The 117682-nt window shown below is 37.4% G+C and overlaps 8 protein-coding genes and 2 long non-coding RNA genes across 29 annotated transcripts; 5 read left to right on the top strand and 5 right to left on the bottom strand.

Moving 5' to 3' along the window:
• Positions 1-13574: 13574 nt before the first annotated feature.
• LOC121758197 lies at positions 13575-16057 on the bottom strand. Its single transcript, XR_006041373.1, has 2 exons — positions 15979-16057; positions 13575-13824 (listed from the first exon to the last, which is right to left on the bottom strand). It is a non-coding gene; the product is annotated as an uncharacterized LOC121758197 (long non-coding RNA).
• A 1292-nt stretch (positions 16058-17349) lies between these two features.
• LOC121757211 lies at positions 17350-19393 on the top strand. Of its 2 annotated transcripts, none has more exons than XM_042152726.1 (4): positions 17350-17527; positions 17672-17759; positions 18725-18807; positions 18888-19393. In XM_042152726.1, the coding sequence occupies exons 2-4, from the start codon at positions 17682-17684 to the stop codon at positions 19147-19149; spliced, it is 423 nt and encodes a 140-aa protein (XP_042008660.1). In that variant the 5' UTR covers positions 17350-17527; positions 17672-17681; the 3' UTR covers positions 19150-19393. The 2 variants fall into 2 exon arrangements, with proteins under 2 accessions (XP_042008660.1, XP_042008659.1); XM_042152725.1 differs by having other exon boundaries at positions 17638-17759.
• Positions 19394-29513: 10120 nt separating this feature from the next.
• On the top strand, positions 29514-32059 carry LOC121759453. 4 transcript variants are annotated; one of them, XR_006041662.1, is made up of 4 exons: positions 29514-29710; positions 30511-30781; positions 30852-31528; positions 31616-32059. It is a non-coding gene; the product is annotated as an uncharacterized LOC121759453 (long non-coding RNA). The 4 variants fall into 4 exon arrangements; XR_006041661.1 differs by having other exon boundaries at positions 29514-30781; positions 30852-31110; positions 31394-31528; XR_006041663.1 differs by having other exon boundaries at positions 29514-30781; positions 30855-31528.
• On the bottom strand, positions 31953-43633 carry LOC121759452 (autophagy-related protein 2-like). 2 transcript variants are annotated; one of them, XM_042155029.1, is made up of 14 exons: positions 43203-43633; positions 41885-42921; positions 41056-41204; positions 39317-39492; positions 36078-39185; positions 35885-35997; positions 35045-35252; positions 34756-34869; positions 34004-34111; positions 33792-33924; positions 33334-33536; positions 32921-33117; positions 32536-32771; positions 31953-32179 (listed from the first exon to the last, which is right to left on the bottom strand). In XM_042155029.1, exons 1-13 carry the CDS (start codon positions 43404-43406, stop codon positions 32696-32698), a joined length of 5826 nt encoding a protein of 1941 aa, XP_042010963.1. In that variant the 5' UTR covers positions 43407-43633; the 3' UTR covers positions 31953-32179; positions 32536-32695. The 2 variants fall into 2 exon arrangements, with proteins under 2 accessions (XP_042010963.1, XP_042010964.1); XM_042155030.1 differs by lacking the exons at positions 31953-32179; positions 32536-32771 and having other exon boundaries at positions 32955-33117; positions 33387-33536.
• Positions 43634-54676: 11043 nt separating this feature from the next.
• Positions 54677-63988, bottom strand: LOC121758307 (TSET complex member tstD-like). Of its 8 annotated transcripts, none has more exons than XM_042153725.1 (6): positions 63848-63981; positions 63563-63655; positions 63024-63137; positions 62223-62302; positions 61824-61948; positions 54677-55071 (listed from the first exon to the last, which is right to left on the bottom strand). In XM_042153725.1, the coding sequence occupies exons 1-6, from the start codon at positions 63850-63852 to the stop codon at positions 55000-55002; spliced, it is 489 nt and encodes a 162-aa protein (XP_042009659.1). In that variant the 5' UTR covers positions 63853-63981; the 3' UTR covers positions 54677-54999. The 8 variants fall into 8 exon arrangements, with proteins under 8 accessions (XP_042009659.1, XP_042009656.1, XP_042009660.1 ...); XM_042153722.1 differs by lacking the exon at positions 54677-55071 and adding an exon at positions 61048-61248; XM_042153726.1 differs by lacking the exon at positions 54677-55071 and having other exon boundaries at positions 61659-61948; positions 63024-63117; positions 63563-63660; positions 63848-63988.
• A 160-nt stretch (positions 63989-64148) lies between these two features.
• On the top strand, positions 64149-71251 carry LOC121758305 (prostaglandin reductase-3-like). 3 transcript variants are annotated; one of them, XM_042153716.1, is made up of 17 exons: positions 64149-64522; positions 64608-64777; positions 65072-65177; positions 65337-65413; positions 66352-66439; positions 66904-67093; positions 67181-67307; positions 67562-67642; positions 67853-67954; positions 68048-68143; positions 68316-68390; positions 68976-69095; positions 69714-69842; positions 70302-70379; positions 70637-70723; positions 70814-70900; positions 70990-71251. In XM_042153716.1, the coding sequence occupies exons 1-17, from the start codon at positions 64294-64296 to the stop codon at positions 71038-71040; spliced, it is 1893 nt and encodes a 630-aa protein (XP_042009650.1). In that variant the 5' UTR covers positions 64149-64293; the 3' UTR covers positions 71041-71251. The 3 variants fall into 3 exon arrangements, with proteins under 3 accessions (XP_042009650.1, XP_042009649.1, XP_042009651.1); XM_042153715.1 differs by having other exon boundaries at positions 64596-64777; XM_042153717.1 differs by lacking the exon at positions 67181-67307 and having other exon boundaries at positions 64596-64777; positions 66904-67058.
• LOC121758306 (B3 domain-containing protein At3g19184-like) lies at positions 67632-76779 on the bottom strand. Of its 3 annotated transcripts, none has more exons than XM_042153720.1 (7): positions 76529-76779; positions 76331-76432; positions 76206-76240; positions 75953-76112; positions 75101-75307; positions 71673-71769; positions 67632-67702 (listed from the first exon to the last, which is right to left on the bottom strand). In XM_042153720.1, the coding sequence occupies exons 1-6, from the start codon at positions 76655-76657 to the stop codon at positions 71725-71727; spliced, it is 678 nt and encodes a 225-aa protein (XP_042009654.1). In that variant the 5' UTR covers positions 76658-76779; the 3' UTR covers positions 67632-67702; positions 71673-71724. The 3 variants fall into 3 exon arrangements, with proteins under 3 accessions (XP_042009654.1, XP_042009652.1, XP_042009653.1); XM_042153718.1 differs by lacking the exon at positions 67632-67702 and adding an exon at positions 68397-68540; XM_042153719.1 differs by lacking the exon at positions 67632-67702 and adding an exon at positions 71335-71462.
• A 2223-nt stretch (positions 76780-79002) lies between these two features.
• LOC121757360 (B3 domain-containing protein At5g42700-like) lies at positions 79003-83170 on the bottom strand. Of its 3 annotated transcripts, none has more exons than XM_042152910.1 (7): positions 82967-83170; positions 82729-82812; positions 80779-80807; positions 80527-80692; positions 80149-80446; positions 79589-79765; positions 79003-79508 (listed from the first exon to the last, which is right to left on the bottom strand). In XM_042152910.1, exons 1-7 carry the CDS (start codon positions 83066-83068, stop codon positions 79411-79413), a joined length of 954 nt encoding a protein of 317 aa, XP_042008844.1. In that variant the 5' UTR covers positions 83069-83170; the 3' UTR covers positions 79003-79410. The 3 variants fall into 3 exon arrangements, with proteins under 3 accessions (XP_042008844.1, XP_042008846.1, XP_042008845.1); XM_042152912.1 differs by having other exon boundaries at positions 79589-79762; XM_042152911.1 differs by having other exon boundaries at positions 80527-80689; positions 82967-83169.
• Positions 83171-87874: 4704 nt separating this feature from the next.
• On the top strand, positions 87875-96370 carry LOC121758770 (presequence protease 1, chloroplastic/mitochondrial-like). The gene is made up of 19 exons (XM_042154164.1): positions 87875-88252; positions 88328-88511; positions 89435-89609; positions 89701-89833; positions 89968-90038; positions 90217-90300; positions 90887-90977; positions 91087-91607; positions 91688-91852; positions 91922-92140; positions 92222-92349; positions 92784-92973; positions 93283-93366; positions 93447-93544; positions 93885-94149; positions 94258-94420; positions 94504-94684; positions 95247-95318; positions 95907-96370. Exons 1-19 carry the CDS (start codon positions 87982-87984, stop codon positions 96046-96048), a joined length of 3237 nt encoding a protein of 1078 aa, XP_042010098.1. The 5' UTR covers positions 87875-87981; the 3' UTR covers positions 96049-96370.
• An 18323-nt stretch (positions 96371-114693) lies between these two features.
• Positions 114694-116294, top strand: LOC121756855 (cyclin-dependent kinase inhibitor 7-like). 2 transcript variants are annotated; one of them, XM_042152267.1, is made up of 4 exons: positions 114694-115164; positions 115282-115346; positions 115492-115695; positions 115870-116294. In XM_042152267.1, the coding sequence occupies exons 1-4, from the start codon at positions 114937-114939 to the stop codon at positions 115937-115939; spliced, it is 567 nt and encodes a 188-aa protein (XP_042008201.1). In that variant the 5' UTR covers positions 114694-114936; the 3' UTR covers positions 115940-116294. The 2 variants fall into 2 exon arrangements, with proteins under 2 accessions (XP_042008201.1, XP_042008200.1); XM_042152266.1 differs by having other exon boundaries at positions 114705-115164; positions 115489-115695.
• The last annotated feature ends 1388 nt before the right edge of the window (positions 116295-117682 follow it).

The raw sequence follows: 117682 nt of genomic DNA, 5'->3' as shown, positions 1-117682 counted from the left end.
AAAGTATAAATACGTAGATAAATTTTAAAATATAAAAAAATATCATAATTTGTGAGTAAAATGTATATGGCATACAAAAACGATTTATTCTATTTTTACTTTGTATTTGCAATTTTTTTTCTTATTGACACATAAGGCCATCCACTACATTGTCCCTCCACCGTCCCTTAAACTACTATTTGATGGCCCCACTGTACTTTATTCCTCCATCCCTTAACTAAGGGACGGAACCTGCAACCCTCCGTTCCTTAACCGTCCCTTAAATTACTATTCATTTAATTTAATTTTTTATTTTGTTTTCCAACCCAATTCAATTAAAACAAACACACTTTATTAAAAAACACACAACATAAAAAAACACACAACATAATTTAAAATACAAATTTAAAGAAAATAAAAAATTACTCTGCCGGCTAATCATCCTCCGGAGGCGGTCGAGGTTGAGGGGGAGTCGGAAGGCCAAGTTGTGCTGCCATATGCACAATTCCGTTCCACCAGGCCGCGAATTGGGCGTGCGAGAAGCGGGAATTGTATGCCATTTGTGGCGGTCATGTACGCCACCATAAGTGTGTCCGAGCCTCCCCGCGAGCCCGACCCCGAGGCCGCCTGGCTTGATTCGCCTCGGCCCTTCCTCGCTCTAGCCGCTTTCGCCGCTTTCGTCCCTTGCGGCCGACGGCGCCCACGGCTGGATCCTCCAGCATCGCCGACCCTTAATATATTTTGTTTGAATGATTTAATTGAAATTACTAATTGCAATGAGTTAGAAATTAGTTCCTTTTTGAAAGTATAAATATGTAGCTAAATTTTAAAATATAAAAAAATATCATAATTTGTGAGTAAAATGTATATGGCATACAAAAACGATTTATTCTATTTTTACTTTGTATTTGCAATTTTTTTTCTTATTGACACATAAGGCCATCCACTACATTGTCCCTTCACCGTCCCTTAAACTACTATTTGATGGCCCTATTGTACTTTATTCCTCCATCCCTTAACTAAGGGACGAAACCTGCAACCCTCCGTTCCTTAACCGTCCCTTAAATTACTATTCATTTAATTTAATTTTTTATTTTGTTTTCCAACCCAATTCAATTAAAACAAACACACTTTATTAAAAAGCACACAACATAATTTAAAATACAAATTTAAAGAAAATAAAAAACTACTCCGCCGGCTAATCATCCTCCGGAGGCGGTCGAGGTTGAGGGGGAGTCGGAAGGCCAAGTTGTGCTGCCATATGCACAATTCCGTTCCACCAGGCCGCGAATTGGGCGTGCGAGAAGCGGGAAGTGTATGCCATTGTGGCGGTCATGTACGCCACCATAAGTGTGTCCGAGCCTCCCCGCGAGCCCGACCCCGAGGCCGCCTGGCTTGATTCGCCTCGGCCCTTCCTCGTTCTAGCCGCTTTCGCCGCCTTCGTCCCTTGCGGCCGACGACGCCCACGGCTGGATCCTCCAGCATCGCCGACCGTACACGCAAACTCCAACGATTCAACCTCATGTGGGCTGATGCCCTCAGCGGTGTCACCACCAGATGAGTATTGGCCACTCGCCGTATGCTTCGTGCGCTTCGAGTTTGAGCCCGAGCTGGAGCGGAAACCGCCGCCCCACCGTTCCTCGTCCTTCACGGCCTGCCAAACATCAACAAATCTGAATTGTTGACGGATGTCCTGGTAGTAGGCGCGCAAAGCGGACTTCAAAATGTCGGTTGTCGTGGCGCCGCTTTGGTAGCGCGCAGCTTCGGCCGAGTAGAGGCCGCAGAATTTTTTGACCTGTCGGTCGACTCGGTCAAAGTGAGAGCGGAGCATTTTATATTTGCGCTTGCGGGAACCTTTCGGCTTTATCTGGTGGTAGACCTCGCAGACCTTTTCCCAGAAACACTTCCGGGGTTGTTGATTCCCGACGATGGGATCGTACGAGACGGTGATCCAGGCGTTGTACACCGCCAGCGTTTCGTGGTTGCTGTACGGATGACGGCCTAGATCCTCCTCCTCTTCTTCTTCTTCCTCGCCCGACTGGGGTTGTACACCGCCTCGTCCACCTCCACCGCCTCGCCCACCTCCACCGCCTCGGCCTACTCCCGGCGTTGGATCAACGGGAAAATCCTCCCGGATCTTGGATAATCCCTGCGAATACCGCAGGGCGGAGGGACGGGCATATGCATCAATGTCAAAGTTGGGTGGTTGGTACCCCCCGGCGTCGCCGCACTAGAACCGCCCAGTGTGTTGATCATGGTCTCCCAATCGCCGAAGGCGTTGAGATCCCACCCGCCGGAGCCGAAGCTGCCGTAGTTGCCTTCGCCGGACATCTTGTGATGAGAGGAAATTGAGATGATAGAAGAATAGATGTGTAGTTGTGTGTGAAATGAGGATGATTGTAGAAGTATATATAGAGTAAAAAAATTAATTTAAAAAAAAAATTTAAAAAAAAAAAACAAAAAATGGTATTATTACCGTTAGAATTTTTTTTATTTTTTTTTAAAAAAAATCGAATTAAAAAAATATTTATTGCGTCAGCACGTGACGACGCCGGGTCGCGCCACGTCGCATAGGCGCGTGGCGAGACGACCCGTCGCGTGTCTCGTCGACACGGGACGTGGGACGGGACGGATGTTGCAACGCGGCGCGCGACGGACCCGTCTCTCTGGGACGGGTCGCCGGCCGCCGGCGCGCCGCGTAGTGGATGCTCTAATGATAGACAAAATGTAGATTCATAGCCAATGAGTTTTATTTTTTTTTCTTTAATTTAGATAGTTTCTTGATATTTTAACAATATACTTTATTTATATAAAATAACAACAGTACATAAAAAGTTATAGAGTAATTTACCACAACAAAAATGAAGTAGATCCATTACAACAACATTGCATATGATTTGTTGACTCACTTTTAATTTTAGAATTTCAATATATTGATTTATTATTTCGTTCTCTTCTTCTCCTAAATGTCTTCACGATTTTATTTGCTTCTCTGTAGATTGCCAGCATCTGGAATTTCCATGTCTTATTATTTTTCAATTCACATTCAATTTAATTTTAGGATATTTCATCTTTATTGTTTCTTGTTTCTTATTGCTACTCTGTTATTCTTTATTACAGTGAAAGAAGAAACTATGTACTAATCTGTCTACCATGAGGTAATATACATTAATACTTGTATCAATTTTCTTTGCTTTTATAATATCATGATATGAATGAACATATCACAAAAACGTTTACATGGAACTTTTCACAATATGTTTGAAATTAGTAAATATACTGTCTTCTCCTCCTCTTTTCTTATCATTCACCTGCATTTTCTGCAAAAGAATGTAATATCAGTGTCTTAATATTAAAAGCAGGAAGATGGTTCAGAGAGAGTTATGCAAGAATGATACCATTATAGAACGTTCACTACATTAACAAAAAATTCAATAAAAAAGGTTTGATTTATAGTAAGTGAATGTATGTATACCAAACAAAAAGAAATATTCATGAATAAAGATGAATTCTAACCATACATGAAAAGTAGAGAAATATAAAAATTACAGAGAAGCATTACCTAAAAAATGTGTTCATCTTTGCTCATTGGTATTTATAGACACTAAATCTTGAGATTTTTGTCTCTATTTCTCTTTTTAAATAAAAGTTTTGGGCTGAAATAGTTCTCTAATCTTGCATTCAATTATGCATTCCTTTGTTTAGCCTGCAGCTGCTTTTGAACAGGACAATATTGATTTAACTAAATTAGTCACTTTTTTATTTCTTTTTTCATTAAAACAAATATAGTCCAGACTCATATGGGAGCCAACTAAAATTTTGCCACTGAAATTAGTATATAAACTTGTACGTACTACAAAAAGGGAGAGGATCCCCTGCTATGCACAAATCACAGCAGGGCCTGCTGCCCCATACAATCCTATTTTTTATTATTATTTCTTTTATTAAAAAAAATTAATATTAAAAATATTTTTGTGAGGGGCAGCAGGGCCCTGTTGTGATTTGTGCACAGCAGGGGATCCTCTCCCCTACAAAAATTGTCAAATTGAAGTTGAGTTGGGATGGGGGATTTCTAAAATAAAAACCAAAAAATTACTCACTCCAATTTCCATTAAATGTTATATATTTCCTTATTTGGACGGTCTCTAATAAATATCTTATTTTTTCACTACTTTTAGTAAGTGAATCATATATTCCACTTACTCATTTTACTCACAATTATTATAAAACTAATATATAAAGATGAGGTTCATATTCCACTGATATATAAAGATGGGGTTCATATATTTCACTATTTTTAGTAAGTGAACCTTATATTCCTCTAACTCATTCCACTTACAATTATTATAAAATTAATATATAAAGATGGAGTTCATATTTCACTAATTTTTTTACTTAGTTTCCTTTATAAAGTTAAACAATTTCTTAAAATCCGCACAGATCAAATATGAGACATTAAATGAATTAATGGGAACCGGAGGAAATAGTTAAAATTGACGGTAGGGAATTTGGTTGGGAAATTTCCTTTATGGAGTAATAATTTTTGTATTTCCTAATATTTTCTATTTTTTATACTCATTTAAGAATATAATAATTTTCTAACATCTTTTCAAAGCTATATTGATTTGAGATAGAATGTCCATTAATATTTGTCTATATATTTTTTATTGGTTTTTTAGCTTAATTTAAGAATGTATTTATGTTTATATCCTTTGCATATTGATATATAGGAAAAAATATATTTATTGGACAATCTCATGTTTTACTCAACTTTAATTTCAACAACCTTTATAAATTATACTCTCTCCGCCCCAAGGTAGTCGAATCGTATTTCATTTTGAGTTATCTCAAGGTAGTTGAGTCAATTATTTTGTGGCAAAAACTTTATCTTCTTTTATACCCCATCCGTCCACGAAAAATATGGCACTTTGTGAATGTCACGGGTTTTAATGTAGAATTGGTAAAGTAAGAGAGAATAGAAAGAGATAAATAGTGTATCCAAGCCCCTTGGCCTAGCGGTAAAGGGTGTTGGATACTGCGTCCATCCTGGAGGTCTCGAGTTCGAACCCTGGGTGGCGTAATTCTCGTAATTTGTCTTTCCTCCTTGTTATATAGGAGTTGATTTGTAATTTCCTTCTTCATATATATGATATAAATATATGAAGTTAATTTTTAAAAAAAAAAGAAAAAAAAAGAAAGAGATAAATAGTGTTACCTCCTTGTTATAGGAGTTGATTTGTAATTTCCTCCTTCATATATATATGATATAAATATATGAAGTTAATTTTTTTAAAAAAAAAATAGAAAGAAAGAGATAAATAGTGTTACTGGAATGTGAGATCCATATTATTGGTAAGAGAAAAGAGATAAAAGTAAGAGAGAAGTAGTGTTAGTGGAATGTGGGGTCTATATTATTTGAATTTGCCATATTTTTTATAGAGAATAAAACATGATAAATGTATCCTATTTTTTCATGGATGGAGGGAGTACTTTAATCTATTTTCCTTTCTCATACTTTTACTATCTCTATTTTAACATTTATAGTAATATACGATTTTTTTAATTTCATGCCTTAAAAAAATGTCCTAATCAACTTTAAAAAGGAGGAAGTACTATAAAAATAAAAATGATAGGATTGATTCGACAAAAGCTTCTTGGGTCAATATGTTGGCAACAATTGCACTCAAGTTTGGCGACTTTACTAATCAATTAATAACCCCAAAATAAAAAATAAAAAGAAATGCTAAAAAACTCTCTTTCAAAATGACGGAAATTCTGCAACCCAAAACACATTGCAGGTTGGCGTAATTAATGCTGAAAACCCCTCTTTGATTGATAAAATAAATTTTAGTAATCAAATGCTATTGACTGTCGGTTTTAAAGATGTAAGAGTATTTCGTAATTTTTGGAATGGCCATTTTAATTAACCAAGATTAAGGGCATCATCAGTGGGACGCCCTAAGGCGCGCCACGTCATCAGTTTTATCCTCCTTCCCCCCACCTGCAGTGGGGCGCCCTATAGCATCAGCAGTGGGGCGCCCTATGGCGCGCCATGTCATCAGTTTTATCCTTCTTCCCCCCACCTGCAGTGGGGCGCCATAAGGCGCACCCTAAGGCGCGCCACATCATCATTTTATTGTTTTGTTTAATTAATTTAAATGTTTTCAAATAACAAGTAACGAGTAAATAAAAAACGTCTAAATAACAAATGACGACGCATTAATAAAAACAAGTTACACCATTCAACTTACAAAAAAAACAACTAAGTCGGTGCAATTCCCAACTTCCGATGCAGCTCATCGATTAACGCCCGAAGATATTCGGCTTCGTCGGGGTCGGTACACTTCTTGAGGGCCTTGTGCGTCTGCAATAACGTCCTCGCCATCGAAGTTGTTGCCAACGACTCAAACGCGGTGGCCGTCTGGGTCGGGAGCGTTTCCGGGAACGGAGATGGGTTTGCAGCGGTCGAGGATGAGGTCGCGGCCGCCTTCCCCTTGGCCTTCACAGCCTTGACGCCGGGAGGACACCGGTGTGCCGGAACTCCCTTCATCCACGTACGTCCGGTTGAGGTCAACAGGGTGATTACCGCTGCCGCTGCTCGTGTAATCACCAGCTTCGGTGGTCTTCGTCCTCTTCGGCGCACCAGTGTGCAGAATTCCACCTTGGAACTTCTGATTGTCCCTCAAGAGCGCCCAGATGGCCTCGTGCTTGAAGTCGTCGTTCATCGACCGGTACGACAACAGCACTTTAGTGTGCACGTCGCTCAATCTCTCGCCGTTCCCATGTGCCAGCGTGAACTTCTCGAACTCCGCCGCGTACAAGTTCACTTGCTTCTTCACTTGATCCCAGTGCTTGCGGAGTTGCTCACGTTTGCGCTTGTACGCGGTCGGCGGCTTGGCCTCATTTAGAGGCCGGCGATGCGCTCCCAGTACGCGACCTGCCTCTGGTTGTTTGCGAAAATCGGGTCTTCCGATATATCTACCCAACACCGGGCCAAAATGAGGGTTTCATCGTCGGTGTAGTTCGTACGGCCGGGGGCGTACTCATCGCAATTTCCGGGAGGCGGCAACTTCTGCGCCCGCTGCCGGTTCCGCTTCTTTTTGGCTGGGGCGGAAGTGGTCGCGGCGGGTTCGGGATCGGCCGCTGCGGCGTCATGGCGGGAGGGAGCGCTTGGTCGGTTTGGAGACGACTCCATGTCAGACAACCCGTACGATTCCGTACTGAAATCAAGATCGTACTGGGTGTCGGCGTCGAGCGAACGATATTCGCCGGGTTCTGTACCCGGCCAACGCGCCTCTCCGCTGAACATAGGACTATTGGGACTTGAATCCATTTCGTAGTAATTATGTAAATGTAATAGTTTCGAAAGTGAAATCGTGAAATGAAATTACAAATGAACTCTATTTATAAAAAAATGAAACCGCGTGCCATCGTCCGCGTCGATCGTCCGCGTAGCCCACAGTGGGCCGGACGATGGCGCGGACGATGGCCGATCGTTCGCGGTCATCGTCCGCGTAGGCCGCAATGGGCGGACGATGGCGCGGACGATGGGCATCGTCCGCGCTATACTCCGCGCCCTTAGTATAGGGCGCGACGATCGTCCGCGGCCTATGTCACGCACCCGCAATGGGGCGGACGATGCGCGCCATCGGCGCGCATCGTCCACCCCATTGCGGATGGCCTAAAATCACATCTGTTCCTACAAAAGAGTTTGATTGCAGGGAAACTGGAATTACAGATCAAAGCTTTGGAAATTTACACTTATTTATTTTAACTAAAACTTCCCTGGTACGCCGTCACTGGCGGAGCTAATTAAGGACAAGAGGGACGGTGGTACCCCAAAATTTTGTAATTATTGTTATTTGAGAGTAACCAATGTCAAAGTTATCACAATGGTCCAATGGTGTTTGATAAGACTCATTTCATGCATCGGTTTAGGGGTGAAATGTACGCTACTTGATCAGTTTTATCGCGCAAAACAAGTGTTAAATGTGTAGAAATGTTACTTGACCAAGACAACTAGGTCAGACTGATCAAGCAAGTACAATAGGCGAAAAAGACCAGATTTCGGGGGAAGTTGATCAAGGGGAGTAATCAAGCAGTTAAAGAGGGGACCACTGGATGTCAGAAGAAGGACACGCGAGGCTATGAGCTGGATGGTGCGCAGCATTCTGTTATCAAGGACGACGTTCTAGAAGGGGACACGTGCTGGAATATGAGACGCAAGGACAGAGCTGAGTCACGATTCTGTTGCTGAAAAGCGTCGTCATTCTAGAAGAATAGCACGTAGCAATCAATGAGTCGCTCACTCTCAGCATGAGCGAATATTCCCTGCCAAGATCGTTATCCAGCTGGAGGTCGTGCCGAGCCAATAAATAGAGGATGTGCCATCACACAAAAGAGAGTCGATCATTTACTTTCCGTCTAGTTTAGCTTAGTTCTAGTGTTTAGTTCAGTTATCTAGAATAGCTTAGTTTAGCTTAGATAAAGTAATGCTTAGTTAGAAAGGGGGATTGAAGAAGCGCTACAGAATACTTGTTATCTGTCGGCGTAGTCATAAGTTTCCCGCCGAGGCTCCTCTCGGTTTTAATTGCTTTCGTAGTTGCCCAAGTATTAGCTTAGTTTAAATTTTGCGTTGTAATGAGTTTAGTTTAAATCAAAGTTACTTCAGTTTTCATCCTCTCATTTACTGCTTTAATTTCATCTTCGAGCACTTAACCCAGTAGTTAAAGTTACCTTGATCAAGCTAGCAAGTTTAATTCTGTCTAGAGTAAAATCAGTAGTTAAAAACTCCCAAGTTAAAGCGTGGCAACAGCCAACCCCCTATTCACTATTCACACACTTGATACACCAACTTCTCTGTGGGATCGACCCCGAACTTGCCGCTTTACTGTTAAAGTAGTGCAAAATTGGGAGTTATAAATTACTTTGGTGGGTAAACGAGTGAGAGCGAGTTTGCATCGATCAAGTGGCAACGACATTTGCTAACTGATCCAATCGGTTCGGTTATCTTCAATATAACTTGGTCCGAATTCGCTTGCCGTTCGAAACCTGCTCGCCAGTGTTGCACTCATTTCTCATTTCTTAGATCACGTGTTCGATTCTATTTGGACACCAATTTAATTTTCTTATTTTGTTAAAACAAATTGGTGTCTAGAACTATAACCATTGGAAATATTTTCAATAATACTTTCCCAAAATAATGTAAAAGATGATTTCTGAGTAACGGTTCTTATTTTGTTAAAACAAATTGGTGTCTAGAACTGTAACCATTGGAAATATTTTCAATAATACTTTCCCAAAATAATGTTCTTATTTTGTTAAAACAAATTGATGTCTAGAACTGTAACCATTGGAAATATTTTCAATAATACTTTCCCAAAATAATTTAAAAGATTATTTCTGCGTAACGGTACTATTTCATGTAAAAATTTATCGCATACCCAAATCAAAAGTTCTGAATCCGCCACTGTACGCCGTCAGCTTATAATTGGAGGCTGTCAGCTTTTTAGTAGCGGTACATTTCCATCTTTTCATAGGCTTTTCAGCCGTCATCAAACTTTTGAGGCCATCTCTAACCAGTTACACCAAACTCAAACCCATTTTTTCAGTTCTGTCACATCAAACGGTAATTCTACTCCAACCATTTACACAAAACCCAAACCCAAAAGAATATTCCATATTCACCTATTTTTTTTTACTTTTTCAATCTTACCTACATATTTATTTAAATTGCAAATTAACCCCACAACACTTTATCAATAATTTATACTCCAAATTTCATATAAATTTAGTTTATTTACTTACATACATATTATATTTTGAGTACAATCTTACAAATTACATAAAATTTATATAAATTGATTTTTAACTAATTAGTTATATCGCCCAAAACCTAAAGGAGATATATAATTAATTCATTTATGTATACCTATATTTAGTTTATTTACTTAATTAGATACAATTAAAAATAGGAGTACTAAATTAAACCCCAAAATAACGTGAGACTTGGTCTTCTTCATCTCTCTTTTTCGTTTTTCTTTCTCTGCGTCGGCAAATTTCTTCCTTCACTGGTTCCGCCAAATTCTCCATAAATATGGTAACTCTCTTTGCTTTATTTGAAAATAGATGAACAAGAAAGGATTAAATTGCAATTTCCAGAAATTAGAAAAGTGACTTTGCGATCGCTACAGTGCTACTCCATCTTTGGGGTAGTACTATTCAAAAACACAAAAAAAATGACGATTTGAGATGGGTTTTAAGGTATGATTGGAGGTGTTTTTCACTGCAAAATTGCGTTTTGGGGTATTGTTGGAGATGCCCTTATTACTACAAAACTTGGCTAAAGCTGAATAATATTGGCTTCACTTGGTTCTTAGAGCATTAGCAATGGGGCGCCCTCCGCCCTATGCACCGCCATGTCAGTATTTTATCCTCTTACCCTTCCACCTGCAGTGGGGCGCCCTATAAGCCGCCCTAAAGGCCGCCCTAAGCATTTTCTTTATTTGAATATTTAAATAACTACAAAAATTGGGAAAAAAACCTTCATTTCATTTAAAATTAATACATTACAATACGAATTAAAAAAAATACGCATTCTCAACGACGGCGGTTACGGGCCCAAACTTCTTCAACCATGTCGTTCATGAGCTGAGCATGATCTTGTTGGTTGCGCATTGAGGCCTGTCTAGACAGGACCTCATTGAAGTTCGTCGGTAATCCTCGAGCGTGGGGCGCGGTCGCCGTGCCGGAGCTAGATCCACCTTCATCATCGGCCCAATCGGTGACGCTTCCATCTTCGTGTTCGACTATCATGTTGTGCAAGATTATGCACGCATACATGACATCGGTGATGACTTCCTTGAACCAGAGACGCGTCAGCCCTTTCACTATTGCCCACCGTGATTGGAGCACACCGACAAGTGTCTGACGTCGACTAGGTCTGGGGATCTGCTCCGCCGCCGCCGCCTCTTCCTCGCGCTGCATTTCAGCTAAGCAATCCGTCATTGCGTCATTGACGGCATCGAATAAGGCTCGCGTCAAGGTCCGACTAACGCCCTCCGAGGTACTCCAGTCGTCGTCGTGGTTCTTTTTTGTTTGTGAGAGATTATCGAAATATTCGTATGGAATGTGAGAGATGAGAGAAATGTTCGTATGAAAAATAGAATGACAAACGAGGTTTAAATAGACAAAAATTTGAAGAAAAAAAAACGTGTTGCATCGTCCGCGTCGCCCACAATGGGCGGACGATGCCCTATTGTTCGCGAACGATCTATAAGGCATCTGGCATCGTCCGCGCACCCACAGTGGGCGGACGATGGCGCGCCCGAGGCATCGGGCGGCCTACCGTCCGCTCCATTGCGGATGCTCTTAATATTTTAACATATGATTTGGTAACAAATATCATCAAGATGGGCAGGAAAAATGGATTGGCCAAACGGTGGCTTTATATATTTATAGATTAATCTGCAATTTTCATCGCTAGTGTAGAAATGTTATTATAGTATAGATATGACAAAGTAAAAGTATCATATATATCTATATACGTAGACTAATTTAAATTACTGCAATATTAACCTCTTCGCAATTTAGACTAATTTAAATTACTGCAATATTAACCTCTTCGCAATTTAGACTGAACGAGTAACTGAACAATGTTGCTTTCAATAGTTACTGCAATATTATTAACTTGTTGCTTTCAAATTGGCTACAAATTTGAAATATGAACAAACATGATTTCGCTCAAAAAGAAAAATGGGTGTTTGGACACGTGGCGGTCATCAGTGGGTAGAGATGATGACATTACCGTTAACTTTTAAAGACAAGTGCATGTGACTTTAAAGGGAATCTAATCATCTATTCAATTAGACAGACTTTGCAGATTTGTACCGCTGTCTGTCTGTAAAAATAACAGTAACCTAGAAAACTCCATCCCCAATTACTTACCATTTTTTTTTTTATCTATTTACCATATCTTATCACTTTATAAATTGGCTTCACAGTGTTCATATCCATCCATCTCAAGCTCTCTCATCTCTTTTCACTAGGGTTTCTCCAAAACTAGGCTTTTTTAGATAAACCAAAATTTAGGGTTTCTTCACAGCAGATTTTTTTTATTGATGCCAGATTTTCTATATGCTATGCTGCTTTAATTTCTTGTTATTTTTATAGATCTGGTGTTTTCTTTCCCAACCTCAAGGGTTGTCTTTTTGTCCTTTTTTGTTTTATTTATGGTTGATTTGAGGCATGTGAGTGGAGCTCTTTTAAGTCCAATAAAAGGATCTTGCTGGTGAAAAAAAGCTGCTAATTTATGGATTCCTCAGCCCTATCCAAAATAAAATTGGATTGGTTTGTGGATTGCATATGTAAGGAGCTTTTGTTACCCATGTTTGAGCCTTGTTTGGATTGAAGGGAGCTCTACACTATTTTTGCTCTTAATTTATTTTTCAAAATATTGAATTTATTCTTGTAGAAATTTAATTTGTTCCCAATGTTTCCAAGAAAAGGAAGAAATTATGTCATTATATGTTTTAGATCTGTTGTTTAGCTGTCTGTTTCTCCTTAGATTCTCTTGGACTGTTGTGTGATTATATTCAACTTTTGATCTGTTAACTTCCTTCCCCCTTTAGAATTTTGGTTTGCTATTTTTGGTTGCAGGTGAAAGTCAAACTGCAGGTAAATGCAGTGTTCAATGATTTCTGTTTAATATTGCTGCCTTTTTTGTGTTAAATGTTTCTCTTGTGATGGAATTTCCTCTCTTTTACCTTTTTCTTAATTATTTTGGAGGTTCTCTTAATAAACACTGGATATTTGTTTTACAAGAAATTTCAGTATACTATTTGTTTTCTTATATGGCAGGTTCTCTTAATAAACACTGCATATTTATATTTTACAAGAAATTTCAGTATATTATTTCTTAGTATCATTTGTAGCCCATTTACAATTAACATTCATTTATACTTAAAAAAAAATTTAAATTTGACAAATATAATTTTACTTGAGCAGTTTTCAAAGGAAGGCCATAAGATTTATATTTAGAAGCATGATTTGTTGATACTTGATATACTCCCGTAAGCATGCGGTGTTACCACTTGATATAAATGGTGAATTTAGAGTTTTTGAGTGTGCGAAATAATTCTACTGGTTTGGAGTTCCAAATTTTGAACCATTTTGTATCTTCTTTTTAATATTTTTCTCAATCACAATCCTTATTTTTTCATTTAAGAAATTTCATTGTATATAAATGGATTCCTTTCTAGTGATACCATTAATAAATAATTTATTTTAGCTTTTGCAGAATGTGTTATTTTATTGAGGAATCATCTTTTGACTTATTTACGATAAAAAAATTAAATGTATTAGAAGAAAATTGAGTAATAATAATAAAATTTAAATACATTGTAAGAGATATGAAAAAAAGGCTTAACAAGAGAAAATTAAATGTATACAAAGTTTTTAAAGCATAGAAACTGAATTGATTAAAAAAATTATTAAACGCTTTAGAAGAGAACTACACACTATTTTATATGAGAAATGAGAAAGTTAAATGGAAATTAATGACGCACTAGCAAAAAATAAAAAAATGTTTCGTAAAATGAGTCAAAGCCACATGCTTTTACTTCGTTAAGAGAGTGTCTATGATGATCTCAATATATAAGTCTCAATATATAAGTGCATATAAACATTTAAAATAACGAATCATAAAAATTTAACATCCTAAAAATAGAAAACCACATCCTTAACCTCATGTTGGAATGAAAGTGAAATTTTGTTGGTTTAGTTTTAAATTAGCAAGGGACATCTCTCTTTGTTATGTATTTTCCTCCGATCAATCCAAGAGCTCACCTGCAAGAATAAAATGATTTGTGGAGAAATCCTTAAAGTGCTAAAAGACTTTATTTCACGGCACAAAAAGATTTCTTATCATCCTAAAAGGCATCCTTTAAATAGGAAATCCAAACCCTGTAAGGAATTTATGAAGTGGTTAATGAGATTAAAAGAGATGCTCTAAAATCACATAGAGAACAAAATTAAATAATACTGCACGGATGTGATCCCTTGATCATCGTCAGTTCGTTGAGGAGATGGCAGCGGGCTTGTGTCGTAGAGCTGCACGTACGGGCTCATGGTGATGGGTCGGGTGACGGGAGGACCGTATCACTCTCTAGCTCTCTCTCTCACACACACATCAAATCTTACCTTAAATAATCAGTCCAAAACAGAACAACTCATACTTTCAATATATATGTAAATAGATCAAATTAAAGCAAGATCTGGATAGGACAACAAGAATTCACTCTCTTGGAAACAATATGAGATTTCAAATTCTCAAAGAAAGTCTAATACACGATTTAGATAACATCCAAACATATCATAGTATGAAGTTTAAGGGTTAAGGCAGAAACCAACCATGAAAATTGAAAACTAACCAATTTCCCAAATCCAACAAACCTAAAGATGTCACACCACTTAAAAAATTGCAAATCAAGGCAATTTTAGGTTCTAATTTAACTTAGAAACAAAATCTATCTCGAAGCAAAATTCTCAGACATCAACCTTTGCTTACAATCACCAGCACCACATCAGTCTGCACAATGTGCATATCATCATCAAAATCTCATGAGATATATCACGGGAAATGTACCAGTTATCCCAACTTGATCGAGCAAATGGGACAAACACGCGTTCCAGCTCAAGCCACAGACTCGTCGTTGTAGCATTAATAACAATAAAAACACAGATGAAGCCAAATGTGATCAGTATCTGTTAGTTTCAAGCAAGCACATAAGAAATCTAAGCTTTACATTTACTAAAAATTTCTTCATATAGCTCTAAGACCTCAGGATCTTTCGCCCCAAAACGCTTCACATATTTCTCAACAAACAAGCTATGACTACAGACTAGGAGCGAGCCAAAGCTTGAGCTCTTGACGAAACCTTTCGACAGCAAAGCTTGGTAAAAGGCACACCGTGGCACAATCCTTCTCTCGAAGCTCAACCCCAATATCGCAGGCCTGGCCATGAAAACAGACACATCACACGCCATCGTGTTGATTATGAAATCCAAGATTTTAGTAATTTTATTCTTGGAAACAGACATGATCCTGGGATTCTTCCTGATAACAACGAGCACTTGATCCTCGGACCAGCCCCATCTTGTGTAATGCCTGACCTTCTCCTTCCACGACAAATTGCTCAACTGCCTCATCACTTTCAATCCTGTGATGAAAGCTTTTGTGTCGGGACTAAAGCCGAGATCGAGAATCCTCTGCACCGCTAACCTAAAGGTGTCGGGAGCAAGAGCTACGCGTCTAGGATCAGCTCTCAGCAAGGCTACAATGTGGGATTCGGGCACACCCGCATCCCTTAAGATTCCCACATTAGGCAAGATTGTCTTCTGCAAATTCTCCCTAAGAATACCGGGATGGCGCAGAATCGAGAACACGACATCTTCGTCCGACCCTAGGAAGCTCCTAAGGAAATCAACACATGGGATTATCTGGCCCTCTAAGCTTCTATCCAGCACATTTGGCTGCATTGTCAAAATCTTCACTAATTGTGAGCTTGATAATCCCAAATCACGGAAAAATTCAATCTTGGGCAGAACATTGGATTCGGGGGTGCGCCTTAAAACTAAAGGCCATTTCTTAACAATGCGTGAGATTTCGGAATCGGTGAAATGGTGATTTTTGAGAAACGCGACAACGGAAAGTGGTTTTTCAGCAGAATCAAATTTGAGGAGCTTGGAGTAAAGTAGGGCTCGTTTTGGGGGAAAATTGAATTCGTTTTCCAGATAAAAAGCAGAGAATGGCTTTGGATTCGAGACGATTGGTTCTAGGGCATTTGCAGGTGGTGATGAAAATTGGTTGAATTGAAGCAGGAAATGGGCGAGTGATGGGAGAGAAGCAACGCGACATAATCTTGCATCGTAAAAATTGAATATGCGAATTTGATTGAACATCATTATTATATTGAATACAGAAGTTGAAGAGTACTTTACCTCTTCGATTCAATTAACAATTCCAGCTGAACAATTGCAGAGATTGAAAGCCCTTTTGCTTAAACCCTATATGGCTATTTTGTTAAACAAATGTCTACAAATTACATTCATACAAGCATGCTTTCAATTCAAATAATCAATGTTTTAAAAGTATACTTTATAAAATTAATTTTTTTATAATCTTCAGTTAAAAATAAGTACAAAAATATGCTCTTAGTGTAAAATAAGAAAAAATGACATTTGATATTTACCTATTACTAAAAATATATGATGATACTTTTTATTCTTTAAAATATGTATAGACTCATTTTTTCAGAAACTATTTTTGAAAATAGTAACTCTATTTTCTAAGCCCGCCAACCCTATAAGTCAATCCACACAATAAATTAAGAGCTCATTCGATGTTTGCTAAATGGGCAGAATTGATGTGAAAACAGGTGAATAATGATGATTCGGTGTTCCGTATTTTTTATGCATAGCCCTCGATATGACTAAGGGCACGCACTGTTGGCCACGACTTTCGGCGTATATAATTATAGCCTCCTATTTGACATTTGAAGACTGCTCCGCTACAGTGTATCGATAATTATGTGTCAAATCACCAATTTGACCCGTGAAATTTGTCATTTTGGTGTTGGCGCGATTTATAGAATTGGGTAGTCGGTGGAATTTGTGTGACAGGGGCAATATTAGCCAATCACGCTAGTCAACCCAACCCATCACATCAAATTATGATACTCATTTCTTGTACACCAATCGATGCAATTGACTTTCATTGTGGTGGGGTCATCAACATTTAAATATGACCACATTTATTTCTACCAAATGGAAATATGGAAGACCGAACAAGCCCTAAAAGTTTAAAACTCAAAGGCATAATTATTTTACAATAGCACTCTTATCAAATATACTAGTTCCAGTCTCATTCTAAGTAATTTCTCTATACTAATTAAAAACTATCAACAAATCAAATGAAATGAAAATTATTATAACAAATATAATCATTTTGCCAAATTTAAGTTCAACATATAATCATATAAATGCACATAAAAAAGCCAAGAAATATAAATACATATTTCAATATTTTGAAAACAAAAAAAAAGCCAAGAGTCTCATAGAAGAAATCAAAATCAACTCAAGTGTAACTATATATACGGAGTACTACCTTTAGTAATTTAAATACGAATATATTACTAATAAATTATATAATTAAATATAAATAATTAAACAATTTTAATATACTAAGAATAATAAAAATGTACAATAAAATCCCAGAAGTTAGAAATCCAAATCAAAAGCGGGCCCAAACTAAAACTCTACCAAATTAAAAAGAAAATTAATTCTACACTTATTCAAAGCCCAAATTATAGAATCCAAATTCCAACCTACTATCCTTCTCTCTCTCCCCCTTACCGGCGCGAAACCCTCCCCGCCTGGCTCAGCCGCTGTTTTCTCCCTGCGACCGACCATCAACAAACTTTTCCGATCACCACACCTTCTCAACCTCAGCTCAACAACACCAATAATTCCTAGTTCTACTGTTCATCTGGTCAGTTTCTTCTTCCCGTCTCACTCCAGTCTTCGTAGAATTGTTCTAATGAGATGTGCAAATTTCCTCAGTTTATTCATTCGAATTCATATATTTTTTCTGTTTTGTAGATAATTTCTACTTACGAGTGCTTCCGGTAATCAGGTGTGAGAAGATGGCAAGTGCTGCAAAAGAGGATCCGAAGAAGAAGCCGCAGCCGCAGCTGGTGAAGCTGAATCATGCTTTCAAATTGGTAACCATATATTCTGATGCTTCATTACTTTGCTTTTAATGTGGATGGACTTTAATAGCATAACTCTTTGTATATATAGCCAATTGTTCGAATCAGATGTTGTATTTTGAATTTCAGCTAATCTTTCACATTGAGGCAATTCTTGTTGATTCATAGTTTAGGTGATCTTTCACATTGAGAAGATTCTTGTAGTTTTTTAGTTTAGATATCTTTCAAATTGAGACATTCTTCTAGTTTTCTAGTTCAGCATATCTTTCAAATTGAGATGATTCTTGTAGTTTTCTGGTATAGGTGATCTTTCATATTGTGATTGTTCTTCTAGTTTTCTAGTTTAAGTGATCTTTCACATTGAGACTATTCTTCTAGTTTTCTAGTTTAGGTCATCTCATATTGAGATGGTTATTTTGGTTTTCTAGTTGAAGTGGTGTTTCACATTGAGATGATCCTTTTAGTTTTCTAGTTTAGTTGATCTTTCATATTGTGATGATTCTTCTAGTTTTCTAGTTTCAAGTCATCTTTTTCATATAGATGATTCTTGTAGCTTTCTAGGTTAGGTCATCTTTCATATTGAGATGATTCTAGTAGTTTTCAAGTTTAGGTCCTCTTACATATTGAGATGATTGTTGTAGTTTTCTAGTTTAGGTCATCTTTCATGTTGAGACGATTCTTCTAGTTTCCTACTTCAAGTGATGTTTCGCAAATTCTTCTTGTTATATAGTGAGGAAAATTTATTGAATTGGTATTTTCATAGACATTTGTTGATCTGGTTATGCAGTACAAACAAAGATCTTGACTTGTTATTTAAAATTTGTCGTGGGTGCTTAATTTATTTCCTTTTTTTATTTTGTTTGCTCTTATGATCTACTTTGATGTTGGGCTGTGGTTTAGTAGTGATACTATTTACATACAAATTACTATGTGCCTTGAAATGAATAGATTCTTATAAACATACTGTTTCTCTTTAGGCGGAGCAATGGGTTAATAACATGACTAAAACCTCGTCGATGGATAAACCACCTTCGGCAGAATTGGAAGGCCGTCCCATGAGGTTAGTGTAGCTCCGGATAGAACTCTGCATCATAGTTTAACTTCAGAATGTAATTTTATTTGCTTGGTGATTTTTCACAGACTTGGAATTGGTGCAACTGTTCCTAAAGAATCCAAATTTATTCGTTCGAGTAATCCTGTTGAAAAAAAGTTGCTTGCCAAGCTGCATAACAACAAAATAAAAGGTGCCATGAGAGATGAAGCTTCAGCCCCGCCTGCAGAAACTGGAAAGGCTGATGAGGACAGTGAAGAAGAAGAGTCGGAAAGCAAAACCCGAGCTTTCTCCAAGAAGAGACCTCCGAGCTCAATTTCACATCTACATGCCAGAAAGAAACATAGGTGATTGTTGTATATTTCAAGAAATGCTGCAAATGTTTTCTCAGCTGTTTCAGTGCTTGCACCAACAACCGTGTAGTTTTCATGCCTCAATGATGCATACGTAGTGAAGAATTGTAATTTTAACGAAAAATAGGAATTTTTGTTTGTCCCTTAGTTATGTGTGTGATTAATTTGAAAAACTACTTCAGATTCTTTATCTTCCAGACTTAGAGCTTTCAATCCAAATAAACAATACAGATTAACATTTATTTGGAATTGTCTCATTTTGGTAGTACTATAAAATATAAACACCCCCCCTTTTTTTTGTTTAGGACTACATAGTAATTTTTTAATTGAAGATGGTGCAATATGGTTCTGTGATTTATCAGTACTGGAGAACGGGTCTGGACCGCAAGGGGAGAGGTTTACTCCGTCCCGGTAATGGGAGAATGGAACCGGACCGCAAGGGGAGGGAGGTTTATTCCTTATAAAATGAGTGCAGAAAAGTGACCGAGACTCCAAAAGTGGGACGGAGAGAGTATTTTTTATAAATCATAAATTAATATAGAAACGCCAGTATGGATCATGTTTTACTTATATACACGCCAACACCGAAAGCGTTTTTCCCATAAATGGAAGAAATAAAAGTTTGGGTACATGTTTCAAATTATAGTAGTAGACTCCCCTACACATCCCATTTTCTCAAAAAACATACAACTACAAATTTACTCATGAGAACCAGTAAATTGAGACAAGAATCAGACGAGGATGAGGTCCAGATCTCTGATGTCTCAGATTATTGTCCGGCAGGCTTCATGGATTCCTCATCAAGGTTTTCTTTATTTTTACTTTTATGTACATTTTAATCAACTTTTGTACTTTACTTACTGATTTGTGTCCAGGTTTGTTGGTCGTGTACCTTTTTCCTATTAATCTGATTTATGATTTCCTCTGGTAGATTTTTGTTGGATTATCTTTTGTTTAATCTTGTTCCAGTTAAAGCCATTGAGTGTTTTTTTTGCCTTATATGCCAATTTGTTGGGATGCCATAAGGGTTTCTTCGGTTTCTGGATCTGGAAGGTCTATAAGGGTAATCGGCGATTTGCGTTTACGCGTTTTTGTATAACTAGATTCAATTTTTCCCTAATTTTGAATCGCTGAGTGGGTTCAAACTCAAATCACGTTTTAGTTGTGTAAACGCGTTATTTATCCGGGTAATCCGATATAGATTCCATATTCGATTATTTTGTATTTATTGTGACAGGTAAGATTTAAACTAGTTTGCAGATGTATTCGTAGGAAGGCAATAAGCATTTAATGCTCTAACATCAACACTTACGAATTGTAGCAATTAAGTGTCCTCATGGCCGACAGTTGAGTTGTACTTCTTTTGGGCTGTTTGTTTCTATTATTGGAAAAAAACTTTATTCTCTCATACATTATTTTTTTTTCTCTGTTTTACTTTATTCTTTTTCTTACTTTATTACTCCATCCGTCCCAGAAAATTTGTCATCTATTTCATTTTTCATCTGTCCCTAAAAATTTGCCACCTTTCACTTTTACCATTTTTGGTAGTGGACCCTACATTCCACTAACTCATTCCCACTTACATTTTATTTTAAAACTAATATATAAAAGTAGGACTCACATGCCACTAACTTTTTCAACTCACTTTCTATTACATTTCTTAAAATCCGTGCCGGGTCAAATGGTACCAAATTTTAAGGGAAGGAGGGAGTATCTTTCACTTGATATTTAAACATCAATTTTTTAAATCCTGCACAAAAGAAACGCACCAACTATTTTTAATTTGATATATTTACTTACAACAGAAGAAGAGGAAGAATGTGGTGCAAGTAGATAACAAGGTAAAAGGTGCTTAAAGAAAGATCAAATCTAAAGATATACAAGTGAAAATTTATGATTTCCTTTTGCTAATTATATGTGATTTATGCTTGGATCCATGTCTATATGCACCCTTATGTTTTGTTGATTGTGATTTTTTGGGTTAATTTTTGTTGATTTTTCGGGTTAATTTATGTTCACTACATAAACATAGCACACACAGCACACATTGCGCGCACACAGTCGCACACACACTATATTTTTTGTTGGTTGTTGATTTTTTTCAATTTAGTTTTGACTAGAGCATAGCATAAGATTAATTTAATTTATTAATGCTTATAAACCAGTTTATTAGCTACACGCTTCCTTAGTGTTCAAAACATGTGCATATTCAAGATCATAGTTATTCGGAAACCAAAGACAAGATCAAAATAAATATAATTGCACTTTTTCACTTTTAGCATTTGTCAAATTCAGTATTTATAAGAACTTTTTGTATTTTTATAATTTTATTGGACTTTTTCACTTATTCATTGGACGAAAATATAAAAGATCGAGATTTAATGAAAACGCGTATCATTATAATTTTTATTGGATCATTATTATATGGGTAAAGTCATTGTAAATTATATTCGCCCACAATACATTTAATTTAAGAATAATTGCCTCCAAAATCACAAAGTTTGTAGCAATTCTTTGTTTGTCTCATACCTTTCAAAATTTTAATGACAATCTTTTTGTATTTTTATAGAGAACTCTCCAGTGAGATTCATGTTTGTATTTCTATAGAACTTTTGTTAGGTAACTTTGTGCTATATTTGACAACTTTGTGCAACGGCGATCGCACAAAGATGGTGATAGAGATATTTACTCATTTTCTTCGGTATGGAGGTCTAAGGGTAATCAGTGATTTGAAACATTTACGTGTTTTCGTATAGCTAGATTCGATTTTTCCCTAATTTTGGATCCCTGAGTGGGTTCAAACTCATTTCAAGTTTTAGTTGTGTAAATTCGTTATTTATTCGGGTAACCAGGCATAGATTCCGTATTCGGCAACTTTGTATTTATTGTGGCAGGTCGGATTTAAGCTAGTTTGCCGATGTATTCGTAAGAAGGCAATAAGCATTTAATGCTCTAATATCAACTACGAATTATAGCAATTAAGCGACCTTATAAGAATCATATGAGGATGAGGTTCAGGCCTCTGATTTCTCAAATTATTGTCCGGAAGGCTTCACAGATTCCTCATATAAGGTTTTCTTTGTTTTTACTTTATTGTGCAATTTAATCTAGTTTTGTACCATACTGATTTGTGTCCAGGTTTGTTGGTTATGCAGTTTGCATATATATCAATCGGGCAGTGGTAAATGTACATAATTGTACGTATATAATCGAACTTTTTTTAACATTTTACATTGAAAATCAATTTATGAACATTAATTGATTTAAAATAAATTTCATACTAATCATTTTGCAACACTTCAAAAAAAATTGAAATTTTAACTTAAATATCGGTAAATTTAACAAATACTTTACAACTTTTTGTTAGGTAACTTTGTGCGATATTTGACAACTTTGTGCAACGGCGATTGCACAAATTTGTGCGATGGTCATCGCACAACTTACGATAGCACAAAGATAGTAATAGTGATAGTCATAGTGATATTAACTCGTAAATCAAATAGAAACAGTGCAGAACAGAAACAGGAACATACCGAAACAACATTAAATGTGCATTAAGGGAGCATGATTCTCTCAGATGGTGTTGACAAATTTGTTCATTTACTTTATTATATAATCATTTAAAATTCATATCGAATCAAAATAGTGAGTCTTTAACTTGTAGTGGAGAAAGAGTTGTACTCTATAAATGAGAGAGTTGCATGCTGTCTTATTCCCTTCTATCTCACCACAAATACACATAAATAAACAAGTGCTTGTGTCCAGATTTGAACACAGAAAACTTTTGCTAGTGAAAAAGTTGGGGAAAAAAATACTATAAAATTTACTCATGGAAACCAGTAAATTGATACAAGAATTATACGAGGATGGGAAGTGATTTTTTCTCTCCCTCTCAAAGTGTATAAAGGTAAAGTGTATAAGCACTTAAATCATGCATCATGCAAAGTTTATCATAGGCTTGCTCAAAGTCTAATCCTCCTCTCTACTAGATGTGATTAAGTATCAAAAGTCCGAAAGATCTTTATTTTTTGTTGTAATGCAAGCTCTTTGGTAGGTGAGGAATATTTGGCTAGAAAGTGACTCAAAAATAAAAATATCTCAAGCAGAGTAAAAATGACTCCACTTTTTTAAAAACTCAAGACACTTTTAACACTTTATTTTTCTCCTTCAACTCACTTTTCCAATCCTTTAATTTTTCTTTTCTTTTCTTTTCTTCACAACCTTTCTTTTCTTCTCGTAAACATCATTTCTAGATCAAGCACATATTTTGAATTTTTCTATTTCACAACTTGCACTTTTCTACAATAAACACACTACTTTTTATACCTTCCTCCTTATCTCTTCAATTCCTTTACAAAAGATATCAAAAGCTAACTAACCCAAGGAATTGTCCCCATTTATTTGGCTTCCAAAGAATAGACTTAAAGGCTCAAAAGTTGGCTCCAGAGGGAAAATTTTTGAGAGGGTCGAAAATTTTTAGGTATAACAGTAGCTAAGAAAATATGGTCTAACATCCTCCTAAATCAACTTAAACACTATGTAAACTTAGGCAAATTAGGAGTAAGTTCTAGAAACATATACATTAATGTAGATAAATAACACAAGAAAGAATTTAGGCTCAAATCTCACAAGGTATAAGCATGATTCCAGGCGAACAAGCAATTCACTAATTATGCACCTTTTCACCAAACCATCAAATCAAGATGTCAAACCATACTTAAACATGAATGGAATTAAATATCATTGGCAACTCGGTCTAATGTGTCCCTAAGCATGCATGTTTCTAAGTTCTTCATGCTAAGTTCATGACATGGATTCACATTCGGGTTTTTAAAACAAAAACTTAAACTAAAACCCTAAAAACAAAAACCTAAACTCACGGTCCACTACTTCATCCCCCCAAACTTATTAACAACAAATTGTAAAATAAGTTTGTAGAGTCGGTAGGGACGTGAGGAAACTACTAAAAAGAAAGCGTACCTTGAAAAATTTCGCGTAGTGGCAGGACGGGGCGAAACATCAAAAAAATTTAAAAAATTGCGCTGGAAACTGCAATTTGGCAGCGGTCGCTGGGGGCCCTCCAGCGGTCGCTGCGACGGATCAGAATCGTTCCAGAGAGTGGCCAGCGGGCCACTGCAGCGGTCGCTGGCGGAAGTCCAGAAACCTGCAAAAAAAAATTTAACAACAAAAAAACGAGAATTAAACCAAAAAGGTACTCAAAAACTTAAGCAAAAATTGAAATAAATGGCTGGGTTGCCTCCCAACAAGCGCTTTTGTTTTAAGTCGTTGGCTCGACTTGAAGTGATCCAACTAGGTGGGCGAATCGACGACCCTTGTGCTGAAAACCGCAAATTGGACCAATTTAGTGCCCAACTTTTTCCACCATTTGTATTTTCCTTTCGCGGTCTTGATCACATAGATTTCGGGGTCGACTTGTGGTTGAGTCTTCTTCTTTTTCCTCCTTTTTGATTTTTCCTGTGACGAAACCTTAGGAGGATTAGGCTTGCCCTTTTTGGAAGCTTGAGGCAAAGCATTAACAACAAAAATAGAAGGGTTAGAAAGATCTTCCCCTTTTTGTGGTCCCTTAGGCTTTGTTGTGTTGGCCATCATGACCACCCTGCATTCATACTCCATTTTTGCTCTTTGCACCTCTTATACTTGAACATTGCGCTCTCTATTTTGTAGGTGGACTTGCTAACATTGTCGTTAAGCATGATCTCTACCCTACCTACATCAATAAGAGTTTTGCTTGTGGCTAGAAAATCTTTGCCTAGGATTAGAGGTACATTCTTATCTACTTTCATATCAAGCACAATGAAATCGGCAGAGAAAATAAAATTATCTACCTTTACCAACACATCCTCGATCATGCCCACCGCATTGATTGCAGAGTTATCGACCAACCTTATGATCACATCTAAAGTTTTGAGTGGTCCGATGTTGAGCTTTTCATAGTACTTCAATGGCATGATATTTATGCTTGCTCCAAGATCGCAGAGAGCCTTGTCCACCTTTCCTTTCCCAATTGAGTACCTAATGATGAATTGACCGGGATCCCTTTGCTTCACGGCCTTCTCCCTTTGTATGATTTCGCTGCAATGATGAGGTAACTTAAGGTCGGCTTTTGTAGGCTTCTTCTTCTTTAACACAACCTCCCTTAGTAGCTTTGCATACCTAGGCATTTCCTACAACGATTCGACAAGAGGAATATTAGTATGGACCTTACAAAACATGTTTAAAATGTGCTTGAATTTCTCTTCAAGCTTAAACTTCCTCTTTGGCTGGAAAGGGAGTATGATCCCATTATGCCGCACGAGTCCATCCGTCGCGGGTGCTTCTGCCTGCTTGGTAGCGGCCCGCTGGGCATCGGGCAGACCCCAAAATTCGCCCCAGAGTTGCTGACTTCGCCCGTTTTCTGCTTTGCATCCCACTTTTTGTTGATATCGGCCACTTGTGCTGTTGCCTTTGCCTTGTCCTCCTTTATCTTTTGTTGGACTTGGTCCATTTGATTTTTTATGTTGGTGATGGTGGTGGCAATGGTGTTGATTCCGGCCTCAAAGTTATTCAACCTTGCTTCAACGACCCCAATCTTGATGTCATTGATCTTTCTATCTTGCACTAGCACCTCCAAGATCTTCATGATCCATTGATCGTACTTCTTCTCCTTCTTCACGGGCTCAACTACCCCATCTTTGCTCACATTAAATCCTACAGAGGGTTGCAAGAAATTGTTGTTAGAATATGAAAGGTTGGGATGAGGACGGTTCCTATTATAATTACTAAAATTACCGCCCCCTGGCCAGGGCGATAATTGTTGTTGTTATAAGGCCTATTGGGACCGCCTCCTTGTTGCACATAGTTGACAGCCTCGGTGGGAGCGGGAGAAATATCGGGTTTGGTGACCACAATGATGGAGGTCGGCGGAACCGGATTCTCTCTTCTTGACGTGTCCATTTGATCAACCCGCACACTAAGCTCGGCCAAATCTTTAGCAAGAGGATTCTTTCGGCTGCGTTGATGGCGGCTATCCTTCGCGAGCTATGTCTCTCCTTCGACCACCCTCTGCTGTTAGTGGCTTCTGGTCCACTTTTCCGCTGAAATCCTCTGTTGGCCCCTGAATCCCATAGCACAGATTTGTTTATTGAAACCATTGTAAAGTATGCCTACCTGATGGTCCACGGTGAAACCATGGTTGGGGCATTTGCGGATGAGGCCTTTGAAACGAGCAACGACCTCGTAGAGAGGCTCGTCGGGGCCTTGAATGAATTGGAATATTTCGCTCTTCAATTTCAGAATGGTGCCCGGCGGATAGTACTTATCGAGGAATGCTGCCACTATATCCTTCCACGTGGAGACTTGCTCTATAGGTAAACACTCAAACCACTCTTTAGCAGAATCTGTTAATAAAAAGGGAAAGAGTCTTACCCTAATGGCGTCGTCGTCAACACCATTCAATTTCAGCTTGTTTGCAATCTCCACGAACTTCGAGAGGTGGCGGTTTGCATCTTCTGTAGCCCTACCTGCAAAAGGATGCTGCTCAACCCTTTGTGTAAGGGGTATTCGCAGCTCAAAATTATTAGCATATACACGAGGGCCTTCGGGAAATGTGATCATGTTCCCGTGATCAAACATATGCATAACATGAACTATCTCCCTTTTTCTTTTCTTGGGCCTCTCAAGCAATCTTCTCGTCCATCAACTGCTTTACTTGGGCTTGCAGCCTTTCCAACTCAACTCTAGTCTCGTCCTCCATTGTATTTCGATAACTTCTTATTCTCCAACGTGTCCTTTCAAGTTCGGGATCGAGCGGCTCTAAGATGTCCTTCCCAGAACGCGTTCGCATACACTACCTGAAGGGGACAAAAATAAAAATTAAACTAAAAATTTAAAAACTGAAAGCAATTAAAATCCTAATTAGCAAATTCATCCGTTTGAAGATATCAATCACGAAGTGAATGTATTCCCCGGCAACGGCGCCAAAAACTTGATGCACTATTTATTAGCACTAAATAAACCTGCAAATATACAGAGTATATATAGTATAGCTAAAGGTAAGTACCGGATATCGAACAAGGGGAATTAAGTCACAGACTGGCTACCTTCTACTAAGTTTTGTTCACTATTTGGAAAACTGAGAATTTTGGAGATTTTGAAAACTAAAAAAAGTTTGAAAACAATAAACAACTAAATGCAAATAATTAAAGAGGTAAAAGTATGAGAGATAAGAGAATTTCAGGGATGTGCGTTCACAGTTATGGTTATACAAATTTCAACTACAATACTCTAGCACAGTTTATACTTCGATAGAACGAGTCACATAAGTTTTGCCCATGCAGTACAAACGTAGATTACTAACACTATGGTTGTCAATCCTAGATCCGTAACTCCTAAAAGCTCCTAAGACCCTTATAAAGTCTTCACTCTCAATTAACAGTGTCGTTTTAAGGGAAGCTAATTGTAGTGTCTAGTAAGTGGATCTAACTCGACAACCTCCTCTCACGATTATGTAGCAAGTTATATTAAATCATCACCGAATGTGTCACTCAAACGTGAAGTATTATAGAACGACTTAGGGAAGAAACTAAGTAAAAACAAAACGGATATTAAATAGCAAAACGAAATTGTATAACCAAAGTCGTTACTTACACATCCCTAGAATCCTATGAATTTAGTTAAACATAATTGAATAAGCTAAAAACATAGATTGAAGGGAAAACAAAGTGAGCATAAGAACTAAAGCAATAAAACCCAAAGGTTGAATCCTTGTAGCCTTGATCTTCTCTTGATTTCTTCTTCAACCTCTTGTTTTATACTCTATAATTATAAGGCAAAAAGAAGATGCTAATGAAGAGATTTGAGGGGCAATTTATAGAGGGAAAATCGAGTTCCATCAAATAAGGCAAAAGTGGCTAAGTTTGGTAAATCTTGGGGAGAAAGTAGGTCAATTTTGAGCGCCGGGTTTACGCAGCGGGCCGCTGCACCTTGGCCAGCGGTGGCTGCACAATGATCCATAGCCTCTGCCTCTTGGATAGCGGTCGCTACACTGTGTTGCAACGGTCGCTTTGAATATTCCAGTAGTTTCGGAAACTCTTCGAGCGGTCGCTACGCACACCCAGTGGTCGCTGAGCGTGTTCTTCGTTTCAGCACAACTTTCTCCGGAGCGGACCGCTGGGCATCTTGAATGCTCCAGATTTCCAACTTTGACCTTTTGCTGTCTTTTAGGCTCAAATATGCACAAATCTCACAAAACACGTCAAAATACCAAAATAGAGAAAATATGCAAAATATGGACATGAATTATGGTTTTGACATTAAAAACGGACCAAATAAAGGCCTTAAAACAGTGCAAAATCCGAGCGTATCAGGTAACCCGACATAGATTCTATATTCGGTAGTACGTATTTATTTTGCTAGGTCGGATTTAGCTAGTTGGCCGATGTACTCGTAAGAAAGCAAAAAACATTTAATGCTCTTTTTTCATTTAATGCTCTAATTTCAACGCTTACGAACTGTAGCAGTTAAGCGACCTTATGGCCGATAGTTGAATCGTATTCTTTTTTGGGTTGTTCCAATGTGGTTGAATTGTTTCTATTTTTGACAAAAAAAAAACTTTCTTCTCTTTTAAACCTCATGCAAAAGTAACGCACCAACTATCTTGGCTGTGATGGAACTAGAAAAACAAATAAGTCGGTGTGGAAATTTTAAAAATAATATATATATATATATATAATATTATTACAAAAATCTCACGTTTCCATGTCTATACACACCTTTATGTTTAGTTGATTGTGAATTCTTGGATTAATTTTTGTTGAATGTTTGGGTTAATATATGTTCACTATATAAACATAGCACACATACAACACACAATGCGCACACACATTGCGCGCACACACACTATATTTTTTGTTGTTTTTAATTTTTTTTCAATTTTAGGTTTGACTAGAGCATAGCATAAGACTAATTAAATTTATCTATGCTTATAAAATAGTTTATTAGATACACGTCTCCCTCATGTTCAAAACATGTGCATATTCAAAATCATAGTTATTAGAAAATTAGAAGATAAGATCGAAATAATTACAATTGCGCTTTTTCACTTTTTACATTTCTCAAATTTCGTATTTATAAGAACACATCTTATTCATTGGACGAAAATATAAAAGATGACGATTTAATGAAAATCGGAAACCACCGGTTTTCCGCCAGAAACCGTGGACCGAGACGCTAGTTTCTGGAAGAAAACAACTAGATTTGAATTTTTAATTTTTCATTGAAAAAATATTCTATGTATTTTTCATCTATAAATACCCTACTTCCCAATCATTTCTACTCCCCCAATTCTTGTATTGACAAGTATTTTTCTTCTCAATCTCGATTTCTTTATTCTGTACTCGCATTCTCTCCAATTTGCTCAAGTGTTATTGTCTTGTCTACTTGTTGTGCTCATTTATTTACTAAAGTTGTTCATTATTTATCAATTATTATACTTCAATTTCAAGATGTCTTCTTCTCGTGGTGAGGGTGTTTCAAGAAAGCTCAGATCTAAAGATATACAAGTAAGAATTTATGATTTCCTTTGGTTAATTATATGTGATTTATGCTTGGATCTATATCTATACACACCTTTATGTTTTTGTTGCTTGTGGATTTTTGTGCAGATTTATGTTGAATTCTCTTTGTTTAATCTTGTTCCAATTAATGCCATTGAGTTTTTTTCTTTTTCTTTTTTTTGCCTTATATGCCAATTTGTTGTGATGCCATAAGGGGTCTTCAGTTTATGGAGGTCTAAGGGTAATCGGCAATTTGAAACGTTTAAGCGTTTTATTATAACTAGATTCGATTTTTACCGAATCTTGAAACGCTGAGTGGGCTCAAACTCAAACACTGAGAACAACTTAAATTTCGTGATATAATATTTTGACATATTAACCAATATTAGTTGAATTTCATGATTTAAATAACTATTAACACTTACTTCCTCCGTCCCAACAAAGATACCCCTTCCTTGAACGACACGAGATTTTATGCAATTTTATTTTGTGTGTTGAGTGGAGAGAGTAAAGTAAGAGAGAAGTAAGAAAGTATAGATAAAAGGTGTTTTCATTTTTTGTAACGAGTCATCTTGATTGGGACAAACTAAAAAGGAAAGTGAGTCATCTTTAGTGGGACGGAGGGATTACTGTATTAAAGCATAAGTATTTGACAACTTTGTGCAATGGTGAGCGTGCAAAGATGATGATAGAGATATTAACTCGTAAATCAAAAGAAAAGCAGTGGGGGTACATGACCAAGAATATATAAAATGTTTCTGATTCATTCAATGGTAAATGATGAGCTGATGATAATTTCCAAACAGGCATCAGATAGTCCCAAAAAATCAATAAGGTGAAATATCTATTTCCTGTCCAATCTTCATGGTTTTTTGGCTTGAAGATGAAAGAAATGCTGATTTGTGTGCTGTGAAAGTAAAGCAGCATTGCACAAAAGAGGACCACGTTTATGATGACCTCGAAACTCAGTATTCCGTAGTGGAGCCAGCAGAAAGAGTGCATGAACGTTTGGAAAACGAACTACCTCATTTTCTGAAATATATGCTCGAATCAAATGTTCAAAACGGATTTTGGCTGGTAAATATTATCCTATTTCTGTAACATGTTGGAAACATTGGTGGCCTAACATTTCTTCTTATTACGACAGCAGAAAATATTTGCCCAAACATAACACATGGATTGTGTTGGTGGATGAATGGGGAACTGAGTACACGACAACTTACCTTTACAAGAGCCTCGGCTTGAGCGCTGGATGGAAGGGCTTTTCCGAAGTGCACAAGTGTTTTTCCATATGACTGCGCCTCGCGAATTTAAGGTACACATTGTGAGAGTGCACGATGACGATGTTTTAAGTGCAGCACTCTGTCTCACTGATATGGATGCTTCTGCGAAAGGAAGCAGCAGTGGTTAGATACCTCTTTTCTTCTACTATTCTACAATGCATTACAATATGAATTCCATATCAAAATTAAATAATTAGAATTTGTAATAGTTATAAAATTATGCACATTCTCATGCACTACATAAACATAGCGCACACACAGTGCATCATTTTTATGGAACAAATTTTTTGGAATTGAATTGTAATTTAATTCCTTCAAATTCAATTCTGTAATTCTAGTAATTCCAATTCCGTGTATCGAAAGGATCCTTATGTATTGTGTTGTCGTGGCATACTTTTGAGAGAAGATCTCGTGAAGACGCGGAAGAGGAGGGGGAGGAAGCCTAAGTACGGGGTGCCTTATCAGCGTGACATTGCTTCTCCAGTAGAGAACTTCAAAGGCGAAAACTCGATCCTTTTTTCCTCGGAAATGGTTCAAAAAGGTACAAACTTCGTATTGTTTCCTCAAAAACTGACCTGGAAATGAGATCTTTGGAAATCATAACTGAGCTGGGAAATATTATTTGCAGGTCCTGAAATCACAAATCCGGCCCAAACGAATGACCTCTGCTACCCCGAGACATGTTTTTTACGCGATCATGTTCATGAGGGCGTCACATGTAGATAGCTGGGCAAAGTTTCGAGGTTGGTTGTAGGCGGTACGAGTTTTTGAGTGGATCCCATATATATAGATGCTTCAAACTTCGATTTACAACGTGGAGATGGTGTGGAAGATGCAAATATTCGGAGAAATCGTGGAAATGTAGAAGATTAGTTATTTGATTCTATTGATGGTAGAGTACTTGTCTATATCATTAAGAGAATAACTGGTGAAGCTGAATAGATAAATGCATATGCTATCATACAGAATCAAAGAAAACGAATTACTTCCATCATTCATTGTATATTTACATCAAAAAAGAATCAGAGCAAACAAAATCATAATTACAAGGTTGGGGATTGATGTATCCAAACTTAATATCATCACTTATTTACACTAAATTTTTTACACAATCTCTCCTCACAAGTCGGACCATAGAAAACGCCCCTCCAATGGAGTCACCCATTGTGAATGATCTATACACACCGGTAACCTGCATTGAAGCAACAAGATTTATAAGCACGACTACAAGAATGATATCGTAAATGCAATTATGCGCTAGGAATGTCTTTTGGCGAAAAGTCAGAAACAACAATAAGATGCCGTGTTGTGGGTCTGAAAAGTAACTCAAGATTGGAAGAGGAAATTTACTATCGATTCTCAGTTCATCCAGAGGTAATTAGCAAAGGCAACTCTAAGGAACGTTAAATTTGAGACCAACGATAGAATCATTTGGAGCGCAAGATGTAATTCCTACGGACCAGTTTGACGAACCTCTTAACTTAGTTCCGTTTACACAAGCAAAACACATATAAACATACAATATCATATGTTTCAAATGGAGTTTACCTCAACACCAGATGGCGGCTGAATTTCTGACCACCTCTGATATCTGTAACCTTGCATTTTCACCATCATCTTTTGTTTTTCAACAGCTTCCACATTGGGCAAAACCCATAAAATTATCTTCAGCGTTGCTGATAACATAATGCGTGATTCTATGCAACACCTACTGCTTAGATTCCTGAGGTGGGGTTTTGCCCAAGTATTTCTCCTGAGACTCTTTTTTGTGCTCCGGATCAAGGCTGCCAAGCAATACAAAAACTACTAGTGTTATGAATCTAACAAGGAGCAGCAATATGCAGCAATATGCAACATATGAACATGGAAGCAGAAGATGAGTAGCGAGGCACGAAAATAAAACATAAAAGAGCACGACATGAAGTAGCAGAACCTATTCCTGAAGCCAAGAAGAGCACAGTGAACTGCGCGTGCTGCAGCAGAAGCAGGAGCTATTGCAGCAGCTGGAGCAGATTGCACAGCAGTTGCCAAAGTAGATCCCATACTAGCACCCCGCTGGTACTTTTTTAGAGGGCTTTGTACTAAGGCAGAGGCTGATCTTCCGAAGCCGTCACTAATGCTCTGGTAGGCCTGCCAAGAGAAATTTATGTCCTTATTTGCAACAACAATGTAGAATAATGCTGGCTAAAGAGAAGTTACGGAAAAAGATGATAAAAGGTATTCTTTTCAAGCTAAAATGGACGGGAAGTCACCAAAACACTTCTCTTTCCCAATGAATGGTCACGAATAAAAAACAAAGTAAAAAAGAACCATAATGACCAACCAGTGTTTGATAGGATACTTGACCTGTTGAATTCCGTGATGAGCATCATTTGGCTGATTTGATTTCACACTGTTACCTGCTTCGCTTTCGAGCGGCCATGGTACAGAGGGTGGAATATTTGCCAGAATACACTCTGCTTGGAGAAGGATATTATGAGCGCCGCCAGCCAAATGTACTCCCAGCCCAACGGCTTCAAGCGAAATGCTTTTGAGGAATGCAACAGTGCCTATGAGAACCATTCATTACACACTTAAATATCATATTCTCATTCAGACAACAAAAATGAAGAACATTGCCTGCTAGAAAGAATTGTATCTTCAGCAGAACAAAAAAGCAAGTACAGAAAATTGATTATGTCAACTAAACCCTAAAAGTACGCGCATCGGTAAATTTCAAGCAAGCTCAAAGTTGAGAGTTTACATCGTGTTAATAGAACTCACAACATATGAATAGATGAGACGTGTCTATTAAGATAGTTTACCTCTTTGCATTCCTTTGAGTAACCTATGATCCGTTTTATAGCTCTTCACAGGCAGAGATACCAACTTTACAGCTCCAGAGCTCACAGCAAGCAGTGACTTAATGGGAGGAAGGCCTTTCAGCAGTTCATGAACCTGTAGAACATGCAATTTAGTAAAATTCATGCATTCACGAATATCAAAATTCGTGAATATTAAGTCAGAATTAACTGACCTGGTTCTGAGAAATGTCTTCCAGCCACTCTCCCAATATTGTTTCACAAACACTGCTCCAGCCGTAGAGGCCAATTCCTTGCACATGTTTGAGTTGTAACTCCACAGCCTGCATCAGAAGTCATTAGTATACAAAACTAGTAGTATGTAACATGGACATGCAATAACTCCCTTGCATTATAAGCTTTAATTCAGATGGAAGCACAGTAACTTTTCATTATGACATGATGAACGACACAGCTAAAGTACCATGAGTGGTAGAAAATTCATGATGAAATATCAGAAAGCCAAAAGAAGCAGGTGCATTTAGATCATATTGTTACCCAGGAAAATTCTCAACAGAACGAATTGTTTTACTAAGATGAACCAGGTTGTTAGGACAGCAATTGAGCATGGACTTTATTTTTTAAGCTGGAAGGCGCAACAAAAGGCATCGTTAAACTTCTCTGATAAGAAGCAGAATGCCATGCTGATATATTCGAAGATGCATATCTATCAGGCAGATATGCATACCAGGCCATAACAGATCTGTGTAAGTGGATCAAGTAACAAAAGCATCAATTTGCATATGAATATTTTCACCAAATAACAAGTCCATTAAAATTCCTCCATCCAGGGTTTACAGTTTACACTGCCAGTGCCCATTAATTAGGTTAATTTACTTTATCATGTGAAATTCACGTGATTATAAGATAACCTGGCTGGGATGCAAAAGTCAATAGATACAGATCAAGAAATAATAAAACAAGTCACCTTCCAAGGTAAGAGGTTGACAAGTTCAACATACTTGCCGCCCCTTAGAGCCGTTAAGTCGACATGGCTAGGAATGTAATCAACTCGAACCAGCATAGGCCATATGTCAAATTTCTGTAAGAAAGCATATAAAGATGAGAGATCCAGACTAGATGAAGGAGGGCCAGAGAAAAGAAAGAAAATAAGTGAAGTATTTGGAATCGAGCATCATTGCAGGCAGAGGGGATGCTAGACAGACGAGTCTATCTTAAACACTTAAGGTCCATCTAAAAGTTAGTCTCAAACTTACCTGGAAGTAAGGAAGAAATGCCTCTTCACTGATGCCACGACCCTCAACGTTGTCACTCTTCTCAAATAAATCTCCTGAATTACTTTTATCCGTAGGGATACTAGAAGAGGATTCAGCAGGTGAGTTTTTTCCTCCAAAGAAGCTTATGAAAAATTCAAGTTGGCGCTGATGAAGATGCAAAAGCAGAGGAAGGAAAGCAATGCGTAACCTGGAGAAGAAATGCAATAAGAATTAGAAAATCAAAAGTGTCGTATACTTATAATGAAGGGAACGGTCAACCTACTGATGCTAATTCAGTACAAAATCTAGTAGAGACCATTTAAGTAAGAAATCCAAAGTTCACTACAATCTCAATTTCAGGAAAATCTATGCTTATGACAATGATAGAAACAAGGAATTGGAAGAATTGACAAGATGATTAAAAGTTCTTGATGGGCTGAAAAGCTCGAAAAAATCAGACATGGTGAAGTCACAATAAATCCCTGAAATTCTAGGAAAATTGTGCTATAGAAAGGTCATAAATGAGAGGAAGGGCCCCACTCCCAGCCCAAAAAAAGAGCCAATAATATATCTTAAAATTGGTGGAAGATAACATGTTGGCCTCATTTCACTTTCTTCTTCATTCTTCAATATAAAACCCTAAGAACTGTTGGTTACCCATATCACAATGACATTGCCAGCCCTAACAAGTCATTGTCTAATACTTACTAAATGGGCTCTTAATATGTCATCCAAAAATCCAACTGAAATAAAAAATTATCAGATGTTTTAAAGCAACAGCACAGTTTTTTCAAATGCCCAAAAATGGCTAAAATAGAGAAGCTAAAACAAATAGCACACCGATTTTCTTCTATATGGATTGAAGGGTCTGGTCTAACAGCTTCTAAATTCAGCTTCACAGCTTTCGAAGAGGACTTTCTTGGATGCTTTTTCGACTGATAATTCCCAAGCACCTTAACCAAAAACAGCACTAAATCAGAGAATGAAACATTACAAAATTCAACAAGTGGACACAAAGATAGTTAAGCAGTACCAGCTTCCATGGTGCATCATTGCTTCTGTCATAGAGGCAGAAATCCCTGATGGTGAGAGAAAGCGTAGATGCGGATATTTCACCATCAGGGTAAACATCATACTCGATACATATTCCAGACAATGCAAGTTCTAAACAAGCAGTCACATCCCTTGCACTAGCAAAAGTTGGAGAAGTACTGTGAAAGTTGGCCCAGTCAGAACCAGCGTACATTCTCCAACTGACATTTATATTCTTAAGAACTATGCGACCCTCAGCCATCACACCATTAACATGTTCAGGATCATTTGTAGAAATTTCGGAGTCCACAGGTTTCCGCACATCAGGCTTCTCCACTTTTGAAGCATGATTTTCTAGTATTCTTAATGGGGTGCTCCCATACCATCCATCATTACCTTTCAGATCATCTTCAACAACATTGTTGAAACCATAAAGTTCAGATGACTGACTTCCTGGGGAAAGTACAGAAAGGGGGCGAAGATCTGACAGGAAATATTCTTCTATAAACTCAGGAGCCTTTTCTCCCGATGACGAAGCCCCACTGGCTACAAGAGAAGTATCATCAAGTACAGAGCAAAGATAAGAATTTAAATTTTTAGCCTGGCCAGCAGAGTTGCTATCCAGCTGAAAGACATCTTCACATATCTCATCCATTAAATTGACCATCTTGGACTTCTTGTCTTGACTTGAACCCTCTGATTGGTGAAGTGGAGAGAACTCACCACCAAATGTCATTTTATCAGTGACTTCATGCGCTTGCTGCACATTATTCCACCTATTCTCCAAGTGCACAACATAATCTTGCATATCAGGAGCAAAAAGCTTTTGCAGTTGAGCAGCCAATCTAATCAATCCAGAAGTCGTATCATGGCATGTACTTAACATTATGTGCGACTCTGCACATTCTAATTCCCATGTATGGCCATTCTCACAGTTCGTCCTAAAAAGTGCTTCAACATTTGCCTCTTGGGCAACTTTCACATAACCAAGATTGTTAAGTTGCTCTACACTGTTAGTACAGCCACCTAACCCATATTCAGGTACCATGCATATAAGGAAACCTAGATCTTGGAGTCTAATTTTGTAGTCCCTTTGTGCGGAATCAGCCACAGTCGTATTTGAAAGTTTCAAGGAAGAGGCAGCAAGAAGACAAGCAACATACATCTCATCCTCATATTCGTTGGCCTTGAAATCAGAAGATTTGAGGTCTGTGCCCTGATCTTCTGTCAATTTTTCAATGTATGGCTCGTAACTCAGGCCAACATCTACCAGATTAAGAATGAACGAAGATCCACAAGTCTTCTCCTGACAATTATCATCTGCTTGTTGAGATTCAGAAGATGGTAGGATGAAAAAGGATATTATTGTATTAAACCAATCTAGGCGACCCCCAATTGCAACAACAGTGGCACATCTAATAGCAATTGAAGTAAAAATATGGTTGCTTTCTGGGTCCGAAAAGTTGATAATGTCAGAACCAGAATACCTAGAGGATAACACGTTTGAACCTTCTCCATCACCACGGCCCATTGTCGAATCACTGCATGATATCAAAAGAAACTCCCGATTAAGACCTTCAGTAGAACCCCACAAACTGCCCTTACCATGGGACACCCATAGGAAATTGGCATGGTTTATTCCACCAATATTAGATACAGAAAGTAACTCAAACTTGTCCACCTTCAGAGTTAGGCCAGACCAAGAACTTGGAAGTTCTGAGTGTATGGAACACTTAACGTTCCCCACAGGTTCAACTGCAAGAAAAATATTCAGAGACTCACATTCAAATAGAAATGATGTTTGCAGCGCAGAATGCTCTTCCATATTACTAACTGATTCGGTGGTGACAAAAGCAAAATGCTCGGCCATCTGATTTAGGAGGCCAGATATGTTCTCATACTTTCTTTCGTCTAGGTGGATTGTTGCAGTAGGTAATTTTCCATGCAAGAAAAATGCAGAGCTTGCTAACATCTCTTGCCGAGTATGAGTATCAAACCCATTGCTGTCTCTAACAGTTGTAACTGAAGCAAAATCAGAATCCTTCCCAACAACCTTATCTTGTCTCTTACCATACTCAGAAGAAGCCAAAAGCTTCGCTTTTTTGGCGATCCAAGGACCAGTCACAGGACCCTCCTGCCAAAACATACTAATAACAGACAGATGACCAGTTCCATTAACAACGGAAAAAATCTTTTCAGCTGAAAAACCAGCCTCCAGCCTCTCGTAGGTTTCACTTTCATCAAATTTCTTCATATAAGCTGAGCTGATGTTAAAAAGATAAAAGTCACCCATATTTAAATTCAAGGAGCATGATGTGGTCATAGTCGGTCTCTTGTCAAAACTAGCAACAGGAGTCAGCCTGGTGGATCTATCATCTCTCCCTCTCATTGTTGGTGAAACCAAGTCAAAAGCAATAAACTGACTGCAAGAAGAGTAGCTGGAATAATATTCACGGTCCTTCAAAGGGATACACAGTATTATCCTAGCATTTGGGAGGAATATATTGCCCTCCAGAAACTTTCTGGTTGACACATTGGTAGACCGTGGATGTGAAAATCCATATTCTTCACTTTCTGGTTCCGGGGTAAAACCATTCCCCAGGTTAGTTGTTCCAATACAATTTGACATCTCTCGCATAAATTCTAGCACTGTAGTAATAAGATCAAAGTTCATCCAACAAACAAAAGGTGGCAGCTTTAAAGTAAAAGATGTAGGTCCCATTAATGAGCTGCCAGATGAAGCCAGGTTTACACTGACATGACAGCTGCTGACACCTGAAGTTCTGAGCAAAGTTACATTGGCATAGTCTCGACAAATATCTTTGTCTTTTTTCATGTGCCGACATCCAATGCCATCCTGCATGCTCAGTGAAACTTCAACATGATCATTAAGTCGGTGTCCTACTCCAATATCCTTTGTGGATTCTCGAACAGTCCAAAGAGCACTTTGGACACCCTCTTGCATTTTTTGGATCAAGCCTGTCTCCCTATCAGAGTTTTCATGTTGACCGTGAGTTTTGTAATCCACCAATCCATTCATAGAGGAAAAATGATCGACTAATTGGAAATGTTGCACAGTTAGTCCAAAGTTCATTTCTCGAGGATGTACCTGAACTTGCATGGTTTTGAATGTTAATGGAGTAAACTAGACATAACACTGAGCGAGAATAATACGGTTACTAGGTAAAGATGACATGAAACTGTTGTGATCAAAAAAATAAGAAATAGTATTGTAGTTACCTGCAGTACAAGATCTAGGTCTACAAACTGTGCACACAGATGATGAAGATGATTAGCAGTATTGACCATATCAGCATTCATTTTGGGGGACTGTTTCTCATCTTCATCAATGAAAGACAAAAGGAGAGATACTTTTTCTACAGATGCACTGAAGTTAGTTTCAACAAGCTGCTGCTCTGCACCCAAGTCAGTAGAAAGCAATATCAGTTCCATAGTTGAAAGTGCTATGGTGACGCAGCAGCAAAGCTAATGAAGGTAAAATGTTTTCAACATTGACACAAAGGGAGGGGATACCATTCATAGAACATATACTCAAATAAAAATGACATCAAGAAATAAATGAACATCAATGATGCAAGACAATCGAGAATTAGTTTTTAGAAGCTTTCCAAGCTGTGCGGCACTCGAGATGATTTGATATGATACGGCAAATTAGGCAAGTAAATATTGGGGGCAAATATGTGAAGTTTCAATATTAGATTTCTAACACCACCTGTAACTGCAAACCATGATAGGTGAGTCCAGAGAGTTTGACCTCAAGCAGATTAGTGAAAGCTTCATGACTCCTACTTCGTTCCTTGTTAGTTTACAAAAAATTTTCATGGTTGGTGGATTTTAAGGAGAGCAGAATAAACAGAGAAACAATTCTACAACAGAAACCTTTACCTCCCTACCCCACAATTAAAATCAGGAACCAAGCTTCATTTGCATTGACTGAAACAGATCATTATTTAGTTAGTTAACTTCTATATCTATAATCTGTTTAGTTATTTAGGGTTAAGATATTTAGGGCTGGAATAAAGTTATTCATCAGGCTTTTGTATGGGCACCAAGCTATTTACTTGGCCCTCAAGTTTCTTTAGGTCTTTAAATAGTTACTAGTGAGTCAGGGTTAATATCATTATCGTTGCAGTACTTTTTAAGGATAAGGACAGCTTCTGCTGTAGGGTCTCGTTCTCGCTGCAGAGAACTGTCATTTAATTCAATAAATCTCTTCTCTGTTTATCATTTTTCATTCGTCTCAATCATCTTAACTCTATCAATTGGTCTGTCCTACTGGATTCAAACCAACGAACTAAGGATACATAGTACCATCAATACAAAAAAACCATCAAAAACTCCAAAATGTTTCTTATAGCTTTGGAATTTTATTTTATTTTTTGAAGATTAATATGTTTATGTAGTGAGTCAGTTATCTAACTAACTTGAGTGGCGTCTTTTCTCTTCTCATTTTACCAGCATTTAACAACCCCTCACACCATAATAATTCTACAAAATTGAACTTCAAGACAGTTCCAAAATTCAACAGATGTCGCATTCCTATATTTAACATTTGTGCAGTAGAAGTTAGCCATGTGCTTGCTCATGAACTACTAGTTGATAGGACATGGCATCAGAGTTAGTTTCCTAGCTCAAGAAAAGGTAAACTTATTAATGATCTTGCCGAATGATTGTAATGTCAAATGATTTAGATAGGAACTTCAAGTTTTCCTAGATCCAGTTAATGGTGTCATAATTTTAGTGAACAAGTCAATAACATGAATCTGCGAAGATAGACATTGTATTCACGTATTCAATAGTTTAATAATCAAATAACACAAGCATTGAGCAAAGTCAGAAGAAAAAGGTAAGAGAAAGAAAAAAGGTAAGAGAAAGAAATAGCTTACAAATTCTGTAGTACCATACTGAACTGCTATAGCATAAATTTGTGTTTGAGACTATACACTATAAGGACTTACCAGGAGGAACATGTAAAGATCCAGAGGCAAGGTTGGATGCTGCAGTAATTGCACTAAAAACAGAACAAGTCCAATTCCACATGCCACTGTTCCCTAAAGCTGAGTGCGAATTTCTTAGTCCATCAATGCACTCAAAAAATTGATCAACGCTGCCAAGATATAAATCAAAACCAACAGGGAAGAGTTCAGAACAGATTATTGAGAAAATTGAAGTATGAACAAGGAGGAGAAACTTTCATATCTCCATGAAGAATAAGATGATAGAGTTAAGGCAATTGAGGAGATGAAACTAACAAGAGAATAATGAAAGAACAGAAAAAAAGAAACAAATTCTCCTCTGAGGAGGCCACACTATATTTGCTGAACTCTAATTAGTAATCTGAATGATGAAACGTAGGAAACAGCAGCCATATAAATAATAAACTGACCAAGGCCTAATGAAACCTTAGGCCCGTGTACTTACGGGGATTGACTTGAACTCGATAACGATATAAACCAACAACTTAATATCATAGATTCATAAAAATAAACGTAATAAAAGACTCGACTAATTAAAATACGACTCAACAACAATAAAGAAATAGCAAATTAAAACTTATTATCACAACAGCATATCTATCATGAGACTGAATTGCTTTCAGTCATGAGATCGACGTCGACCAACTAATTGCATCTCCTAAACAAATATCTGTGACTAGTGATACATGATGAGGCTTATTGGTCACAGAATAGCAATCGGATTTATTCTATTAGAGTTATATGTGATAGTTAAAAGAGTAAATTTATTGTTTGTTTAGCACAAATTTGTGATAGTTAAAAGAATACCAACCTCGCCCCGAAGTCTGGTTCTTCTTCATTTGGGTCTTTCTGTCTTTTACTCACCCAATCAGAAATGAGATGTGAATCTGATAGCAGGTTTTCTTTCTCTGTCAAGTTGGCAACAAGAACTTCATTACCAAGTAGCCCCTTGCCACTAGGATGCATGGCAGAGCTTGAGGATGACAAGTTGTCTGATAATTCTCGAGGACCTGGGTCCTCCCTTTCCTCACCTATACCTTTAAGTAGGTTCCACATAAAGATGAAGGATCTGATGGAGCTAGGTTCAAGTCTTAATTCAAGAGGTTCGATATGAAGGTTGGCATCCACTTTGCGAATGTCCAATGAACCATTTTTCCAAGGTAAACTTAACTTTAAACTCCCACAGAAACCACCCTTTTCTCCTGAAATTATAGTAGTTGTGTTTCCAGGTGTACAATGTCCTGAATACCAGTTGCCAATAGTCGAATCAACCAAAAACTGAGGCGAAGACTCATGATCAAGACCATCCACAGGAAGTAATTCAAGAACTGCTCCTTGGAATTCTAAAAAGTTTGTTAATCTGCTTATACCAAGGACATTGCGGGCTTTGGTGAAATTGGTAGAAGAATCCTCAGAAATATGAGTTCCACATTGAAGTTCACTAATCCGAAGCACCAATATTCTGTCCAACAGTTTACCATTTCCATCTTCCAAAAGGGGATCAAATGCCACAATTAGCTTCTTTATTTTGACATGAAAGCTAGTTAGCAACCACTTCACCATTTTGGCGATAGTTTTAACTCCTTCATGAACTTCAACAGAAGCACTTCCAACTGCATTGTTGTGAGTCTCATTGTCTTGTTTTCTGAGACCATGGCTTGAATTATCGTTGCCACTCTTGCTGTGAGAGCAAGTCTCAAATTCATCTTGGGTAGCTTTTGTCTGGCGAGGAGCAATAACAAATTCAAGCTCGTCCACCTCAACTCGGCAACCACCTTCCTTCCAAGGCATAGTTACAGTTAACGACCCAACAGACCCCTCTTTCACTAAAACAGCTGCTGTTCCAAACTGAAAAACAGTAAAATGTTAGCAGAGAACAGTATAATTATTCGGGTTAAAGTTAAAACTGTCCCATCGAAGTTAACAACATGATCATACAACTGGAAAACCATCGACTAAAAATTGCTCACAGTTTAATTTAGACACCTAATTCAGGCTTACTCACACAACATTTACGTTAGCAACGTATCGTAATTCACTTCCAAAATTGAGAATACCGCTCCGCAAACAGACAATTAACAAAGCTGGAAAAAATTTTGCGGCTAGTAAAATAAATTGTAGCACGCTACCTTCTCGTTTATGTAATCAACATTCAGCGCGAGGTCGGAGAGTTGAATTGTGCCAGCACCGAGCTGAACATCAAGGTGATCAAGATCAATATCTCCCAGTATAAATTTCCCCAATTTCTTCTTCAACAAAAATTTACAAACGCGTTTTACTGCCCACCGCGAGAACATCGCCTCGGCGGATTTCGAGAAACTCCATGAAAACATCTTCAATATAATCTATATACACTGCCTCCAGATAGTTCTCAACAAAAAAAATCAAATTTATAAGGTTACTGAATGACTATGCAGTGAACTTGGATTTGATGGAGGCGCAACTCCATCCAATCCAAACGAAATCAGAAAATAAAGCCAAGTTTTGAGATTTTGTCACGTGTTTTCCAAATTAGGGTTTGGAATTGGGATAAATTGAATTGAGACGACTTTGCTGTAGAGAGTCGTGTTTAGATCAATGATTGGATTTGTCGTGATGTTCTGTCTTTAAGGGTGTCCACTATGGGAGCGGCTCGGCGGTCGCCGAAGAGGGGTGTGGGGCGAGGCGGGAGGCGCGGCGGTCATAGTGGCTGGGGTGGCCGCCGCGCCTGAGGACGGGGGAGGGGGGCGGAAACGGCTTCGCCGCGTGCGGGGCGAGGACGCGGCTGGTGGGGGTGAGGCGCGCCTATAGGCGCGGCGGTCATAGTGACCGCAGCTTCCGGCGCGGCGGTCGACGCATGCAAAATTTTTTATTTTTAAAATGAAAATTGATTATAAAATTTGGGGGCTATTGGAGGTGTCCACTATAGTGGCGGAAATAGAATTTTGGGGCTATGGACAAAAATCCGGGGCTATGGACAAAAAACTGGGGCGGGGCTATTGGGCGTGTCCACCTTATAGTGGACACCCTAAGGCCATCCACAACGCTGTTCCTATACCGTTCCTAAACCGTTCCTTAAACCACTATTTGAGGGCCCCACTGTACTTTTTTACTCCATTCCTTAACTAAGGAACGGAACCTGCAACCCTCGTTCCTTAACCGTTCCTTAACCGTTCCTTAAATTACTATTCATTCAATTTCATTTTTTTTTTAATTTCAACTCAATTCAATTAAAAAAACAAACACATTTTATTAAAAAACACACAACATTAAAACAAAGTTACAACTTAAACTTAAAAAAATAAAAAGCACACAATTAAAATCATAAAAAAATAAAAGTACACAATTTTAATAATTTCATCCGCCAAAGTTTGCCCAAATGTGCTCAATTAGATCATGTTGGAGTTGGGTGTGGGCGCTAGAGTCGCGTGTCCTTGCACGAATAGATAACCGTTCTTGTATAGACGGATGCGCTCCACTTCGAGGCGGACTACTTGCGGTTGAGCTTCCGGGGGATTCGGGGTCGAACCAATTTCCCGCCTCGGGTCCTTCGTCTTGGACAATCATGTTGTGCAAGATTATGCACGTATACATGATGTCGACCATGTTCTCCATGAACCACGTACGAGCCGGGGCTTTGATGATGTTGAAGCGCGCTTGGAGAACCCCGAACGCCCTCTCCACATCCTTGCGAGCAGCCTCCTGCTTCTGCGCAAAAAGAGCTTGCTTTGGGTTCGCAGACCCACTGCTTTGTCCAGTCGCAAGCTGGCGGATTGCTGCAGTACATTTCTGCAGCGTCGTGTGGCTGGGACGTCCGACCGCGTCGAACCCTTCCTGGAAGAACTCTTCCCGGGCTGCCAAAGTATTCGCGATGTGGAGAAATAACGGTTTCCCCATGCGGAAACGGCGACGGAAGTACGTATCTCCCCAAACCGGGTTATCGCAGAAGTAGTCGCGTACTAACCTTGCGGCGGCTTCCTCCCGGTTACGATGGATGTACGTACGGGAGCGACGTTGGGGCGGAGCGGCTTCTTCCGCCTCCCGTCGTCGATCATCTTCAAGTGATTGTTCCAATATTTGACGCATTTGTTCATAAGGATCCATTAGTTTGATTAAATTTGGGAGAAGGAAAATAGAGTTGATTTGAGATGAAAATTGGGGTGGAAATAGAGAGAAATAGATGTGTGTTTGTGATTGAAATGAGTATGAAATAGGAGTATTTATAGAGTAAATAAATAAATAAAAAAAAACGGCTATAAAATTAACGGTCTCATTACCGTTAATAAAAAAAAATTTATTTTTTTTTTATTAAATTCGAATTTTTTTAAAAAAAAATGAATTATTGCGTCATCGGGACGAAGCCCACTCGCGGGGCAGCGAGTGGGCTTCACGCGTCGAATGGGAGTCCGCCACGTCGCCTCGGCGCGTGGCGGAACGTTTCGTTCCGCGTTCCGGAGGAACGAAACGCGGCACGGCATGGGAACGGTGGCGGCACGGAATGGCGACGGAACGCACGCTGCAACGCGTGCCGCCGCGAAACCGTTCCTCCGGAACGGCATAGGAACGGCGACGGCACCGCGTTGCGGATGCTCTAAGATTAAGATTGTGATCTCATTGGAAAACGAGGGCTAACGGTAATTTAATATTCACCTGATTTTAATTATAAACGTATAAAAAAAGTTAAACCCAATTCCTAACTTATTTGATATAGGAGTACTAATTACTAACTGATAAAATTATTATTTAAATTACAATTTTTAGATGCCTTCTAGTCAATCCCATAACTTATAGAAATAAATAATGCATTTCTCAATTGTTTCATACAATTAAATATTAATGAAATTTATTATTTAAATTATCATTTTTTATTGACTTATGGATAAATTTAGTATTGTTCTATATTATGGTGGATAAGTTTGAATTGCATGAGATAATTGAGAAATGTGTAAAGTATATAATTTAATTAATTACTTTTATAAGTCTTGGAATGGCCATCATCTAATCAAATATTGTGATTTATGACAATTTTCCTTTCTAATTTGATTTTATGGTGATTAATTAGCCCTCTATTTCACTGCAATAACAAATACAGTGTGTTTAGTTTTGACATTCCTTCTTACAGGAGTTATTATATCGTTGGGATGCTCTTGTCAAACTATTAAAAATATTATTGATGAAAAGAACTTTATAAATGTCAAGCATCAAAATATCAAACTAGATTCTCGCGTAATTAAGTTCGTAAGTAATGGTTATCATAATCGCAATAATTTATTAGGTCACTTTAATGTTACGATTTTGGTCACTATTGATGACAATGTTATTAACTTGATAAAATAATTTGGGCAGTTGATTTATCAGTAGTTAAAAGTAAAGCTATAGCATTGGTAATCAGTGACATAACATAAAAAGTGATACTTCCTCCTTCCATAAAATAAATTTCATCGATTATCACACTAAATGGGGTGATATGCATGGCTTTAGATCACCCGCAGCGCGTGCCGTTCCGCCGGAACGGTTTCCCCGCGGAACGCGTTGCGGCGCACCATTCCGCTCCCATTCCGTTCCCATTCCGTGCCGGGTGCCGACGGCACGTAACGCGGCACGGCTTGTGCCGCCACGCGCTGGGGCGACGTGGCGCTCCCCGCTTCGTGCGTGCTTCCCACTCGCCGGCCCGCGAGTGGGACACGTCAGCAGATGACGCAATAATTAATTTTTTTTAAAAAAAATTGATTTAAAAAAAAAATTAACGGTAATATTACCGTTTTTTAAACTTTTTTTAAATTTTGTTTATTTTTATTTTTATTTTCTTATTCTATAAATACACCTAATTTATTACATTTCACACACAACTACACATCTACTCTTCCTAAATCAACATCAATTCCTCTCCAATTTGCTATTTCAATCTCCTTCACAAAATGTCCGGCGACGGGAATTACGGCGGTGGCGGCTCCGGTGGGTGGGATCTCAACGCGTTCGGCGATTGGGAGACCATGTACTAATATGTTGATATTTGGCAGCTCGTCAAGGACGAGGAAAGGTGGGCCGGCGGTGTCCGCTCGAGCTCGGGCTCAACCTCAAAGCGCACGAAGCACACGGCGAGCGACAACTACTCGTCTGGTGACACCGGTGAGGCTAGCGAGGGTGAACCGCAGGTGTTTGGGGGTACGGGGGATCCAACGCCCGACGAATACGGGGGATCCAGCCGTGGGCGCCGTCGGCCGCAAGGGACGAAGGCGGCTAGAGCGAGGAAGGGCCGAGGCGAATCAAGCCAGTCGGCCTCGGGATCGGGCTCGCGGGGAGGCTCGGACACACTTATGGTGGCGTACATAACCGCCACAATGGCGGACACTTCCCGCTTCTCGTACGCCCAATTCACGGCCTGGTGGAACGGAATTGTGCATATGGCAGGACTACTTGGTCTTCCTCCTCCCCCTAAACCTCGACCGCCTCCGGAGGATGATTCGCCGGCAGAGTAGTTTTTTTATTTTCCCACGTTTAATTGTGTGTTTTTTATTTTGTGTTTTTTATTTTTTTAGGATTTTAATTGTGTGCTTTTTTTATTTTTTTTAAGTTTAAGTTGAATTTTTTTTTAATGTTGTGTGTTTTTAATAAAGTGTGTTTATTTTTTATTAAAGTTTGTTTATTTAAATTGAATTGGGTTGGAAATAAAAAAAAATGAAATTGAATGAATAGTAATTTAAGGAACGGTTAAGGAACGGTTAAGGAACGGAGGGTTGCAGGTTCCGTTTCTTAGTTAAGGAATGGAGTAAAAAAGTACAGTGGGGCCCTCAAATAGTGGTTTAAGGAACGACATAGGAACGGTATAGGAACAGCGTTGTGGATGGCCTTATTACTATAAATAAATACTCCATTTGTGACAATTTTTTTCGTGAACAACTATAGTTGATTTAAGATAAACAGAATATTTAAAATGTCAATATAAAATAAATTACTACTCCATTTGCTAAAAAAATATGGTTAACTTTCGTCATTGTTTATTTTTCAAACTTCAAATTTGAATCACAGTATATATTGATGTTGGATCCATTCACACACTATTTTATTAAACCCATGCAAACCATAATATTGACAGATTTTTGTGGAGAAAAAAGATTATTACTTCAAATGGCATAAAATGTTGAAAATGTCAATCTAAAATAAGTTATTTGGCAATACATACGCCTAAGTTTCCCCATATCGAACCAACTTGAAAATTTGAATCATAAAATACAATAATACATTAACGAGGGCTTTGTGATTTTAATTACCCAAAATCAACGAGGTCGTATCTCCATGTCATTTTGTACTCTCATATGTGATTTTGAGTGATTTTATTTTTATTGGAAAAATCAGAAAATGACAAAAAATAGTATATTTGCGTATAAATAACCCATATAAACTTGGTAATTTAAACTAAAAAAGATTTTGGATGAATACGGTATTAATCCAAATAGTACTATATACCTAATCGAAGTATATAGCACGTCATTTTTAAAAGACTAAACAAGTAGTACTACATTTTAAGTAAAACTGTGATGCATATCTGAATTACAGTATTAAAAAGGAACTAACTTGGAAATACTGTATGAAATATTGGCTAGGTAGACCACTTTTTTATTTAATAGATTATTATAAATTTCACAACTAATATACCTGAATTCACTAAACAACGTATTTAAAAAAAAATACTAGAAATTAATTTAAAACAATTGTTCAAGCCTTGAATAGCTTCAAATCAATCAGGTCATTTATCCTAGACTAATACTTAGGGTGGAGAATTATACCGAAGTATCAGAATACCGGACTTATCGTACCGAAAAAATATCAAAAATACCGATTTTTCGGTACGGTAACGGTATTAGATTTCCTATACCTCGGTATACCGGCATACCGAATCGTCGATATATACCAACGCTTCGGTATACTGTGGTATACCGGTATACCGATTGATTATTATATATATATATATATAGGGATGTATTTGTTTCCTTTTTTCATATTTTGTTCTATTGTTCTTTTCAATCTCGGTCATTCATTCTGAAGATCTAACGGCCCCAATTAATGCCAACTGATGTTAAATTAAATCATTTAAAAAAGCAAGAAGGCTATTTTAGGTACATGCGTTGGTGGTTGTTATGGAAAATCCCATGATTTTCTCTTCCAAAATCTCAGCGGTTATTCTCTATTGAGATCACGTTCAATCTGTGTTATCTTCCAAAAATTTATGCGTCTGCACTCCACAAATATCATTGCGTCTGAAGTTCATCGCTGGTTTTGGTTATTGAAGAAAACCGTTCGTTTATATATTGCAACAGTAGTTGTGCAGTCTATTGCAACCGTTCGTCGCTGATTTCTGGGTGTACCTCGTTGGTGTTTGTTATTAATTGAACAATGGAAGAAGGTACATATTGTTTATGTTCCAACACTATGTACTGCTACTTCTTCGCAGATTGCAGAATTGCTGGATTAGTCAATCGTATGTGATTTCTAGTTTTGTTAACAAAAATCACGCATACTATAGTAATTCTGTAGGTTCACTGCTCAATCGTATTTGTTTTTTTGGTGTTGTTAACAAAAGTTCACGACTTTCATTCATTGGTTGAAGGTTTAAGGAGCCTAAACCCTAGTTACTTTGGCTTAATTAATAAACTTAATGTACATAGTCTAGTATGTAATGTTTGTATAGAGTTATGTAATGCATAATTTGTGATGTATCATGTATGTTTTCACTGACCCGTTTAATTTAAGTGAATTCGTGTTTCGATGTCTGGTGCACGTTTCTTGTTTTCCCTAAGGGTTTAACAAGCCTAGGGGCCAGGGTGTAGTACATGCATGGCGCGTAGGTATATTTTTTAAACTGATATACATAATGTACATATTGTACAATATAATGGGTAGTTTAGTTTCTGTAATGCATTATTTGTGGTATGTAATGAACATTTATCCTGACCCGTTTAATTTAAGTTGTGTCGTGTGTCGTTGTTTGGCGCACGTTTCTTGTTTTCCCTAAGGGATTAACAAGCCTAGGGGCTAGGGTGTAATATGTTCTAAGTCTAAAAAAACGTTGTCCAAATACACGAGCTGCAGTAATTCGTCTGGGGTTGCACATTCATAGTTCGTACGTATTTTTTTTAACTGATATACATAAAGTATATTGTATAGTATAATGCGTAGTTTAGTTTTGCAATGCATTATTTGTGATATGTAATGAACATTTATCCTGGCCCGTTTAATTTAAGTTGTGCTGTGTTTCGATATTTGGCGCACGTTTCTTGTTTTCCCTAAGGGTTTAACAAGCCTAGGGGTTAGGGTGTAGTATGTTCTAAGTCTAAAAAACGTTGTCCAAATACACGAGCTGCAGTAATTCATCTGGGGTTGCACATGCATAGCGCGTAGGTATTTTTTTTAACTGATATACATAATGTACATATTGTATAGTATAATGTGTAGTTTAGTTTCTGTAATGCATTATTTGTGATATGTAATGAACATTTATCCTGACCCGTTTAATTTAAGTTGTGCCGTGTTTCGATGTTTGGCGCATGTTTCCAAGAACAGTCCAATGCTTAAAGAGATGGCGATGGAGAAAGAGACGCGGAAGGGCAAGAGACCAGCTTGGCTCAGTTTCGATAAAACACAACATCAATGATTTTTTTTTTGTCCTAGTCGTCCTGTTATTCGAATGAGTGTCATAGTATTCCTAGTGTCAACAGTTTGCACATCTTGTTATTGCATTAGTACACTGTTTTCGTTCATTATTGGTTTCTATATCTTCAATTACTCTATATATCTGGGAGATTAACTCAGTGAAGTACCAATGTGCCAATTGATACTTCATAATGCCTACAACATTCAAAATAATGACAACTACTTGATACATAATGCACAACCTCAATCAAATAATGCACATATGTATATTCCATTCACCACTTTTCCCACACCTGCCAGTAGACAGACACATAATGCAAAATACTTGACAAACAATGCATCCCAGAACATAAATAATGTAAATTTTTAATTGACTGATGCGCACATTGATAATTAACTGAGTTAATCTCCAATGTAAAAAAGAACTTAAAAAATTAAAACCAAACGGCGGATTATGACAAAAACAACAACTCACCCATACACACAATAATTCTAATAATGCCTTATACATTGCAAATAATGACAACTACTTGATACATAATACACAGCCTCAATCAACTAATGCGCACATTCATACTCCACCTAGTTAATCTCCCATGTAAAAAAAACACTTAAAAATGTAAAACCACACGCCTGATAATGACAAAAGCAGCAATTCACCCATATACACAATAATTATCATAATATACTATATTGCAAATAATGACAATTGCTTTATACATAATGCACAGCCTCAAACAAATAATGCACATACTATATTGCAGAATAATGGCAAATACTTGATTCATAATGCATAGTCCCAAAATCAGTTTCTTATAGCAAAACGCACATAACAAGTTGTTAAAAATATACCACGCCACAAGGTGGCTGCGTCCACTTTCCATCATGTGTCTACTAAAAACGTACAGTTTAAATAATCACTCCAGCTATCAATTAACCCATCAACCTCCATCACCCAAGCCGAAACTCTCACTCACTCCAGCCCATAATTCTCGACCCACTGTTCGAAGTTGAACTTGGCCGGTCTCTCTCTCCAATACCTCGTGGCTTTAGACTGGTTTGTGCCACCTCTGGTATTGTGCGCACAAGTAAGGAGCGTCTTTGCAAACTTGATTCTAAACATATCTAAGCTTTTTGTCCCTTTGCGCTCAGTCCGCACTCCCAATCCTTCTCCTTCTCCCCGAAGTACGTCTCCATATGGCGCATGACGTACACCCCCGTCTCCATTGTTACTACGTTGTTCCCCCATGGCATTGTCACCACATGGGTACTGCATTTTCGTACCAGCCCTGCCATTTTGGGTTCTTTGCACTTGGTAAGTGCATCGGCCATGAATTTTTTCTACAACAAATAGTAAAAGTGTGTAAGAAATCAGTATAATGACATCATCGACTGCTTCGTCGATGTCGAGTCGTACTTGCTTCTCTGATATGGAACCACCAACATAAAACATCAGAAATTTATTATTAAAAATAGAATAAAGCATGATATGAGTTTTATAATGCATAATACTAATGACAACATGCACTTATTCATTAAAATAATGCGCACTTAATTCACTCATATACATAATACTCTTCATAATGCATACTATACTGCAAATAATGACAACAACTTGATACATAATGCGCAACATAAATCGAATAATGCACATATTTATATTCCATTCAATAATTTTCCCACACCACCCAGCACGTAGGCAAATAATGCACAATACTTGCAAATAATGCAGCACAAAACATAAATAATGTAAATTTTTTGATAAACTAATAAACAACAATTCTCATAATGCATAATATATTGCAAATAATGACACTTATTTGCTATATAATGCACATCATCGGGCAAATAATGCACATAGGTATATTCCATTCACCACTTTTCCCACAATCCCCAGTATGCAGACACATAATGCAAAATACTTGGCAAATAATGCATCCCAAAACTTCAATAATGTAACTTTTTAATCAACAAATGCACACTTTAAATCTTCACTAAGTTAATTCACTCATATACACAATACCTCTCATAATGCATAATATACTGCAAATAATGACAATTACTTGCTATATAATGCACAGCCTCAATCAAATAATGCACATATGTATCTTCCATTCACCCATTTTCCTAGACCAGCAAGTAACCAGATACATAATGCAAAATACTTGACAAATAATGCATCCCAACACATCAATAATGTAAATTTTAGATTAACTAATACGCACAAACCAGTCATGCAATTACCCATCCATCCATTAACCAGATATGTGGATTAATGCACAATGCAAGCCAAATTGATGTCGAACTACTGATGCAATTATACACTCAATCAACTTGTGTGGTTACCTGCAGCTTGTGTAAGTTGAGAGCGCGACGGGCGACCTCGTTTAGTCATTGTAAATCTGTCATAACAACAAGAAATAAGATACCCGAATCCATCATTTTAAGCCCTAAAAATGTCTGTTGTCAGATTCAGAGAAAACCCTGACCAAAACGACTACCAATTTTTTAATTTCGAAAGTCGCAACCAAGTCGCTGTTCAAATCATGGATTTTCGTGTCTAAAAATTGATGAAATCGACTTCTAGTCGGGCTTTTTCAAACATACCTTGTCGACTCGGTGAACACGACGGCACCGGTGGTGGCGGTTAGGGTTCGATGTTTTGTGGAGGGTGGGTGACGGGATCTAGAAGAGTGATGGTAAATTTTGCGTCGGCTTCGGGAGGAGAAAACGACGACTGTTGATGGTAGTGGCGGCTAGGGTTTGATGTTTATTGGAAGATGGGGAGAGGGAAAGGCGGAAGAGTGGAGAGGAAGTTAGAGCGTCTGGAATGAGAGAGAATTAGTCGATGGAAGGGTTGATCAATAGCTTGCTTATATTTCGGACCTTCCATATTCTGGCGGTTTCATTTTTGGTGTCTTTACTAATTTACCCTTATAATGCACAGAATCCTCTTTATAATGCAACACGGGTTTAAAAAACAAGAGTCCATCCGGACCCTTGATGAATCAGATCTAGCATCCAGATTTAGAAGAATATTGAATCTAAGGGATGAATAGGAGAATAAGGCCTCCCTATATATATATATATATGGGTGATGTATTCATTTTCAAAATGTAAAACACTTGTTATCTATTGGATCTTGTGATCTAACGGTTAGATTAATATCATGTGTCATCTAATAAAGTAGATTATTAGTCTAATAATGTAACTTAACTAATAATGTACTATTTTAGTAAAATAATGTAGCATTTTAGTGTAATAATGTAGCATTTTAGTCTAATATGTAGGTTATCACAACCATCAAATCCAATGATCCAAGGGTTGTGATATATTTGATGCTTAACACTAAGGAGGTAGTAGGACCTTAACGTTCTCCATATATATTTATGTTATATTTATACTAAAATTTAAAAAGAATGACGGTATGAACAAGATTTGATTGTGGTTAAGTTTAATTGTTTTGGACTATTTAAAGTAGTAGAACACTAGGATTGTTTTTTTGAATATTTTGGGTATAATAGATTTTTTTCCGGTATAACGGTATGTCGTACAACATTTCGGTATACCGCAAAAGTACGGTATACCGAAAACACGGTATGGTAACGGTATCAAAAACTACCTTACCGAATTTCCGATATACCGAACTCTGGTATACCGAAAAATTTGGTACGGTATCGGTATGGTGTTTTGTCATACCGGAACTTTCGGTACGGTATACAGTATGACACTCATAGTACGGTATACCATACCGAACCACCCCTACTAATACTCATCTTTCGAACCCTAAACCAAAATATTTGTAAATTTTATGCAGGACTCGTTTAGAGGGAAATAGCGGTGAGCAATCGATATATTACAATTCTATAAGCATCTAAATTTTTTACCATGTCATCATAAAAATGTGGTTCATGCCTTACGCATACAAATTGATACGAAAATATAGTTTGAGAGTAAATTGAGTAGACTGCCATACACAGCTGCCAAAAGATAAATGTAACAATGTCAAGGCAATCAAAAGCAAGCCCAAACACTTGAAATGCCATAAATTCTTTGTAGAAACTTGCAAGCTTCAACAAAATCAGAGGTATAGCTAGAGTAAAGTAATAATAGAAGAAGAAACTACTCCTATTATGCAACAACAGCTACAACCACACGAATACAGCCAAATAAACAATCTGTAGAGAGTATTACGAGACAAACCAATGATGGTGCATTTTCCACGCAGGAATTGTAGCAAGAAGAAAGGTCGTTCTCCTTTGTACACCGGGGAAAAGAATGCAGGTCGTTTGGCGATTAGAAGTCAGTTGGTGGTTTCAACCGTATAAGTCGCTTCATTCTGTCTTTGTCCGTGTTCTCCAACAGACCCTTCAGGAAAGGAAAGTATGTTCATTGCACCATTTGTTTGCTGTTGCTCTTAATTTCAAAACTACGTGAATATTTGCAACACAGATCAAAGAATATATGAAGATTCACTTGCTGATAATTTTCAGTTCATAACTGTTGGATAAATTGGGAAAATTCCCGAGCCGTTTACAGGCAGTACTCTAACTATTACAACCGAAAAGCAATACAAATACAACTGAAACGGAAATTGCAACGAAAATAGAAAATTACAGTACTAACTATAAGTCGAGTCGAGGAAAGCCCTCTTTCCGCAAGACAAATTACGCCTCGGCTAGTGCTCACGGATTGGCGTAGTGTCCCCAAAGATAAAACGACTTCGTCCTAAAGAGTAGAAGCACCTCAAACTCTCTAGGCACCGGCGAACTTTCGGAGTTTCGAGAATTGAGGAGACTATGCTCCTAAATGGCTAAATGAGAGAACTAGTTTAGAGAATTGTGATCTTGATCTTGTTATGATCTCTCCTTCAACCCCCACACATATATATAGGCTTAGGAAAGATAAGTGGTGATCATTTTTTATTTTGCTACTTAAGAGATAGTTATCAAATTGATAACTAAGTTGGTTATCAAATTGACAACTAAGTACTTAAGAAGCTTCTAACTTAATCAACTTGATAACTAAGTAGTTATCAAATTGATAATTCCAACAATCCCCCACATTGGTTAGAGCTTCACAAGCTCAAACCAACATCTTAGTCACACCTCTATCGGAGGAATGAATATGAATGTATGCAGACGCTAGCCTCAATTCTCAAGAAATAATATTGCATTTGAAATGGTAGCTTGGGGCTTTGAACCTTCCATAGTCAATACGATCGGGCATACTGGCGGCCTGGTGGACGTGATGCCTTGAACCATTCCTCCTTGGTGTATACCGAGACAATAGTATTGACACAATCTTGTTTACAAACCCGTCAGTTCTCACGTTTGTGTCCTTTTCTGGCCATGGAACACCACTTTGGATTCATAAGTGATTTTACACATTTTGAAGCGGCCCTCACTTCTCACTTACATAGGTGATTCTTTCTCGAGTATCCTGCTATACTCTACCTCCTAGAGGTTTCCAATAATCATTAAAAGTCAAAGACTTAACCTCTTATCACGTGCAGGTTACAACACTCAATGCTTTCTAAGGAATGGGCGAAGACTAAGTTCTTCTGAGTGTTACGACTAGATTCGTATAGCTTCGTTTTCCCATTGAACCAAGCCCATGGGATTTCCAATCGTATGGTTGGGTTACCACTATAATAATCTTTTAGATGTGGTTTTCAACCCCATTCCTTCTAGCAGCTTAAGCATTTGATCACGACATAACCCTTTGGTTAATGGATCCGCTAGGTTATCTTTTGACTTTACATAATCAACTGAGATAACACCACTCGTGATCAATTGCCTCACGGTATTGTGCCTTCGACGTATATGTCGAGACTTTCCGTTATACAAACTATTATGTGCTCTCCCTATAGCCGCTTGGCTATCACAGTGTATCACTACTGTGGGCACTGGCTTCTTCCAACATGGGATGCCTTCTAGGAAGTTTCTAAGCCACTCGGCTTCTTCCCCTGCTTTATCTAGAGCGATAAATTCAGATTCCATGGTGGATCGAGCTATACAGGTTTGTTTCGTTGACTTCCACGAAACAGCTCCACCCCCCACAGTGAACACATACCCACTTGTCGAAAATGAGTCTTTTGAATCAGAAATCCAATTTGCATCACAGTACCCTTCAAGTACTTGGGGATATCTGGTGTAACGCAGCCCAAAGTTGAGAGTATACTTCAAGTATCTCAAAACTCTACGAAGAGCTTTCCAATGTTCGTTACTTGGATTGCTCGTAAATCGGCTCAACTTGTTCACTGGACATGCAAGATCAGGTCGGGTGCAGTTTGTGATAAACATCAAACTCCCTATGATCCTTGCATATTCTTCTTGAGCAATAGGCTCACCCGTGTGCACGCTCAAATGCACATTAGGGTCCAATGGAGTCTTAGCTGGCTCACAATCAAATGAGCGGAACTTCTTGAGCACTTTCTCAGCGTAGTGAGATTGTGTCAAAGTAATTGCCTCGTGATCTCTTACAATCTTGATTCCAAGAATCACATCAGCTAGACTCATATCTTTCATGTCGAAATTTCTTTTCAACATATTTTTCGTCTCGTTGATAATGCGATTATTACTGCCCATAATCAACATATCGTCTACATAAAGACACACAATAATAAACCCATTATCTGTGTTTTTAATATAAACACACTTATCACACTCGTTGATAGTAAATCCATTTGACAACATCACTTTGTCAAACTTCAAGTGCCATTGCAATGGCGCTTGCTTTAATCCATATAGAGACCTCACTAGTTTGCATACCTTCCTTTCTTGGCCAGGTACAACAAACCCTTCAGGTTGCTCCATATATATCTCTTCTTCCAATTCACCGTTCAGAAATGCAGTTTTCACTTCCATTTGATGAATCTCAAGATTGTGCAATGAAGCAATCGCAAGAAGCATCCGAATAGAAGTGATTCTCGTAACCGGTGAATAGGTATCAAAGAAGTCATATCCTTCTTTCTGCTTAAAGCCTTTCACGACTAAACGAGCTTTGCACTTATCAATAGTACCATCAGCTTTATATTTCCTTCTCAGGATCCACTTGCACCCTAAAGGCTTACAACCTTCTGGCAAGTCCACTAACACCCATGTGTTATTTCTCATAATTGATTCAATTTCACTATTGATCGCTTCTAGCCAGAATGGTGCATCTGGGCCAGACAGAGCTTCTGCTAGTGACTTTGGCTCATCGTCCAACATAAAAGTAATAAAGTCGGGGCCAAAGGTCTTTGCAACTCTCGCTCTTTTGCTACGTCTTGGTTCTTCATTCTCAGTACTTGGATTCGTCCTTTCCAGAGAATGAGAACTAGTAGCTTCTTCCACCATTCTTTCACTAGAACGGTCCTCTTGCTTCTTACAAGGATAAACATTCTCAAAGAATATAGCATTCCTTGATTCCATGGTCGTTCCTTCAGCTATGTCAGGCACAACCGACTTATGGACCAAGAAACGATAGGCGTAGCTATTGAGTGCGTAACCAATAAAGATACAATCGACAGTTTTGGGGCCAATTGCAACTTGTTTTGGAAGAGGCACTTCAACCTTCGCTAAACATCCCCAGACTTTGAGGTATGAATACGATGGTTTCTTTCCTTTCCACAACTCGTAAGGAGTCACATCTCTACCTTTAAGTGGAATTTTATTCAAGATATAATTTGATGTTAACACAGCATCCCCCCACATGTTCTGGGGTAACCCTGAATTAATCAAGAGAGCATTCATCATCTCTTTCAATGTTCGATTTTTGCGTTCAGCAACGCCATTCGACTGGGGAGAATAAGGAGCCGTAGTTTGGTGAATTATACCACTCGCATGACATAATTCTGCAAACGGGGCTACATATTCGCCACCTCTATCACTTCGAACACACTTAATTTGACAACTAAGTTGATTTTCGGCTTCATTTTTGAAGTCTTTAAACGCTTCAATTGCCTTATCTTTACCTCTTAACAGATAAAGGTAACAATACCTTGTGCAATCATCAATAAATGTGATAAAATATTTTTTACCACCTCTAGTTTGCACAACTTTCAAATCGCATACATCAGTATGGATCAACTCTAGAGGTTTCGTGCTCCGCTCTACCGAGTGAAACGGCAGCTTAGTCATTTTAGCTTCAACACACACCTCACATCTTTCAAGTGAGTTGAATTTGTTGACTTTTAGTAAATCGAGATTCACTAATCTTTTTATAGCATTTAAATTTACATGTCCCAATCTACAATGCCATAAATCGGAGCACTCAAGCAAGTAAGAAGATGCATCATTTTCATTACTTGATAATTTCAGAGTGCGGCGCACAACCGTTACATTTAGTTTGAACAAACCATTGGAAAGATAACCTTTTCCAAGGAAAGTACCAAACTTAGTCAATACAAACTTGTCAGACATAAAAACTAACTTGAAACCATGACTAACAAGTAGGCTACCCGAAACCAGGTTCTTCCGGATGTCTGGGACATGCAGCACATCCTTCAGTTTCAGCTCATGACCAGACGTCATCTTGAGCTTCACTTCTCCCAAGCCGATAGCTTCAGATGAGTTTTGGTTGCCCATGTGAAGCTTCTTCCCTTCGACTTGTTTGTATGTTGAAAACTGATTTCGATATGAGCAGAAATGTACAGTCGCTCCAGTGTCGATAAACCAAGACTTTGGGTTATCTACATGGTTCACTTCAGAGACCACGGCCGCCAAGTCATCCTCATCGAAGTTCTTCTCGACCAGGTTCAGATCTTTCTTGGCTTTCTTTTTCTTGGGTTTTCGGCAGTCCTTCGCCATATGACCCGATTTGTCACAGTTATAGCAGTTGCCTTCAAACTTTCGGGCAACTGCCTTCCCTTTCCCTTTATCTTTCTCATTCGGGCGGGGACGTTTTGAGGATCTTCCTCGCTCTATCAGATTTGCCTTTGACTCTTCCGAGCTTCCTGGCTTCTGATGATAGCGCCTGTTGTCCTCTTCGACACGAAGACGAACAATCAGGTCTTCAGGCTTCATCTCCTTCCGTTTGTGCTTCAGATAATTTTTAAAATCTGTCCAGCACGGAGGAAGTTTCTCAATCATTGCCGCAACAATGAACTGATCTGGTAAGACCATTCCTTCAGCGTGGACATCATGGATTATGATTTGCAGCTCTTCGGTGCGCCACCACTGAACGAGAGTCCACCATCTTGTAGTCCAAAATTTTTGCAACTACATACTTTTTTGTACCGGCGTCCTCGACGCGGTACTTCTTGTCAAGAGCCTCCCACAATTCTTTTGAGGTCTTAGTCCCTGCGAAGATAGAATAAAGACTATCCTCTAAGCAGTTCAGGACGTAATTCTTGCACAAGAAATCGCCTTGATGCCAAGCATCATAGGCATTTCGGACATGGAAGTCCGTCTCTTCCTCAGATACGACTGGCGCATCTTCCGTGAGGAAGTTGGCAACACCTAACGTAGTTAGGTAGAACAACATCTTTTGTTGCCAACGTTTAAATTCAGAGCCCTTACATTTCTCTGGCTTATCGGCCTGAGGCATCACCCTCGAGGTCGAAACAGGTGTCAACACCGATGTTTTGGCAGCAGAAAAAGTAGATCCATTTTGTTGGTGTTCGTTTCCTCCAGCTCCATGGTTTCCGTCCATCGTAACTTCGGCCGACATCACCTAGAGTACGACTAATTTGTCTTGCGACTGTTGGATAAATTGGGAAAATTCCCGAGCCGTTTACAGGCAGTACTCTAACTATTACAACCGAAAAGCAATACAAATACAACTGAAACGGAAATTACAACGAAAATAGAAAATTACAGTACTAACTATAAGTCGAGTCGAGGAAAGCCCTCTTTCCGCAAGACAAATTACGCCTCGGCTAGTGCTCACGGATTGACGTAGTGTCCCCAAAGATAAAACGACTTCGTCCTAGAGAGTAGAGCACCTCAAACTCTCTAGGCACCGGCGAACTTTCGGAGTTTCAAGAATTGAGGAGACTATGCTCCTAAATGGCTAAATGAGAGAACTAGTTTAGAGAATTGTGATCTTGATCTTGTTATGATCTCTCCTTCAACCCCCACACACATATATAGGCTTAGGAAAAATAAGTGGTGATCATTTTTTATTTTACTACTTAAGAGATAGTTATCAAATTGATAACTAAGTTGGTTATCAAATTGACAACTAAGTACTTAAGAAGCTTCTAACTTAATCAACTTGATAACTAAGTAGTTATCAAATTGATAATTCCAACAATAACTTGGTAAAATAAAAATATGTATGGTACACAAATAGTTAGATGTCATACGCTCATAGCTATCTTAATAGGTGGAACCTCATAAAAGATCTAAACAATACTCATAGTTAGATATCAAGGCTTCAATAAAGATTTTTTAAAAAAAAAAATTGCTACAAAAGTACTACGTAGGTAACTGACAATAGTCCAGCATATAAATTTCCAAATAATTCTATTAGGCCATCCACAATAGGAATAGCCCAGCAATAGCCCAGCCATAGCCCAGCCACTGCCACATCATAAATAGCCCAGCCATAGCCCAGCCACTGCCACATCATAAATAGCCCAGCCACATCAATAGCCATATCACTAATAACAATTATATAAAATGACATAATTAACAATCACACAATATACGAAATTTAATTTACGAGACATATACGGGAAAAGTTTAATAATACTATTAAAATTTTAAAAAGTACAATAATTTAAAAAAAGTACATTAATTTAAAAAAAAATACATTAATAAAAAAGAGTGACAATTCACTCCTCGTTAAAACAAGTGGTGCGAATGAAAATGACGAGCAAAGCGCGTATATATAGTGTTTCGGAAAAAAAAAATTAATTTTCGCGCTGGGCGGTGCGCTGGGCGATCCGGGAACTGCAATAGCGCCGAAAGGACCGCCCAGCCGACCGCCCAGCGCCACGCCACCGCCCAGCGCTGCGCGGTTTCTCTCTCCAGTCAGCGGCTGGGCGGCTGCAATAGACCGCCCAGCGAACCGCCCAGCGCCGGCGCTCGGCTGGGCGGTCGCTGGGCGGTTATTGTGGATGGTCTTATAAAGGAACCAATATACTCAGGTAACAAATGGTTGTAAACGAGAAAAAGGTAAATTCGCCTCACCTTCCAGACAATCTCATCCAGGCACAAGCATATTTTACCATATTTGTCAAGGAAAAGGCGTTCAGTTGGAGGCTTTCCACATACGTCCTTCAGGGCTGACGTTATAACAAAGATAGCTTCTGACACTGGAAGAAGAAAAAATACCATGTCAAGATAGAATTACCAAGAAATGGATATACCTGACACACTGAAAACTCTATGTGGTGGGATGCATTGGACCGAGAGTCATGAAACATACAAGAGAGTAGATGCAGATATGTTTATTGGAATTGTTTAGTTAGGGCATATTTATCATAAAATAAGGAGAATGGTGCATCTGTAGTGTTCTGTAGAGAATTCCATGCCACTTGATAGAACATTCATTGTGTATAACCTTGCCTAGCTGAGTGAATTACTTACAGGCAAGTTCGTCGTATTCATCCTTGCCAACAGCGAATATACTGACATCACCAAGCACTGTGTATACAATATACACAGACCTGTATAACAGTACACTTGGAGATGATACAAATAGAAAAATAGTTGTAATATCCAAGTAACGCATTCTTAATTGCACATTGTCTCTTACTTAAATTACAAAAGCAACAGGATGTGGACTAAAACAGATACTTATTCAGCTGATGGAAGTAGGCCATCCATCCTTTCCACAAAAAAACTTCACTATCTAACTAATCATCTTCAATAGTTAAATTAGATAATAACTAATCCAACATAAGTCCAAACAAACATTTTTTCTATAATCGTAGCTAAAAAGTCTTCAGTTGAATTTTGGAGGGGAAATGAAGCACAATATAATTACGAGAGCGATAAAACTAAAAAAAATGTTAGCATATGGACATCATTTTCCTTCTCTGCAACAACAAAACCAGAACTTCAGGTTTGTTATTCGCCATGTGATGTTTTTCATAAAACAATAAACTAAACACTGAGCCAATGCATGAATGTTTACAGAAATATTGCCGGTAGCTGCTTTCAGGAACACGAGATACAAATTCAGGTCCAAGCCAACTAAAAAAAGTACATTAGTGATTAGAAGTGCAGGTAAAAAATCAACAACATTTTTAGCATTTAAGTTAATCTCTGATGTAAAGTTTGATAATAAATCCTAGCAGATGCACAAGTCACAACCACAAAATACACTGTGCACGACGGGGTAAAGTTCACATGAAAAATGATAAAGAAGATAAAAATCATACATACTTGTGATTAGCAACTAGGAGCTCCTCATTCTTGACTCCTCTAAGATTATCCACTCCCAGTTTCACTAAGAAAGATCTCCAATGTAAACGTTCCTCTGCTGGAACACCGTTAAAACTACATCATCCAGCGACAAAATAAAGCCATCAAAAAACAAAGAGCAACAATAAAAACTATGAACCTTTAGTGATGAAAAACTTTTACTAAAAAAGAAGTACAAACTAAAACCATTTTCTTAAATTTCTTGTGCTTAAAGCATACACATGAAAGTTGTATTGATTCTTAAAAAAATGCCAAAAACTGATCAAGTAAAGGTCAAGTCTGAAAACATTTACAAGTTTTAGCTAATTCAGGATTATCTTTAGTCTACAACATTCCTTAACTCAAGCAACTTGCTGACTAAAATAAATCCACTAAAAATTTTAAAATCAGAAAAGTGAACTAAAAGAAGATGAATTTATAGAGAAGCCATATCAACATTCAACAAACAGAAAATACGACTGAAAATAAGTATCCAGTCTCCAGATTATAGGTTTTTGTACCGTTCGACAAGAACATTGCCTTCTGAATTTGCGATCAGGACGGCGAGCAACATTTTCTTCTCTGCTGGTAGCCGATCAAGCTGCAATTTCGTACTTTTCTACCAGAAAATGTACGATCAAATGATTAATTTAAAATTACCATGAATAAAAAATACTCCGTATTAATAATACGCATCTGAGTTCATAGTAACATCTATAGTTCTAAATTCTGCTTGTCAATGAACTTGCAATTTGATTGCTTACCGCAGCACCTAATAAAAAAAAGCAATGCAAGTCGGGAATTACCGCATGGTCTCGAAATTTGTGAACAACTCGATTTTGTGCGTGAGAAGATGAATATAGTAGCACGAGGGATTGCTGATTAGTGGTTATGGAGATGGGAGGGGGCCAAGATGAAACGGGATCCCAGCGTATCAATGGGGCTTGTAGTTCGGGAACTCGGCTTCGGAATAATCAACTTTATTTCTATTCTTTTCTTTTTTTTTTTCATTACAAAAATAAATACTCTAATGTGAACAGAAATAGAGAGTAGTGGGATATCTCATATCGCCGTCCTGGGCGCTAACTTCGAGCTGAATAAAACAAGATATAGCTATTATTCATTGACACACGCGCTCAATGACAATGCATCGCAAAAATGAATGCTCCTATATATAGAGTCATAGACGTAAATGATGAGGCCTGCTTAATTTTTTAGTCAACAGTGATAAAACGAGTGATAGGCAACGACTATGGAACTAAAGCCCGGCCTCTCAGCCATCGTCACCGGCGGAGCCGCCGGCATCGGCCGAGCACTGGTGCTAGCTCTCGCGCAGAAAGGAATTTTCATCACAATCATTGATTTTTCTCAAGACAAAGGGATACAGGCTGCATCACTGGCTGAAGAAGAACTTCGCAAGTTTCACACCGACCTGAAATTTCCGCCGGTGCTGTTCTTCAGATGCGACGTCTCCAACTCAAGTAAGTGAGAGGTGTTCGGATTTTAAGCTTTTTTGCGTGAATTAGTATGTTCAGATGTTTGATTTTGCGGCAGATGAACTCGCAGCGGCTTTCCGTAATCACGTGGACACTTACGGCGGATTGGATATCTGTATCAACTGTGCTGGAATCGCGACTCCGATTTCCTTCTATGAGGATCAGACCGACGGCTTTAAATCATGGAGGCGTGCGGTTGATATCAATTTTGTTGCAGTGATTGAATCCACGCGCCTGGCGGTATGAGTTGAGGTTTTTAGTTGATATCAATTCGAAGCTGCTATGTTTGCAAATTAAAATGAAACTTTGTCCTCCTTTTATTTTGTTCAGTATTTTGTCAGTGTTTTTTCATTGTAGTATGTTGCACCTAATGGTGATATGATATCGATTATTAGCTTATGTTAAGATAAAGTTGTTCATCATTCTATGGAGTAGTCTATAACTTTTGGTGGCATCTGATTTTGGTTTTTAGGCTGTTTATGTCTGTCTCCTTATTTGTGGTTGTAAGAACTAAGTATCATTTTGAGTGCACAGATTCGATCAATGAAAGAAGTGAAGAAACCAGGTGTCATCATTAATGTTGGCTCAGCTTCAGGTTTATACCCAATGTATGCTGATCCTATTTACTCTGGCTCGAAAGGTTTGTTACTCCTTGACTTCTGTTGACTGTACTCAAAATTTTTGTTGCCAATCTACAATTGTTAATGCACTTATTTTTTATGTATGTTTTTTTTTGTGTGTATTTATAAGTTTTACCATTAGTATAGTCATATTGTCCTGAATTAATGAAAGTTTGCAGGGGGGGTGGTTCTATTCACCAGATCCCTGGCTCTTTACAAGCGTCAAGGAATCCGTGTTAATGTTCTTTGCCCTGAGGTCAGCTACTTTTATCGATTATTTTCCCCTTAACGAAAATAAAACTCCTAATTTCGCAGCAAAAATATTTGGTATGCTTAGTAACCTTGTGTCTACTAAGCATAGGTTAAGCAATGAAATTTAATATAATTGATAATAACACACCTGTATATATTTGAAGGAGCTATAAAATCAGCTGAAAACTTGTTTCCTAAATGACAAACTTTAGATTGTTCAATTGGATCGATTATATCGATTATTGTTATGCAGAGTAAAGGCCGGAGACTGACGACTAGAACATAGACTGGGTACGAACTATAAGATTGAAAAGAACCATATGCAGATAGATAATGAAGTAGCCTTTTAAAAAAGAATAAAATACTTATCTTAAATGAATTTTTTAGAAAAACTTCTGAGGTATAGGTGTATGTATGGCCTAGTTCTTAAATTACTTGCTACCCCTCAGAACCTTCGGAGTAAAAGAAGATTTTCGTTACGAGTTCTCAAGTTGAATATTGTATTATAATGCTTTGGGGAAGTCTTGTTGGGTCAAAACATTTAAGTTGAACTGGGAGGACTGGCAATTTTTCAGTATGCATTATAAAGTATGCTCTTGTGTACCATATCACAAAATGTTCTATCAGCATTCTGAATACTACGGCATAATATTAATTTTATACCTTTGTCTTGGTTTAATTTGTAAATTGCAAGAGATGGCTTATGTAATACTACTAGTATAAAAATATTTAGGTGTTGAATTCTTGTATTTTCTGATTGACAAGAGATTATACTGTGTATTTAGGGATGTGCAGTGTAGTATGACTAGCTCCTGCTCATCCAACTTTTATCTATATATAATACTGGACAATCAGTTTCTCAGTATTAATCTGGTTGCTAGCCCGACTTGACTGAACTTTAAGGGTTGTTATTATATAACTTTCAACTTTTACTCTACGCAGTTTGTTCAAACCGAGTTGGCCTCTAAGGTGGATCCTAAGTTCATTGATATGGTTGGCGGCTTCATGAGTATGGAGGTGGTTGTTAAAGGTAAATTCTACTCCTACTGTTTACGGCATGTCAGTATAGTCATGATCTCTCATTTGTCTACTTATGAATCTAATGGGGACACTTGGGGTTTATTCTTTTATGCTCTTGAAAAACTGTATTTTTTCAATCTGAACTTAGGCTGTTTGGAGAAACTATGGCACGATTTACAATTGTACATGGTGAAGTAGCCTGATTATGCGTCTATTGTTTGTTGCTATTCTCTGCACCCCAAGATTTTCTTGCTGCTTCATATAGCAGGAATGCACGTTTTAGATCACCTATAATTGTTCTCAACCATGAGAAATAGGCTTGCATAATCAGCACATTATTTTTCAAGTTCTGCATTCTCTAAAGCTGATAAAAATTGTTTGTCCTTAATACAACGAACTACATCTTAACATGGTTTTAGTCCCTTAATACAACGAACTACATCTTAACATGGTTTTAGTCCCTGACTCATGTAGGAGCCTTTGACCTTATTAGCGATGAAAGTAAAGCTGGGGCTTGCTTGTGGATATCCAATAAAAGGGGCTTGGAGTACTGGCCAACTCCCGCAGAAGAAGAGAAATATCGAGTTCGTCCTAAGGCTTCAAGGAAAAAGTCTGCAGATGTTTTGCAAGTGAATGTTCAAATCCCTCAAAGTTTTGATAAGATGTAGGTACATGTATCTAGGTCACCTATTATTCTCAAGTCACTTATGTTGTTACCCTAACATATCATTATTTCAATCATGTCCTTCAGAGTTGTTCACACTCTAAGTCACAATTTCCAAAGTGCAACAAGAGTAGTACGGGCATCCTTGAGATTGCCGCTTAAACCTGATTATGTTCTTATGAATATTATATATGCTGGGGTCAATGCTAGTGATGTAAGTTTGTTTTTCTCAAGATTAATGGTAACTGTTTTTCAGATTAATGGTTATTGCTATTTATAGTAATTTGGATTTTAATTGGCTAACAGTATGAGGTAAACAGTAAAATTAAATACAGACCCACTTGTCTTAGTTAGTACAGCACATGTGAACTTAATGTCGAGAGAGAATCTAATTTTGTTTGGGAGTATGTATATCTAATTCTCTACAAAATTTTGACATCCGTAATTGCTTGTGATCATTTTTAACAGGTGAATTTTAGCTCTGGAAGATACTTTAGTGGGAGCAGTAAAGACACTGCTTCTTTGCTTCCCTTTGATGCTGGCTTTGAGGTAAGGAGAAATCCCCAGTCTGCATTCTTTTATTTCAATTTTGAGATTGTTCAACATCATCTGCAACATTTAACATCTGCATGAGTACCATATATTTGCCGGAAGAAGTCATGAAATTCACATCCCAAACGAAAATTTCATTCTGTCAAGGACAAGTGTGATCTGGTGTCATTTTCAAGTCAGTCCACAAATGCTATCCTTTATCTGCAGGCTGTGGGTATAATTGCTGCTATTGGAGATTCAGTTAAGCACTTAAAGGTTGGGACTCCAGCTGCAATTATGACATATGGGAGTTATGCTGAATTCACTGCGGTAATATGCTTGTTAATTTTTTACATAATTCGGTACATTTCTCTTTATAATTTTTGTATGATAACTGAAAGCATAGATTTCCCTGTAATTTAGGTTCCTTCAAAGCACATCCTTCCTGTGGCAAGACCAGATCCAGAAGTTGTTGCTATGCTCACATCTGGGCTAACAGCCTCGATAGCTTTAGAAAAGGTTTTTTTCATTTTAGGTTTTTCTTTTCCATCCTTTTCAAGTTCGTTAGTGGCTTAAAATGGATTTAGAAGATTAATTCTTTCTGTTTCACAGACTGAAGTATATGAACACATGATGACACCTATGAAATGTTAACTCTTACGATTTCTCCTTCCGTTTGCTGATGTTGTAGGCAGCTCAAATGGACTCGGGGAAAACAGTTCTGATCACTGCTGCTGCAGGAGGGACTGGGCAATTTGCTGTCCAGGTATATTTTAGTGATGAAATTTTCTGTAGTTAAAAGAGAATGTTCTTAGGTCTTGAATATTGGCAGGTAAGAATTTGGTATATATTTGCATGAGGCTCTATCTTTGCATCAATGAAGAATTCCTCGTGGTCTGTCTCTTTATGGATATATCTGTGAAAGGAAAAAACATAAGTTTAATGATTAACCTGATAAGGGCCTTCAACTACTTTGAGCTTTTGCGCAGTGATTGAATCTAGAGTATATTCTTATCAGGATACTAGATTCCGACTCTGTTTAACTGCAAAGGCTATGATATTTTTGTGATCCACTACATTTTCTTTCCCAGTTACTTCTCCAGAAACACATGCCTCCACTTTTTGTCATGCATTTTTCTTCCTAATAGGTTGCATTTTCTAAAACCTTGTTTTGAGATTCTTCTCTAGAAACACAAGAACCATCTAAACATCGCATAATTACGTACTGGCTGCAATGATTCTTTTAGGCCCCTTTTATACTCCCCCTTTCTTAATGATTTCTCATTCTATCATGAAAGATGATTACTGTTCATTTTAAGTAAATAAATAGAGGAGTGTTGTTGAATTGCAGCTGGCAAAATTAGCTGGAAATAAGGTTATTGCAACCTGTGGAGGAAAAGACAAGGCCAGGCTTCTGAAGGATTTGGGAGTGGATAGAATCATCGACTACAAAGCTGAGAATATCAAGACTGTACATTACTACAATATCTTTCCCTTTTAATTTATTCAATAGTGTTTAAAACATAGAAATTGGAAGCAGCAAACCTTTATGGGCTGTGATGGTAAAAAATGAAATTTTCGGTTTTGAGTTGCTATCTGACCATCTCCTCATTTTCAGTTTATTTCCCATTTTACTATTTGAATACAATGTTATCAATCTCATATGGCGGCTTATGGCTGTTTGCCTAAAAACCGCCACAGGGATATGGCGTATTAGTATGGCGGATATGGCGGTCAAAAATTAAATAAATAAAATAATACTTATATATTTATATATAATTCAAAAATTTAAAAATATTAAAAATATAACATCTAAACACTTTAAACAATTAATAAAGCATAATATACCACTCTAACCACCATGTTTCTTGCATAATGCCCTATTCCTAAATGCAGTACACACGCAATGTTGTCAAATGTCGGATATGGCGGTGCTATGGCAGCGACATGGTGCTATGGCGTTTCCACCACTGAACGCCATGGCGCCGCCATATCCGCTATTTGATAACATTGTTTGAATATTATAATTCATAGAACTAGGCCGCCTGCAGGTCACCCAAATATTTATAATGCTTTATTTCCTGGTCAGGTTCTGAAAGATGAGTTCCCTAAAGGTGTTGATATAATATATGAGTCTGTTGGTGGTGAAATGTTTGATCTATGCCTGAACGCTTTGACAACCTATGGGCGCCTTATTGTGATTGGGATGATTTCTCAGGTTAGTACCTTCAGTCAAAAGCATAAGATTTCTGGATACTTTTACCATTTGGCAGATGTCATTTTCTTCTAACCTTAAAAGATTGGTTTGATAGAGATCGTTCCCCTGCAGATTAGCAGCAGGAGTTATCTTTACTTTTTTTTATTAGTTGTTCTTTTATTCAAATAATCTCTAGTCATTAGTCTTCCAGGATTAGGTTAACTTCGATGTTGTTGAGTAGAAGTAAGAGCCTTTATGTTATCTTTATAAATAGCTAGGGACGGTAGTTAGCCATAGGGCATCGTTAAGAGGATGTATCTTTCTTAACTTCTATTCACTTGGCTATTGAGTTTATTCTCTGTTTTCTTCCTTTTGATAATTTCTGTTCTGTCCATCATGCCATCACCGCCTTAACTGCTATCACAATTTCATGTTGGTTCTAAATTATTGCAATCATAAAACTTACTACTATGATTGTAGTATCAAGGGGAAGATGGGTGGAAGCCACGGAATTATACTGGATTGTGCGAAAAGATTCTAGCGAAGAGCCAGACTGTGGTAAGCCCTGTGCATTTTCATATTGGATATAGTTGAATTTTACTTTACCAACTATAACTGAGGTTCCGAATTTTACAAGATTCTTCAGTGAATAGGAAGGTTTACATAGAAGTTGGGTTGTATTGAAGTTTAGGGTTATAATTTAACATCACTTTTGGCATAATCCAAACAATGAGATGAATAATGGGCAAATTGCATTTTTTCCCCTTTAAAATGCCTCTTCAATGTGCTGTAATGGTGACTCCAAAATTGTCCAGGCTGGTTTCTTTCTAGTACAGTATGCCCACTTTTGGCAAGAACATCTGGATAAGCTAATGGATCTCTACACCTCTAGGAAGCTTAAGGTAATAACTAGTATTTCTTCTCTTGTTCATGCATACTTGGTTTAATCCATTAATATGTAACCTATTTCCAATTTATGCTTTTATCATCAGGTCATTGTCGACCCCAAAACATTCGTGGGAGTCCATTCAGTTGCTGATGCAGTTAACTATCTTCATTCTGGTAAAAGTGTCGGCAAGGTAATTTTATAGCACACATCTAACCATTTTTGGGGGATCGTCGCAAACACCAGATAGATAGCTTACTGAAGGTTTTCTTATTATCGCAGGTTGTTGTATGTATGGATCCAACTTTCAACAATCACCTTGCAAAATTATGATGGGACAATGGCCAAGTATGCATTCCTACAATTCATTTGCAACAATCGATAATAAGCTTCTACAGTTACAGTCTTGGAGATTGATAGAATACGTGCATTCTCAGTTGTAATAACCAGTTAAACCATATTTAAGGTTTGTATTGTCCACACACTTCAGAACTCAATGTAATATTATTGTGGCATGGGATTTTGGTCGTGCCTTTTATGTGAACCAAATTGTCTCAGCAATTTACTATTTATGTCATCGTCGCAATACATGAATTTTTATGAATTATATTCATGCAGAATATGTACCAATCAGTATCCATATTAATCAGTCTCAAGCTACAGACATCAAAAGCTTCTCATATTGAGAGTGATTGGTTCTATTGTAGGGCAATTGTTCCCTTGTCAGCATGACTTGAGAACAAAATATGAGGGAACTGCAAAATGAGGATGTGAAATGAGAACAATATATGCACATGCAGGTCAGATCTGATGTGAAATGAGAACAATATATGCACATGCAGGTCAGATCTGATGTAAGTTTGAAAATTTTGTACATTTCCACTTTATTGGATCTCTTATTGCTAAAAGGTAATCACACAATAGAGTTCGAACTTCGAAGTACCAAAAAGTACTATTGGTCATACCTGATCAAAAACGCCATTCAAATCCGACTTTTGGTAGTGCAGTCTTGAAGTTTTAGTTGCTGCTCTCTGCCGGTTCGTTTACCCTTATGATGTATACCTACATGCACAATGGACCAATTAACATATGTTCATACAACTTAACTTTTTGAACTCACGACATATTGTACTCCCTCCGTTCCCTTATAGCTGAGTCATTTTTCCATTTCGGGAAGTTCCCTCATAGTTGAGTCATTTCTATATGTAGTAACTTTTTTTTCTTTTTTACTTTTCTCTCTTACTTTATTTACCTTTTACTTTATTCTGTCTACTTTTTTCCATCTCTTACTTTTTTATCTATTTATTTAACACACTCAACATCCATTTTTTAAACTTCGTGCTGAAAAGTTTCGCCTCAACTATGAGGGAACGGGGGAGTATTTGATCAACAAATAGAGATGGTCGTGGTGAAAAGTGAACTAAGGCATATCAATATACTCCCTATGTCCCATTAGAACTGAAATGTGTTCTTTTCTCTCTACTTTTTCTTCTCTCTTAATTTACTATCTTTTCATTAACTTACAAAACACCACTACATAAAATCTTGTGTCGGAAACCAAATGTTACATATTTATTGGGACGGAGGGAGTAACTTTTATATCAGACTATTAGATTGATTATATGTACTTCCCCATCGTATAAAAATAGTCCATATCTATTTATGAAAATATTTTCTACTTCTCTTCTACTTTATCATTTGTGGGTCTCACAATTCATTGCACTATTTCATTTACTTTTTCTCATTTTCCCTTACTTTACTAACTACGCATTAAAACCGAGTCATCACCAAATGACTTATTTCTATGGGACAAAGGGAGTATATAATTGCAATTGTAGAGCAAAATAGTACTTTCATAGTTTAGGTATTGCTAAATGGGTGTCTTTGAACATAACAACTGTTTCTGTAGTAATGAAACCAATGGCGGATCCAGAAGTTGAATATCGTGGGGTCGAAACAAATAATAAAAATAATATTAAAATAAATATTTTTTTTACTAAAATAGTATTATTTCGATCGTCCCAATGAAAACGAGTTACTTTTCTTTTAGGTTTGTCTCAACTAAGACGACTAATCACTAAAAATAGTACTACTACTACTACTACATATTTATTCATACTTTATTTTCTCTCCAATTAACACACAAAATAACATAGCATAAAATTTTGTGCCGCCCAAAGAAGGAATCATCTTCCTTGACACAATGAGAGTATAATTTAAATAGTTTAAATAAAATTTTTTAAAAAATTCTAATGTGAATAATATGGTTGAAATGTTAAATTATAGAATTAAAATTAAAAAAAATTAGATATATAATAAAATCTAAATTTGCTAAAATCGTTTTCAACAAATTTTACTTAGACTTATTTGGAATAATAAAAATAAAGCAATAAAATTTGAAAGTTCATTTTAAAATTAGATATAATTATAATATGAAAACTATATTAAATAGGATTATGTATCATTTTTTCTCTTGCCAGCGGCTAATTTAAATATGTAAATACTAAATATAGTAAATACATAAAGTAGTGGGTGATTTCTCGATTATTATGTCTCAATCTCTCTCTCTCCTCACCCACCATCCTATTTCTTTCGTCTTGAAAGCAAAAATTGAACAATCCTTTCTTCATTCACGTCGCCGTTGCCTCACTTTCTCATTTCTTACTCACCCTCATCAGCTCTCTCTAAGTGGAATAGGGTCGGAGGCACGGATGTTGTGGGGTCGAAGGGCCGATGAAAGAAGCGTTCCGGTGGCATTCCGGAGGGGTTGGTGGAGTCGGCCGACCCCACGCGACCCCACCTAAATCCGCCGCTGAATGAAACATCATTATTATTCTACTCTCTCTCTGTCTGAGCTAAGAAAACACATTTCTTTGTTGACAAGTGATTTTAGGAGTTGTACACATTTCTTTGTTGACAAATGATTTTAGGAGTTGTTGGTTAATGTGTTTAACAGAAATATATCATCTTTCTTGGAACAAACTAAAAAGAACTCTCTCTGTCTGAGCTAAGAAGACACATTTCTTTGTTGACAAGTGATTTACAGAAATATATCATCTTTCTTAGAACAAACTAAAAAGAACACATTTCTTTGTTGACAAGTGATTTACAGAAATATATCATCTTTCTTGGAACAAACTAAAAAGACTTGGAACAAACTAAAAAGAACACATTTCTTTGTTGACAAGTGATTTACAGAAATATATCATCATTCTTGGAACAAACTAAAAAGAACTCTCTCTGTCTGAGCTAAGAAGACACATTTCTTTGTTGACAAGTGATTTTAGGAGTAGTTGGTTAATGTGTTTACATATTTCTTTGTTAAGAAGACACATTTCTTTGTTGACAAGTGATTTTAGGAGTGGTTGGTTAATGTGTTTACACATTTCTTTGTTGACAAGTGATTTTGGGAGTTGTTGATAGAAATCTATGAGTTCCATCCTAAAATCAATTGGTGATAGGAGGAGAGGCCCATGAGACTTATATAGTGGATTAAGCTTATATAGTGGATTAAGCTCATTGTGTACACCGATGTGTGATATTATTACCTTCATTTTATGTTTCAATTGCCAACGGTAGTATATTCATAGTCCATAGAAATGATAATTTGAAGAGAATGGGGATTTCTTTAATGATGAAAGCTTATTATTGAGATATACCAGGAAACTAAGCATAGTATGCAAAGAGAAATCATCACCTATTCACTTTATGTTGAAAGAACTTGATGTTGTAACATGACAATCACAATCGGCAAATACAATCAAAGGCAGTGTTGTTAGGAACGCAGCGCATCAGGGCGACAAAGTAAAAATCTGGGCAGAGGGGCGATGGGAGAGCGCCCCATGAATCAGGGTGCACTAACGTGCATAGGTATAAATGAGGGAGATGAGAAGTAAAAGAAATTAAATGGGCAAATAAGCATTGGTGTAGAGATATAAATAGGAATAGGGAGTCCCCATGACCCATTAATGGCAAAATATGAAGTATCAAAGCACCATTAATGAGCCTAAATGATGTTAGGCTTGGAGAGAGATATATTGAGAGTAATTAAGATGAGAATTAGAAAAAATTAAATGGGCTCAAGTGCATAGATAGATATGAATACGCATAGGGAATCCCCATTACATATTAATGGAGAAAATGAATCGGCAAAAGTGAGTCCAAATATTGTTAACCAGTTAGAGAGGGAGAGAGATATTGAGAGGATCAAGGGAGATAGGAATCAAATGAATTAAAGAGAGCAGAGATTCAAAGAGATAAATGCAGAGTTATAAATGAGGACGCCGCCAGCTCGCCCAGCCATCTTGAGGCAATGGCGGCGGCACCTCAAGCGCGATTTTAACAACACTTAATCAAAAGAGCAAGTAACTAAACCAAATAGTGTAGGGGTTACCTTGAAACTTGTTGGCTCAGTTAATTGGAAAACAAGAGCATCTCCATCCACTAATTCATGATCAATCGCAAATCCCCTCCATCCACCACTCAGACCCGTTTTTAGAGCAAGGTACTTGGTCTCAGAGACTTCATCATTCTCATCAACTAAACTAATAGTTGTATCACGACTTGGGAGATGAGTCTTGCAAAAATGGGATGGGAGACCCTATTTCACAGCAAAATAGCACTCATCACTTCCAAACTTAAGTCATGTACTAATAGATTATGGAGTAGAATCTAATACAAAGATATTTGATCTATTTCATACCAAGACTTGAACCATGTTATAGATTATAGAATCTAATGCAAAGATCTTTTCTCTATTTCATACCAAGATTTCATCATTAACTTTGGAGGATGGTCCCTAACATCACAAACTTTGGTCGCTAATATCATGAACTTGCAATTTGTAGCGAATTTCCCACAAGTTCAATTTTCCCCTAAATTGGACAAACCAATCAATATAAGAAACAACGTCCTTTTAATGGGTGTAAACAATGTCGTTCTATGTGTCAGTTGAGTTTAAGAACTTGCCCCAAATTTCGTTGGAATTCCAAATCGTGGGAAATTGACTACACTACATAAGTTCATGCTTTTTGCGATCAAATTTTAAATTCACATAAAATACCAAATTGCAACCAAAGTTTATGACTTTATGGACCAATAGCCCTTTTTGTGTTGTGGTCTCCTCCAAGTCAATAAAGCAAGAACTTTTGAAGCTAGAGAATGCAAAAGAGCTATGATCAATCAAGACCTATCAGTATTCATAACACAGTACTAACATTTCATTAATATTTCCTGTCCAACATACCAGCCAGAAGCCACCAGTAACATGAGATTGAAGCATAGGCTTGATGAAGCTCGGAACATCCTGGTCTAAACTCGACTGAAGATCCTCTGCCCTCTGCACAGCATACTGCCGCTCTTCATCCCCGGCATACACTCTGTTCAACAGATCCCTTCTCTGATAACTGAAGAATCAATGCCACAACAATCAGGTCTCATAAAATTCACATCTATTGATGCCGTAAAGCAATCTAATAGTTAAAGAGCGAGGAGCTAACCTCCTCGGCTTCCCCATTACTTCGAGTACCGTAACCTATCAAAAACAAGGAACATAAAAACCCTAGCTTTGTTTCATTCGATCGAGAGAGAAAAACAGAGACGTAGATAGAGATAAATCACAGACCTCTTTGTAGCTCTTGGGCGGCAAATCTGCAACACGGCTAGATCGGCGGACAGAAGACGGATCCAAAGGCTGTTTAGGCAGCTTCGGCTTCACCTTCTTCATCTGCAGGCCAAAAACGTAGAATCGATCATGATGAAATTGAAAACAGCACTGCAAAATAATATTGCTTGTGGTCATTGAATGGATCAGCACACATACCGGAGAAGGCTTGGGAGTGTGGAGAGACTTGGCGAGCTTGTTGAGATTGAGTTCCTCCATTCTTCTCTTGTTCTCTTCCAGCCTCTTCTGCCTATTCTCCTCGTACGCGGATTTCTTCGCCACCACCATTTTTTCTCTCACACACTTGCCGTATGGATCTTCTGCTTTAGGAGGTGTGGAGATGCTTCTACTGGTTCTAGTTTTACTAGATTTGTTCGAGAAATTCTGGAGAAGACGATGGAAAATGGAATTGAAGCAAGGAATGAAATGACCGTTGGTATATAAAACCCTTCCTCTCCCTCTCAAAATTCCTGCTGGGCCCACTTTTCAAAATTCAAATTCGAAACCATGCATTTCTATTGTTATATTACTTCTATGGAACAGAATAAAGAGCATCCACTATAGGCGGCCTTCCCCAATAGCCTCGCTCCCTTTTTTTGTCCACAATCCCAATTTTTTCCTCCACTACCCCATTATAGGCGGACACTTCCAATAACCCCGAAATTTTATAACCAATTTTCATTTTAATTTTTTCGTTTCGTTTTTAAATTAGCTGAATTGAAATAATTATAAAACGAGTTAATTGATACCGAATATTCGTTGTATTGGCAAAGGTAAAATTATACAACGAACGTAAAAAAAATACAAATAAAAACGCCACCACCGTCTAATCGGTGGCGTCGTCCGATTCCTCCGCCGATTCTCCGTCGTCTTCTACGTCTCCACCGTGCATTTTTAGAGAGTGAAAGTGTAGATAGTGAATGAAGGAAAAGTGTGTGAAAATGGAGTAATAAATGGATGGTGAAGGAGTAGTATTTATAGGGGTGATTTTCGAAAAAAAAAATCAAAGGGGACGGACGCCTATCACCCGTCGCCCCACTATAGATCGCCCGGCCATCGCCCCGTCCTCGCCCCCTAGTCGCCGAAGCCTCTTCCGCCCCGTCCTCGCCCCCATTTTTCCGTCCGCCCTGTCATCGCTCCCTCCGTGGCGTCCGCCCCCTTTTGCCTATAGTGAATGCTCTGATTAAACATTTTGTGTGTATGATTCAATTTTCCCACTATTTCCGGGAGTTGATTCCAGCTACTTTGCTATGGAGCAGCGTCAAATAGTTTTTTAATTCTTGCAGGTAGACAAGAATTTCAAAATAATTATAGGATTATATGTAGGGCTGGCAATTTTCGACACGACACGATACGATAATACGACACGAATCCGCACGAAATTATTGGGTTGGGGTCAAGTCTTATTGGATCCGTGTTCTTATCGGGTTGACCCATTAAGAACCCGATAATTTCGGGATGGGTTCGGGTCGGATGCAGGTCGGATACGGGTAACCCATTAAGAAATAATATTATTATTTTTATTATTATTTCAAAAAATATATATTACTTTAATTTTTTAATTTCTTATAAATTAGGTTTAAATAGTATAAAACGAATTTTAATTGTGTAAATTAGGTTAAAAATTAAAGTTTAATCGTGTAATATTAGGTTTTAATCGTGTAATATCAGGTTCAGGTTGTTATCGTGTCGTGTCAACCCATATTATATCGTGTCGATAACGGGTTCGTGTCGGGTGCGGGTCGTGTTCGGATTTGAAGGTAGTAGGTCGGGTTCGTGTTCGGATTTACAGTTTCCTTAACAGGTCGGGTTCAGGTTAGGCCTTATTGGGTTGGGTCATTATCAGGTTGACCCGATAACGACCCAATCCGCACGATTTGCCAGCCCTAATTATATGCATAATACAAAATAAATTTATATATATCCTTAATATATTTAGTAAAACAAATTATAAATCAAAAATTTAAAATTCAACATATTTTAAGTCAAATCATAAATGATTATATATAAAATATGGAATTTTCTCTAACAATAAATTTATTTATTAAATAAACTGAAACATGCAATTTAAGATATTCTAACCTGGATCTGCACAAGTCAATCATGCCCAATAATTTCTTTATTTCTTTCATTAAGAATTAAATTCTAAATGACATGCATTTGTGGTTGATCCTTTTGTAGTAGAGGTCGAAAAGTTTCATAATTGTCGTGTGTTTTATGTGTAATTATTAGTTTCAAAACTTATTTGATTACATGAGTTTTTATTAGTACAATAAATTGTTACATGTATGTATTTGTGAGTTTAGAACTTGATAAAATAATATTGTTTCTCATTTCATAAATGCGAATTCATGGTTACAAAATAATGCAAATAGAAAATCAATTGGGTTGTGTATTGCACGGCACGGGTGTAGCACTAGTAGCGTAAATGAGCCACACAATTTTCATTTCGTTCTTCATTTTCCAACTAAATATCGATCTAAACTTTCGACTGAATAAGGTAAAAAAAAATATTACTATAAATAAAAAAATTAAAATGTGCTCCAGTGGACCACCATTGTCCTAATTGACTATTGCATTTATAAAGATCATCAATAACCCAACAACACCTTCAAATTTGCAGTAAAACACTATTACTACATCCAAAACAACTGTGAATTGTAAAACTCAAACTGTAGTTCTTTTAGCTACTGGAACATACGTTCGGGATTCCATAACTTCCCAAGTTTCAAACATTACACTAAATTCCAAAATGCTTGAAGACAAGACCATGATAATGAAGCGTCTGTATGAACATCATGTACCTAAGAAGCATATATCAAACTAAATATATTTAATTTCTTTTTTACCTTTGGACGTCGGAGTCAGTATATATTCAAGGCCTTCTATCAGAATTTCTACATTTCCACAATATCTTCAAATATTTGCATCTTCCACCTCACCATCCCCACGTTGTAAATCGAAGTTTGAAGCATCTATATATGTCCTGGATCCACTCAAAAACTCATACTGCCTACAACCAACCTCGAGACTTTGCACAGCTATCTACAAGTGACGCCCTCACGAGCATGATCGCGTAAAAAAGATGTCTCGGGATAGCAGAGGTCATTCGTTTGGTGCTGATTTGTGATTTCAGGACCTACAAATAACATTTCCCAGGTCAGTTATGATTTCCAAGGATCTCATTTCATCATTGAGAGAACAATACGAAGTCTGTACCTTTTTCAACCATGTCCGAGCTAAAAGGGTTGCTGCTATGATCTGCCACAGGGCTAAGGATCGAGTTTTTGCCTTTAAAGTTCTCCACTGGAGAAGCAATGTCTAGCTGATAAGGCTCCACGTACTCTGTCTTTCTGCGCTTCCTCCCCCTCCTCTTGTCTGTCTTCGAGAGAACTTCTTTCAAAAGTATGCCATGACAACACAATATATAAGGGTCCATTAGGTACAAGAAATTGGAATTAGAATTATACGTAATTGAATTAGAAGGAATTGAACCATAATTCAATTCCAAAACCCTTTTTCGGTAAAAATGATGCAATTGATATGAAACTTAATTTGAAAAAAGGATGTAGCATGTGTGTGCAGTGTGTGTTGTGTGTGCGCATGGAATTCAAATTGTGGAATTGAGAGGAATTGAAATTGTAATTCAATTCCAAATCCAAATATTTTGCAAACCAAACATCGGATTCAGAATTGAAGACTCCAATTCCAATTCCACAATTTTCTATGCCGAATATTTTAATGCATTGTAAAATAGTTGAAGGAAAGAGGTATCTAACCATTGCTGCTTCCTCTAGCAGAAGCATCCATATCCATGAGACAGAGTGCTGCACTTACAACATCTGCATCGTGTACTCTCACAATGTGTACCTTAAATTTGCAAGGCGCAGTCATATGGAAAAACAGTATATCTCCTTTCAGCAACATGTGCGATATGGAAAAGCCCCTCCATCCAGCACTCAACCCATGCCTATCGATAAGGTAAGATGTTATGTATTCATTTCCCCATTCATCCACCAACACAATCGATGTATCATGTTTGGGCAAATATTTACTGCAAAAATTCTTCGGTAGATGCTGTCATAATAAGGAGCAATGTTATCCCACCACCGTTTCTAACATGTTTCAGAAACAGGAAAATGTTTACATAGTTTTACCAGCCAAAATCCATGTGCAACATTTGATGGGAGCATATACTTCACAAAATGAGGTAGTTCGTTTTCCAAATGTTCTCCCACTCTTTCTGCTCGCTCCACTACAGAATACTGAGCTTCGATATTATCGTATAGGTCGGCAAACCTGGTCCTCTTTCGTGCAATGCTGCTTTACATTTCACAGCGCACAAATCAGCACTTTTTTCACCTTCAAGCGAAAGTACATGAAGATTGGACAAAATATAGATAGTTCACCTTTTTGATTTCTTGGGACTGGCTGATGCCTGTTCGGAAATTTGGAAATTATCATCAGCTCATGATTTACCATTGAAAGAAACATAAACAGTTTCGATATATGCCTGTTACTATACCCCACTGTTTTTCTTTTGATTTACGAGTTAATATCTCTATCACCATCTTTGTTCAATCGCCATTGCACAAAGTTGCCAAATATAGCACAAAGTTACCTAACGAAAAATTCTAGAAATTGCCTTCATTGTTTTGGGAACTACTCCCTCCGTCATAAGATAGTTGATGCATTTCATTTGTGCGGAATTTAAAAAATTGATGCTTAAATGAAACAACTCAACTATGGGCCATTTTACTACAATTCATAAGCGTTGAAATTAGAGCTTTAAATGCTTATGCCCTTCTTAGGGATACATCAGCCAACTAGCTTAAATTCGACTTGCCGCAATAAATACTCCCTCCGTCCCAAGATAAGTGAGCAAAAACTTTTCGGCACGGGATTTAAGGAAATGGGGTTTTATTAGTAAAGTGGAAAGTAAATAAAGTAAGGGAGTTAATAAAGTAGAGAGAAAAAGTAAGAGAGAGAATACCAAAAAAGGAAATGGCTCACTTATCTTGGGAAGTCCCAAAAAGGAATGTGAGTCGCTTATCTTGGGACGGAGGGAGTACAAAGTAACCGAATAAGGAATCTATGCCGGGTTACCCAAATAAATAGCGTGTTTACACAAATAAAACGTGAAATGAGTTTGCGCACACTCAGCGTTTCAAGATTAATTGTTGAGAGATTGAAAATAATTTTATCCGTGCAGCGCACGGGCATGGATACTAGTTGAGAGAAAGAAAAACATTTCTGACGTATGCCTGTTCTTGTACCCCTACTGTTTTTCTTTTGATTTACAAGTTAATATCTCTATTACCATCTTAAGTTAATTGTTCTTGAAAAGTACTACCAATTATGTAGCTTCAACTAAATATTGGGATGATACAAGAATTTAAGTTTGTGCGCAAGACAAATGATGATAAAGTTCATCAAGAAAGACAAATGATCTCATAACATGAAAATCAAGATCGAGGACAATCACGGAATGAACATGGAATCTCATGCATCCTGGCAATTGTCATTTTGAAAGATGTCGAGTCTGATAGTTTGAGTAAGTTACCAAATATAGCTCAAAGTTACCTAACAAAAAGTTCCATAAAAAATACAAACAGGAATATCACTGTAAATTGCCTTCATTGCTTTGGAACTACTCCCTCGTCCCCAAGATAATTGATGCGTTTCTTTTGCACACGGGAATAAAGAAATTGGTATTTAAAGGGTAAGAGGAGAAAGAATATAGTAGCAAAGAGCATAAAGTAAGAGAGAAAGAAAGAGGAAAGTAGGTGTCAAAATAAAGTTTATTGCCAAAAATAGAAACAACTCAACTACCTTGGAACGACCCAAAAAAGATATACGACTGAACTATCGGCCATAAGGTCGCTTAATTGCTACAATTCTAAGCGATGAAATTAGAGCATTAAATGCTTATTGCCTATTTATGGATACATCAGCCAACTAGCTAAATTTGGCCAGCCAAAGTAACTGAATACGGAATCTATTCCAGGTGCCCGGATAAATACCGCGTTTACACAACTAAAATGTGAAATGAGTTTGAGCGTTTCAAGATTAGGGAAAAATCGAATCTAGTTGTACGAAAACGCATAAACGTCTCAAATCGCCGATTACCCTTAGACCTCCAGAAACCGAAGAAACCCTTATGGCATCACAACAAATTGGCTTATAAGGCAAAAAAACCCAGTGGCATTAACTAGAACAAGATTAAACAAAGAGAATTTACAATAATCAACCCAAAAAATCACAATCAACAAAACATAAAGGTATGTATATGTATAGCATAGAAATGGATCCAAGCATAAATCACATAATATTAACCAAAGGAAATCATGAAGTCTCACTTGTATATCTTTAGACTTGAGCTTTCTTGAAACAACCTTTTTCTTGTTATCTATTTGCCCCACATTCTTCCTCCTCTTCTTTTGCTGCAAGCAAAATATATCAAATTAACTCTAAAAGGCCATCTAACTATAAAATTGATATATATGCAAGCTACACAACCAACAAACCTGGACATAAATCAGTTAGTAAAGTACAAAAGTAGATTAAAATGTACAAAAAAGTAAAAATAAAGAAAACCTTAGATGAGGAATCCGTGAAGCCTGCCGGACAATAATCTGAGACATCAGAGATCTGGACCTCATCCTCGTCTGATTCTTGTCTCAATTTACTGGTTCTCATGAGCAAATTTTGTAGTTGTATGTTTTCCCCCAACTTTTTTCACTACCAAAAGTTTTTATTGTGTTCAAATATGCACACAAACTTCTGTTTGTTTATATGCGTATTTGTGGTGAGAGAGAAAGGGAAATAAGACAGCGAGCAACTCTAATCTTTACTTTAGGGGCTCTTTAGTAATTTTCACTATATAGCATCCTAAATTGAATTATTGGAATTGCTAAGGCCTTGTTCTTGACTATTTATCGAAGCTTCAGCTTTATCTTCCGATTAGCATTATACATAGGTGAGTTATTTAATGAAATACTATAAATATAGAAAAATATTACTGGTGAATCATATTCTAACTTTTTTTTAGAGCATCTCCAATGGCGGCGAACTGGCCGGCTAACCGATTTCCGGCGCTCGCCGGTCCGCTCGCCGAACCATTGGAACCGGCGAGCGCCATTTCAGCGAAAAAATCGGCTAGCGCTCGCCGGTCCGCTCGCCGTCATTGCAGGCTCAGGACCGGCGAGCGTTCGGCGAGCGAATTTAATTTTTTTTATTTCCGAAACACTATATATATGCGATTTGCACGTCATTTTCATTCACGCCACTTGTTTTAACGAGTACTTTCTCTATCTTAATTCTGTACAAGATCAATAACGTGAAATAGAAAACAACAACGAAGGTACTTCAGTAACGAGCGGGTCTCAAACTCCCCCGGTACCCGTGGGAGGTGGATGGGGTCCGATGCCCGAGTACTACAACATGTACCCTTGGCAGCAGATGATGCCCGGGATGGCACCCGGGGGGAGTATGCCGCGGGGTTTACCGGCTATGCCGGGGTGGACACCCAGGATGCAGATGATGCCGGGGTGGGGTCCCGGGATGCAGATGATGCCGGGAGGGGTACCGGCGACGCAGGGGACGCCGCGGGGTACTGGCGACGCAGGGGACGCCGCGGGGGGGGAAAACGTCTATCGCCCCAATTTTGATTTTTCGACTGATTCTTCACACACATCGACCCCAACGGAGGCGCAGTTCACACAATATGAGACTTTCTCCTTAGAGGAGTTGGGGTTTGATCTTCTCGGTGTTCCGGAAACTCCCGTTCAAACGGGGGAGTATGGCGGGGTCGGGGGCCCGCAAAGAAGAAGGGCAAGGGGAAGGATAAGAGGGTCGGCCAGTCGTCGCAGCCGGTTGAGGACGACCCCTCAGTGCGGAGGAAGTGGACGGAGGCGGAGAACGTCGCGCTTTCCAAGGCGTGGGTGAGTGTCTGTGATGATCCTCTGACTTCGAACAATCAGAGGATCGTCAACATGTGGGCCAAAATTGGTGCAGCCTACATGAGATTTTGCCCAGAGGGGAGGCCGCGCACCGGGGAGGAGTGCCGGAAGGGGTGGGACCGAATCAGGGTTGGGGTCTCCCTATTTTCGGGCTTGTAAACCAACGCCCTCCGGATGCAGAGCAGTGGCCAAACGGAGGATGATTGCAGGAGGATAGCGGAGAAAGCCTTCCCCCAGCCCGGGTTGTATAAGGAGTTCACCTACTGGAACTGCTACGAGGTGCTGAACGACTCCGAGAAGTTCCGGGCAGGTGTCGACGCTGGCTGGCCGAAGAAGCAACGACTGAACTATACCGGTGATTAAAGCGGCAGCAGCGGCAGTTCCCACGACCTCCCCGAGGATGCGGAGGAGCTCCCGTCCTGCCATCGTTCGCTCGCCAAACTCGCCCGGTTGGTCAAAGGCGGGTGCAACGGGAGCCGGGGGGCGTCGGGGGGTCCCAGGAGGTACAGTCGGCATCCCCCCTTGGCCAGTCGACAGAGGATCTCAAATTCTTCGCGCATCAACAAATGCGCGCTCAGATGGCCAAGACGTTAGCCGAATGGCGGACGGCGACGGACCCCGAGGAGAAGAGTTTTCTTTACGCAATGCTCGTGAGCATGCGTGACGATTTGAAGACCGGGGGGCACAGGGGGGTTCGGCGGATACGGAGGCGGCGACGACGGTGACGGTGGCGAGGGGAGAGACGGAGACGAGGAGTGAGGCGGATGTCGTGTTTTTTTTAAATAATGTATTTTTTTAAAATTAATGTATTTTTAATGTAATTTTTTTTAAATTAATGTATTCTTTTATTGTACTTTTTTTAATTTAAATAATATTATTAAATTTTCCCGTATCTGTGTCGTACATTTAATTCCGTATTTTGTGTGATTGTCAATTATTTGTTTTATATAATTAGGGGTAATGTGGCTAAGCTATTGCTGGGCCATTTGCTTGTCCTGATGATATGACAGGAGGATTTTTAGTGCTGATGATGTGGCAGGAGGAGTTTGTGTCTGGGCTATTATTGGGCGAAAGTCACTGGAGATGCCCTTACAATTCACCATTCATGTTATTGCATCGCATTGCATTCCCGTCCACGGGCACCTGCACAGCTGCACTAATGTAACAGAACACAATTTCTATATATCGCCTGAAAAGATATTAATACTTAGTCATTCAATATGTATATTTTTTTATTTATCATTAAAATTTTGAAATGTATTATTTTATAAGCACAAGCTTAAATTAGTCTTATGCTATGTACCCTTATGGATATCGGGTATATACCTGATCCCGACACCCATTGGGTAGTGGGTACCCAATGCCCGCAATAATTGGTATCGAGTATGAGATCAGGTAATCAAATTCAGGATGTCTCAAATGTTGGGTATTACCCAAAATACCCAATACCCGATTGATTTTTACACTTTATGTAAGTTTCATTTTTGTACTTTATATAAGTACAATAAAACATATTTAGTTAAACTGATATTTTTATTTAGTTTTATAGGAGTATAAAGTATTTAAAACACAAATTCATTTTAAATATATCAAATTTATATCACAAACTCACTACAAATTTTTCCTTTCCTGGGTCAATAACATGAGTGCATTCTCAAATCATTTCGTCTCTTTGCACATATTTCTTTAATTTTGTTGGACATGTACAAACTTTTTGGTTATTGATGTCTTTTATCAATTAGGAAATATTAAATCGCATTATATGAGAACCAATCAGAGATATAGAAAAAATCATTCGTAGATGGTATGCCTTATAAATATCATTTAAAAAATATATTTGTATAATTTAGCACGTTGGTAAGGGCTTTTACATAAAATAAAAATGAACAGTTAACACATTAGATAGAGTATATCATTTCATTTCTTCTCATCATATATTTGATCTCTCAGCATTTTCAGTTCTCCACCACCGTTTTCCCCCTTTCTCATTCTCCTCCTCATCCCTCCCTTGCCTCCTCCGTGCATGATCGCATATCTTTGTATTTATTTTGATCTTATCTATGCACGTGTTTTGAACATGAGGGAGACACAAAACATAAAGGTGTGTATAGACATAGATCCAAGCATAAATCACATATGATTAACCCAAGGAAATCATAAATTCTTACTTGTATATCTTTTAGATCCGAGCTTTCTTGAAACACCCTCACCGTGAGAAGAAGACATATCGGATTTGGAGTATGATTTACGATAAATAATAAAGAACTTAAGTAAATAAATGAGCATAACAAGTAGACAAGACAACAACACTCGAGCAGATTTGAGAGAACGAGAGTACATTAATTTATGTGTTTTAAGTTTTTTTAAACACAAAATTGTGTGGGAATAAATTATGTGTTTTATTTTTAAAAATTAAATTATGTTTTTTTCTTTCTAATTATTATAGTTCGATAATTTTTATTCTAACTGGATTAAAATATGCCAACAATTGATAAAATAATGTGTTTGTGGCTTGAGTGTGTCCACTATTGGGTTGGACAAGTTTTTGTGTTCGTAGACAAAAAAATAGTGGCTTTGCCACCAGAGTGTCCACCTTATTGTTGGACACTCTTACTCACCTTCCACTAGCATTTTCACTTACTTTTACTATATTTCTTAAAACACGTGCCCATTCAAAATTGGTCTTGTTTTGATGGCTAAGAGAATAGATAGGATATGAGATTTTTTTTATTTTCCTTACATAATTACTATCATTGTCCCTAAAAGTTTGTCTCATTTTCCCATTTCTGTCCGTCCCCCAAAGTTTGTCCCATTTCACTAATATATAATTTTTGGTAGTGGACCTCATATTCCACTAACTCATTCCAACTCACATTTTATTATAAAACTAATATATAAAACTAGTATTGCCTCTGTCCGCGAATAGGAGTTCCGGTTTTCCATTTTAGTCCGTCCGCGAATAGGAGTTCCGGTTTTCCATTTTAGTCCGTCCGCGAATAGGAGTTCCGGTTTTCCATTTTAGTCCGTCCGAGTGGACGGGCGCCATTGTGGGGGTGGGGGTAGGACGTCCGGACCGTCGTCCGGTATTTTTGATTTTTGAATTTTTTTTAAAACTATATATATACGGCTCGTTGAACTTCATTTCATTCGCACCACTTGTGTTAACAAGTTTCTCTCTCTACATCTCTCTTTAATGAAGTTGTTAAATTTTTCCGTTCGTATTCGTGTTGAAATTTTTATTTCCGTAAACGTAAATTGCATAATAATTTGTGAATTTGTGATTTATTTTATTGCGGGAAATCCTAGTGGGAAGGGCGATGGAAATGGCGAATTGTGCAGGGGAAGTCCTACTGACGTGGCAGTGGGATGGGAAGTCTAGTGATGTGGCATGAGGTATTTTTGGGAAGTACTAGTGGATGTCCGAGTGGGACGGACAACCACTGGAGATGTTCTAAATAAAAGTAGTAGAATTTCACATTTCTTAATTCTTATTGCCCAAGAAAGCAAGTCAAATTTCCGATATTTATCATTTTCTCCATAATTTACACAACACACAACACAGTAGATAAAACATTTCATTTCTTCTCATCTTATTTGAGCTCTCTCAGCATCTCAATTCTCCGCCGTTTTCCCCCTTTTCTCATACCTTCAATGGACCGAGCGGTGCTCCTCCGCTCATTCTCCTCCTCATCCCCCGCCTCCACCGTGCTCGCCTCAACCAGATTATTCTCCCGCTCCGCTCACCGCCTCGCGCGCCTTCCCAGACGACACCGTCTGCTCCCCGCCTCCCGCCGCGCCTCCCTTCTAGGACGGCACATCGGTCTCATCTCACCGGCTTGCCGTCCTTCTCTTCACCTGAAAGGACAGTTCTGCCCCCTCTCCGTCCGCGCCGTTTCTACCTCGTCCGCCCAGCCTTCGTCTGGTAACTGAGCGATTAATCCGTGAAATCTAAAGGAACTTTGATGTTCTAGCTGATTTTTTTGTTCAATTTTTGCAGATACTTTGGGAGCGGACGATGAAGTGGCGGAGAAGCTCGGCTTTGAGAAAGTAACGGAGGAATTTATTGACGAGTGTAAATCTAAAGCTGTGCTGTATAAGCACAAGAAGACTGGCGCTGAGATCATGTCAGTTTCCAATGACGACGAGAACAAAGTATTCGGCATTGTTTTCCGCACTCCTCCGTAAGCCTTCAATACATGCGATTATGACTTTGATATCTCATCCCTGCCGAGTGATTGTTCAATTCAACGTTGTTAATTTATACTACTCCATATATCATGCGTTATAGGAAGTTTCCAATTATTTTATTTTTCAGTCCTCTACAAAAGTAGTACTTTGGACTGTGTGTGAGAGCTCTTACTTAGTTACATGTACCGAACTGGAAATGGACGAAAAATGAGCAGAATAACTTTTGCATATAATATTGGTTAAAGTTCAGATAAGTACATCTGTATGTGGATTGAACATAGAAGAGTTCTGGAATCTGATATTGCACACTGATCTTTTATGGTTGCTACTGAATGGTACTGGTTCATTAGAATGAACAGGAAAGATACTTGTAAAACTCAATGGGACACTTCCATGATGAAGGCAACAAATGCAGAATTCTGATACAGTTAGTTACACCCAATGATTGTCCGTTTTATCAAATCTTGAGGACTTCATTAATAAAAAAGGAGGACCAGGTGTTGTTGGGTTTACTTAAAAGCATGTGTAGGTGGATTTGGTTATAAAGAAATAGAACAATTTTTGAGGTTAATGAAGAAATGTTGGAGGATGTGTGATTTGGTGGCTTGGTGCTTTTTTAATCATCAAAAGTTTGAGGGTCTTATTATTCTCTTTTGGTCCAGAGTTAGCTAGATACTGGAGCTGCATAATTAATATGACGCTCTCATTAGTTTGGGACTGACTATTCCCCTTGTACTGTTTTACTTCTATTAACATTTCATCTTCCTTCCACCTCATAATAAAGGGAAACTATTGGGAAATACTTTAGCAAGCAGTCTTTTAGATTATATCTTCTCACCAAACTAATTTTCCATTTATCTTCGGAATGAATAAGGATCACTGAATTAGGTATGTACTTGTCAATTTGTTGATGCAGAAAAGATTCGACGGGAATTCCTCACATTCTAGAGCACAGTGTGCTATGTGGTTCGAGAAAGTATCCTTTGAAAGAGCCTTTTGTTGAGTTGTTAAAAGGGAGCTTGCATACATTTCTGAACGCTTTCACATATCCTGATAGGACTTGCTACCCTGTTGCTTCCACAAATACAAAGGTTTGATCCCTTTATCCTTTTAAGACACACAATAATTTCCTCAAACTCAAAGGCCTATAAAAACGAACATATGGTTCTTATTTGCGTGCAGGATTTCTATAACTTAGTAGATGTGTACCTAGATGCAGTCTTTTTCCCCAAATGTGTTGAAGATGTTAAAACATTTCAACAAGAAGGTTGGCATTATGAACTGAATGACCCTTCAGAGGACATCACTTATAAAGGTCAGTGTTTACTTCTAACAGTTAACTATCCTCTAATACTGTTTTAAGTACAATGTTCCTTGTATGATCATTCATATATAGGATAAAGATCCATGGTATCCTGATTTTTGTTATTTGATAATGGTATATTCCAGGTGTTGTTTTCAATGAGATGAAAGGTGTCTATTCTCAGCCGGATAGCATACTAGGCCGAGCTTCCCAACAGGTAAACTTCCCAAGATCGGGGATTCAATTGTCCGTGAATTTATTTTAGTGAAAGTTTTTGGACCATATTGTCAATTCAGCTTATGTGTCATATACTCATTGATAAATTAATTAAAAGCAGTTGTTTGATACTGATATTAGTATTGATGGGTTTTTTTAACTTGATTGTTTTTCTACAGGCCCTTTTTCCTGATAATACATATGGTGTTGATAGTGGCGGTGATCCACAAGTTATTCCTAATTTAACTTTTGAGGAATTCAAGGTCGGTTTCCCACCAGTTTGACATATAATAATAGTTTTGATGCCTATGTATATACTTGTATTTTAGTACAACTGCAAGCCTTCCGTATGAGATACGATTTCCAGGCTACATTGTGTTTCAAATATGGAATAATAAATGACTGGAAGTAATATGTTGTTGAAAGTAACCAGTCTTTGCTCTCCTATCTTTCTGTTGTAGGATTGTTTATGAAATGTATGTATGCATCAGATCTTGATTTTCTTCTGTTAAATTCCGGAGTCTCTACAGTTATCCTTTCACATTTGGAATATTTTGACTTGATAATCTCAAGAATTTTTTTTACATCATAATCTGTTTAGGACTTTAGGTTGAAATTGATGTAGTTTACGTGGGCCTTAGTCGTTACCCAATGCTTGTTTATTGATGTTAACTGTGCACTTATTTATGGAAATTCTACTGGTACTCAGTCATTTAGTATTATGCATGTTATTGTAATGCACCATCAACTTTCATTATGAATTTTTCTGGCTACAGAACAAATATGATTTCCTAATACTTATTTGCTCTAATCCAAAGGGTTTCTTTGTTATTGTGTTGACTAGTACAGGAGTTCCACCGTAAATACTATCATCCTAGCAATGCCAGGATATGGTTTTATGGAGATGATGATGCAAATGAAAGGCTACGCATTTTAAGCGGTATGCAATTATCATTCTGTGTGATTATTGGTGTTTCTCTATTTAATCGTTTATGGAAACCTTGCGTAAAACTTATTGCGCCTCGTCTTTTTTCCCCATACTTTTGCAGAATATCTAGATATCTTTGAAGCGAACTCAGCTCCCGAGGAATCAAAAGTGAACTATCAGAAACTGTTTGCCGAACCGGTTAGAATTGTTGAGAAATATCCTGCTACTGATGGGGATGACATGAAAAAGAAGCACATGGTGTGCCTTAATTGGCTCCTCTCAGAAAAGCCTCTAGACTTAGAAACAGAGCTAGCCCTGGGATTTTTGGACCATTTAATGACCGGAACTCCTGCTTCTCCTTTGAGAAAAATCCTGCTAGAGAGTGGTCTTGGGGATGCAATTGTTGGTGGGGGTATTGAAGATGAGCTTCTTCAGCCTCAGTTTAGTCTTGGGCTGAAAGGTGTATCAGAAGATGACATTCATAAAGTAGAAGAATTAATCTTGAATACACTAAGAAAGCTGGCAGATGAAGGCTTCCCTTCTGAAGCTGTGGAAGCATCTATGAATACAATTGAGTTCTCTTTAAGAGAAAACAATACTGGATCATTTCCTCGTGGCCTAGCGCTCATGCTTCGCTCCATGGTAAGTAGGAATTTGTTTTCTATTATTATTCTTCATCCTTCAAGTTGGAAATAGTCTTATAAGTTTTTTTTATCTGACAGGGGAAGTGGATTTATGACATGGATCCGTTTGTGCCATTAAAGTATCAAGAACCTTTACAGGCATTGAAAGTTAGAATAGCCGAGGAAGGCTCAAAAGCAATATTTGCTCCCTTAATAGAAAAATTCATTTTGAATAACCCACATCGTGTAACTATTGAAATGCAGGTAGATGGTGCTACTTTTGATGTTGGCAAAATTGACACTTTTGAAATACTAACTCACTGTCATTGGCAGCCTGATCCAGAGATGGCTTCGCGTGATGAAGCAGCTGAAAAAGAAAATCTGGAAAAGGTGAAAGCTAGAATGACCGAAGAGGATCTTGCTGAACTAGCTCGTGCTACTCATGAACTTAAGTTGAAACAGGAGACTCCTGATCCACCAGAAGCTCTGAAATGTGTACCGAGCCTCTCTTTAAAAGATATTCCTAAAAAGCCTATACAAATTCCTACCGAGGTGATGAGATGCTGTAAAGTGTAACTCTATAAAAATAACTATCCAATTCTTCTTAAATCTTACTATAAGATTCTTATATAGGTGGGTGATATCAATGGGGTAAAGGTGTTGCAGCATGACCTTTTCACAAATGATGTTCTATATCCTGAACTTGTATTCAATATGAGTGCATTGAAGCAAGAGCTTCTTCCATTGGTACCATTATTCTGGTGAGACAGAAACCAGTACTCTTTTCTTTTTTAACTTAATGGTTCTAGTCATGAGAGCTGAATGTCATAAACTGCAAGCTGTCTTGTTTTAGTATATTGAAGATATGACTGAGGAAAAATCATATTCCATCAGATCAAATATAAGAATACATACCTTAGTCTCTGACACTAGATTTGAATTCTACAAATTCTAAAGTCAGATTAATACCTGGTAAATATTGTTCCCTCTGTCCTTTAAAAATAGCAACTATTTCTATATCCACCACTACTACACTACATTGGTCTGCCAACCTCCTGTTACAAAATATAGTTGTGTATTCGATGTTTAAAGTTTCATGATATTTAAATGTCCCAGTTGTAAAATTGATGATGTCAATTGATTAATAGTCTTGCGGCAACTCTGTCTGCATTAAATTAATTTGTTATGTCAACAGCCAATCTTTGCTAGAAATGGGTACCAAAGACTTGGACTTCGTACAGCTGAACCAGTTGATTGGAAGAAAAACTGGTGGGATATCTGTATATCCTTTCACGTCATCAGTCCGAGGGAAAGAGGACCCATGCAGCCATATAATTGTCCGAGGCAAAGCCATGTCTGATCGTGCTGAAGATTTGTTTAATTTGGTAAAATACTCATAATTGTTCTTTGATGAGTTATTCATAACTGATGTAGCATGTGAATTGATTATCCTCATGAACGTCACTAATCAAGTTGTTAGCAAGGTTGTTTATTATTTGAATGAGAATCAGAAAGAAAAAATAGGCTGCTTGTAACTTGTCTTAGTTTGACTTTCAATATGTTTAGATCCTATTTCACATTATTAGGAGGAAAATAATTCTTCAAATTGAAAAGTTAGTATTGGGTTTCTCAGCACTGTCCTTTTCTTGAACTGCTGGAGATGATTAATGAAGTTGTGAATTTGTTAATCATAGGTCAACCGTGTTATGCAAGATGTTGAATTAACAGACCAAAAGCGTTTTAAGCAGTTTGTTTCCCAAAGCAAAGCAAGAATGGAGGTATTTTTCAAATCTAGTGAGATAAGAGTATTATATTTTTTAACCTTAATACATTGCTAACTGTTGACTACATTTTTCAGAACCGATTAAGAGGCAGTGGACATGGCATTGCAGCTGCAAGAATGGATGGAAAGCTCAATGTTGCTGGTTGGATCTCTGAGCAAATGGGTGGTGTCAGGTTGGTCATCAGGAGTCTAACTCTAACCTATGTTTTGCAGTTTCAGGAATTTGAAAATGTTTTTACTTTCAAAATATGATAGAGAATTTGCACTCACTATCGCAGGAATATACTTTCAAAATATGATAGAGAAGTTTGTTTTGCCATTTGCTATTTTCACAATAATTTTCAGTTATAATATCTATGAGTACTTTTTATTGGGTTATTTCTGTTGGCATGGCGCTTCTGCCAGATGTCCTATTTTGTTTTGAAGCTGTAAAATAAAAGCCTTCATACTCCAACACTGCCATTTCCCCTAGTTTCTTTGGCCCCAATCATGGATTACGTATTTTGATTGCAGTTACCTGGAATTTTTACGAGCTCTTGAAAGTAAAGTTGATGACGACTGGCCTGGAATAGCTTCTTCTCTTGAGGAGATACGAAGAATGCTGTTTACAAAAAATGACTGCCTAGTAAATCTTACGGCTGATGGACAAAATCTTAAGAACACAGAGAAGTATGTTGGTAAATTTCTTGATATGCTTCCTAGCAGCTCTCCAGTTGGATCAACGGCTTGGAATGCTAGACTCCCTCCCACAAATGAAGCTATTGTGATACCGACTCAGGTTGGTAGAAAATAAATTTTTGGTTTTGCTTGTTTGTCTCTATTTGCTCAAAACACAAGTACTCTGCTGGAAAAATTCACTTAACCATATACTAAAATCTATACACAGGTAAACTATGTAGGAAAAGCAGCAAACCTTTTTGAGACTGGCTATCAACTTAAAGGTAGTGCATATGTAATCTCAAAATACATAAGCAATACATGGCTGTGGGACCGTGTGCGAGTCAGTGGTGGAGCTTATGGAGGGTTTTGTGATTTTGACACTCACTCAGGTGCAACTGATACAGCCCAACTGTTAGTAGTACTTATGCCTCGCTTACTTCCTATTTTCCTAACCATGGGAGTCTTTGTTCAGGTGTCTTCTCATTCTTATCATATAGAGATCCCAATTTATTGAAGACACTTGATATCTATGATGGAACAAGCAACTTTCTGAGAGAACTTGAGATGGATGATGATGCTCTCACTAAGGCAATTATTGGGACTATTGGGGATGTTGATTCCTATCAGCTACCTGATGCCAAAGGATATAGTAGGTAAGAAAACTATTGGACTTGACTTTGGTTAAGCATCATCTTGTGTGTGAGAATATTCCCGAGATTCGAAGTCTTGTGAACATATGTTCCTTAATGACACAATTAAAATTTACGCAAGCACAATCATCACTTCCCATAAACATTGGGAGAAATTATAACCTCGAAAAGGTAAGTTGTTTGGGTGCACAAATGCACATTTATTCTAGGATATAAAAACCAAGGTAACTTGGAACTTTTGCATTTACACAACATTCTATCTGACACTTGAGGCATCCGCTAGGGTTTTTTTTTTTAAATCAAAGGCGTTTTCTTGAAAACTTAGTTAGACCACTAGTGTTCAGCATTTCTTCAACCCTGCTTTGTTGCAATTGCACGTCTTGCAATGCTGTATGTATGATGTTGGCTACATGTTGAAATTTTTTAATCTTTGTGGTGGGGGCTCACCACTGGGTTCGTGTATGTGTGTGTTTTCTTTCGCTTACCTATCCATATTTATGCGAAATGTCAAATGCTACATATTATTAGAAGGAATTTAAATGATACTTTTTTATTGTATGTTCAGTTTGATGAGGTACTTGTTAGGAGTCACCGAGGAAGAGAGGCAGATTAGAAGAGAAGAAATTTTGTCAACGAGGTACTTCTATTTCTCTGGCTATATATCAGGTTAATATGTACAATATCTCTGAATTTCTTTGTCCACATTTCCATTGGAAATGACCCTCGTGAACCTTTTAATTTCTGTAAAACTGGCTGTGATGTCCAAAGTATATGAACCATGGAATCATGAAGGGTCTCAAATCCCAAAACTGCTAACAAGAAGCTTCTACCTTTCACTAGTCAACTTGCTCATTTAATATTCACTGCAAACAACCTTTTGTGATCATGGGACTGTTTTGTTTTTGATATCTCCCTAGAAAACTGCAATTTGAAAGGATTGGATACATATCTATCCATTTAAAAGCAGTAAACATGATGTAGCCATAACTTTATATGACTGAGTAAGAACCTAATTTTTCTAGCTACCAGTTTCACAAGTCAATTGTCTTCTTACCATGAACACTCCCTTTCACCATCTCAATCACGTTATGAGCTGATACTTGGCTTGAAGCTCCTATTTGTAAATTTGTAATCATCTATGTCACTGTATTCCTCAGTATTCAGTAGAGAAAACGAGCTAAAGGTGGCAGGCATGTTTTGCTAACCATTTTTTCCCATCTCTTAGGTTGAATGACTTCAAAGAGTTTGCTGATGTTATCGAGGCAGTTAAGGACAAAGGTGTCTCGGTTGCTGTTGCGTCCTCTGATGATGTTGATGCTGCTCACAAGACATGCCCTGACTTCTTCCAAGTGAAGAAAGCTCTCTAAGATCTTAAAGTGAGTGTCAAGAAATTCACGTAAAGCACCCACCCTTTACTTGCACTCGCTTCCCTACGATATTGGTCAGCCAAACAAATGAAAAGGAGTTATTCTACCTGGCATTTCAGAAAAAAAAGCAGATTCATATCATCCAGGCTTTGAGCGCTGTCAAATTGAAGCTGGAGTTCCATTACAAATACAGATAGCAAAAGATGTTGAATCTGTTTGAACAGTTTTTCCCATAGCCATTTGTGCCCACCTAGCATTGATCTATTACATTTACATTACATTCCCTCAATTTTCAAATTAAGGAATGCAATCGTAAGATAAATAATGTCTCAGTTTAATTTTGTTTGTGTTCTCATTTTTATAACTTCAAAGAATGTTAGGTTTGGGTGCCCGTTTCCAGAAGGGAAAAATTCAAAGTCTTGCGCTTGTGGTTGCATCTCTTTACCAGCCTACCAGGTAATTTACTCATACATGAATCCAAGTTTCTATTTCACTTTTAACCTTATTTTCTGTGTTCGCGTTATCAATGCGTACATTTATAAAGCGAAACACAAAATGTAGTAACAATGCAACATAAAGAATCAGAGTGATTTAGAAGTCTGGTATGCGAGGCATATACAAGGCAGGTATATAGGTCGCTCATAAAATTTAATATCCTAATATCGAAAATAGGAGGTAAAATTGAATAGGGAAAGGCTGCAGATGAGCATGAGTTTAGTCTGATTTATAAATGGTGCTCAATGAAGGTCACCGTGCATGCCCTTATGGGTTTGCTGTTACAAAACTGATTTGCTGATGACTGTCACAAGTTACATCCATTCAAATATATTTTGCGTGTGTCATATACGGATAGGGATAACAGCCCTTTAATTTAGGGGGGAAGGGGAAATTGGAGGTTTCTACTGCTGCCCAATTTTTATGGTCACCTTTTCTTGTGGGGCATTCATTTTTTGCCTTTTCTAAGGGAATCCAATGTTTACAGCTACTCTCAAACTTCCCCATCTTTTACGTTTGCTGAGATGTGGGCTTCTCACCTCTTTTTTATGCCAATTTTAGTCGCAGCCACGTGTTAGGTATTTAATTAAAGAGGCATGTTTCGTTGTATTGGGATGCACGGTGCATCTGTTTTAATTATATTTTAATTAATGATTAAATAAATTATAATTGGGGATTGATGAACTGTAACAAGTTAGAATGTACCATAAGTTTTTGTTTGTTTGTTTTTTAAATTAGACTATGTTGTAGACTTGTAGTTTAACTTCGTTTTTTTTAATGTTGGAAGACTTTTATTGGGAGTAGAATATTGCGCAATCTTGCTATTCAAATCACTACTTTCTAGAATAGGAGTTTTATTTATAATGTAGGGAAACAGGTAGTTCAATAATCTGAATATTTGATTTAGAGTGAAGTCAACAATTCATGGGTGAAACGAAGTCATTTGGTAGTATACACTGTCCAAATTCGACAAAGCGAATTGTTTATTATGATGAATTGGTAAATCTTGGAGCAAAAATCAATTATTACTAAGAATTTTATGTTTATATTTTGTACTTGCACATGACCTTGCATCCATTCAGTAAATCTTGACTATTTTGACGTAACCTAAAAAAAAGATGAAAATAACAAACGTGACAAAGCCTTCTATTATTTTTGGTTTTTGCTGGTTGGCCATTCTCTCTTCTAACAGCTACCATTTCTCTCTTCCAAACGCTGTTAAAATTCTGCAGTATATTTAGTAGAGTAACTGATTTTGTATTTTTCCTGGCAAAAATGTTACTGACGTCATTTTTCATGGTTTTTTATTGGAAATTGGGTGGGATCCATATAGATTTTAAGGACATCAGCAACACAACCTCATTGTGAGCGTATCGAAATCCTTAAATCAAGTTGCAATATATTTTTTAAACTGTCACGGTAGCAAATCCATCCAGATTTCAAATCTAAAACCCAGCCAATAACAAACCCTTTCTTGTGAAATAAGAGTGAATTCAATTGCATAGGGTATGCCAAATATAGCTTGTAGTACTTTTTTTTATATGTCATTCCATTGATTTATTTATAAAAAGAGAGTGTGGATTCAATTGTAAATTAAACCTTTTTGACCTCATGAAAATACAACTGAACTGCCAAATTGTGTGTTCCTTGTCCTCTATCTACCACACGATTCTTAAAAAAATCTCGAAACTTAGTTATTTTTGTGTTGAGACTGAATTATGAAAAACAAATTAATTTGTACGATGTGCTAATACTAGAAGTTGATTCGCACAAATTAAATAGAAGAAGTACTATTTGAAGTTTTGAACCATGTAATTATTGTGTTGAAATTACTATGCATTCTACATGATTACATATAAATAAAACTATAGAGTAGAGACATTAGCCAGACAATCTACTATATAGGACTCTATGTCTTCTAAATAAATGCTTTTCTCTAGTTGATTTGGCATGTCTGTCTATTTGTGGAAGTATCTAATGTGGAAATCAGTAAATTAATTGTAGCATAACTTAACAAAATTGTTTTGCAGTTGTGTTTCCTATAATTAGATTCGATGTTTGCATTATTAGGGCGTTCACAATGGAGTGGCAATGCATGACATGTCGTGACTCTATTGCCACCCAAGAAATCCATGCAGTGGCCAGAAAAACAACTGCTCTCAAGGTTCAAGGTGCTCAGTGTCGCAGCGATTCGAGTTTTTTTTATATATAAAATTACAAAATTCATAGTGGTTCATATTTAAATTAAGCTGGTGAATTAATAGAAGAGTGTATTTTTAAAAATGACCTGATGATTTTCTTTTATATGAGCCAAGCTTTATTTCTATTATTCGATGTGAGATGAAACTCTTTATTTTATAAATACACTCTATACAGAGAGAGATAGAGATCGTGTAACACTTAAGCTTTAGTATTCAGTATTGAATCTCTTCCATCCATTTCATATACATAAAATATTTTTTTTTTCATTTTTAAGTTGGTAAACGCTATTTTTATATAATTGTAATATGTAGCTCAGTTCGAATGTATGCAATTTTCACCATTTCACTCATTTTCAATTATCGATTAGTTCCAATTTGGTACTTAGAGCACCCACAACCGTGCTCTTGCCAGCGAGCACGGTTGTGGGTCCGACCTCACTTTTTCTGCCTGCTCTCTGGCAAGAGCACAACACCCACAGCTATGCTCTTCCGCAAGGACGAGCACAATTCAATTTAAAATACAATTAAACAAAAACATTTTCATAAAATTAAAATTCATTAAAAAACCACAATAAATATTACAAATTACAAATAAAATAAAAAGACATAATTAAAATCCTAAAAATTAAAAATTACATAATTAAAATACTAAAAATACCTAAAATTAAAAAGTACATAATTAAACTCCTAAAAATTAAAAATTACATAATTAAAAGCTAAAAATACCCCCGTGGACGACTACTCATCCGACGGCACTACCCCAATTGTCTTTGGAGGCCCAATATCATGGCCTCGTGCGATCGAAGTTGCGAGGGGGTCATAGTGGATCTATCGGCCATATTGAGTTGGGTCAAAAGCTGCCACAACGAGTTGGTGGGGGGTGGAGGTGGCGCATATGGAATGGGAACGGAAGCGGGAACTGGAGCATCGGCGGTTGCAGCCGCGGCTCGACGGCGGTTGGCCGCAGCCTTCTTCCTTCCATGCGGTCGACGTTGGGAACCGCTCGGGCCGGCGTCGGGGCTACCCAAGTTAGCTCCGGCGAGTTGGCTAGCCACTTCTTCGGAGCCAGCGTCGGATAGGGATACCGACCTTGACCGTTTGGAGGAGCCGCTAGAGGAGGATGTTACATCTCCCATATACTTCGGGTGCGTCCGCGTCTCCTGCCAAACGTTGAGGTACTTGAACGACTTGTAGTTCATGGATTGGTAGGTGCTCAACGCGGCAGTGATGATGTCGACCTCGCTCTGACCGCTCCCCTCATTCCGCTCTTCCTGGAGGAAATAGCCATTGAACTTGCCAATTTCATCGTTGGCTCGGTAGATGGCGTTGCGCACCATACTCTCGTTGCGCTCGATTGTTCCCGGCGACCGGTTTTCATTGTACCGGCGAGCGATGCGCTACCAAAAGTGATCGCCGGATTGGTTCGTGCCAACCACCGGATCTTCGGAGATTTCCAAGTACGCCGTGAACAATTTATCCATCTCCGCCGGAGTGTACGGTGTGCGGACACCGCGAGTAGGAGGAGTCGGAGTTTGGGAGGGGGCGGTCGGCCTAGGCTCCGGTGTCCACCCGTATCGTCCTTCGGGGGCACCTTGGTCGTCGATTGGGTATGACCGGTAGCCACCCGGAACGCCCGAACTTTGGGTTTGAGGAGGGGCCGAATATTCCGTTTCCGGACTAGGAAACGGTTGTGAATCGAACCATTCGGGGTTCCAACCGTGGGAGGGCGGGGGTCATCGCCTTGGCCGGACATTGTTATGTTGTAGGAGTAGAAGAAAGATTGAGAATGGATATGAGAGAATGAAGATGAGAATGAGAATGAGAATGGAAATTAGAGAGTGTAGATGAGAATTGTGTAGTGTGGGGTGAATTTTTGGGTGTGAAAGTGGGATATTTATAGATGAAAATGTGTATTTTTGGGGGAAAAAATAATTTTTTTTAAAAAAATGATGGAAAACGGTAAAAAACGGATATATTTTTTTCGGAAGTGGATTTTTTTATTTTTAATCGGTTTTTTAAATTAAAAATCGATTTTTAATTAAAAAAATAATTCAAAGGCAACGGCTATGCTGTTGCACAATCGCGTGCCGCCACGTCAGCTGCTCGGTGGCACGGACGTGCTCGATGCATCGAGCAGCGCTGTGCCAGCGGCGCGAGCGCAGCGGCGGTGGAGCTCTCCTTGCCAGCGGCACGGACGGACTGACGCCGTCCGTCCATCGTTGCAGATACTCTTTGTAATTAATTCCAACAACCCTAATTCGTTAATGCTCATTTACCCTTACTCGCGCAAAATGAATTTATTGAAAACATGTAGTAACATGAATTAATATAAATTCGGGGATAGAGGGTCACCCAAACTCAATAAATCAAGAAATGAATTTCAAAATCAATAATTTCAAATAAATCTGACCGAGGTGACACTCTCGTTTTATGGCATGATCAGCCTTAAATTAATTTGTTGGCATTTCATTTATTTGGACGTAAATAATTGCATGAATGATGATAAGGTATGCATGGCCTAGTACATTTTTTCGTTGAAGATTACTCCTACATTAATACTATCTTTCTAACATTAATTAATACATATATATGAAATAATACATATATATGAAATAGGGTGCGTTATAATGCCAACTTTTCTTAAATTGCTAACTTGCTAACTCATCAACGTAGTGTATTAACAATGTCAACACAATCACGTTAAAATATCAACACATATTTGTGTTGACATTTTAATAAACTATGTTGACATTTAAATATTAATGTCAACACAATGTATTAAAATATTAACTTAAGTTTATGTTGACATTTTAGTATCATCGTATTGACATTTTTAATACACTACGTTGATGAGTTAGCAAGTTAGCAATTTAAGAAAAGTTAGCAACATATCATACCCCTCTATGAAACTATGATAATGGCGACATTTCAACGATATCTTTGTTTCACATTATTTAATTCTTAGTGAAAGCAAATACATTTGGTGCAAAGTCATTAATTCTTACCTTGTGTGGTCCTAAATTAAATGACCATTTTTTGTCCAATAATTTTCATCTGTAATATGTATAATAGTAAATCATGATTACCTATAAATTCTGTGTTTCTTGAATATTGCATTAATTTGAAATTCATCTACTATAACTGCCCCCAGTAGTCATGGTAGATGCCCTAATTTATTACATGTAGTAAGTGTTTTCTCCAATTATGTCTTACAAGGGATGGTGAAATTTTATTTCATTCACACCCACTGCCATTTATTTTGGGCTCTTTCATATTGGGATAAAATTTCACCATCATGATATATTGAGCTTGTCATTGTGCAAATTAAACATATCTATGATGAGTCTTTTAATATATTTTGGATAGAATATAAAACGTTGTGATCGGTTACATGTTATTTAAAGTGAAGTCTATTTTTTTCTCAAGATTTTGAGGTTGGAATTTATTCTAGGACTAGTGTAGTTGTTTACATATTAATTATTGACGATATTAAATAATTGCCGTTTTCTCTTGTTTCAGTTCGAGATGATAATGCCACACCAAGAAATAATATTATTCTTCCTGGACTTTACTTAGGAAAATTTTGAAATAAAGAATAAAAGTCGTTGTGGTTGTTTTCCATATTTAAAATAAATATATTTTCCCCCTCTAAAGCTGTAACACAACTTATTAGAACTTTATGAATTAATATTTGTGGAAGTAAATACTATTCTAGTTCAAAAAAATTATAATTAATCATGAAAAAACGTACGTATAATGATCTGAGCATTTTTTTTACTCCATTATTTAGATTACGAGCTCAACAATAATATCATATGCACTATTTAGACTAATATCTACATCATATATAGCTAGTTGTTAATTAATAAGTTTTTCCGACATCTACAATCTAAATTAATGAAACAACATATATATATCATTGATTGAACCGAGAAAGAGATGTGGCGTATAAATGGATAAGGAATGTTGATTAAATACTCAATCAGTTTATAGTTTGTAGCTGAGTAGCTCACCAAACTAAATAAATATCATAATAATAACTATAATTCTTTGTTGTTGGTGGTATTTTAGTAAGAAAAATAATAGAATTATAGAAGTAACACAGAAAAGGAAAGGAACAGTGATTTTGTGGGGATATGAAGAGATATGATATACTTTTTGTTCGAACATTAGTGATTAATTAATATATGAAGTTGAGCAAAGGAACAGTAATTAATTAAATGCATGGTTTTTGTTTGAAAATTAATAATTCAGTCCTATATGTGTATATTATGGATTTGTATAGTGCATAAAATTGATTCCGAAATTAGATAGTTAAACATTATAGAATTTAATTATTTGATTTTAGTTCCAAATTCCAATTGGAAAAATAAAAAATAAATTTATATTAAAAAAAAGAAAATGTATTTATTACTAGCACTCTAGTCTGTAGCTAGTTTATAACTTCACATACTTAACTCTATACGTCCATATACCCATCAAAACACCAACGTTATAAAGTTATTCTTTATAAAATTATTTTTAATAGTAGAAACTTATCATTTCTTTGTAAGCGAAAAAGTTTCATTTTGTTGTGAGATGGCTCAAACTATTAAATTAAGCCCAATTGTACCACGCCACATAATTTGAATTTGACTTTAATTTATTATTCATCCGAGTAAATAATATTGGAAACTCTGTTAATAATAATAATAATAATAATAATAATAATAATAATAATAATAATAATAATCATAATCATAATATACTATAAATAAAATTAATAATAATATATTCTTCCCAACTACCATCCAAAAAAAGGATCTTGATTAATCAAAGGAAGAGATGGAACGTAATTTGCTGAATTGGGAATGTTAGATCACCAAACAGAATGAATAAAAAAATCTTATAAATAAGTCGTAATCAACATTACAAACAATTAATTTGGAGACGAAATCGGAAAGGAATACGGAAAACTTTCGAAAGATGAAAAAATTGTCTCGAGAAGAAGAGGAACATATGATTTCAATATTAATTAACCAAAAATTTAATTTTAAGGCGTTACTATACTTATAATTAAAGCAATCCAGCTACTCTATATTAACTGCAACCTTATGCATTTGTGGACAAATTTAATTTGACACATACACGTCTCACCTAGTAAATATACGTTATAATTATGCTACATGCGTTATCTTTATTTATTAGTGCTACCTTTTTTTTTGAGCGGGAAGATTCATCGTGTTTCAAAAATATTGAATTATGTAACTTTATTATTTTATAATGAACATGAAAACAATAATCAATGGAAGATTATGAGAAATTCTACAAAATCACACAACCTTGTGTACAATAGATTGATTGACTATAGATAAATGATACTAGTAACATGTGAGAAAAACATGAGACCAAAAATATTCGTATTTGTATTTCTAGTTTAGCTTGACCCACCTCTTAGAGCGTTATATACACTAGATTAAATTAACAAATTAATCATTGATTTACAATTTCCACATTCCAAATTGATTCCGTTATATGAATTCTTCATCTTAATTATATAGCCGTCCAACAAGAGATACCAAGATATTTCTCAAGAAATCAAATATAATAGTAGTAATCTCTCTATCACATAAAAACTTGAAAAGATGAACTTCATTCTCCACTAACAATACTAAAATGATATCAAAACGATTCCGTTCGTTATTCCTTGGATCCATCTGAACTTTGATATATATTGATCCACTTAATTATCATTTCATATTTTATGATGACCAAAATAAATGTTTCTTTTGAGATCTCATTTGAGTCAACTTCTTGGAAATTTTTTTTTTGGAATGTCCTAGACGGTTCGTGTAATGACATTGAACATAGAAATCTAAAGTTTCTTGTCAAATCTTCGGAATGGTCATTTTACATGCAATGAAGCATATTCTCTATATTTCAAATTCGAAATTTGAAAAGGAGAAAATTTTTACTACTCCTATTATTTATCTAAGAGAACTATACATATGTTCCTAGACAATTATGTTTGAACCATTTTGGCATATCATAAAAATAAATATCACTGAAAGTTTCTGAATAAAACTTTATTTCAGACACTTTTTTCATTGTTTTCAAACTTTTTTCTTCCTTCTTGCCTTAAAGGTTATTTAGTGAATAACTCTCTATATTTATTTAATTTGATGATAGAATTTTTTTAAAAAAATTACTTTATTCTCTCACCTACTTTACTCTTTTTATTCTCTCACCTACTTTACTTTTTTTTAATTATTTATTCTACTTCTCTTTTCCTATTATCTTTTTATTCTCTTTCTTAATCTATTCTTACTACCACTTACTGCAGTAAATATTTATTTTTCAATTTTCGTGCTAAAAAGAAATAACTTAATTTTAATGAGACGGATAAAGAGTAATATTTTATTAAACTACATTTATTAATTATTTTATTTACCGTTTAACTTTTCTAACAGATAGTTAAAGACTATACAATTATTACTATTTTTCTAACAGATAGTTAAACACTGTACAATTATTACTAATTACAATGAATAACTATACATATAACTATCTAGTTAATAGTAGAAAGTGTTTTATTTTGAGTTATAGAACTGATTGATAAAAAATAAGTAGTAATTCGTAGTACCCAAACTCATAAAATCAAGACTAGTTTACCGTGTTATGTTTACAAAATTAGGACATTTAATACAAACCTAAACTCTTTCACATTTACCATTATATATATATTTTTAACATGAATCCATAGAAACTTTAGGTTGTGCAGGGATCAGACAAGTCCGAGTTCACTAATTAATGAGACCTTTTTGTTCTTATACAAGAGAGCTCAGCCAAACTCCCAACCACGCGGCTGATTTACACAAGGAAACTAGCTATTACACCAGAAACATGCAATCCTTGACCGGATGCCACTGGACCACCAAGGAACCTGCACACTTACCACACACGCTAGCAATATCACAAAGATCCTCTCGGACCAAAAGATTAAAGCAAACAAGTGAGCAGAAACCACAAGAAACACAAAGGAATCAAATAGATCGTAGCTATGGCTCAGCCACCCGCTAATAGTACGAATCTATTCTCCAGAAACCAGATCCAAGGGAGCAACGTTGAATCCACCAGTGATTCACCTCACACAACATATATCAACCCCAAACCACTCCACTATGCCAGATCTGAAACCTCTCCAAACACAAACTCACAGAAAACCCTAGTTTCACCAACACCCCAGCAACCGAAGTGGTTACCTTCTCCAACACTCACACAAGATCAATCATTCAAATAACCATGAAAGATCATAGTGAAACAACCGGAGACTCAACGGTGAAGAAAAGAGAAGAGAGAATTCAACAGTTGAGAGAGAGAGAGAGAATAGAGAGAGTCACGAATATCAAGCGGCGGGAGTGGAGAGGCAGGGGTGTATCACCCGGGCATTGGGCTAGGGCAACCACCAACCCAAAATCCATATGGGCCTCAATTAACACAAGCCCAAATAATAGTCCATAGCCCCACAACCTAAATATCCAACAACTCCACCTTGGACATTATTCTGGGAAACCAATTGCACTATTAGCTAAGGTTTGAAATCATCATAGCTTACAAGGTAGCCCCCTCAGCTCCAAAGAACATAAGTTCACTAGCATTTAGGGAAGCCATCAGGTTGCCTATTAGACACCAGAGGGTTGACACCCATTAGTCTAAAGGACTTCATGCCTCCAGCCACCTAACACCCTTACCACAGTTGATAAGGTGACTGAGGTCTTTCCCTCGAGACATGCAACCTATCCTAGGTCAAAGTGCAAGTATTTTATGCAGAAAAGAAGTTTTTCAAGTGGTAAGCATTTAGTACCCATGTCAGCAGGGTTTCTATCAGTATGCACTTTTTGAAGAGAAACTTAACCCTTTTCTACAATATCTCTAATGTAATGAAACCTTACATCAATATGCTTTGTTCTATCACGGAAAACAAGATTTTTACATAACTGAATGGCAGATTGAGAATCAGAAAACACAGTAGGATGAGATTTCACAAAGTTCAGTTCAGAAAGCACTCCCTTTAACCACACAACTTCTTTCATTGCCTCAGTAATAGTAATATATTCAGATTCAGTAGTGGACAGAGCCACTATGTGTTGCAGCTGAGACTTCCAGCTAATACAGGATCTACAAACAGTAAACATATAGGAAATGGTGGACTTCCTCTTATCCCTATCATTAGCATAATTGGAATCAACAAAATCAGTTAATGTCACATCATCACATTTAGAATAGCACAATCCATACTTAGCAGTATGCTTAAGATATCTCAAGAGCCACTTTAAAGCTTCCCAATGAACAAGACCAGGATTAGCCATGTATCTACTCAAGCAAGATACAACATAGGAAATATCGGGTCTGGTACTTACCATCCGATACATTACTGATCCAATTGCATTTGCATAGGGAATTTTCTTCATGGCATCAATATCATGTTTAGTTGTAGGACACAGATCTTTACTCAACATAAAATGAGCAGCTAAAGGCACAGAGACAGGTTTAGCATCAAACATGTTAAATTTTTTCAGAATTTTGTACACATAAGGTTCCTGATGCAAAACAAGCATACATTCTTTTCTATTCCTGAAAATATTTATTCCTAATATTTTCTGAGCATCACTTAGGTCCTTCATATCAAAATTCTCACTTAAAGCAGTTTGCACAGCACTTATGGTTTTCAAACAGGGACAGAATCAAGATTCTTCACATACAGGCATGCATCAAAAGTACTTATCACAAAGCCCAGCTTATGCATACAATTATTAAAATTGATATTCCACTGTCTAGGAGACTGTTTCAAACCATACAAAGCTTTTTTCAATAAGCACTCATGATTGGGAAACTTAGGATCAACAAAGCCTTCAGGCTGTTTCATGTAAATTGGTTTATCCAAGTCACCATGCAAGAAGACAGTTTTAACATCCATTTGTTTCAATTCCCAGTCAAAGTGAGCACATAAGGTAAGCATTAACCGTACAGTAGTAAATTTAACAATAGGAACAAATATTTCAGTATAATCTACCCCCTCTTGTTGAGTAAAACCTTTTGCCACAAGTCTGGCCTTGTACCTAAGACCCTCCACCTCACTTTTCAACTTATAGAGCCACCTGCAATCAACCACAGATGCACCAGGAGGCAAAGGTACAAGGATCCAGGTAAGATTAATTTTAAGAGAATGCATCACCTCCAACATAGCTTTATGCCATTCATTCCAGAATTTAGATTTAACAGCCTGCTTATAAGACTTAGGTTCATCCCCATCAGATTCATACACATTAAAAGCCAAATTAATCAGAGCAACCAACTCCACATAACCATCATATCTAGAAGGTTTCTGAACATTAAGCCTTCTAGGTCTATCCCTAGATAGCACATAGTCATTTAAGTTGGGAGCATCAATAGCATTTTGAATTCCAGTGGGGCTATTTAACACATTCTGGGCAGGCACAGGAGGATTAGTTCTCATAGGACTATCATGCATATCACAAGCATTATCAATATTATCAGGTAAAGGCACATTGTTGACATCGTTATCTTGTAGATTTCCCTCATTGGGTATCTCATCAGGAGTATAGACTGGATTAGAATTTCAAAAAGGCTGTTCCACCTCACTTGGAGCATCCACTGAATGCTCCACATCAGTGGACTGTTTTGTGGACTCCATCTCAATAAGAGGATCACTGTCCACAATGTCTGGAGTAGGGTTATTAGTCACTTTTAAGCAAGGAAATTCATGTTCATTAAAGACCACATCCCTGCTAATAATGACCCTAAACCCAGGCTAATCTCTCAACCAAACTCTATACCCTTTGACACCCTCAGGATATCTCAGAAAAACACCCTTTCTAGATCTAGGTTCAAGTTTATCAGTTTTAGTATGCACAAAAGCAGAACAACCAAACACCCTTAGATGAGAAAGGTTCATGGATTTTCCAGTAAAAACATGTTCAGGGCACTGCCCTAACAAAGGCACAAAGGGAGATCTATTAACCAAGTAAGTAGTAGTCAACAAAGCTTCACCCCAAAATTTTTTAGATAAACCAGATTTTGCTAGCACGCATCTTACTTTATCAAGTAAAGTCCTATTCATTCTTTCAGCAACCCCATTTTTCCGTGGGGTATAATGTACAATTTTATGTCTTTTAATTCCAAAACCAGCACACATATCATCCATCTGTTTATTACATAATTCCAAGCCATTATCAGTTCTTATAGCCTTAATTTTCTTTCTAGACTAAGTTTCAATCAATGTTTACCAATCGACAAGTTTTGCAAACACCTCATGCTTATGTTTCATGAGAAATCACCAAACTTTTCTTGAAAAATCATCAATAATTGAGAGAAAATAAACAGAGCCAGAATGAGAAGACACAGAAGCAGGGGCCCAACACATCCATATGCAACTATTCAAGAACATTTTTACTTATATATGCAGGTACAGGAGTAGGAAAGGTAACCCTATGTTGTTTACCCAGCACACAAGTGTCACAGAAAGGCAAACTACCATGAACATCAGCTTCAGATAAGATAACATGTTTTTTCAGAATATTCAGGCCTTTTTCACTCATGTGACCAAGCCTATTATGCCACAACATAGTTTTATCAGATTTAACAACATTGACACATACTTTTTCACATGTAAGAGGCACAACAATACAGACATACAAACCACATTTTCTTTTGGCTTTAAACAGACACATAGAACCCTTGCAGATTTTCATGCAACTTTCCCCCCATTTACCCCCAATGCCATAATTCTCAAGAGCAGTACAAGACATCATATTATAGCATAGATCAGGAACATATCTCACATCCTTCAGGTTCAACACATAGCCATTATCAAACTTTAAACACACAATGCCAATTCCAAGAATTTCACACTTCTTGTCATCAACCATTGACACATAAGTATTAGTAACATGCTTAATATCATTGAACACTTCCTTGAAGGGACTAACATGATATGTACATCCAGAATCACTCAGCCAATCATTTGAAGTAAAGGGGCACATAGGAGAAGCATTTATGTACATCAAATCATGCACCATATAAACAGATTCATTATCAGCATCATACTTAGCCACATTCACACTATTTTCAAACTCAGTGATATTATTAGGAGGTTTATTCATTGTAGGCTTAGTACAATCTCTTCTATGGTGCCCAACTTCTCCACAATTAAAACACTTTCTAAAAGATTTAGAGTCTTTGCTATTGGACGTAGATCTGTACTTTATCTTGAAATTAGAGTTGGTATTAAATCCACCATTTGATTCATTCTCCCCTCTTGACTTAGGTCTTCCCATGACATTTAAAGCTTTATTAAAAGCATTTTTATCAGCAACCATTTCCCTTAATTCAACTTCTTTAGATTTTAAGGAGCTAATTATCAAGTCCAGAGGGGCAGAGTCCCTGCCATACTTAATGGCAGCTTTCACATCACTATAAGAATCAGATATGACATTCATTAGAGCAATACTAGTGTATTCATCAATTGTTTTATCACCAGATCTTTTAATATCTTGCACAAGCTTCTAAAATCTATCCACATTATCATCAATATCCTTGGACAGGTCAAGCTTAAATTTGAACAATTTTTCAAGAAAATACATCCTTGAAGACATAGAAGTTTCAATAAACAAAGTATCAAGGTGTTTCCACATTTCAGAAGCAGATTCAATATGATCAATTTTCCTAATCACAGAATCAGACAAATTGAGAATAATAGTAGCTCTAGCCAACTCATTCATTTCATCCAGTTTTTCTTGAGGAGTGTCATTAGGCAAAGAACCATCAACAGACTTAAACAATTTTTGTTGAATAAGAATGCATTTCAATTTCTGTTTCCAAATAACAAAATCATTTTTGCCATTAAAAGGAACCAAACCAACATGTTGAGACATTTTTTAGATTACTTTTGCAAGAACACAGGAAGCAAGATAGAAACACACAACCTTGCAAACATTCAAGCACAGAGACATACACAACAAGACCAAGCACACTTTCACACAATTTTCACAACAAATCTGACCTCAAATCTCTGACTGTCACGAGCAACACTGGCTAAGGCTATCCCAGTTCGCAATCACTAACTTCTGGAGGGCGCAGGGGGTCACTTAGGCAGCACAATATGCTTGGTGGTCAAGTAATGAGAGATCACAAATCACAGAGTACCAAGAACCAACAGAAGCAGTAAGCACAGTGAAAACAAGAAAAGGCCTAAGTCTTTGCCAAAGACTGTCTACCAGCAATCAATATCCCAAGCCTATAGTGGCACAAAACAGAGAAAGAAAGCAGGAGTTACAACCAATTTACCAGAGCGAACCCCCACTCGAAGGAGGGTTCCACTTGCCCACCTCCTTAATGCGACTCGGCGTGCCGGACTAGTCCCCCGTGGCTCTGATGCCACTGTAGGGATCAGACAAGTCCGGGTTCACTAATTACAGAGACCTCTTTGTTCTTATACAAGAGAGCTCAGCCAAACTCTCAACCACACGACTAATTTACACAAGGAAACTAGTTATTACACAACTAGCTATTACACCAGAAACAAACAATCCTTGACCGGATGCCACTGGACCACCAAGGAACCTGCACACTTAACACACACGTTAGCAATATCACAAAGATCCTCTCGGACCAAAAGATTAAAGCAAACAAGTGAGCAGAAACCACAAGAAACACAAAGGAATCGAATAGATCGTAGCTATGGCTCTGCCACCCGCTAATAGTACGAATCTGTTCTCCAGAAACCAGATCCAAGGGAACAACGTTGAATCCACCAGTGATTCACCTCACACAACAGATATCAACCCCAAACCACTCCACTATGCCAGATCTGAAACCTCTCCAAGCACAAACTCACAGAAAACCCTCTCACAGAAAACCCCAGTTTCACCAACACCCCAACAACCGAAGTGGTTACCTTCTCCAACACTCATACAAGATCAATCACTCAAATAACCGTGAAAGATCACAATGAAACAACCGGAGACTCAACTGTGAAGAAAAGAGAAGAGAGAATTCAACAGTCGAGAGAAAGAGTAGAGAGAATAGAGAGAGTCACGAATATCAAGCGGCAGGAGTGGAGAGGCTGGGGTGTATATCACCTGGGCATTGGGCTAGGGCAACCATCTGGGCCTCAATTAACACAAGCCCAAATAATAGTCCACAACCCCACAGCCCAAATATCCAACCGGTTGACAAGACCGACACCTTATTTTATCCCTCTCTATATGTATATTATAGAGAAAATCACATTTATAGACACTTTTGTGAATGGGTTCAATACTTGTTATGTGTTTCAAATTTCAATGCAAAGTTATTTTTAAAGAAATAAAAAAATACATGCACGCACTAACCAACTAAGTGATTTTTCATTTTCTAAAAAAAAGAGTTTTATGTTTACAAGTCTATGATTCTTAGTAGTATAAATATGGATATTCCGATTCAATTCATACACTATATATATCAACATATTTATATAAATATCTACAAGGATAACTATATTACTACAGAAATAGTATATATTGTGACAAAATAAGATATAACTTGATATACTTAATAAAATTGATGTACTTAATGTCCACTAATTTTGATTTAGATCGACTTGTATTGTCTTGTCGGGTTTGATATTTTTATGTAATTCTCCGACAGTTAGTTATGATGTCTATTTTATTTCACATTTTCAACTAAAAAACTGCACTTAATATTGATAATCTATCGTACTACAAAATATGCGTACTGCCTTTGTTATATTTATTATGAGATATCAATCTTAAAAATTAAATATTATTCATTTTTTAAAGTTCGTGGATAATACACAATTCACTTAACATTTATAATTTTTAAGATTAATATCTCTGTATATACATTGTTTTGACTAGGATGGTGTTCGATTTAGATTAATTAGAAGCTTCATATAACAAGACACAATTTATAAGTTGTTTAGAAAACTATAAGCTCTTTACAAAGTGATTGACGAAATAAGACCCAATAGCATATACAGTGGCGGACGCAGAAATAAATTTTGGCAGGGGCTTCACTAAAAATTTTCATACTCCGTCCGTCCCCTAAAAATAGAAATTCTTTTGTTTTTCTGTCAGTCTCCTAAATATAGAAACTTTCCATTTTAGGAAATTTTTTTCTCTCATTAAGGATCCATTTTCCACTAACACATTTTATTTCTATTCATTTCTTATTTTACCAATTTTGCATTAAAATTCGAGCAGGTGAACAATGGGATATTTATTCATGGATGGATATAATTTTATATTAACAAAAAGAAAATTAAAATTGTTGTGTTTGTTTTGCTAAAGCAATAAGTATCTAATTTTACATTAAAAATACATAATTATCTCGTAAATTTTAAAATTTGAATATAAATATATGAACTTTTGATTTTTATAACTTTTCTCCTAGATCTAAAATCAAAACATAGGTGGCAAATTAAAGCTTATGTGGCAATCAAAACTACACAAATATGTTTATATTAATTAAAAATATGAATTTGAATTTGTGAACTATGACAACAGAAAAGGAAAAAACTGACCTGGCCTAACCCATTAAAGTGGTAAAGAAGACAAGTTGTAATTCTCGTTTGAAATTTGTGGGAGAAAAATTCAATATTTTTTTGTTCTACCATTTGGAATAAATTTAAATGGAGTGTGGCTGTATAAGGGAAAAACTTTTTTAGTTTTCGGTAAATTACGTTGTTCAATAGAAAAATGTTTCTTGCAAATTTAGGAATCAATTTTTAAAGTTTTATTATTATAAGTAAGATCATTAAAATGTAGTTACACTTGCAAGATCGTGCCACCGTTTAACTAGGGAATAGGGATTCACTTTTTCAATATTATTATCATATTGTATTCATTTAAGTTTAACCGCTTTTATTTATTTCTATCTTCTTCTTCCCATTATATGCGGTTGCCATGGTTCCAAGACGTTTTCTCGGTGATTTTATTTTTTCAGCCCCTCCTTCCCATTAAATCTTCTTCCCATTAAACCCCAAAGATATTAGCTTGGGAAGGGCTTAAGATAATTTCTAAGAAAGTTGAAATTTTTTATAGTATAAATTTATTATAAAAAAAAGTTTGGGAGGGGCTTAAGCCCCTCACCCCCTCCACTTGTGTCCGCCACTGAGCATATAATCGCCTAAAAAAATTCCTCAACCTCAACTTTTCTTTCAATAATCTCATAAAAATTAATCAATTTACAAAAATAATTGTACTATGCTTCATTATTTTCATCATGTAACCTTTCGATTCCACCCTTTTTTATATTCTTCTCAAGATATGAATTTTCTTTGCGTAACTTGCAAATTTCTCTATAACTTTTAAAATTAATCATTCAAACACTTTGACAAACTATATCTCATCTTGGAACTTAGTCAAACACCCTATAACCAATCACTACTAGTATTATTAAATTTGAGTTTATCTTCGTGCAAAACCATCTCTTATGTCATTAATTGATTTTAGAATATAACCTAATTAAGATTTCGATCCCACCAACGGTGAAATTAACTTGACCGGCTGAATCATGAATTGATAATATCACATATTCGAATATGGGTTTCTCAGTGTTGATCTGACCGGCTGAATCATGAATCGATAATTTTGCATATTCGAATATGGGCCCGGGTTTTTAGAACATCACAACTAAGCGTGTTTAGGCAATTTGGGCATAACAACCGGCATGGAAACTATTGTGGCAGTGAATTTTCAGTTATGCGGCAACAAAATCCCAGTCATAACCAAGATTCCCGGTGAGCAAACAGGTTGTAACCGGTTGTCCTCCCCTTCCACGTGTCGCTCCGCTACTGGTCTCTTAATCCATAATCATTCTTATTTATACGATCCCAATCTCTCTCTTAACGGCATCGCCATGTGCCTGTCACCGTTAACAGAGTCAGGACCACATGCTACGGTAACCGCTTCCTTTCATCTCAGCCGTCCGATCAAATCGCACCTTTTCCTGTTTCTTCTCTCTCCTCGCCTCTGATTTTTATAGCACCGGATGTGGTACGCTCAAAAGAAATTGAGCTTTATGCCTTTGCAGCTGTGTGTTGATCACACATATATATACACACACATACATAAAATAATTTACATACACATTCTCGGATTATAGCAGAATGAATGCGTAGAGGTGGAGAGAGATGGGGGAATTCAGCGTGAGAATAAAGTGTAGAGCGATGGAGGAAGATATGCGGTTGAATTTCAACAAAAAGAGGAAGGCTTACTCTAAGCTTGAGAATGAGAGCTGCGGCGAGGTGGAATTGGCGGAGGATTCACCGTCGCCGGCGGCGTCGAGGACTTCCAGCTGCTCTAAGCGTGAGGACTCAAACGACGTCGTGAAGATGAGTCCGAGTTCGCCAGATCTGGAGGTGAGAATTTCAAATTCGAATGCGGAGTTGGATTCAGTGCTACGGTTTCGCAGCTGAAATTACGTCCTTTCTCGAAGAATTTCTCTGAATTTGTTCCTTCTTTTCTCTTTTCTCTAGAATGCTGATTCGCACTCCGAGGGTTTCGTAACAGAAAATTCCGCCTCCACCGGTCGCGTTTTCAGGTGAATTTAATGGAAAATAATTGTAGTCATTATGCTTTTGTTCTTTTTCTGTTTTCAGTTTTCCGAAACGTCGTGATGAAATCATTAAATTCATTTTATTGACAAAATTACTCTCTCAATTGTCACAATTGTTCGATTTCAGTAGAGAGGCGACTCCAACCAGCGAGCTTTGCGGAGACTCGGAGCATGTTTCGTTGCAGCTATCGCCGCCGCCTACGTCAAGGAAAAAATCAACGAATCTCCGCCGTAAAACACCAAATTCCGCGGCGGACAGCATGCCATCGGCGGCGGAGCTGGAGGCTTTCTTCGCGGCGGCGGAAAAGTACGAGCAGAAACGATTCTCTGAAAAGTGCGTAAAACCTTTTAAAATCTCGCAAATGCATACAAAATTCCAAGAGTGTGTTTACGATAAGCGCTGAAAATGCAGACCCTGCTCATTTTAGCGTGGGCCAATTGATTATTCCCGCAACGGAAAAGGAAAGGGGAAATGAATTTGATTGAATTGGGTTTGTATTATTTTCAGGTACAACTATGATATTGTAAAGGACGTGCCATTGGAGGGCAAGTATCACTGGGTTCGTTTACTGCCTTAAATGAAACCACAACCAAAATAAGAAAGAAGGCATCTTATGATTTCCTCTTCTCTATTTTTGTGGGGTTAGATTGAATTAATTTGAGAGGGAATTCGACATTTTCTAACACCGAAATCATTCTGGCTGGATATGTATAGCAATTTCCCAAAATCATGTAAAGAAGCTAGAGTTCTCTTAATGAAAAATCGAGTACGATAATAGCCTTTCCATTTTTCTATTTTTCCGAAGTGGCGAAATTTGGGATGATTTCTTTTGTCAGAGTTTGATGATACTGATGTGGAGGGTAGGACGGTATTAATTAATTTGGTTTTGTTGTCTTGCATTTGAATTGAAAAGGGAGTTTCTGTTTTGTGTATATTTTGGATGCATTCTTGATTGCTGTCACTGTGTGTGAACTCTCTTGTACCCATCATTTGGCAGAATTGCAATTGAAAATAATTAGTTAGATGTAAAAGTAAAAAAGGGAAATTGGCTGCCAAGAAACATGTGTGTGTCTTGAGAGTGGAGCTGAGCTCTATACATTTGGTGTGTGCATGTGTATATACGAAACTAAACGTGTGAGTGGGTTCAGTGTGTGTAAAGTGGGCCATCTGAATTGCTTTTGAAGTTTGATTGAAAGGTTTGTCCTTTAGCATATGGAGAGTGGGAAAATGATGAAAGGAAAAAAAAGAAACTGGCTGAAAAAGAATTTGTATTTTTCGAGATAGATCTGGTCCCCAAACGGCTGTTAAATTTACACTAATAAAATACATCTATTGCTCTACCTCTATAAGACTATAACTATAACCACTAGTTTGGATAAGACATTGTGTAGGTGGTAATGAGTTTGTTAAAATGATTCATGAAGAATTATTGATATGTTACTTTTCCAAACCTTGTATTGGTAAGGAAATGCAAAATGGGAACTATTTTAAAAAAAAATTTAAAATGTGAATATAATACTAGAGCATATGTTTTTCTTATGGGACTGATTAGCAGAGAAAATGAGTCAGATAACAGTGGTTGTGATGATTGTTGAAGGGACAGATACACATGAAATCCTCAAAAAACAGAGTTGTGGGGCTCCTCTCTGTGTCATTTAACAAATAGTTGCACATGTTTAAAATATGTGCTCCCCCACCTGTGCGTGCGAGATCAAAATTATAGTAATACTACTATGTAACAAAGCTGAAATTTTGTACTATTTAAATTAATTTTCCTATGATGTTGGTATATAATATAATGTGAAACCAAAAGACGACATAGATTTGAGCAGAGATACAAATGAGTGGAAACTATGAGGAGTATTTGCTAAATTGGGCACGGTGCATTGATAAAATATTTATTTTTTATTATTAAAAAAAATTATTTGATATACTCATATTTCTCATTTTGTTCCCTTAAAATAGAAACTTTTAAAGCAACACGAGTTTGAATGCAAATTTAATTAAGTAAGAGCGATCTAGAAAGAAAAGTGTGTTAGTGGAAAATGATTATCACCTCATTAGAGAGAAAGAAATTTCTATTTTTATGGGACGAACCAAAAAGGAAAGAGTTATCATTTTTAGGGGACGGGGAGAGTATTGTATATAAGAGTATATTGACATAAAAACACATTTTATTTGGGTACAATTGTGCGGACACTGCACTGAATATATGAGAGATGTTCGGTTTACAAGATTATATCTTTATGATTGAATATTGCATTGTGTTTAGTTCATAAGGTTGAATTTCAAAACTTAATCCTAAACGGATCATCTTATG

The sequence above is a fragment of the Salvia splendens genome, chromosome 12 (genome assembly GCF_004379255.2).
Source record: "Salvia splendens isolate huo1 chromosome 12, SspV2, whole genome shotgun sequence".
Lineage (NCBI taxonomy): Eukaryota > Viridiplantae > Streptophyta > Magnoliopsida > Lamiales > Lamiaceae > Salvia > Salvia splendens.
Note: the sequence above shows the minus strand (reverse complement) of the source record. Positions and strands in the feature narration are given on the sequence as shown.

Coding starts and splice junctions, on each gene's coding strand:
- LOC121757211 (XM_042152726.1), top strand. CDS start 17,682: ATGGCAAGTGCTGCAAAAGAGGATCCGAAGAAGAAGCCGCAGCCGCAG. Junction 17,760..18,724: donor TGAATCATGCTTTCAAATTG/GTAACCATATAT, acceptor GTTTCTCTTTAG/GCGGAGCAATGGGTTAATAA. Junction 18,808..18,887: donor TTGGAAGGCCGTCCCATGAG/GTTAGTGTAGCT, acceptor GATTTTTCACAG/ACTTGGAATTGGTGCAACTG.
- LOC121759452 (XM_042155029.1), bottom strand. CDS start 43,406: ATGTTTTCATGGAGTTTCTCGAAATCCGCCGAGGCGATGTTCTCGCGG. Junction 35,253..35,884: donor ATCCATATAGAAGAAAATCG/GTGTGCTATTTG, acceptor TTTCTTCTCCAG/GTTACGCATTGCTTTCCTTC. Junction 33,925..34,003: donor AAGACATTTCTCAGAACCAG/GTCAGTTAATTC, acceptor CATGTTCTACAG/GTTCATGAACTGCTGAAAGG.
- LOC121758307 (XM_042153721.1), bottom strand. Junction 63,138..63,562: donor GGCAATGTTCTTGTCGAACG/GTACAAAAACCT, acceptor TGGATGATGTAG/TTTTAACGGTGTTCCAGCAG. Junction 61,949..62,222: donor TGAATACGACGAACTTGCCT/GTAAGTAATTCA, acceptor TTCTTCTTCCAG/TGTCAGAAGCTATCTTTGTT.
- LOC121758305 (XM_042153715.1), top strand. CDS start 64,294: ATGGAACTAAAGCCCGGCCTCTCAGCCATCGTCACCGGCGGAGCCGCC. Junction 64,778..65,071: donor TTGAATCCACGCGCCTGGCG/GTATGAGTTGAG, acceptor TTGAGTGCACAG/ATTCGATCAATGAAAGAAGT. Junction 70,901..70,989: donor CTGGTAAAAGTGTCGGCAAG/GTAATTTTATAG, acceptor TTATTATCGCAG/GTTGTTGTATGTATGGATCC.
- LOC121758306 (XM_042153720.1), bottom strand. CDS start 76,657: ATGGTGGTGGCGAAGAAATCCGCGTACGAGGAGAATAGGCAGAAGAGG. Junction 76,241..76,330: donor CGCCCAAGAGCTACAAAGAG/GTCTGTGATTTA, acceptor TGTTTTTGATAG/GTTACGGTACTCGAAGTAAT. Junction 71,770..75,100: donor CTGAGCCAACAAGTTTCAAG/GTAACCCCTACA, acceptor TTGTGCATGTAG/GTATACATCATAAGGGTAAA.
- LOC121757360 (XM_042152910.1), bottom strand. CDS start 83,068: ATGAGAACCAGTAAATTGAGACAAGAATCAGACGAGGATGAGGTCCAG. Junction 80,808..82,728: donor TCAAGTCTAAAGATATACAA/GTGAGACTTCAT, acceptor ATTTCCGAACAG/GCATCAGCCAGTCCCAAGAA. Junction 79,766..80,148: donor TGCTAGAGGAAGCAGCAATG/GTTAGATACCTC, acceptor TACTTTTGAAAG/AAGTTCTCTCGAAGACAGAC.
- LOC121758770 (XM_042154164.1), top strand. CDS start 87,982: ATGGACCGAGCGGTGCTCCTCCGCTCATTCTCCTCCTCATCCCCCGCC. Junction 90,301..90,886: donor TAACTTTTGAGGAATTCAAG/GTCGGTTTCCCA, acceptor TGACTAGTACAG/GAGTTCCACCGTAAATACTA. Junction 94,421..94,503: donor TGATTTTGACACTCACTCAG/GTGCAACTGATA, acceptor GTCTTTGTTCAG/GTGTCTTCTCATTCTTATCA.
- LOC121756855 (XM_042152266.1), top strand. CDS start 114,937: ATGGGGGAATTCAGCGTGAGAATAAAGTGTAGAGCGATGGAGGAAGAT. Junction 115,165..115,281: donor CGAGTTCGCCAGATCTGGAG/GTGAGAATTTCA, acceptor TCTTTTCTCTAG/AATGCTGATTCGCACTCCGA. Junction 115,347..115,488: donor TCCACCGGTCGCGTTTTCAG/GTGAATTTAATG, acceptor GTTCGATTTCAG/TAGAGAGGCGACTCCAACCA.